Source organism: Acipenser ruthenus, chromosome 28, assembly GCF_902713425.1.
Source record: "Acipenser ruthenus chromosome 28, fAciRut3.2 maternal haplotype, whole genome shotgun sequence".
NCBI classification, from domain to species: domain Eukaryota; kingdom Metazoa; phylum Chordata; class Actinopteri; order Acipenseriformes; family Acipenseridae; genus Acipenser; species Acipenser ruthenus.
The window spans coordinates 18409161-18520645 of record NC_081216.1 but is presented as its reverse complement, the minus strand read 5'-3'; the positions used below and the strand labels follow the sequence as shown (position 1 = coordinate 18520645).

The 111485-nt window shown below is 36.9% G+C and overlaps 8 protein-coding genes and 1 pseudogene across 18 annotated transcripts; 4 read left to right on the top strand and 5 right to left on the bottom strand.

The window, feature by feature from the left end:
• Window positions 1-14531: 14531 nt before the first annotated feature.
• On the top strand, window positions 14532-28582 carry LOC117434428 (D(4) dopamine receptor-like). 2 transcript variants are annotated; one of them, XM_059003317.1, is made up of 5 exons: window positions 14532-15447; window positions 19543-19655; window positions 21007-21575; window positions 24947-25055; window positions 25825-28582. In XM_059003317.1, exons 1-5 carry the CDS (start codon window positions 15202-15204, stop codon window positions 25853-25855), a joined length of 1068 nt encoding a protein of 355 aa, XP_058859300.1. In that variant the 5' UTR covers window positions 14532-15201; the 3' UTR covers window positions 25856-28582. The 2 variants fall into 2 exon arrangements, with proteins under 2 accessions (XP_058859300.1, XP_033912846.2); XM_034056955.3 differs by lacking the exon at window positions 25825-28582 and having other exon boundaries at window positions 14535-15447; window positions 24947-25787.
• Window positions 28583-29575: 993 nt separating this feature from the next.
• On the bottom strand, window positions 29576-54493 carry LOC117435151 (deformed epidermal autoregulatory factor 1 homolog). 4 transcript variants are annotated; one of them, XR_009309221.1, is made up of 14 exons: window positions 54025-54490; window positions 52835-52932; window positions 51417-51546; window positions 50892-51038; window positions 50456-50595; window positions 50142-50207; window positions 48797-48847; window positions 48103-48235; window positions 45947-46075; window positions 40664-40908; window positions 36640-36708; window positions 33785-33874; window positions 33476-33613; window positions 31082-31167 (listed from the first exon to the last, which is right to left on the bottom strand). XR_009309221.1 is itself a non-coding variant. In XM_059003234.1 (13 exons), exons 1-13 carry the CDS (start codon window positions 54224-54226, stop codon window positions 31069-31071), a joined length of 1404 nt encoding a protein of 467 aa, XP_058859217.1. In that variant the 5' UTR covers window positions 54227-54487; the 3' UTR covers window positions 29578-31068. The 4 variants fall into 4 exon arrangements, 3 of the variants coding, with proteins under 3 accessions (XP_058859216.1, XP_058859217.1, XP_058859215.1); XM_059003234.1 differs by lacking the exon at window positions 33476-33613 and having other exon boundaries at window positions 29578-31167; window positions 40859-40908; window positions 54025-54487; XM_059003232.1 differs by lacking the exon at window positions 33476-33613 and having other exon boundaries at window positions 29580-31167; window positions 54025-54488.
• Window positions 54494-60082: 5589 nt separating this feature from the next.
• Window positions 60083-66163, top strand: LOC117434514 (outer dense fiber protein 3-like). The gene is made up of 7 exons (XM_034906741.2): window positions 60083-60682; window positions 61184-61313; window positions 63655-63858; window positions 64162-64263; window positions 64767-64876; window positions 65605-65745; window positions 65927-66163. Exons 2-7 carry the CDS (start codon window positions 61205-61207, stop codon window positions 66011-66013), a joined length of 753 nt encoding a protein of 250 aa, XP_034762632.2. The 5' UTR covers window positions 60083-60682; window positions 61184-61204; the 3' UTR covers window positions 66014-66163.
• A 4135-nt stretch (window positions 66164-70298) lies between these two features.
• LOC117434513 (BET1-like protein) lies at window positions 70299-71207 on the bottom strand. The gene is made up of 3 exons (XM_034057080.2): window positions 71128-71207; window positions 70665-70721; window positions 70299-70446 (listed from the first exon to the last, which is right to left on the bottom strand). The coding sequence occupies exons 1-3, from the start codon at window positions 71196-71198 to the stop codon at window positions 70299-70301; spliced, it is 276 nt and encodes a 91-aa protein (XP_033912971.1). The 5' UTR covers window positions 71199-71207.
• A 1713-nt stretch (window positions 71208-72920) lies between these two features.
• On the top strand, window positions 72921-87622 carry LOC117434480 (synembryn-A-like). 3 transcript variants are annotated; one of them, XM_059003191.1, is made up of 12 exons: window positions 72921-73224; window positions 75143-75190; window positions 75566-75583; window positions 78593-78625; window positions 79149-79769; window positions 79906-80000; window positions 80583-80733; window positions 81724-81819; window positions 82392-82536; window positions 82985-83129; window positions 84777-84896; window positions 86725-87622. In XM_059003191.1, the coding sequence occupies exons 1-12, from the start codon at window positions 73135-73137 to the stop codon at window positions 86843-86845; spliced, it is 1683 nt and encodes a 560-aa protein (XP_058859174.1). In that variant the 5' UTR covers window positions 72921-73134; the 3' UTR covers window positions 86846-87622. The 3 variants fall into 3 exon arrangements, with proteins under 3 accessions (XP_058859174.1, XP_058859175.1, XP_033912936.3); XM_059003192.1 differs by lacking the exon at window positions 75566-75583; XM_034057045.3 differs by lacking the exons at window positions 75566-75583; window positions 78593-78625 and having other exon boundaries at window positions 72922-73224; window positions 86725-87621.
• Window positions 87623-87796: 174 nt separating this feature from the next.
• On the bottom strand, window positions 87797-93552 carry LOC117434777 (NAD-dependent protein deacetylase sirtuin-3, mitochondrial-like). 5 transcript variants are annotated; one of them, XM_034057426.2, is made up of 8 exons: window positions 92886-93175; window positions 92332-92419; window positions 92057-92230; window positions 91720-91952; window positions 90878-90978; window positions 90229-90390; window positions 89645-89857; window positions 87797-89467 (listed from the first exon to the last, which is right to left on the bottom strand). In XM_034057426.2, the coding sequence occupies exons 1-8, from the start codon at window positions 93001-93003 to the stop codon at window positions 89450-89452; spliced, it is 1107 nt and encodes a 368-aa protein (XP_033913317.2). In that variant the 5' UTR covers window positions 93004-93175; the 3' UTR covers window positions 87797-89449. The 5 variants fall into 5 exon arrangements, with proteins under 5 accessions (XP_033913317.2, XP_033913318.2, XP_033913316.2 ...); XM_034057427.2 differs by having other exon boundaries at window positions 87803-89416; window positions 92332-92398; XM_034057425.2 differs by having other exon boundaries at window positions 87804-89416.
• A 29-nt stretch (window positions 93553-93581) lies between these two features.
• Window positions 93582-102758, top strand: LOC117434653 (26S proteasome non-ATPase regulatory subunit 13-like). Its single transcript, XM_034057249.3, has 13 exons — window positions 93582-93790; window positions 94579-94657; window positions 95385-95419; window positions 95550-95605; window positions 96064-96107; window positions 96519-96605; window positions 97108-97279; window positions 98180-98259; window positions 99341-99466; window positions 99646-99708; window positions 99899-99979; window positions 100859-100975; window positions 101500-102758. Exons 1-13 carry the CDS (start codon window positions 93690-93692, stop codon window positions 101593-101595), a joined length of 1137 nt encoding a protein of 378 aa, XP_033913140.1. The 5' UTR covers window positions 93582-93689; the 3' UTR covers window positions 101596-102758.
• Window positions 102759-103639: 881 nt separating this feature from the next.
• On the bottom strand, window positions 103640-105478 carry LOC117434654 (cytochrome c oxidase subunit 8B, mitochondrial-like; annotated as a pseudogene).
• Window positions 105479-105589: 111 nt separating this feature from the next.
• On the bottom strand, window positions 105590-108848 carry LOC117434595 (spexin-like). Its single transcript, XM_034057179.3, has 5 exons — window positions 108736-108848; window positions 108563-108640; window positions 108411-108468; window positions 107983-108066; window positions 105590-106600 (listed from the first exon to the last, which is right to left on the bottom strand). The coding sequence occupies exons 1-5, from the start codon at window positions 108736-108738 to the stop codon at window positions 106515-106517; spliced, it is 309 nt and encodes a 102-aa protein (XP_033913070.1). The 5' UTR covers window positions 108739-108848; the 3' UTR covers window positions 105590-106514.
• Window positions 108849-111485: the final 2637 nt, after the last annotated feature.

Here is a 111485-nt window from a genome sequence, read left to right as displayed (position 1 = left end):
AATAAATTGTAGAGGACAGTAAGCCAGATAAGCTCTAAACATATCGTTTGCATGGATGCACAGTTTGTTTAAGTCAAAACACCAACAAGAGGCACCAAAGGGTGATCAAACTGATTTAAGTACTACCACCTCAAGTCATAGGGGGGAGCTCTAGTATTAGTATAAAGGGAGATTCAATCAATACAATGACATTCAGTCAAACTTTCTGTGGAGTGTGCTTCTAGGACAGGAGGTTTGATTGAATCGTGCTGGAAAGCAGTGTAATGACACAGGCTATAAAGATGCAGGGTATTTGTTTTATAGACTGACCTCTTTGGATTGCATTAACTGCCAGGACAACAAAGCATTGCTTGTTGGGTAATGCTACTGTGGAGCTGTTATGCTGTGACCCGTCCCAGGGGATTTGGCCTCTTATAGGTTCAAAGTTCTTCCATGTGACCAATATTATAGTGACTAGACTAAAAATAATAGGACAAAACTGCAGAAATCCCTCTATTACAATAAGTGCTTCTGAATGTCTTCCATTCAAATCGGTTTTTGAATGGGGTTGGTTTTAAGATCTGGATATACAGTACCAGTACATCATCCTAAAGCATTTGCATTCACGCTCACATACATTGCATTGATGCATTGGTAACATGACCTTGCATCCTTTAATAATGTAATGGCATTACTAGTTTCAAAGGTTGTACATTCATTTTAAACATGAACCTACTGTTGTCATTTCCTGTGGAAAAATATAGAAACAACCCACCCCCACTAACCTTTGTAAGCTTTACAAAAATGACATCCTAATGATTTACGACCTGATTTTTACAGTGGCTTGTTGACAGATGTTACTAAAATGATCAGGTGCCAGCAATTAGGCCCACCACCACTCCAATTAAAGACAGCTGGCCATTTCAAAGCATTTATCACGGTGTGAATTGAATATCAAACTATTAATGTTGCAGAACAAGCGAAAAAAAGGTGCACCTCAGAGCTCTTAAAATAACCTCCTTTGTTATTCTTTTTAGTTATTTACTTTGTGTGATGCTATTAAAAAAGAAAAACAGGTGTTTACTTAGCACAGGGGTAAATGTTTTGGGAATATGTCCCATGTGGGGTCATGTTTGCATAAGTTTTCTGTGGGGATATATACACAGTTTGATCCCATATCCCTGTGCTGACAATGCACCTTACCTTCGATTTATTTTCTTTAAAACATAAATTAATATTAAATATATTAAGCTCATAACAGATGATTAGGCACCCACTTGCTAAACTCGGTTACATTTAAAAAGTAACCCATGCCTGTTACTAGTATATTTTATGGTATTTGAAAGTGACCTGAAAGACGTCTGCATCGAATGAACTCTTTAAACAGGAATGAAGTGTATCAATCACATCCAGTCAGTAGCCAGCCACTATCGAGAACAAAACCACTGCATCTCTTACACTGTCGGGACGTTCCACTCAAATGAAAAAGTATCCAGTGAATGACATCTTTCTCAGAAAGCTACTCACCCAGTTTGCAAAGTGCAATTCAGAGATGAACATCTACATCCTCTATGGCAAAGTATGCTCCCATTAAAAATTTTGCCATATCATGTCACAGTTTTCCCCTGCTTTTCCCATAGTTATACAATGCAATTACAATAGTTGAACGTAGCCTGGCTTCACCATGCATTCTGCTTTATAACATTTGATTATGCTTTTGCTGTGGTACACTTTGATAGGGTACTAACAGGATATTAAAGAGCAACTGGTATCGATATAATATCACAGTTATCTGAACTCATGTATTCTCCGTGTTTAGAATCACATTGTATATACTTTACTGTGTCAGTCATCACATTCTTGGTACTTTGACCTCTCAGCTCTAAAACATGTCTAATCTCTAAGTACAGCTGTTATACCAAAATTGAATCATTAACCTGCACCCCTGCAAATGTTGGTTCAATTTTTGAAGATTAGACATGTTTGGAGCTGCATTGAGGTCACATGGGTGCTTTAAACTTCTGAGTTATAAAAGGTCACAAAGATATGATGACTGAAACCGAAAACAGTATAAATGAATTTTCTATTTAAATAAATAAATAAATAAATAAATAAATAAATAATAATAATAATAATAATAATAATAATAATAATAATAATAATAATAATAATGTTCTTATATACAGTTGTCTGTATGCTGTCTCTGTCACGGGAACCAAACATATTTTAACTGCTGCCTTAATTTAGCAAATTCTGTCATCTATTGGTATCTGAAACAAAAAATAGCATCTGTTTTATGTACTTGCAGCATCAAGTTGTTGAAAAAATGTGTTTATGTATAATTTTACTGCTAATATTTTATCTTGGTTTAACACAATTTAGGTGCTAACGTATGACAAAAGTGGTTTGCTACTGAAGTGAATATATTTTCTTGTTAAGTGTATTTTACATTTAACATTTAGGCTTTAAAGTGCAACTGTTTATCCGAAACTGTCAGAAAATAAATTACAGGGGAAAAAAGAAGTATTGAAAACAAAACAAAGCTCCCAATCACATGCATCTTTAATGCCACTGGAATGCAGCTTGCTGAGTCTGTAAACAGCAAGCTATTTGTTAATTTTAGTTTGCAGGATTTTGAGTCAAATGAGGTGATTTCTGACAGAGATTTGCAACTGAATGAAATCTTTTTAGTAAGAATTATCCTAATGCTATGATGATTTTAAGCGGGAAAAGAAACATTTAAAAAAAGTGTTGAAGTCATGAGAAAATGATTTTGTGGTCTTGATATAACCATTCGGAAATGTTGAGATTCTAATATAATAATTTTGTAATCTAGATAAAAAAAATAAAAATAAAAAAAAACTGTTTATTCTATTTTTTCTCACCACAGTACTTTACAGTGGTACTAAACTAAACTTTTAATAACATGGCTTGAAACATTATATTACTACATATGTTTGTTCATGCCATACCTGTAAATATATGCATAATAGAAGAAAAGTAGACTGCATACATTAGCTGTTATGCTGTCCTCGCCTCAACATGTTGTCTATTGAGATGGTGTAGTTATTATTCAGCTTTCTTAGTTGTTACCCCCCTCTGCCTCTGAAGAACATGTTCTTTTGTATTGTTAGTTCTGTTTGCTGAACTGGATCACTGAACACATCTTTGAGTTCAGCTGTGTTTTCCCCAATGTTGAGCAGCCAGATCAGTTTGGATGTTTGCAATCATCACTAATTCTTGTCAATACTATCAGCCCAGTTGTTTTACTACCCCATCACTCACCTGACTCCCCTAGTTCACTTTCCATTGCTGCATCAACCACTATTTGACTCTTTTAGAGGCTGTGTATGGGGCAGCTAATCTAACACGGGAGGGATACTGGAGATTTTTATTAATGCTTTATTTAAACTGGATTTTATTATTATTATTATTATTATTATTATTATTATTATTATTATTATTATTATTATTATTATTTATTTATTTATTTATTTATTTATTAGCAGACACCCTTATCCAGGGCGACTTACAATTGTTACAAGATATTATTTTTACATACAATTACATTATTTTTTACACATTATTTTTACATACAATGTAGCTAGCATTCATAATAACTTCATAAAGGTGACACAACATAACTATGTGCATAACCCTTCATAACCACTTTAAAACATTATATAACATGCATTTAAGTATTCATAACATGTTGTCATAACATTTGTTACCAACCAAATGTGCTGTAATTGAAAATTCAGAAGTGCATGTCTGTGACTCGCAGCCATTAACTCTATGTTAAGACAACAAATTTAACAAAAATGCTATGAATACTTAAGAATACTGCACATCAATTTTAAAAGTGATTGTGAAGTGTTATGCACACAGTAAAATGTTAAGTAGGATATATTAAAATAAAGTGTTACTACACCACGACTAAATAGTTTTGCTTGTAGTCTGTCTGCAGACCCACTGCAATTATATTCATTCAATAACTGAATTGAAAGGATTTTTATTTATTTATTGATCTGTTTTATTGGTGCATTCACTCTGTTTAATGCAATCATTTATATTTCCCTACAAGTCTTTTGGGCTGCACTGTGTTTGCTACAGTACCTATGGGATTTCCTTACTCACCATACATACTTACTGTAGCAGGTGAAAAAAAGGAATCATTTTTGATGAGATTTTAGCCATTGGGTGTTACAGGCTGGAGCAGCTCCTGTTGCCTCTCACTGTTTGGGCAGGATTGATGGTCCATGCAACACAAACAGATGGGCAGAACTGGGGGCATTCATGAGGGCTGAGAGACAGGCTGAAAGACTCTCCTTACTTAACCTCCCCTTTAGAAATAAACACACAGCAGAGCTAATCCTAATGCAGTGTAATTTCCTGTCTGATACCGAGACAGATGTATATAGCGATAGAGATAGATATATATATCTAAATGAATATATATATATAACTTTTGAAATCTGCATTTAATAATAAAAGCGATCTGCTGCGATCTAAAGCTTCTTATCACATTTGTATACAATGTGTGTATGTGTGTGTGTGTGTGTGTATATAGCAGGGCAGAATCCTTGCATGTAAATTGTGTGTATGTTGTAAATAAGGTTAAAATTCTTTGAATTTAAGTTTGGCAGGGATGGGGTTAATTCCATTCCTGCCAGATCCATGTGTGGAATGTGACTGGGTCTTGATTGACTAATTGATGGTCAATCAAGCCCCAGCTACATGGTATATAAGGGGAACCAAATCCTTTGTTTAATGGAGAAGGTGACTGAATATTAAGGAGTGTTTGTTTAAATTATTTCTTTTCTTTAAACCTTTATTTTGTTCCTGTGTTTGGTTGGCTCCTGGTTTTGTAAATAAACATGTGCAACCGTGCTTAAAACTGCAGTGTTCCTGGTTCTGAGTTTCCTTCCTGAAGGTAACCAGCCTTGGACTTGACGCTGCCCTTTCACAGTGTGTTTAAACAGAACGAGCATCCCAGCTGGCCCACCAGATTACATGATGTTTGATCACTGCAGTGCACACATTGTGTAGTAACATGTCTTCCAAACGTTTTCATTGAAGGACAGTTCAATTTCTTTAAACAGTGGCGGATCCTAACATCACTGCTATACAAATCAATAAAATAATCCACAGAAGGAAATGCACTAAATAAGATCACTTGCACTGTTACAGTTGTTAGTTGTCATTCAAGATTATATCCGTGGTGGCGGTACAAAGATCAGACTCTATTTAGATCACTTTATACACCTCCAACACCTAATAGATTGCTATTACCACCCATAATGTGCATTTGGTATTCTGATGATTAATTTTAATTTTAGAATGTATTTGAAAGCATTAAAATTCAATAAAATGCCAGACCGACACAGTCCTATATTTATCTTTTATGTGCATAGTGCATAGTTTGGAAAGCGTGATCATTCCACTGTTTGGCTATGCGTATAATTTTTTATTTTTTACAGTGAATTACACTTTGCAGTTTTCTTATGTGCTGTGTTCTGTTCTGTGCAACTAGGACACACACTGTGACCACAAGCACAAACATGTATGGATGCTTTCACCATTTCGAAATCATATCCATCCAATGCAGATACTGATTTAAGATTTAAATATGACAATGAGCAAAAGCAAAGAGAGTCAATCTCCGAACCATCTGAATTAAATGCCCTTTACTGTCAAATAAAGAGTGTCCCTTTTCAGCATTATGAAAACTGATTGCAATAAAGTCTAACTAGAAGAACCACAAGGCACATGGCTGGGAATCCTGTTAGCAGTGTGTGAAATATAACTGCAATTAAAGTGAGTGTGTCAACAATAATTACAAAGGAATCATTAAGGGCATGTTATATGTTGATCTGTTTTAGCACTTGAATTGTGTAATCATTTTAAATGAAGGTGATTTGCATATTTCGCACCCTGACAAAGATTCTGGTTCCTTAGTGTTCTATGATTAAACTCCCTTATACACTGGCTTCAATAGTAACCTGCCTTTAACATAAGACTTACAATATAATCATCAGTAACACATAGTAATGGACATATAGCTTTAAATTACATTTGAAATTGTTCTCCACACATTCTTTAACAGGCATGTAAGTATCCATACCGTGTTGTCGTAACAACTGTTATAAACCAAAGTAGTGTGATTGAAAATTCAGAGTTTCAAATGCAGTTATGTGACTCTTAGCCATTACCATCTTTATCATAACATAAAAACATTTTGTAACACGTTATGATAACAGTTATATGAATACTTATCTGCATGTTATGTTGGTTTTCAAAGTGATTATGAACGATTATGCATTATTATATAGTTAAATATTCTTTAGGTAGGGACCCAATTCAAATTAATTGTTACTCACAAAAAATACAATTAAATCTACAATTGCATCTAACGAGAATCACGTTTTGTGTCTCAGGGAAATTTCAACCACATAATTGATGCAATTTAGTTATTGTACTAGAACGTGAGATGATTAGAGCATTGAAAGACTAGGTACTGCACTGTATGAGAAATGGCGTTTTTATTAACATTGATATAATTAAGCACAGCTGAATTGGTACCCATGATTGCAGTTCTTTAGGCAGCATTTATATAATCCATTTATATTCTTACAGAGGGCAGTCATTTCAACAGCTGAATCTGAACGCTGTATAATCATGATCTATCTTACTTCAAAAGGTCTGATCACATCAAGTATTGATCAGTCACAAAATGTAGTTTTTTTTCTATGTATGAAACCATCCATATAGGCCAGGTTATTGAAACTTATAACTGTATAGCACAAAGGAGTCAATCTTCTCTCTTTGAGTCTCTTTTTTTGTTGCGGTTGTTTTAACCTCATGGCCACTGCTATAATATGCAGACAGAAGAAAGTTAAAAGGGTTTCTTGCCAGCTTGTGAAACCGTTTCAGTCTTGCTGCAGTTTGCATTAAGAGGGGTGCTTGGGGTTTCGGTTTTAATTAGGGACCTGTCAAAGCAAATGACAGGCTTTTAAAAGTCTCACTTTTCATGTTCTCGCTAGCTAACAAAAAAGTATTTTAAGGACTCTGTAACAGGGGTGTTTGTTACATGTGTGAGTATCCACTGATAGATGTGAGAGACACAGAGGTTGAATTTGAAATACCGCTCAGTCAACCAGATTTTATTATAATATTTACAAGTTGTTGCAGTAGTAGTTGGCTGCCACTAGGGTGCAAGCAATGGTAGTCCTAGTACGGGAGGACATACACAAACACAGTGTCATTCAAAATAATAAACAGAAAAATGCAAAGAAAAACCACAGAGGGACACATTATTTACACTTGCAGAGCCCCAGTCCTGCCATAGACTCTTATTACATTTTACAGGTAAAACACTGGTCACTGCTTTGACATAATGGGCCTGATGCTGGAGTAATAGTCGCAAACACTAATAGGTACTCTATTTTGCATTCCAGGTGTGGTCACAAATGGGTTCATACAACCTTTAAGTCAGTGGTGTAGTGCTATATTTGTTTATTGCGATTGAGTTTTATCTTTTAAATAAATGTTTAGCTTATTTTATCTACATTATTTCTTATATATGGGTCTAAAATAAGAACTGTTGTGGTCATATTGCTCAGAGGTTTCTCAAATCACAAAGAATATCTTTTATTTCATTTTCGTTTCAGCTTCAGTCTGTGGGTGTTTTTGATTGCAAGGAATGTTCTAAGCAGAATGGGAAGTATAACAAAGTAGATTACAGAAGACACTCGCTCACAATAAAATATAACATTGTAACACAGCCAAGGCAGTCTTACACTCACATTGTAGTCTGACAGGATGTGTCACCATTGAGTGTGTAGATAAAAGTGTCAAGCACAAACCTGATGCTCTAATCACATCTACAAGTGTTAGGATGTAACACAAATTGGGTTGGGGGGATGGGAGGGGGACAGGACGGACGACAATTTGGTATCAGGTACAATAGTTTGAAAGGATCCTGTGGTGCTTAGTATCATAATTTCTGATGCAGGAGGGTAGGGGTCTAGGCAGACTACATATTAATTGAAGCACTGTAATATTATACCATAGTAACTACATTTGGAACGTAATTCTGGTGCTGATCTGCAGTGGCAATTCAGTTATAGTATTGAAGCTACGTTGTGCAGTCCTATTGTGCTGCTGTTATTTTTTTGCTCCAGTTTAAGGTGCATTTACTGTAGTTGGGCTGCAGTTGTTTTTCACATGGCTCCACATTGACTCTTGTTTTGATTTGACCACATTTTACATTTGAAATGAAATGGGATTTATAGGGACCAGCATGTAGATGCATTGTAACTGTAATGTTTTGTTTGAATCGGACACTATGAGGCATCCAACACACCTTCATCGAGGCTAAATAAAACTGTAACTAATGCATAATCGTCAGAAACACTTTGAAAATCCACCAAACGTGCATGTAAGGATCGAGCATTTCAAGTGCATGTCTGTGATTATAATAGAAGGTCTTCTGTCACTGAAATCTATTACATATCATTGTGAAGTAAAATGCCATGGCAATACATTTGGCAAAATTGTAATAAATTCTTATGTGGATGTTATGTCAGCTTCCATATCAATATAATGTAGGATTATGCATGTAGTTATACAGTTTTATGTGTCTAATTCAAATGCAAGCAGGCTAATTAGGTATGTTTAGTATGTGCTTACCAACAGTACTTGAAATTAGAGTGCACTGTTGAGGTGCGACTGCTAAAATAAATCCATCAGTGAGATTGCTACAGGCATCATTAAAATTCACTTCAAAGTGCTTTCATTTCGTCAGTGATTGTGATTGCTGAAGGTACGCTTTACCAGCACTTCATAATTAAATGTTTACCACTTGGAATTTGCAGCAATTTTTAAACAACTTCAGTCTTCAGTATGTTGTTTGCATTATGAGAAGTGAGACATAATAAAAGATTTAAAGATGGTGCTCACATTAAAAAAATAACAATGCAAATTTAATAAAAATGACCTGAAAAATAGTAAAAATGTACAAGTGAGCCTACAAAGGATTGAACGCACATTGAAAAACAAAGAATGTGTTAATTTCTGCAGATAAAACCAACAGCAGTTCCATTAAAGATGAAACAACTTATACTGTAAATATTTCATTTGTGTTCACCGCTTGTAGGCAAGATTACCGTCTTACAACCATTTGTCGTTTCCCCAGAGGGGAGGGGAGTGAATTATTAAATCAGGGATGTCCTTATTATAAACCACTGTTGGCAACTTTTATTCTCTCTATCTTATAATTGTAAAAAATGTTCAAACAAAACAATAAATTACTTGTAAGCTGGGCATTAGCCTTCACTACAAATACAACCCCTCCTCCCCTCCCCCTCCCCTCTGAATATCCTAAACCCTTGTTAACATTCTCCTCCGTTTCTTTTTTTTTTTTTTTTAAATTTCAGTTAAGCCTGTTTTCTCTTTCTTTAATGATATGGAACTTGGTTTGGACTGGGTATTTAATACATAATAATATCCCACAATCCTAGACAACCAAAAATCCATTGAAGCATTTCAGTCAAGGGTCTCAATTTGGGTCATTTGAAACATGCTTTTAACCCACAAACTTCATAAATGCACTGTACTTGTCTAGTTTTATACATTCCAAATATAAAGTCTTGTACCAGTTTTAGAATGACCGTGGGGATTATGGTAGTTTCCATGTAATCATAATTACTTTTGAACTTGTGGTAATGGTTTTTTTTTTTATGCTAGGATACTTCCCATCGTGAATCAGCCATGATTTATTACTCAGAATTGCTAAACACTGAGGGATTCAACCTTGTAGTTGTCTGTGACAGGAATCCAAAAATAGACACCCAGGTAAGGCTGCAGCAGTGGCCATGACCAGGCATGTATAACAATTTCCAGTGCGCGTCTATACTAATGCATGGAGTGACGTTCTATTAAGACAAAACAGAGTGAAATAGAAATGAAATGTGTAGTTTTCCCCATACAGTTTAATTAGGAAGGCTATTACTGTACCTCTATGCGACAATGTTGAAAACAGTAGCCTTATAGATGTAACTTGAACAATTTTGTCTGTACCAAAAAAAAATGTTTCCTGAGAGAAAACAGGGCTTGAATAGGTCATTTATACCTGCCGAAAATAGAAGAAGGAGGTAAGAGAGTACCAATTTCACTGACAGATTGAGAAGTAGCTTTACAGCTAATGCAACCAAGGGGGGGGGGGGGGGGTATACAAAGTGTCTTGTTAACATTATGATAAAGTAGGGTAGGGCTCAGAAAGCCTAACTTTATGAAAGATGTGGTGAACAGGCATCTATGAATCACATTTTAGAGTAAATACGATTTTTCTTTCACTGTGAAAGTTACAATTGGTCCCATATTTTCACTGTGCTGAAATAATAAGGTATGGTTTAATTATTTTACAACAGTAAAATAAAAACTCTTTAAAAAATGTCTGTAATCAGACTAATTACATCTATTTCACATATTCATATTACATGCCCCTTTAAGTAGACTTTTTAACAGAAGTGAGGTGAATTTTCAACATGGCTCAATAAGATAGTGTGGTAACACAAGGACAGCTACAATGGTACAAGCCATTGGTAGAATACTTTCATTTTGATAGTATCAAAATGTTATTACCAAAGCACGCTGGGAAGCCATTGCAGCCTCTGTATAATATCATCAGTACCAGTGCTGCAGTACTATACAAAAAGTGTGGCACATCTATTGTGTTGTCTTTACTGGTAATTATGTGTTCTGTTACTGGTTCTGATTGAATTTCTTGAGGGAAAATCACTGCCATTATAATGGAACGCAGGAATACATTACTCTGAGAGTAAGTACAGATAAATGCGACTTAACTGCTGGGCTGATTAAAACTCTTCCACAATCAAGCTGTGTTGATTTTTTAAAACCACTATATATCCTTTTATGCTCTAGTTCTCCATTAAAAAAAACACAACTTACAGTATAGTAAACAGCAACAACTGATTAGCCCTGAGGTATGTGTGTTGAGAATATTGTGTTTTTCTTTATAAACATCAGAAGCTGGGATTCTGCTTGATTGGTTCAAGCAGCAATCTAGACTCAACAGCCCCAGCTGTGTCAGCAAGAATTTTTTTATTTTTTTTTATGACAGAAAAGCTTTACAATTATCACGAGCACAGTGTGACATGCTGCTATTTGGGGTCAGAATCCATAGGTTGTGTAATGCCATATGGATCCATTTATAAAACATCTATGAGGTTATTATTAACAAGAAATAACAATTAAATATCACATTGTTTTGACAAATTACTTGTGTAGACCTTCATGTCATGGAATAAGGTAATTATAAGGTCTTTTTTTAAGTAACGCTGTATTGCTATATATGAATAACCATATCATATTGTTTGTAAACCATTATTAACACATTTATAAATGCAATATTATTATTAAAGTAACTCAATCATTAGGACAAATTAATATGTATGTACATATAGGGCAGCAATGTTGAGTAGTGGTTAGGGCTCTGGACTCTTGACCGGAGGGTCGTTGGTTCAATCCCAGGTGTGGGACACTGCTGCTGTACCCATGAGCAAGGTACTTTACCTAGATTGCTCCCGTCAAAACTCAACTGTATAAATGGGTAATTGTATGTATAAATAATGTGATATCTTTTAACAATTGTAAGTCGTCCTGGATAAGGGCATCTGCTAAGAAATAAATAATAATATTAATATGTATTCTGGAATAAAATTTTCACACAAATACAAAGGAATAAATATAACCCAACTTTGCTTGTCTGTTTGTGTCTCTGTTTCCACTGAGAGAACACTGTGTTCTTTTTTGGTTGTTCTAATGGTTCATGAAAAGCTGCCTATTTAACTCAGACCTGTCATGGAAATATTGATGTACAGCCTTACCCAAACAAGGACCAATGCCAGAATGAATAGGGCAATTATACCAACATGATAAATCTGTCTTTGGAGCTACAATGTCTGTCACTCACATGCTGTTCTAGCACAGACAGGTGGTTGCAGCTCTGCTGGTTCCTAAAAAAAACCTGAGGTGAAATGCATACATGTAAATCAACACAGATGTTGAGAACATTTGCTACCAATGACACGCTTGAAATGATTCTTTGATAAAGCTGAAAATGTAATGTTACTGCTAGTAAATGTAAGACTATCTTGATTTAAAAATAAAAAAATAAAAGACACACTGAAAATAAATATATAATAAATATAGCAAATGTGTTTAAGAACTTTTTATTATTATTATTATTTTATTGGATATACTTTCAAATACAGGTAGATTAGCCACAAGTACAATGTAATGGAAATTCTAATTGGGGAACTTCCAATGCTTTTAAAATCAAGCATTTAGAAGGTGCCATTCTAGATAATGAACCCTGTCAAAATTTGGAAAAGGTGGATAAAAATGAAAAATGTAATTGTCAATATTTGTTTTGTGAAGAAAGCCCAGACAAAATAAACAACCACAGCTCGGAGAGTCTAGCCTTTCTTTTTTGAGTTATTGCTGTTGTACATCTAGATGAAAGAAAGCCGTGCCGAGTGGCAATACTATCTTCCGCCAATCTGAGCTCTGCTGTGCTCGGGAGATAAGATTTATAAGGAACCTTATTGAGTAAACCTGCTCACCGTGCTGTCTGTGTACAGGCATTGTTATCAACAGATTTTGGTTTGATTGGAATGGATGGTGCTCATAAACAACGTATATTAAGCCGTACATTCTGAGGGTGGATAAGCGCGCTTTGGGTTGCACTGCATGAAGCCTAACATTGTATTTGATCGTTGCTCAAACCCAAATTTCCCTTTGTTTAAAAGGTGCAGCTACCAGGATATATACTTTTAGTTCCACTATTCACTCTATTACGTTTTCTGACTTTTTGAATGTTGATCACCCCTCTCCTCCATGATGGTTAAAGAAAAGGGCTTGTAACCAAAAGGTCCCCGGTTCAAATCCCACCTCAGCCACTGACTCATTGTGTGACCCTGAGCAAGTCACTTAACCTCCTTGTGCTCCGTCTTTCGGGTGAGACGTAACTGTAAGTGACTCTGCAGCTGATGCATAGTTCACACACCCTAGTCTTTGTAAGTCGCCTTGGATAAAGGCGTCTGCTAAATAAACAAATAATAAATAATAATAATAACCACTATGCAAAAGAGCCGGGCTCGGCTGCATTCCTGGTTTGAGAGTGTTTAACCTCGTGTTATCTCACCGACTGGGGACAGGACAGAAACCATAAGAAAACAGTGTATCACATAACATTGCACGTTACACGCTTCCCCGTCCTCTTTAAGGAACATTTAAAGGCTTTCTGCTGGTCTAAGCAAGGTGGAACTTGTGCTGCTTTATGTGTGATAGTCTACCCTGATAGTTGCTTTTAAAATGGGATTTAGCTACATAATCTGTCCTCCTCTTTCTCCCTTCCTACTTTACAACTGTATCATTTCTGAGGGGTCGATGGCTCCCGCCATCTGCCCCAGTTCACTTCAGAAGTCTCATCCCATAAGAACACGTCCTCTCAAGCTGCATGGCGAGATTTTGGGTTAAATGTATTATATCAATTAGATTTTAAAAAATCCTTCTAATAATGCAGCTTGAATATGCATACTGCATTAATAGACCATTGCCAGATGGAAAGGCTGTCAGGCACATGTTAAAATGTCTCTATTTCATTAGGACTAAAGGCACCAACAGAATTTAAATAGGATGTGCTTCTTGAGCTAAATTGATTTTCTTTTGATTAGTAACATTTATACTGATCTGCAAATATGTCTTCAATGAAACTGAAGGCACGATAAAAGATATATAGGCAGACTGAAACTGCGAAATATATAACTGAGATATTTTTAAAGCAGAAATTAAATTATTGATACATATGTATGACCCCTTACCACAAGTTAACATAAATATAAATGCTATTTTAACCCTGTAATGCGTAATTTCTGTATAACATAGATACAATGCTAAACCACCCCTCTATATTATTATTATTTTTTTAATCCAGCCTCACATTCAAGACTGTTTCATATGCAATACATTGTGTTGCCGGACAGGCAAAAATAATAAAAAAAAAAAATAAAAAAAAGTGTTTTGTACAAGAAAAGGAATATAGTCGCATAAAGTAGCTTTTTAAATTTCAAAAATCGTTTGGCGTAAAGCCGGATTAACATCGAATTCCCTGCAATTCATCACAATGATAACGTCCTTGAATTAATTTTTTTCTTTTTTTGAAAAAGAGAAATTCCATGCTACAAAATAAGAAACAAATAACGCGAAAGTGATTTAAATTTTTATATATTAGGGGTGTTTTTTTTTCTTTCTTTCAAAATTGGAGTTAATTTGTTTACAGCAAATGAGCGTAAATTAAGGTATACACATTGACATCAGGGCTCCCATTTGGAAACATTAACACATTACAGCAACACGTTATACAGAAGTGATTAGTGTCAAGTGACGGAAAGGAATGTCACCTACATCTTAGAAGGTCCTGATCTCGCTCACATTACGTAAATGCAACGTTCAAGCGTGTAGAAGCTCACGTATTTGCCCATTGGTAAACACACTAAGGAGCCTTATTGACGAGAAACGCATGCTGGTCGGCAAAAATAATTCTCATTACTTTATCTTTCAGCTTCAACCGCGAGGCGAGACAAACCCTAAAGAACCTTGTCAGCCTGTACACCTGAACCTTTTTCTGAGCTGGTCATACTTGTGCAATATGACTCTTCAGACCTATCAAACAAATAGTCTGCTTGCTGCATTACCAAACACGCTGTATAAGTTAGTGGCTGATACTGTTACCCTGTGAAGACGTATGAGAAAAGAAAAAAAAGAACACGAACGAGAAAGATTTGTTGAAGTGGGCTATGAGTGGGCGTTTGGAACTTGTTCGTTTATTTATGCTTCTGAAGGAGTGCAGTAAAGATTAATGAAACTCGGTGAGCTGGTGCTCTGTCCACTGCATGTGGTGCTGAAGATCACGTCCCTGGAAAATCTGGAAAAAAAAAGAAGTCGTATTGCCTGTCAAAGGAAGTGCAGAAAGGTTAAATACCTAGAAGACTTAAACAAACCTGAAACTTTCAGTGAAGCGGCTCGATACAATATCTAGATGAGAGTCTATTTAAAAGAAGTCGACCATCTCCCGAGCAGCGGTTGCAGCGTGAGGCTGTGGATCTTTGTTCAACCCAGAGACTGCTGTCAGCAGACATGCACAGCAACCTTACCGTTACCTCTAACTACACCGAACTGCTACCGGACAGTCATTACATCTTCCCCGCTCTGGTCTTCGGTATATTGCTAATAGTTGTTATAATCTGTGGTAACTTGCTGGTGTGCCTTAGTGTGTGGACAGAAAAAGCTTTAAAAACTACAACCAACTACTTCATAGTCAGTCTGGCAGTGGCAGACCTGCTCCTCGCTGTGCTGGTTTTACCACTTTTCGTTTACTCGGAGGTGAGTAAGTGCATAGCTCCACTCCTAGGTTTTGTGGTAAAGACAGAATATCAAATAATGTTGGCCGATCTGTAAATTAGAAGTTCGTTTGTTAAAATAATGCCTCCTTTATCACGTTGGTTCTATTAAACACGTTTTAAAAGCTAACTCACCAAAAGTGGTACACTGCGAGTTATCTACTGCGATGTATAGATTGTTTTCATAAATTGACCTACGTTTTGGTTCCTTTCCTAAATTGCTTTTTTTTGTTGTGTTTGCTTCAATATAATATTTTTTTTTGTTTTTATTTTTGTTTAACTTTTTAAGAACCTTTTCAAGCATGTACATATACAGTACATGGTACTGTCGCGCAATGGCAATTTTTAAAAGCAATGCTTTGGTTTATGACTGGGTTTATGACAGTGGTTAAATAAGCATGTGGATTATAAAGCTGTTCAGCTCACAATTTACATTTCGTCTTTAAAACCTGTTTAAAAAATAAAATTACCACAGTAATGTTTGGCAAAAAATTATATCATGAGATTAACGCTTTCTTTAAAAAATGCAACACAAATCTCCTTCTGGCACTAGGCAGTTTGCCATTTTGGGATCTTGCTGACATTTTGTTATAAATATTACAATCTCCCACAAAGGGGAGATCAGTGTTTGAATCTATCTCATGTAAAATGAGTTTGCTGGTCTTAACTTAGCCCCCAGTGGACATTGATCCAGCACACACCATTCATCTGACCGTGCCTGACAGAGGCTCAGGACTGAGGGGGTATTCAGGTCAAGATTCAAGTGTGCTCTAACAGTCCATGTCGACCTAGTGGCCCTTGAAAGTTCATCTTGTAAATTTGCGATGTAGTTTTGCAGTTTACTATGCTTATTCTATGCAATTATTGTTAATCATGTTTGCTCTTTTACCATACTTGGCTTAATAATATTTCCATTATGGGGTTACTATGCTTTACCAGTCTTTGCTATGCTTTTGCCATGTATACCCCAGTAACCTGAGGGTTTACCCAGCTTAATTGTCCTTCATGTTATTTTTTTAAAAAGACACAAGGTGCAATTTATTGAGAAAGCATCTCTTTGACCAGAGCATCCTAGTATATATTATGAGAATGACAGGGCAATTAGAGCAAAGCTTTGATGGTGTGAATCATTTAGAACAATCCTCTTTAGGCCTCTTTAGGCCGGTCTTGTCAGGGAATAATATTATCCTATTAGCTAATCCACTGTCAGACATGCTACTAAAGGTTATTTTAGGTGTACTTACCTGGCAGAAAGTAGAAAAAATCATAGGCAAAACTCCTAGACGAAGCATGCTATGGAATGATGTTAGAAATGTGTGTGTGTTTATGTGTGCAGTGTCTGGGGGGGGGGGGGGCTATCTTCTAAGGTCTTCTAAGGTCTTCAAAGATCTTACATTAATGAGAGTGGTGTAATTGTGAAAAATGTGTCAGGGTGTTGTACCAGAACAAGAGCCTGTGTGTGAACGGAAGTCTGCACAATATAGGGAGTCTGAACGAAAACACATTCAATTTACTAAGAGCACCAAGAAACACAATAAAGAAGAGACTGTCTGCAACACAAAACTACCAATACCTTTCTTTGCTGAGCTGTTATCATTTGCTGATACAGAGATTTAGACAATCATGGACAAACACCAGTATTAATGTGTCCATGAAAAACCCATCACAATTCCCCCATGCCTCCTGATTTAAAATTACATTACATTTTGCAGCAAGTTCCTAGATCTCAATCTCACCAGATAGGGGTCATATGCTTCACAAAGATGGGAGCATTGGTTACCCTCTGTGAAAAAATGGATTCATCATAGATCCTACAGCTGTGTAGTAAGCCACTAAGATAGAGGGCTCTGTGACTTTTTTATGTCATATCTCACAGCCAGGGGAAATATACTGACGAGAATCAGTGCATTACAGCTCATAAAGGCAAGTATTGCCTCTTCATTCTCTGATTGGGTGATTATCCATCATGAGGGGCTATACATTCTTCGGGAGAGGTTGCATGCCGGTCACTTACAAGAACAGCAATCAGGAGCTTGTTAGATGATAAATCAAAATGTGCATTATCAAAGCTGTTTTCATTTGCATAGATGGATGCTTTCTGAAGGGACTCTTACCGTTTCTCTTAAAAAGAAATCCGAAGGCTTTGCAAATCCACATACAGTACAGTATAAAGCCACTCCATAGCCTTAAATAAGATAACATATAATTATATGATCAAATGTATTATTTAGTTCAGTGTTTGTTTTTTTACGGGTCTTCAACCCCGTGCAGTTGTTGTTCTAATAAACAAATGCCCTGCCTGGTTCAGCTGAAAATGAAAAGCCCATTTGAGAAACAATACAATTTTCCCTGAAACCAGAAGATATTTTCTTTGTGTGTGTGTGTTTTAGCTTTTTGGGGTTTTATGGTTGGATCTCCCAGCCTTGTCTTGGTTCCCATCAGTGACACCTTCATGCACTCACAGTTGACTCAAGAAGGCTCAGTAGTTCTATTTTGCCCCAAGGAACAAACATGTTGTTGCTTTAAAGTTCAACAGCAGCACATGTTGCTGAAACAGTCTGATGTTTTTTTCCCTTAATCGCTGCAGAAACAATAGAGAAGAAATTGACCTTTTCACAACAGGAACAGAAGAACTTCATCAGAAAGGATAATAATGCCATAGGTCACAATAATATTATATGATCTTGACCTCATCCCTACCTTTGTTCAAGGTTGGTGTTAAGGCAGGGTTTAGAATAATATAGTAATAGGGGTTCAAAATAATATCTGATACCAATATATTGAAACATCTAACTTGAATATCCAATAACCACTATGTTAAAGCACTAAGAATAGCAATCACACCATTTTTTAAAAACATTAAGTGGAGAACATACCAGATCTTATAGTTCTTATAAATGGGCCATTTCAATACTGCTATGACACTATTGCTAAGTTAATGATTATAAGAACATGCATTACTCTGTATTTTTTAAGCATTAACACCTGATGCATTATTTGCTAGATAATTGATCACAGTGACAGGTGTCCTTAGGCAAAGGCATTGGCATATAACAAAAGACAAAGTCAGTTATCTAAAGGTAATGACCACTACCAAGGATATTGATGCTATTGCAGTATAAAGCAAACAAATTCTTCTGTGTATGAAGACACTTTTTTATTGGACTGCATAGCATTGGCTGCTGTTCAAAGCGAGTTTCCAAATTCAGAAGTCATGTTAACTTTTATAAAGCATTTATGAACTTTGTATGGGACTCCTTTGTTCTGGTGTAACTGGATTTTGACAGTCTACACACCCCTATGGGAACAATCTGTTCAAACCCCAGCCCTTAACCTGAAGCCACGACAAACAGGTTTTGGAGGATCCGCTAGTCTGGGTTCAACAGATTTAGCAAACATATTCATATTCATTTTCCCCACAGGAATCAGAAAGCGAAATGTGGTATCTACAGCTTCACAATTCTGTTTGAGACAATACTGCTGCCATTTGGACCCTTTTAATATCTTTAGTGTTGAAAGTCAAACCTCTAACTGGATATGTGAGTCTCTTTAGTGTATTGCTTGGTAAAAATATGTAAAATACCAGGTAGGATCATATTGTAATGCTTTAAATGACAACAGTTTTTATATTTGCCTGTATTTAAGATCAATTTAATAAATAATCAATATGTCAGAGGAAAAATGGTTCTCTTGACCTCACAAAACAATCAATGTGCTTTTGGGTTTCAAACCATCTAATGGAGCAGATTTTTTCATTTGATTTGAAAAGGGTTGTCCATTATGGCATGCATAATATAAAAATCCAATGGCTTTCGGCCAATGTTAATAAACCCTTAGATTGCAAAGCAGCCAATGGTGACTCTAGCAGTCAATAGTCAAATAACTATTGCACTCTGATGCCACTCAGCTGTAAATAGTCAACAAACTATTGCACGCTGATGTTGCAGGTTTAAATAAACAGGTACTAATGCCTACTTCAAAGCGGATAGGATTTGTTTTTTCCTGCAGTGACTGGATGATCTTATTATCACTTTGTACTTGCCTGAGAAACATTAAAACCTGTTCTTTCTTTTCACAGTTCCAGGGAGGAGTGTGGACCTTAAACACAGTGCTTTGCGATGCGCTGATGACAATGGATGTGATGCTGTGCACTGCCTCAATTTTCAACCTCTGCGCAATAAGTGTCGACCGGTTTGTACTCTTGTTATTTCTCCTGCCTGTATGTGTTTGCCTAACACTGTATATGTACATGTCAGTCATATATGTCAGTCATGTCACAGTGTAGCTGTGTGTAGCGGAGCGGTCTCTTGTTATCATGTGTGGATGATTTTTAATGCATGCTATCAGGCTCCCTGTGCTGACAGATACCTTATTTTAGGTCCTTATTGAGCAGCTATAGTTTGGAAACCTGTTTTTGCAAAACTGTCTTTTGTTACGCCAGCCATATGTTGATGCCTTCTTTCGCCACAGCTGCATTTTGATAATTTACACACAGGGCAGGAAGCCAAATTCACAAACCATTTGCTTCAGTGTAAAGTTTATGTTAATGTTGCAAAATGCTAAGTAGCAATACACATAATGCAAGTACAAACTATGTACTGGTGTTTTTAAAAAAAAAAAAAGTAACTAAATTCAACTGTTTTCGTTTTATCACAAGGGACCTAGTATTTATGAGCTCTTCTGTATTGTGTGATGATGTCATGTGCAGAAATGACAGTGGGCAAGCTTCTGTTTTGATGTTTCAATGAAGCAAACTTTTGATCAAACTATCTAAGACAGTGCTTCAGGGTGTCCCATAGGATGTGAAGTGCTCCATCACTGTTCACCTTTGAGAAAACTTTATAGGAAGTGCCTGAATGCCAGGCTTGGTGTTTGATTCTTTAGGGGGAAGTTGGCCATGTCAGCTGAAGTCTTTAACTGTCAGGGCAAGGCCAGCAGACTGCTCAGTCTGAAATGTTTAGTAGATCTCCATGCTTTACATGTAAAGGTGACCTCCTTTTTCCATTTTAAAAGAATTCCTGAAATGGAAAATAAACAAACCAGTCAGGTGCTGCTTACCTGTCAAACTTTATTACTGGGTAAGGTCCTCATCTCATCATGTAGCCACAAAGAGAAATGTGCATTGATACACCTGTGGAGGTCTGAATCCAATGCTTGGTGCAGTGCTTCATCAAATCCACTAAGTCTAATGGGTTGCATTTCAGGGTTAAGCCCTGAAATGAAGTGTTAAACCCAACATATTTATCAAGTAGCTGTTATATTGTAGACCAATAATACTTTCTTAATCAATCTGCTTAACCCTGTTTGCTAATATATATTCATTTTTTTAAATCTGAAAATTATAACAAACAAAAACAAAAATGTGAGCATTATATTACATTACAAGCTTCTACAAGTCAGTTAAATATTTGACAAAACATTGTACAGTGTCCAACGACATCACACCCTACAGAAGTACTAGTAGTGAGCAGCTTTAAGGAATAAATCCACACCTACATTTTCTCCTTGCTTGACTTGCTAAAACATCTCATCTCTTTTGCAGGTTCATTGCTGTGTCCATTCCTCTCAACTATAACAGAAAGCACATCGACCAGAGACAAATAATTCTGCTCTCCGTCACCTGGATTTTTGCATTAGCTGTGGCTTCCCCTGTGATCTTTGGGATAAACCATGTTCCTGACAGGGACCCGACCTTGTGTAAGCTGGAGGACAATAATTACATCATTTATTCCTCGGTTTGTTCCTTCTTCATTCCCTGCCCCATCATGCTGCTCCTGTACTGCCTGATGTTCCGGGGTTTAAAGAAGTGGGAGGAGGCACGCAAAACCAAGCTGAAAAACAGCATGCACGCCTCCATGAAGTTTCAAAGCGGACACTCCCTGCCTCAGTGCCCCCCTCCCGCTATCGAGGGGGATCCGGCTGATGTCAAACTGAAGGAACTCAATTGCTATTCGCATCCAGACTGCACTTTTCCTAAGGAGTATAAGGATGGCCACACACAGACAATAGCATTACCTAAGCTGAACTGTGTCCAGGCACCCTCTAAGAAGAAGCGAGCCAAAATCAACGGGCGGGAGAGGAAGGCAATGAAGGTGCTCCCAGTTGTTGTTGGTGAGTGTCCTGAGCTTTAGCAGACACCTTTATCCAAGGCGATTTACAGAGACTAGGGTGTGTGAACTATGCATCAGCTGCAGAGTCACTTACAACTATGTCTCACCCGAAAGACGGAGCACAAGGAGGTTAAGTGATTTGCTCAGGGTCACACAATGAGTCAGTGGCTGAGGTGGGATTTGAACCAGGGACCTCCTGGTTACAAGCCCTTTTCTTTAACCACTGGACCACACAGCCTCCTATAATGGGGAGAGGGCTGTTTTAATTATCTTACTGTTTGTTTGGTTGTCGGATGTCTTGGTAAAGCGGCATGTTCCTGTGTTTTGAAAAGGGAATTCAGGCAGGAAGTGATGTCAGAGTTACTCGTTATCATACCATACCATAGCATCCTTCATGTGCAAGCATCTCAGGGCATTTTAACGAAATAAACAAGACAAAAGAGCTACAAACTGCTTGCTCGTGACAGGCCAAATCAAATATGTTTTGAGCTTAGATTTAAAAATAGTGACAGACTCAGCATTCAGGATACAATCTGGAAGTGTTCCAGTGAATGAGCTTGAACACTATCATAGGGTTATTGGACCGGCACTAGTAGAAGTCAATGGGCAGAAGATGGATCTAACCCAGACACAGTTAATATATCAGTCATAAAGTCCAGCTATAATTTTTCTTATCAAAATAATCCTTTGTTAACTCCATTGGGATAGTTATTGAAATGATGAGAATAGTGGCTGTGATGTGGCACATTGTGATGTCACCGTTTAGAATTGACTTTGCAGTTAAAGGGAATTCCGAGGTGCCTCAGGTCTGATTTATTAAAAGCAGATGGCATCAGCCATATCGATTTTGAGAATGGCAGAACGATCATCAGCAGTTGATGAAACAGTTTTGGGTGGAAATATTAACCATTCATTTTAAAAATAATTATATTTACAGACTGCAGTACCTCATGTGACCAAATAAATATTTTAACAGTGTTAACTTAGCACACCCTGAATGGGACAAGGTAAAATCACATCTAAATTTGAGCACCTTTAAAGCACAAGATAACCCAGCTATCTTATCCTTAGTTTAATTCTCATTCTGGTAAAAATTCAGGGGATCTTCTTTTGAAGAGTCAAGGTATGAAATAACCTAACAAGGAATTGGAGACTTATTAAAATTAAAATATTTATGCTTAAGATTTATATAAATGATGTGCAAGGCGTGCAACCATATCCTCCCATGATCACTGTATCATCTCCTCCATTAAAAATGCATTTGTATATATATACATTTTTAGTTGCTTGATCCAGGTTTGAGTCTGAGATTAATTGCTCTGAGCAGCGCCAGAGAAATGACATTGCAGCAGCACATTTCATTTTAAAAGCCCATCTCAAGAAGCCTGGAAGCCTGACAGAATTAGTTTTACTTTAGTTTACAGTAGTTTGCACATTCCTGTGCTTTATTATACCTTGTTATGCTTTTACAGTCCCTTTGCAGACAGTTCATATTTAACATTACAAATATAACAGCACACTTTACATTTAATTGCTTACAGAAATGTTTGGACAGTGAAGAGTTAGACTGCACATAACAATGTATACGCTATGTTACAATTATAGCTGTGGAATACCAGATAAAGTGCTTTTAGAGTTCCATTACATTAGCTAGCCCATTTGGAGATGGATGTCTGTTGCCATGATTCATTTGCAGTATATTATGTAAACTTAAGGCCAATTAGTAAAGCCAATTATTGCATAACAAACATGGGCTACCCATAACGCCCCTGTGTGTTGCTCACACTTTGCTTTGTTGTAGCTACCCCTTGGTTAAATTTATTTAACTACACTAAACTTCCAGAAGGATAATATTAGCTACACTATGAAGTGTAGTCACTTTACTTTTCATATTATGTGGTGCACTTTTCTTATTAAACAAAAAAAAATCACTTTCAAAACTGTCAGAATGTTTAGAATTTAGGGCAGCCTTCACCTCTGTTTTTCAATCACTGTAGAATAATGTCCCTTTTAGTCTTCTGAGATCAAATCCTTTAAGCACAGAAATCGTCAAGGAATGCATGAGCATTGGCTGGTTATACTGAGGTCTTTTAGTTAAGCCGGTTATGTCAATTGCAATTGGCCAGGATTGGGAAGTAGCTAATTATCAAGCAAACCGTGCATTTTTGCAATCCCAGCAGAAAGAGGTTCATAAGTGGAGGAATATTTTTCGGCTGCAATGCAGTGCCAATTATTGAGAAGAAGAAACTCTAACATACAGTTTATCTGCAAAAAAGATACACCAGAAAGGCAGTTACCTCCAGTCAGACCCCAGGAGTTAACCATCACAAGATCTCAATGTATTGTAAGTCATATTTGCCATGAATGAACTGTTAAAGGAGTTTCTAATAATTGGACTGATTTTAATACATGACATTTTACACCACAACTCAGATGCAAAGCAAGAATCTAAATCAGTAAAATATATGTAAACATGCTCTGCCACACTTCAGCAATTTTCAACCAAAAAAAAGAATATTAGTGTTAAAAGTCACAAAGAACAAAACTATTGAAGAGACCTCCAAAGTCTGTGTAGCTAATCCATCGCTCTTCTTTCTGAGATAATCTATAAATAGAAATAGGTATTTTACTATAAATGGTAAAACTCTTTGCTGGTCAGGTAAACCTAGTTCAGACAGTTGCTTTATGTGATTGGCAAATAATAGAGCCATTTAACAGGACTTGCAGCAGTCTTGTGTTTTATAACTTATAGCTTGTTTTAACTGAACCAATACTCATTTTTTTTAGAGAGATTGCAAATGACAGAAATGATCCAGTCTAGCAAAGAGTTGAATCCAGAGAGCCGCTCATTAAGATCAGCAGTTCAGCATCTCAATCCTGCAGCCGAGATTGCATGGCCATGGTCAGTTTGAAAGATCAGATTAAAAGAAAGAAGATTGTTGATAACCTCCTAGGCCCGTTTGGCAGTGAAAAGTGGTTTTACTGTAAGACCTAAGCGTTGTCCTTACTGCAGGGGCTCCTGGCGGTTCGAGCCATCAACCCTGTCCGCTGTTCTGTACCGCTCAGTTATAACAGCCCCAGGCACTCCCCCACCGCACACTCAGTACCGTATCTGGATATCCAGACTGCTTGCACTGTTGGGCAATACTTTGAGCATCTAATTAACAATTATTGCTGCATGAAAACAAATTCTTAAAGACACACAAAAAAGGACAAAACCCACTGCAAAGGTATTAACTTTATGGCTATCCAGAAGTGGAGATGGATCATACATGTTACAATAAGATTTTTAAAATGTTGATTCATTAGAAATATGTTGGAAATATGAAATACATGGATTCAGAGTTTCCCGTTTTCTGTTGTGTATTTCAGGTGTCTTTCTTTTCTGCTGGACTCCTTTTTTTGTGGTGCACATCACAAGAGCACTGTGCGAGTCATGTGACATCTCCCCAGAGCTCATGAGCATCGTAACCTGGCTGGGGTACGTGAACAGTGCGTTGAACCCCATCATCTACACCGTCTTCAACACTGAATTTAGGAACTTTTTCCACAAATTTTTGCGCAGTTGCTGTTAACAAGCAATCTGATATGTACTGTAAGAAAGAGCCCAATGAAACTGCTTTGTATAGTATATTAAAATATATTTCTTGTCATAAGAACTTTGTTTTGTAGTCTTATTTTGTTGAGTTGTTTACGGTGCTGTAATATTTAATACAGCTCGCATGGAAAAAGCAGGAGTCGGTTTGCTTATTTCTTTTTTTTTGAGTGTGATGTGAATTTAAAAATAACTGACTCCATATGGGAAAATGCCCTAAGAGTCATCGCTGCTGTGGAAAAAAAACAAAGAAACATGCCAGGAAGAACCATATCATGTACAACAAAACCAATGTCATCAGCATGGACACTCTGAGCTGTATTAATGATTGGGATATAGAGTAATTGAGACCAAGAATTCCACAGCCACCATACCACTTACTGATATTAGAGATCAAAAGTCCTTAGGAATCTAGAGTTGTGCTGTAGCAACACATGGAGATGTATAACGCTATATATTTTTCGGAAGCCCGCTACTTACTCGTTAATGCCCACTGTATGTATTATTACTGGTGTAAGTTCTGTATAGTGGTACCAACTTCATTTCAAACAGCAACAAACCGAAATTAGAAAGCTTTTTTTATTTTTGTTATGTTTTACTAGTTGCCAATTATTTTATTATTTTCTCCCATTTTGGCATATCCAATTATTTTTAGGCTTGGCTCACCACTACCACCCCAGCGCTGACCATGCAGTCACCTCAGAGCTACAGCGTCGGAGGACAACGCAGCTCTGGACAGCTTACAGGCAAGACCGCAGGCACCCGGCCAGACTACAGGGGTACAGACTACCTAAGCCCTCCCCACCCGGGCGGCACTCGGCCAATTGTGCGCCACCCCCTGGAAGCTCCCGTCCACAGTCGGCAGTGGAATAGCCTGGCCTCGAACCGGCGACGTCCAGGCTATAGGGTGCATCCTGCACTACACGCGGAGTGCTTTTACCGGATAGAAAGCTTTTTAATCTTCAATGTTTTTTAGTAGGGGTCCCCTGTGGCTCACCTAACAAAAGCACAGTAGAGTGTGGATGAGTCATACATTCTTAAACTTGCTGGTTCAAACCCTATTCACATCTGATTGCAGATCTTGACTTGAGACCCACAAGTAGCTCTGCTTTGCAGAGACATTAGTAATAGAGGTTGGATGTTCTTAAGTCCTCCTGAATTGGTGTAAGGGTTGCTAGGGTGGCATTCAAATTGGGTGCTTGAAATTATATGGGTGAAATAGGCTTACCTGATTGGACACTTTAATTTGATTTTCATTACATGAGAGGTGTTAAAACTTCACGCTGATATTGGACTCAGCTCTCACCACGATAAGCACAAACAAAGACATAGCTTATTTTACAATAAACTAATGTGATCCATCTGTGTTCCCTTTCATCTGATGATGTAGATATCCTTCTGCCTGGTGTTGATGGCTGAAGTGTAATGCTGGCTCCAGGGATCAGCCTATTTTGTCTCCCTGGCACATCAGCACACACAATGGCTACAATGCTGGCTCCAGGGATCAACCACAGTGTGTCCTCCTTAGCGCATCATCATGACAACCATCTGGACTGAGCTGAGTAGGGTACTTCTCTGAGGTCTCCAAGTGGGCACCTTCCATCCTTGGTGTTTCGTCAGCTAGCCCACGACACCTTAAGAGAGCTCGACAGTGATTCTGGCGTCCCGGCATCACCCCCCTCCGTCCCCCACTCAGCTAAGCCCAGTTTACTTCCTTTCCTTTCCATCGACATTGCTTTCTTTCTACTATGCTTGAGGTCCCCACCCAGAATCTTTTTGTCTCAACCAGAGCCAGTTGCTGCTGCTCTCTGCTGCTTCAGATAAGTTCTTCACTATGCGTTGCAACTCTTGACCACTGAATCCGGTGTCTCTGAGAAACCAGGTTGTGGAGTGTGCCACAAATCCTCGACAACCCACCTCCACTGGGTTTTGCATTTTATAGGAAACACGTATATACCGATAATTGTAAAGGTAGCAGCTTTGTATAAACAATTTTGAACTATATGGGATACTAAACCTGGGCAAGGTCACATGGCAGTCACACATTAATAATAGGAGCTCCTGTTCTCTTACACTGATCCATTAAATTAGGTGTACTTATTGTGTGCTGCTTAATTTAATTTATATATTCTTTATACAGCACAGCTCTGCTTTATTTCTCAGTTATTATTATATATGATACACTGTAGGTTGGTTATCTGAATATGACTTTTGCTTAGAACCAAAGCTGGGTTAATATCCTTGGGTTAACTAAATCCACAAAGTAGTAGAAAAAGCACCTTGACATACCCGCAGAACAACAAAGAAACTACTGACAGAAAAAATGTATCATTTCAAATTAAAACATTATTTAAAAATAAATAAATAAATAAAATAGTTTTTTTTTTTTCTTAATCTGAATGAAACCAACCACAACAACAACTAGAGCCATTCATTTTTTTTTCTTTCAATAGACAAAAAAATGACATCAGACTCCAACCCCTTCTGTGATCTTATTAGACTGGTTGATTAGAGTTTCTGACTCAGCAGCACAACAGCTGCTTTATATCAAGCCTGGTTTGAGGACATGCTTATGACAGATCATAGGGATTAGCATCAAGGTTAAACATTTGTTGAGTAGTGTGCTCAGTTTATCTGTGGGATGGGGGTTATAGAAAAAGTCATGCAAATTCATCAGGGAAGGAAATTAATACAGCCAGTGACAGATCTGTAGCAAGAAACAGGGACCCGCACGTGCTGACCCAGTTCTAAGAAAAAGAAAAAATACAGGAAGGTGTAACAGTGAAATTGTACCCATATGAACATCCCTTATGCAGTAATACTCTGTAACAGGGCGAGCAGCCCTGTACATTGTTTTGTTTATTTTAGTTTTAGAACGGAGTCCCCTCTGCCCATGTGCAGTGTATTTTGTATTTGTTTATTATAATTTTGTATTGTATTTTATATGACGGCGAGCGCCGCAGGATTTATTATTTATGTATTTAGGACGGCGTAGCTGAATGTTTGTTTATTATTTAGTAGCGTGGATGGGAAGCCCCATCCACACAGTATTTAAAAACTTGTGCAGAAGGTGGCCATCTCCCGAATTAATTAGGTGATTTAATTTGTTGCTAATCGGGAGATGGTCACCTGTTATAAAAAGCCTGCAGCTCTCCAGCTTGTGGTGGGAGTCCAGAGGAGCGAGAGTGAGAGTGAGAGTGAGAGTGAGAGTGAGAGTGAGAGTGATTTATTTAAAAAAACGAAACTAACCAAGGATAGCGTCAGTGAAGGCGATTGCCCAGCCTGACGGGTTGTAGTGTTCGTGATTTGTTTTTGTTTGAAACCTTTTATTTTTGCTCTTTGAGCAAAGTGTTTTCTGTTCAAATATTTTATTTATTTTTGTTTGCTTAATAAAAACGGCAAACGCCACTTGAATTGCACTACTTGCCCTGGTGTCAGTTTTTGTTCCTGCTTCTGCCTGACGTCAGACCACTCGTCATGGCTGTCACATCCTCCTTTTAACATTTTTACATTTTCTACTGAAGATATATAGTTTTAAAGCACACATAAAAAAAAAAAATACATAACAGGAAGCCAAGGAAACACTTATAATGGTAATTTAGCAGTTTTCCCATGATTATACTATGCATTGATCATAGTTTACCTCTCTGGGCTTTACAATGCTTACCCTATGCTTTACTTCCTATGCTTTAGCATGATTTCACTTTGCTTTATTACACAGATTATGAGTACATTTACTCACAATATAAAGTTCAAATTATTTTACTTATGGTAAGAGGTGGTGGACATTACGCAGGGTTACATGTACAAGCTATTTGGGTTGAGCTCTTAAAAGGTTAACTAGAATCCATACAAGGAGGTTGTTTGCCTGTGGAACTAATTTGCATATTGTTAATAAAAAGTGTTGGAAAAGATGGAACACCCTTCTGGAAATCCTAACATTGAAGCATACATTTTCTATTATGGAATGGACCAACATATGTCATGAATGTATCGAGTTTTAACAATTTGTGCCCTGCACTTTCTTTTTTCAGACCACAAGAGTCTCAAGAGACATCGCTCCAGGCATGGCATTATATAGATGGAATTATTAATTTTGTAGACATACACTTAGCAATGCTTTTTCATCCAAAAATCTAAATCATTTATTATTAGGAGAGGAGTCATTTGATTTATAGCTCTATGAATGATTTAGATACACACGTGAATCCTTTATCTGATTTAATTTAGTAAACCCTGAATATTAATGCAAAGGACTGGCTGGATGTCTGAAGGCATCTCAGACAAGCAAGGGGGAGCCATGCCGTCTTTCCGTTCTGTGCTCATCCTGCTCACAATTTTAATTTGCCTGTGTTCACCACTGAAAAACTGTACATAGACTTCTTAAAGGAATTCTTAATGACATTGATTCAATCCCCCTTTTGTGTACTTTATTAGGACCCCCATCATGAGTGTTGCAATATTCAAATGTTATTACTGTTTACCTTTTTACAACAATTGCAATAATTATGAGTGGTTCAGGGTTATGTTGCTCCAGCACTTTACTTTGAGCTTTCCAGGAGTGTGTTTGATCAGTCTTTCTCAATTTTCCAGATTTAAAGCACACAATTTTCGCGTATCCTATCTTGCCGGGGGGAGGAGGGGGTTAGCTTTCTGTTACATTTAAAGAGTGATTTCCAGAAGGTGGACATGAACATTTGATAATGTATTTGAAACCTTTGAGGATAGAAACCTGCCATTGACAAAATTATGAATTAACCATTGATCTTAATAACCTTTCTTCACTTTTTCTTAAAACCTAGAGTTAATTCCCATGTTCCAAAACACATTTTAACCTCTAAACAGGAATGAAGATTAGTGTCCTGGCTGTGGGAAGTTACAGATCTTCGATGGGGATTCCACATCTGGTGCTGCTGCGGGTTAAGGTAATCAAATCATTACAAACTGTTTCTCATGGCTGCGCTGTAGCGAACTCAAATGGCCAGGTGTCTGGTGAGCTCAAAGAGTAAGAAATTCAATCCAAAGTTCAATCTACTGGGGAAAAAAAAAACACAACTCACACCACCACAGACCCAATACAAATACCACAGCCTTCTAATAATGCCCAAAGGATATTAATAATCCTATTACTCAGAAAACCTTTGGTTAAATAAGGTCAAGTACACAACACACAGGATTTGCATCGCTGCTTATTCTGCTTGTTTCACAGATCATGTTGTGTAGAACTTGGTTGGCCAAATGACAAAAAAAAAAAAAGAAAGATATTCTTACAAATTTGTAGCCATTTAAAGTTACTACAAAATATCCCCCTAGTTCTCTTCTCCTCCTCTCATTGATGCAATGTATAAAACTAAAAATTCAGCGGCATATCCCTGTTAGATAATAGCTTGTTACGTTCAGTGCTCACATTGCCTGGTTTATTAATACAGTAAGTGCTCGGTAAAGCACCACACTTGTGCACACAGGGTAGTGTTCATGTTAAGATAAGCCAGTAGGACTGCCGCTACTGAACTCAGTAAGTAATATTGGAGTGGGAAATGTGAAGAGTCCATCTACCGTAAAATCTCACATGAGCAGAAAATGAAGTTTTGGCTTCATATTTATGCGTCTGTCAGACTATGATTGAAGATGAGTGCAGACTGAATGAACAACAGTTGTAAACTTATCTTAAAAAACTTTATGCTTTTTTAAAGATTTCAACAGATTAAATTATTTTTAAATGTTGTCAAAATTAGACAAATACATATAATGCTCCAAATAGAAAATAATAATAAAAAAAGCCTCTGATGCATGCTGAGTGGTGGAGCAGGGAGCACCTCCCAAAGAATCATGTCTCCTGCAAGTTTTTCTGAAGGAGTTTTCCCCATTTCTTTTGTTCAAGGGCTCAGCAAGTCGCCTGTTAGACTTTGACTATGTGAACCTCTTCTCCCTGGACAGCCACTGTTGTTGTTGCTGTTGTTGTTTGTTGGCAGCAAATATGCTGGTGATCCTTCCAGTCCTATTGGGAACGAAAAGGAGACATGCTAAGAGTCTGCTAAGAAATAAATAATAATAATAATAATAACAATAATAGTAACGAAAAGGAGACATCATTTCAGAAAGGAGACGTCTACATGTAATTGAACGCACTATTTATTAGATGCTGCCATACTGTCACGCAGGATGGATACATTACTGCATTTTGACCCTCGGCCTCCACTGAAGTGCAGTTGCTGCCTCTCTTATAAATTATGCTGTCATTACAAGCCAATCACAGCATTTCTATGCAACAGAAAAACTATATAGAGGTGCTGCATCACGATATTGTAGACTCTGAATAAATGTCACTGCAGCAGAGTAAAAGTACTGTGAAACAACATCTGAATTATACTAGACTAGTCAGAAGGCTATTGTGTGTGAAAACTGTATTACATCCGGCAGTACACAGAACAGAGACAGCACTGTAAAACCCACTAGAATTACAGACACGGACAAATAAAGGAATGAGTAAAGGTTGAAAATGTAAAAAGTGTTTTGGATTTTGAGGGTCTATTTATATAAAAACCTAGATTAGTAGAATCTCATTAAAGAACAACCTTGTTTATTTATTTTTTTTAAAAAAAGGTTTAAAGGTTATGTGTCCTGAAACTGCTTGGTGTTGCCAATGACACAAGAGTCAGATAAGGAGACTGTTGTGCTGGAATTTCACTGTGAGACCAGCAGACTGGACTCTTGTTTCATGATAGTTCAGAGCCAAGTTCATATGTAAGACACACAGATACTAAATCGAACTCACTGAAGCAATGTTGAATATATGGAGTATTCAAAGCAATTAATTTTGGGTGTGCATGTACAGAACGTTATTGCACAGAATGGGCTGTAGCTAATATTGCTTTATAAATGTGGTATTTAGGTGTTCACATAATTATTAGAATAATAATTGAATTTATTACAATATATAGACCTTTTCTCAACATTGCTCTCTGAAAACAACCAGATTTATATATTATATAATACATTTCTTTAGCTACTTGTTTTGAGGTCACAGATCATGTTTGTTATACAGAGTGAATGATTTACTAGAATTTTATTTAACATGCGACCACACAATACTTCCAGGAATAATATGAAACAAACACACAGCCAACATTACATTAGAATAATATTACGAAAAAACAAAGGCATTTGGTAAATATTTATCTAATTTATTCTTTAATGCAGATGATGTGAAAATATTCCTAATTTGCAGTTTTCTTTCTCGTATTATTTATGCAAAAGTCTTTGCTTGTTCTGTTAATTAGTTGTTTTGAGTTTCAAAAGACATCTCTGTTTCTTTTCCTTTGATCAGATGTGAAGTACCAGTTTGCTGTTCTTCAGCGTCTGTTCTAGTGGAGGTGTTGGCGTGAGATAGTGATCAACAGGCTATGCATCTCTCTCTCAGCATGAGGGCTCTTATCACATCTTAAGTTGTACATAGTACATTCTCTATTAGGTAAAAGGCATTTAGAGGCGTACAAATATATTTTTTGCTAAATAAAGCTGTATGATGTACAAGGCTGTCTTTAAGAATCAACAGCCAATATCCACATGTGGCAGGGTCGGGGGATTTGCACGCGTTTATTTTTGTAAATGATTTGAGAGCCAGGAGTTCTTCCAGGCGAATTCTGTGTCTCTCCGTCTGTCAGTGCATTACCTCTATCACACCACTGGAGAAAGGTAGTTAATTAATGGCATCATCCACACAGTCTGTATGCAATGATTGCATACTGAAACCTCACAAAGACTCCAATTTATACACCCATTAGGTGGACTAACACAGGCCAAAATCATCCATAATTGTTTCCCCAGCTACATATCCTGGCTTGTCCCTGTAGTTAACGAATACACATCAGCGAACCTGCATTCGGAATGTAAAACATGCCACTTTTAGAAAAAACTAATTTAAATTCATATGGTCACCTTAAAGGTATTTGTTTTATTATATATTCCACCCACCACCTGAGCTTCTATTTTTAGAACTTTAAGAATGTACACAGTTAGTATTGTGAATGTGTACATTTTTACAAATACATGAAATAAGGTAACAGGTAATTTCAGTCTAAAGCAAAATGCTCACGATAAGTACCACTTATCCGTATCAAACAAAAAATATATAATAAAAGTAAAACATAATTTTGGAATAAAGTAAAACATCATTTTGGAAAGAAAATCTGTTCCCTAGTTTCAGACAGCACAGGGTACAAAATACCTTTAAATAGGCTCCTTTTCTCTGTTGAAATTGAGTTTATCATAACACAAATCCTACTGCATGGTACTGAGAAACCTACCAAACAGAGTTCAGCCTTGTTCATCCAAACAGTGCTACTGTGCAGGGCCAACCTGGGCACAACGTTCCATTTCAGTACAGCAACAGAACCAAGCTGCACTATGATGTGTCACTCTACACACAGTACAAGAGTGTAATCCTGAATAGAAATACTTTATTAATTATTACACATGTCACACTTGAAATCAGAGTTCAACTGAATTATTTTAAATAAACTATAATTTGTGGATATTCTGTTGCCTTGTGCATGGCGATCGCTAGCCCAAAAAAACGAGGCGAGTTAACAGGCAGAAGTAGAATCTGTAATTACCTTGCGCTGGCAAAAAGTTGAGCAGTAATTGACCTTGTGGCAGCCGGTACACTCGTTCATTGCTTCTCGACCACAGTTAACACACATTTGCTGCAGGAACAATTAGCAGAACACCATTTGTTAAACACAACGGGGGGAGACCACAGGTTAGAGCTATACTTCCCCTAGTCTTGGAGGACCTGGAGTTTAACTGCAATTACAGTTACACTTCATTATTTCATGATTCAATAATTCATTTAATCCTGTTAATTTAAGGTTTGGCTGTGTTGACAGTAAATTGTACCTGGACTATCTTTTACTGTGTAAGGACCCTTCATTAATTCACTGCCCTTAATATTTCACTTTTTTTTAGGTGCAAGGAAATATAGTACTATTCTAGACAGCAGCTTCCTTGCTAAAGGTTTATTAACCCACCTACTGTCGGAAAATCGTGCAAATAGGCAGATGGGTTTGTACGTGGGTATACATTGTTATCTGTGGAATGTATACAGCCATGCTCTTGTCTCAGTACAGTAAGTTGTGCAAGTGAAATTGATAAAATACCATATAAAAGCCAGGTGGGTGTATTTTTAATATAGTCTAATTTTTTTTTCTTTCTCTTCAACACTTCTCAGAAACAGTTCCAAATACAAGAGGCTGCAGATATCATTCCATTAAGAAATCGAAATCAAATCAACATGTACACATTGTACTTGTTCCTTTGATTTACTATTATGTGCCAACCCCGCCCCCCCCCCCCACGTGTCTTGCTCGAGAGAATCTGTTCTCACACACAGTCCCTGGAACAAACAACCTGCTAAGAAACTAGCCAGACACTGTGCACATGACCCTCACGTGCAGCACATTAGGAGCAATTCTCCTGTCAATTAGGAAAAAATGAATGATGGCAGTGTGGGAGTTCACTGTTTTGAAGCCAGACAGTGTTTGTTAAAGATGTGCCCCTCACTGTATTGTATTCAATAGCGCTTCGGTTTGAGCCACTTGTGCTGCAACCTTGAACAGTAGCCATGACAAGACATTGATAAAGACTTAACGCTGAAACACTTGTTAAAGATTTTTTTTCTAAATCAGTAGTCCTAGCTACAAACCTGGATAGTCAGTTAAATGTGATATATTTGGATTATTTCTAATGACCTGAAAGTGTTGTACTTAGCGTTCATACCACCTAAAATGTTGGCAAGGTTAAACCCCCTTTAAACGCTGTGTTGATGACCCCAGAATTCTATAGTACAAGCAACACTTTTTTTTTATACAATTGTTTATGTCTATGAACAGTATTTGACTTGTGTGCAATTGCCATTGACATACATCCCCCCTCACAAAATAAGAGATATCAGTAAGATGAACAAATAAAATAGACCGCCACCACCTTCATCCACTGTATGTAGTTGCAACAATGCAAGTTTTACATACAGGCACCTCCATATACCTCCAAATGCTGATACACTCAATCATGTGCTATAGAATGTCCTTACCAAGTTTCATCCCAATTGCACAAGCAGTTAAATGTACGTATGGCTGCCTGCTCTATACCCTATCTCAGGAATATGCATCTCTGGCAGGGGATCATGTGTTTTTATGCACTTACATACTCACTGCAATGCAGAAAATGCTGAGGAGGTGACAGTGCTTCTAATTACATCAGCCCTGTATCTTCATTTCCTGTACTCTACCTCCACGGCTCCTTGAGCAAACACTGCTATGATAGATGGGAAAATTAATGTATTCTTGCTGCAGTCCTAACAGCTACTATTTCCTGTATCACTGGACAATACAGTAAAAGCAATCCCACAGCTAACTCTTCTCTTAACACAGTATCTATTACGGACAACATTTATCCACCATTAATGCCTCATGAGCAAATCACAGTTAGATTGACTCCATATGGATAATTACTACAACCAAGAAGGTATACTTCCATAACTTCAAGAACACTCAAGTATAGGAATGATTTGATCAATTTTTCCCCCTTCTGTTCTGTAATGATAAGGCATGACTTACTTTATTTAAGCAAGTTTAAAAAAATAAATGAAACTATAAATAACACTTTCTGCAATTACACCTGAAATACATTTTCCTTTTACCGCTTCATTTATTTCCATAGTGCATGAATTAAAACAAACAGGCATTTTCAACACAACTTAATAAGGGAATGTGGAAAATCCAATCTGTTATTACCATAAAATCGGTTGGGGCAGCAGTGTGGAGTAGTGGTAGGGCTCTGGACTCTTGACCAGAGGGTTGTGGGTTCAATCCCAGGTGGGGGACACTGCTGCTGTACCCTTAAACAAGGTACTTTACCTAGATTGCTCCAGTAAAAACCCAACTGTATAAATGGGTAATTGTATGTAAAAATAATGTGTGCAAAAAAATGTAATTGTATGTAAAAATAATGTGATATCTTGTAACAATTGTAAGTCGCCCTGGGTAATGGTGTCTGCTAAGAAATAAATAATAAAATTGTGTAAGGTTTTGCAAGTGGTCAGATGTTTTGCTATGTGACCTTCCCACATTTAATTCTAGTACTGCTGTACTACACTGCATTCTTTGTGCACCCAATATCATATACAGCTATTGCCAATATTTCATGTTAGATTTTGAAATGTCATTTTTCAAAAGTTGTCGGTTTTTCGTTAAGTATATGGAAAAATACAAAGCGGTACATAATCCAACATGTTAACGTAACATTATTCAGCAGGTTTCATTCGACTTCATGAAGCAAAATGAGTTAATTCTACAGGGTGATGGAAAACCTTTGGCCATAGCTGTAGATTGAACACAGAGATAGACTTTTGTCTTCTCATTTTTTTTTTTTTTTTACTCATTTTTTATATAAGAGCTTGCTGCCTACTTGCCTTAATAATGATTTCCGTTTTCGCATCTGCATCTTCTGTGTGTTGAAATGAGATTTGATTGTGGTAGGGCTGCAATGAGAAGAGCCAGGTAAAGGAAGGGGTTAATTGACAAATCCACATCTTAAGCGCCTATGCAATGGCTATTTTTAAAAAGTAGTAAAGTGGGTTTATCTGCTATTTGAACCAATTTTAAAATAAAATCCAATTTAAAGCTTAGAGCTCACTCAGATCCAGGCTTAAACATCTGCTGTCAAGCCCTGCTTTTCCTGTAAACCTGCATCATTAAAAGGAGCACTGAATCATGCAGTGTAATCCTTCTGAATGGGATAAGCTAAACTCTCAATAAAAGCAGCTTTTTTCCATTTCCCTTTTAGTTATCTGGTAAAGAGCCATCTTGATTTTAGTAATCAATATCAACACCTAAAACTTCAGTTTGTATTGGGCCTTGTATACCATGGAACTCCATAGCAGAACTTTACAAAACAATTCAAAACGCAATAATCATGAAAATAACATTAAAAAGTTAAAAAGTTAAGCTAATCATTAAAAAGTTATTAAAAAGTAAGCGAATCATAGTCGACATTTAGACTTTGGACAATTAAAAAAAGGCGATCATCAGGTTTCTAACAGACTGGTCCCATCAATTGAGGTTAGACAAACATCAGCATCACATTCCATCTGTAGCACACATTTCTCTTGAAATGGAATCCCTTTACATGCAATATAAAAGCTGCATCTCCCTGTTGCCATAGTGGCCCTACACTATTGACAGTTATATGGTGGGTGTTTCTATGATAAAGGCACCATCCAAATAGTCGGTCTACAAGTAAGTTTTACCATAGAATGTTATTGACTGTTTATGGAGTCCTGTATTGCTGTATGTATGTAAGAATAGCCTGACCAGAGGTCAAGAGCTGAACTCTTGAAATACCTCCTTCTATCCTCACAAAGGGAATGGTAAAGCCAAGCTCAGCTACAGCAAACTGAATGGCCCTTCTCACTAAATCCTCGTCTTGCAATTTGTAGAGGAGATTAAAGCCAGAATTGCAAAATGAAAGTAACAAAAAAAAAAGTGTCTAAAAAAGTATTAAGTTCCAGTAACTGTCCTTAAAAAGAAAAATCCTGCCACTTAAATCACCTTCACAAACAGCCACCTTAAAATAAAACATAATTAATAGACATTTAAAAGGACTTGACCACATTGTTTGCTGTTCCATTAACAAAAAAATAAATACAAAATAGAGGGTTGTACAATACACCATTGGGGTGCATAACTGTCAGTTCAGTTCTTATTGATGGCCTCTGATACTAGAGTAGAATGCTCTATTATAATCTGCCCTCACTTTCCAAAACCAGCACGGGACAGCTTGCCAGAATAACATGCCTACAGGTGGGTTCCTATTAAGTGCAGCAAAAGGCCTCCCCTGTGTAATGGGGGCATTTAGCGCCAAATAGCACAGATGCTTGATAAGCCCAATTGCCACCTTTGGAACCAGTATTTAAAGGGAAAAAAATCACTAGGAAACAGCTTTTTAAAATGTGTTTGATTAGTTGAATATTGCACTGAGATCACATTAATCACTGAGAAATCTCCCCTTCATCACTGCACATCTCCAGATGTCCTTAATCAAAGAAGCCATCTCAATACAGGTCCCAGCTGAAAATATATGATTACCCCTCCTCCTTTTTACCAGCTATATTAAACAGAAAATCACTACATTGTTCTAGTTCCCTCTCCTAATTGTGAGGTAGTTGTGTGGCTTTTAGAAAATGTGATTAATGTGAATTTAAAAAGCATCACTTTATATTTTATACTGTATACAGTAATTTTCCAAAGGACTAAAACAAGGTAATGATTTAAACCAGATACAGTAGACTAACATTGTGCAGTGCAAAGTAAATGCGGAAGACTGCATAATGCATGTTTTTTTTGTCATTGAGAACGCTAAGAGATCAGGCAATACAATGGAATGAAAATGAAGAATTCTAAATATTAAGGAAAGAGATCCATTATTGTATCATCCATTGCTGTGGTTTGGCATTAAAATCAAGTTAAAATGCATTTTAATGAACAGTATTGTAAATCTGTAGACCAATCAAAGTCACATCTGAATCTTTCCACTCCGCTAATGCAGAGGTACGGAATACCTGATGAGGGCATCAGCCTAAACATTCATCTTCATGACTTATTACTGTTTTATAGCGCAATACCAAATGCACCCCAAGAGCACTTCATAAACTGGTCTTCATAAGTACAATGAAGCAGGACCATTTTTTTAAATCTTCTGTTTAAACTTCTTTGCAACAGCATCAGGTTAGTAGTAAACCTGACTTTCAGAAGTATTAACATTATAATACTTATTTTACCTGGCCATCACCGCAGTGGTTTTGATATGACTCTCTGATACGACTCAGTTCGCACTGTCATTCTAAACCTGTAGTTCCGCACTAACAGAGTTCTACTGAAGACATCAAGCCAACTTCAACCATAGTGGTACCCAGACTAAAAAGGGTTAAACGCTCTCTAATATCCCATATCCCAAGTTACACTGCAGCCAGTGACTGCACTCTTGCACCAACACAGCGGAACAGAATCATTAGTAGGAATATGCAGGTGGCTTGCAGTGCTAAATTCAACATGCTTCATCTAATAGCTAATTTCCGTTTATTATTATTATTTTTTTAAGCAGTATGATATTTGTAATGTGTAATCTTTGACGTTAAGTTATAATGCTACTGTTCAAAAGCCCATACATTAATGCTAACATTGTATATTGTATTTTTTTTCTTTCATAACTTCAAAATTGTATAATCTTGTATTGTGGTAAAATACTTTTAGTTTATTGGCTAATTATGTTTAGTTCCATTAACTATATTAAATATTCTTGCAACAACCATGCTTTTAAAAAAAATTCCTTTTTAAATTTCAGCTACTGAATCACAGATTTTCCTTGAAGTGAAAGAGGTAAGAACACATGATCATACTTCATTGTATTATAATCTAGTGTACTTTTAACACAGCCTTTATTGTATATATATATATATATATTAAAAAAAAAACAGACAACAGCTGCTTCAGTGGAGCACTGTTATTAAGTACTGCAGACATTTCAGGTACCTACAGCCTTCATATAGACTGACACTGAGTGAGCAAGCACAGCTCCCTTGTACTTCTATTGAGATCAGCACTGAAGCATGCTGCTTTGTGGGGATGCCCTGCCATATGCCTTATTGGGCAGGGCCTGCTGTACTGTGGGTAGGAAATCTGTTTCCTCCTTAGGGTTTCCCATCTTTCCATCTTTGTACTTGATGGAATCAGACATGCAAAATGAACAGAGTTATAAAGCCAGTGAGCGTCAGCACAGAGCAGAGCACAGCAAACACCAGGTCACAGTTCAGGAAGTACGGTACAGAGTTCCCATTTTATATTGCTGCACTTAAATGTTAGGTAATGGAAGATTCTTTTTTATTGCTTTCTCAGTTAAAATGATTATCCCTGTTAGTAAAACTGCTTCTTAAGTGTCTGGCAACCAAGGGCTGACTGCAGTGCTGTCAGTTTTCACAAGCACAGCATTTATCACCAACAACAAATTAATGGACTAAAAACGCCACATACATTATTTATACCATCAATAATGGACAGCTATCCCAAACTGATCCACCATCAATTGTGGCCCAAGTATTCAAACCATGGATTCTAAAAGATTAATTCTCCAAAATATTGTAAAAGGGTGTATATCAATTACATGGGCAACTGTTTTTTAAAACCTTGAACCACTAACTGTGTAATACTCAAGAGGGACATTCAAATGTTGTTGGTTACCATTTTTAAAATATGCATCAAGTAAAAAAAAAAATATATAATATCAATTTTGGACATAAATTTGTATAATGCTTAATCTCGGAGGATACATTAGTTATGCTGTCCTCTGGTCTGCCTCGTTTTAATGAATGGGAGGTATAAGGACTGCATTCTCCTGGAAGCAAGATTGTATTTGCATTCCTCCCTTATTCATTTTCTTACGTCTTTCCTTTCTGAATCACACTTGGCCTGCATGAGAGCAGCCTCCCGGGACGCCAGGCTAGATTGCTTGGCTTGTTCAATGAGAGACTTGAGCTGCTGGGCCATGTTGATCAGGGTGTTGGCCATCTCTTCCAGATACAGCCAGTTTCTCTGCTCAGTAACTTCGAGCCCATTCACTAAGCTGGGTGACACTACCTTCGCCAGAACAGAAGGATTCACTGCCAGAGCCGGAAGAGATGTCAGCACTGAAATAAAACAAAATAACACAGTAAGATCTCATTAAAGAAACAATTTTATAATATAAAAACTAAAAATAAACATGCTGTCCCCCTTTATCAGTGTCCTTCATTGTTAAAAGCAAGCACCTTAAAAAGTTTGATCAGAGACCCCCTTTCTCCTTGGTCTTCAAGGTCACCTGCCACCCAACTCTTTTGGAGCATGTCTCAGAAATATGCTGACCTCTGGGACAATTCGGCCCACTTTCTCCACTCTCAGACAGCTGTGCCTTGTCACAGCACTTCTTGTCCCATTAAATATGTAAACAAATACCAGCACTTCAATCCGATGGGAAGGACTGAAGCAGCTCAAATGCGATACACCTGGAGCATGACTGGAAAGCAATTAGAGGCAAGGAATTGCGAAAAATCAACACCTGGTAACTCAGCTGCAGTGATAATACTGGCTTCCATACTTCATTTTCACAACCTGCTTTTATTTTATAATGTTTCACCAGGAAAGCCATGCTGAGATGGTACTTCATGGTTTTAAGAAGGTCCAGGCAGAGGAATAGGAGATACTGTAGAGGCACACAGTCAATCATATCATAAAATGTTACCTTCAACTGTTAAGGAATAAATTATCCCAATCCCAATATGTGGTCTGTTTGCACGTCTAAAATCACAGTAAAATGAAAGATTTGTAGCCTGGGTTTGGAAGCGAGATATAAATGTGCAGTGTGGCATAAAGAGACAGCCACCACAATGCAATGCACAGTACCAGTTCTTGCATGTTTGTCTTCTCTATACAGTTAAATTCCCATCCATTACATTGCACATATGCATGTATCTAATTTAAAAAAAGCTTTATATAGCAAAGCACTTCATCTCATAGAAGAGCTTTCATCACTGAATTATTAAGTTATAATTAAGAAAAGTTTCAGTCTCACATTAATTAAAAAAATGAATAAATTAAAATAACACTCAAACACTAACTTGAGCTTCACCCAATGTATTACCTTAAGGGGATATTTTGAATTAAAAATTATTATTTTTCGAGGATTTTGGTGCCTTTGATAACAAACATAATCCATTGATGTCAAAAGGATACATACAGACCCAGAGTGCATAACATACAGCAGTGCTATTAAGAATGACTTCTGGGACCAGGGTAACCAAAAGGCTACAAAACACAAAGAACCACAGTTTCTTGGTGTCTTTAAAAATGGTATATGCAGCTTCAGCAATGCAAACCAATATCTATCTCAGCTCCTATCGACAACTATAGAACTGAATATGTTATATTAAGCCAAGAGCAATGCTTCAGTATTGTTGCTACAAATATACGCAAAACTAATCTGCCTTCTTTTGTCTCCGTGCTGAAGTACCAGGGATTCATGATTCACGTGGCTTGCTGTTCCTTCAGAGGTATTTTACACAAATAACCTACGTGGTATATGTCACTAATCCTGGAATCAGGCAGGATCAGGTAATGCAGTATAGTGTGCTTATGTCAGTTCTCTTCAATCGACATTGATAAAACAGCAATGGGCAGATTAACATTTAAACAGTGCAGCAGTAAAGAGAGGCTCATAATGCAAGCTAGTCTGCCTCCTTACTTTTGTTTATTCACGTTAAAATGGACTGTGGGAGATGACAATCTGTCGCTGGGGATATTAATCTCCAGGGGTGGACAAAAAGGGAACAGCAAAATGTTAAAAGGTTTCGCCCAGCACAAAGGCCACTGCAGCAATGAAAACCACTCTGTAACCTCTGCTAATGTTCTCTGTGAATAGGTATCATTGCAAATTATACATCAATAAACATACTGAACATGCTCATTGTGTGGCGTAATGTTGTCTCTAACAACCATTTTTAAACAATACGTTTTCTGGCCATTGACTTTCGCTAATTATAGTAAAATGTTGATCTGTTTATTTCCCATATCTACATACTGCATTAATGGCAATTTTTGAAGAGGGGTAATAAACTATTCAGAAAACTAAAACTGAGGCAAAATGGGCAACAAATGCCCCATCCCACAACAATTTACTTTCTAGTTTGTATTTGAACTTTCAAGATTGCTACTTTCCAGAGCAGACTTCAAAGCCCTAAAACATTTCTACATCATGGTATTTAAAAATAAAACCCTGCAATATAATACCATATACATTGAAAGAGTACCATTCATAGCAAGCAACACAGAGTAAATAGCACTATTAAACACTATCAGTGCTCTTCTTCGAATCTCAATAATTCTAACATTATCGGCTACTATTTTGTCCTTCTCATACCCTCTAAAAAGTTATATGCCAACTTTCATATAGATAGACAAATCTATCTATCTAAAGTGTTAGAACTTAATTACAAACGAAATTCACAGATAGAAATTGCTGAGAAAACCATGTGGATTGAGCCCTGCTCACTCTGTGACAATTAAAAAGGTGTTCATTTCTAATTTAAAATGTGAAAAATGAAGTGGCAAAATTAAGCAATGAGACAGAAGGTATTTTGTGATAAGATTACATCTTAAGATCCAGAGCTATCGGAGGACTGCTGCTGTAATATGAGAAGTTTGTGAAAGCCTTCCCTTTAGAACAGAAGCAATCAGTTTGTGGAGCAATAGCTTAAAAAATAATAATAATGTTTTAAACTGTTTTAAAAAGCAAAAGAGGAATGCACTGGGAAAGAAAAATCAATAATGTATTGCATTTAAAATGGGATGACAATCTTCTTGACAGCCTACATTATTAAAAGTGTGTGAGTGTGTTATGGAATATTACACTGATCTATTGCACTTGCACAAAACAGAAAGTATGCATCTAGTCCTAAAAATAATCCCATGATGGCTAATTCATTTTTGGCATTCTCTTTTAATTAATACTCAGAATTCTTTACCAGTATCTGAATTCCCAACATCCCCCAAAATTCTGTTCTACCAAGCTACAGATAGCTATTTTGTGCCAGACAGAATCAGGGGTAATGAGGTACACTGACAGGCTATTACTGGCCGACCACTTCGTTGCTGTCCTTGTTATGGCAATCTTGAAATGGATTGGTGTGCCAGTGCCTGTCAATGCCAAGTTCAGGGTTTGACTTTGCTTAATTTATCAGTCACAGGTATTGGAAGTGAAAAAAGCATGACAGGAAATCAACAGCATCTTAATTGACACTTCTTTCTCTGGCTTACGCATATGGATTCTGGAGAGGGTTACATCAGTCGAAGTTTTCACAAAGTTTATAAAACAGTTGTAAGGACTGCAGGTCTATGTTCATAACGTTCCTGAATGTGTTGCTTTTTCAGGAATTATTTAGCAGAAGGGGACGGGGGGGCAGTCAAAACTAATTTTATTTAAAATCACTATGCGTGCTGGGTACTGAAACCAAACATCTACTGTAACATCTCCATAAACACACATATTGATAGGCATTATAAACCTAAAACTAACTCACTGTTATTGATTGAAGAACTACAGCAACAGTACTGAATGTCTATTCATAAACCCGTAACGCTGCTACAAGAAAATGGGCTTTACGCCTAGTTAATATTTTTAACACCATGAAAATGTGTGCAATTTCTATACTGTTCACACATTTTAATTATTGTTGGAACCCAACATACCCACTTTTTTTTTTTTTAATTATTATTTTCTCCCAATTTGGAATGGCCAATTATTATTTAACATACCCACTTTTTCACTTCTAATTTGCCTTTAAAACATTTTTGAAGCAGAAAGTGCAAAGGTAAAGGCACATTTTCCAAGAGGAATCATGCAAAGTGATATAAACCCAGCAAGACAACTTGATTGCAGGAAATTATTTTACTTTTATACCATGTTATTGCACTCTGAAAATATGCTTTTGCCTTTGCACTGAAAATAGAACCCAATAAGATAAAAGTCAATGCTAGAGTTATTACCGATGAATGTCAAGGCATATTAATCATAAACAGCTGCATTTATTTCTGCCTAGGCCCAACTAAGGAAAAAAAGGAGAAACAATATTATGTTCAGTTCTCTTCGTTTTTGGCTTATTTCAAAATCCACGTTTACCCAACCTGTATATGAATATATTATTCTGTTTGCGATAGCCTCTGTTCCCATAATCCCTTTCATGCCTTCTGTTTATTTCTGCACAAACCACACAATAAGTAAATTAAAACGCAAGGCCAGCAAGTGCCCAGGATGATGTGCAATACTGAGCATGAAGTGAGTTTTTTACTCAAGGAAACTAGCAATTCCCTGATATCCAGAAAGGCAGACCCCACATACAATTACAATATACTCAATAACTTGAGTTACAGAACGTCCTTGGCAAGTTTCATCAGGACTGGGTTTTTTTAGATACGTGTAAATAACGCCAGACAGGTAGCCCCTAAAAGGAAGTGCATGACAGGTAAGATGTATATAAATCCCATTCATTCCTCAAGGGAACACCTGACAACTGGTTAAGCACTTGACCAGTAAAAGCATTCTTGTTTGCTTTACTATATTTCACAGGGATTTGGCTACAGATTTTCAAGAACAGATTTACAGGGACCTCTAGTGGCTGATTCTCAAAAGTTACTGAGCACAAACTATACCAGTAACATTGCTATCAGTCATCTGGGATTCTACAGTAGCAGGTTCAATTAGAATTGTTTTTGCATTTGCTTTATAAAATAATATTAGTTACTGAGGTTTTGGGGGGTTTTTTTGTGAAGAGGGCCCAGAATTATTTGTATTCAGGGTTGAGGTAAATTCCTGTTTTTCAATTCCAATTCCCTTTTAATCAATTCCAACACATCATTGATCAAAATTGCAATTAGCAGTATTCTGTTAAAATGAGCTTCTTACAGTGGCAACAAATTACTTAAATTGAAGTCACAGTTAGTCAATTAAATTGGCTTCAAATGAAAGCAGTTGAACAAATCACAATTAATGTCTCTAAAATATAAATTCCATCGTAAATTGATTGTAAAAAGGAATTGGAATTCCTATCCCAGCCAGCAATATCCCTGAATAAATCAAATCAACAAAATAATCAAATACTCATTTTAAAAAACAAAATGAAATCTCTCTCGGCTTACCAGTTGTTCCAGTGAAAACACCCGTCTGTGCTGGACTCTCAGAAAGGATGGTAGTGGTTTCACCCGTCGACAAACGATTGAAGGTCAAGGTGCCAGAGGTAGTGATTTGCCCAGATGGTGATACCGTAACTAAGAAAAAAAAAAAAAAACAGAAATCATTACCTGCACTGTAATTGTGCTCTGCAAAATGTTATTATAGCTTATACATCCATCACACTGTTGCCAGGGTTTGTCCCCAGAATATCAATCTACAGTAAATAGAGACTCTTATCCAGCCCAAGGTAATTTGCACTGTAATTGTATATAAAGTATGTGAGTGTCTTACTAAATGTATTTTTTATAATGAATGTATAATAACCACCAGGTCACCCTTAAAGCCAAAGTCTCCACACTTGATTACAATTCCACCATGTAATGCTAGGCTAGTGTGGTCAGCTAATAACAAAACTAAATTATATCGAACAAGGGAAAGAAAATCTAAATAACCTGCTACTATGCCACCAGGAGGTGGTCAATAACTTCCAGACTAAATTGGAGGTTGCCCTATTTATAGTGGTGCAGCTATATAGCTCTCTGGGTACAGTAGTTCCTGTTGGTCTAACAGGGCTTGTCTCTGAATAACTAATATGGAGATAGGCGAGCATTGCCAACTGGACTCCGAACCAGGCACTGCGCAGCTTTGTTTTGTCAACACAGATTTGCCAACTCAAGGACCTTTCCAGAAGGCCATTGATTAAGGAAATGAAAGCGCAGAATGTCACAGAAACATTTAATCTGTAATCGAAATACAACTGAAAAAATCAAATTGTTAAGCGAGTTGTGGATGAACAGGAAAACCAGGACCGTAGCTCTCAAGGTTACACAGGCTGTGTTTTCGTTTGTCTCGGAAGGCCTTAGACTTTGATCCAAAACAGACACTGTAATCAGAGGCATAATTCATCATAACGGAAAGCCAGCAGACCTTTTCCCTTAACTGTTCACTTCCTCCATATCGTAATGGGAAGAACACGATGCGTTTTATCCTCTGACAGTTGCTTATAAACTGCCCTTCAAAAGGGCACAAAAATCATTCAATTACACCAAGCACTCGGTTCAGCAATTCCACAAGATGCCAGCTTTCTTTTTTTTTGTTTATTACAAATAATACTATTACAATCTAAAAGGGTATTTCGAAAAAGAAAAACATTGCACAGAGCGGTTCTAATAACTATTACATGGTGTACGCAGTGGAATTGTAAATATAAAAAACAGCTAGTCTTGGTTCTAGTATGCAGTATAGCCACAATTAAAAGATACTGCCACAAAACCCCAAAGTTATCAATACGTTATAATTATCTATCCTTATAAACCCTTCTTGGTCATTTGATTTGACCAAATCTCTTGGTTTCCATCCAGCAGTAATTAATAGGCACCTAGCAGCATGGTCTGCAATGGCATCACAATGTACTGAGATAACACTGGTATGTTAAAATATATGTATGAAAACATTATACTGTCTGGCCTTCAAGCACTAACTTCAAATGGTTGTCACGTCATGCTGTCTTCGTATCTATGGGATAAAGCGGGGTCTATTCATAAGAACATAAGAAAGTTTACAAACGAGAGGAGGCCATTCAGCCCATCTTGCTCATTTGGTTGTTAGTAGCTTATTGATCCCAGAATCTCATCAAGCAGCTTCTTGAAGGATCCCAGGGTGTCAGCTTCAACAACATTACCTGGGAGTTGGTTCCAGACCCTCACAATTCTCTGTGTAAAAAAGTGCCTCCTATTTTCTGTTTTGAATGCCCCTTTATCTAATCTCCATTTGTGACCCCATTCAATTGTATCTAAACAATGGCTGATCTAAATACCACCGTCCACTAAATCTTTAAATCGTAATCAAAGAATATTTTTACATATCATATTAAATATTTCCAAAGAGGAAGCCGGTCTTTAAAATTAGAAACACAATTTCAATCTGAGCGGTACTTCATACAATAAATCTGTGAAAAACACCAGGCACAATGCATTATTGTCAATTACTACCTGTATAATGCTTGATCAGGAAATTGGTTGCTTATGGCCACCATATGAAAATGTGATCAATGAGTAGAAATGATCCCACAAGGCTGAAACGAAACGTCATACCAGACCAGAGATCATGTCAACGCACTTACAGGTTGGCCCGCCAGTGGCAGGTAACAATGTGATGTTTTTGGGTGACTGAGAGCCCTTCTTCTCTGGCATAGTGGGATGTTCGTTATCCTTCTTGCGTCTTTTATAGGGCACGAAAAGCCTTACCGGGCCAGTCTAATGAAAAGAATATTTGGACTGGGTAAGTATGCCATTATACTCTCTCCCCCAGAGCAATCCATTGGAGCACATCAGCAGCTTCATCATGTATCAATTCATGTGGCACTAAACAGTTATCTTAGTTAAATATCTGTATAGCTCTTGAAGTAGGCCTTGTAGAAGGGTCTAGACCAACCCCAATATAGATATACATTTATCATAACCTGTGATGGATTGGTAGGTCTATTTGAGTCCAAATCAGCCTCTACAATGTAGAACGGAATATCTGCCATTATGAACTTTAAAGACAACTGGCCTCAGCAGAGATTATCCAGAACTATCGTAGCTACTGTGGCTTCCCTATCATTCATATTTCAGTTTCCCAGAACAAAAAAAAAAAAAACTAAAGATGTTAGCAAAAGATTGCACTGTGTATAGCTTTGTGGGAATTTACATGCAACCTGTTGTAAGAGTCTTATCTTCAAGTGTGGGAAGCTTATGTCGTTTTGCCCCTATAAATGTTATTTTTTTCTTTAAATGTTTGTCTTTTTCTTTGAAATGCACATATAATCCAATTACCAGATGTATGTTCTCCCCTCTGACAGATGCCCCGTCCCCATTTTTGTGGCACTGAAAAAATATTAAACAAGGCAAATAAGGGGAAAAAGTGACTTGCAAATTTAAATCCACACATTATTTTTGAAAATATGAAAATCTAAAACTCACTTACTTGTATAAAGATGTCAGAAACCAAAAAGGATCCCTAAAACAAGCAAGCCTATTGTATACCTACCTAAGCTGTTTGGCTACTAAATGTTTTCTACAAACCATGCTGGAACTCGCTTCTATACAGCAGTACGATGTCATATCCGGCAAGTACAACGTTGGGAGCACAATATACGATGAAGTAGCGTTTCTATATAACGTTGCTCACACAACCTGGTCGTATTACCTGTCTATTCCACCAGCACCAATTTACCAGCTGTATAGATACGACAGGAGGACCACAGTCATTTTCCGCATTGAACTTTGAGAAACATACCTGCTCTAATTTTTGCTGTGTATTTAAGACATAGGCTGAGACAATTACAGCGACTGAGGGCATCGGAAAATGTGTGCACAGCATCTTTGACATGGTTTCTGATCAAGAAATTATAGTGAACCAGGGTGGGGGTGATTCTGGTAGGGTCAAGCTGCTATAACCTGTCCACTTTTTATTTTCCTTGATCCCATGTTATGGCCCACTAGCAGCATTTACACTATAATGTTTTCTTTTTGTTGCTGTTTCGGTAGATGCCATTACTGATTTTCCTGTCCGGTTTGTCTTCGAACATAACCCACAACTTCCTTTAATAATTAGGCTCATTAGATTTTGTTTTTTAAATGTATCGCATGTGTTCTAACATATTTAGTTTAATATTAGACTTATTGAATAACTTTTTATTAGTATGTAACACAATGCTGTGTTTATGGTGCTGTTCCAAGCTTGTACGTTACATGGGAATATATAAAATTACATATACAGCACAAATTAGATAGAAAATGGGGTGTTAGGTCACTTAAACCTATATTTTCTGTCTTGTATAGGACTAATGATTTTGCAAATGTGTTTCCCAAGACTTTAAAAATTAATTTATTGTGTTGCATGGTTTATGTATTTTCAGACATGTGGGGGTACAATTTGCTAGCCCAGCTGTCGTATTGAAAGACGACACCAGCTACGATTCGACTGGAATATAGAAACAGGTGATAATTGATTGAAATAGCATCCCAATCATGGAACAGCTGCATTGCAATTTAAAGACAGACATCCCTTATAAAAGTTTCCCCCGGTAAGATTTGCACAGTATTTTTGCAATTTTCCCATGCCTATACTATTCATATAGTTTGTCATAATTTGAGGCATGCCTACAGTTCTACTTACCAATGACAGGTCATCACAGCAGGCTGCGCATGTACAGGAGGCAGCATGGGGGTTTAGGATGCCTTCCTGCAAAAGTAATAGAATCATCAGTTGTCTGAACAGTAAAACACACATTTTCTATTATCATCCATGCTAAAAACCAAGTCTTTTAGCTTTGCTTTGCTGCACATCAGAGGGACAGACAGGTCAGTGGTGGAAAAGAGCCCCGCCCAGTCACGCAAAATCCCTTTTGTAAAATGTTCTCCTTAAATATATACATTCAGAAAAACTGTTGCTATGCAAGCCCAGACTTCCCACTCGGCTCTCTCCCATACCTGGATCAGACACTGTACTGGTCTCCCAGCATATCGGATGCTCCTTTTCCAGTCCTTGCTACTGGCTCGCCCTGACATGCCTTCAAACTCGGTGGGGGTGTACCAGTTACTGCCATGCTTAATACAGCGTCCTTTCCCACCTGCATTCAATAAAACGAAAAACATTTTTACAATACATAGGCAAAGCACCTGTGTTTATTCATCCCACTAGATGGCAGTATAATGTAAAAATAATGACCTTTCGAAAGCCAATGCCCCCTTGTGTGCTCAGGTATAAAGAAACTCCACTATATAACTACAAATAAAATAAGCATGCTGCATGCTTTTTACAAGTTATATACAAAACAGAGACACATTCTCAAATGCAAAGGGAGTTTGCTTGGAGTAACCATCCCTGTTACTAGTCAACGATCTTTAAAAAAAAAAAAAAAATTACCAGAGCCAAGTCTGTTTTTATACAGCATCCCACTGGTGTTTCTGCAGCGGATAGGCAGTTCATTGTCATACACAGAAGAGTCCCAGTTGTACTTGGTTCCATCTTTGTCTGGACCTGGAGTTAATGGAGTTGACGACCTCTGTGGACCTGTAAAAATACAATTTACAGGGCTATGATATGGCAAATGATCAGCAGTTACTTACCGCACACATAACAAAATACCAGTAGCCACAGCAGTTGAAAGAGATCCTTGCATGATCTGTGTGAGTAGAGCACTGGATCACTTATTTCTGCAGTACCAAAGCGCCCCCTATAGTACTTACTGAAAAGTTTCTATGCTGCTGTAATATTGATAATGAAATTTGGAGCTTTGCAACACTTACCTTTCCCCTGTGGCTATCACCTCAAAATAAATAAGGTTTCTAAAGCACCAAACCCTCAATCAATCACATGCAAACGCGCATCTGATTCCATCAATGACAGTAGATCATTAGTTTTTGCATGCCAAGAAACAGACTTGTATACCTGGGGTAATTGGTGTGGCAGGCCCCTTTAGCCCTGTAGTGTCCACAATGCTGCCATCTGTGTGCACCACAATCAGAGTCGCCTTCTGGGTGTTCAAGCTGTCTCCGATCTGAAGGGTGGTTCTTCCAGTCTGAAAAAGGCAAAGGACCCTATATTGAACCGGTAGGCTTGTTAAGGCAGTGGGTTACATCAGAAAGCCTTATCCGTTTTAGGTAGGTCATAAGAATCTCAAGAATCTCAATATTGCTGCCTTAAACATCGGATACTGTCTGCTGCTCCCCCACTGTACAAAGCCTCGGTGTACTTCTGGATAGTAACCGCTCCTTTGATGCCCACAGAGTATCTCTGTCCATGCAGAGATACTCTGTCATGCATTCATCTCCTCTCGACTCGACTACTGCAACTCTCTCTATGGTGGTCTTCCGTCATGCCAAAAACTGATCGCAGCTGGTTCAAAATGCCACTGCTAGGATCCTTACCAGATGTAAAAAACATGATCACATTACCCCGTCTTGCCCAGCTGCACTGACTACCTGTAAAGTTCAAGATTACTTTCAAAATTCTCCTGCTTGCCCACAAGGCCCTTCATCACACAGGTCCAGAGTATCTCTCCAACCTGCTGACCCGCTATGTCCCTGCACGCAACCTGAGGTCCTCTGACTCTGGCTTGCTTGTCATACCCAAAAGTGCATCACACTCAGGGAGCGCTCTTTTAGCTTCATGGCCCTGACTCTCTGGAACTCTCTCCCAGCTTTAGTGCATGTAGCTCCCACAGTCGCTCGCTTCAAATCAACTCTCAAGACCCACTTGTTCTCTCTTGCTTTCAATGTGCTTTAGCCTGTTATTAGCTGCTGTCTAAATTGCTATCTCAGGGTTTTCACTCCATCTTCTTCATATGATTCTGTATGACACACGCACACACAATGTTTAAAATTCACATCCTAGCCTTGTACTTAATGTATTATGCCTGTATTTAATACATTTGCACTGATTTTTACTGCTTGTATTTAATGTACTATGCCCTGTATTTCACTGTATTTTATGTATCATACATTGTTCCTCACTATCTTGTAAAACGCTTTGTGGTGGTCCACTATGAAAGGCACTATATAAAATTAATATTGATTGATTGATCGATAAGGAATAAATACCACTGAAGAGTTGTTTGGCACAATAGTCACTGGGCACCTATGCAGCCAAGGATGGATGAGGCTTTCAGACTGAAGTCCTAAAGTGGAGGGAAGGGGTGGTCCTTCCCAGACAAGACTGAGGCAAGCTCATCGCAGGGGGACGCTCGGATTGCCCTGTTCTCTCCCTTCATGATGCCAATTAGAGATGACTGCAGTCTTCAGGGCTGGTAATCCAGCACCTTTTACACTATCACAAAAACGTTTATGAAATAAATAAATATTACTCACAAGGACATGTTCTGAAATGGATGCAGCATTGGCGACAGACGTTGTGAATACACTGTCTTCAGTTCCTGGTACATTTGCGACAGTCACTGTAGTCACTTCTGCACAACAAACAAGGACAACATAAAAGTGATCATTATTATAAATAACTTAGCAATTAATACAATCTTCTCAATCTATGAGCATAAATGTCCCCATCTCAGTTTTAAATTGCTGACTCAGGAGTGCACGTTTGGAGCTCCAGCTACATTAAATTCTGGCTTTCATTTTTTTTTTTTTACAAAATATAAAGCAGGTAAGCCTGATTACAAATATGGGTGTGTTTAGATAAGGAGTACATTTTGTTAGTATTTACTGTAACACAAAACACTAAAAACTCATTGAAGAGTGTGGGGAGTAGGCTTGATTAGGGCAGGGTTCCATCATTTAGCACCAGTAGGCTCTCTGGTGCTAACCTTTCAAAACAGTTTAGCACCAATTTTCAAAAAGGTGCAAAACATCTCAAGTAGATTGTTATAAAATAAAATAACGTGATGCCAGTAAGCGTGAACATACAGTATTTAAAAAAAAAAAAAAAGCTAATTATTTGGTGTTGTGTTCAGAGGTTTGAATCAAATATTCATTGACCCTATTGCAGACTCAATTGAGACTCACTCATTTTGTATATTTTGTTTGTTTGTTTGTTTGTTTTTGCAGTCTTTCTCCAAAAAAGAAAATTATAACCGAAAGCATTTTAATAGAGTTTTCTCAGATGTGATTCATAATTTGGATTTTCTGAGTCTGACCTTGGCAACTTGTCCTGTAAAGTTAATGGTAAAGTAGCCTTAGAACTCGCCGCACACACACACGCATAATGGCTACTCGTTGTTATATATGGTTTATTGAAAACCTTTTTTCCCCGGTTGTGTACGGGAGATACAAGTGAAAAAAAACACCATACAGCACCGTTTTGGCGCACAAATACATTTCAAAAATTGTTTATTTTCTTATTTTCATGCACAAAATTAAAATCCAAACGTATTTTTCTTTCAGTGGTCTAAATGCAAGTCAAAATGCTATATTATTATTATTATTATTATTATTATTATTATTAAAAACTATTGTAACGAAAATGAAACAATGGGGAGTGTTTTAATTGAAAAGTGCAAATACACTTATTTTTAACGTATTTCCCATATAGTTCAAGTACTTGCCTGCGAATGCAGTTTCGTCTGGGTTCGGCATGGACTCGGTTGCAATGTCGATGTGCTCCGGTTCCCCCATTACCGTCACCGTTGTAACTTCGGCCTCCGATTCGGTATCCGAGTCCTCCCGCTCCCCCTCCCCCGGCACAACAACAGCTGAATCGGACGCCTCCTCCAAGCCGAGTCCCTTCGTTGCCGATTCACACTCCATTTTTTCGTCCGTGATAGGCCGAACGTGTCCGAGCGAATCCGATAGATGTAGTCTGATCGTCCTAACACCACCAGGATGGTCGGAACCTTATCTTGCTTCAGAAAAGGTGCAGCTATTACCAAATGTTCATGGTAAAAAAAAAATTAAAAAAAAATCCGATCGGAAAATGTCTCTCTTTCACAACCAAAACACAGGGAGGAGACCAAACGGAAACTAACGAAAAAAAACGAGTGTATACGATAGGGCTCTTCCAAAGGAGAACCGACTGCAAAGTACCTAAAATACTGTTGTGTTGCAAAAAAACTAATTACAAAAGGAAGTCAGATAACTACTATTTACTGCTAAATGTATTTTATACGACACTGATTTTGCTGATAACCAGAACATATTTCATATACTTTTATAGCAATAATATTTAATACACATTTTGCAGAAATTGTCATCATTTTTTTAAGTACAATTACCAAAACAATTACGGTATTTTTAAATTAATAATGATGTATTTGACAAAATGTTTCTTAATAAGAACAATTCATGGCAGTTGCAAGGATAAGGGTTCTTTATATCATCTACATTTTTCTAATACTATTTTAATTTCTTATGTGTTCAACACCCCACAATTCTCTATTGTTGTTTGTGCATAGAACATTCTGTGCAATGCTTTATTGTTATTGGTTCATTTTATTATTTATTTAACATTATGTAAGTGTGTTGTCCGATACTTTTAATATCATGTTACCCTGTGCCAATGTTACATGTGAACCATTTGACCTAAAGATAAATTCAATAAAACAATTATAAAGGGGTTTCCAGTCATCTTTGATAGGCTTCTTTAAAGAACCAGTATGATATGCTGCACAGAACAGAAGTCAGAATAGAAGTATTGTAATTCACTTCCCACTCACCAGCCAGTATCAGTATATCTGTTATACAGTAACAGTTTGAATAGTGGCAAGTCTTAAAATGTAGGCCTGCTGGTAAATGTCAACGCTTTGTCAAGAAGCGTTGGTACATGTCCGAAAAGCAATATATTTCTTCATAATTCTGGACATTTACCAATAAGCTTCGGTAAATCATACCTGGTAAATGTTGACAGTTACCGGTAAAACTTAAGATTTACCAGATTCAAACTTTTACCATACTATATACCAGTACCTACACCCTATCTACCACCCCTGTCCCACAGGAATTAAAAAATAAAAGGCATTGCTGGATGTTGTCCAGTGCCTATTTTCTTTGCAGTTGACCAATTAGATTTGTTGTATGTACTATTAAAAACGTTCTTTAAAGCAATACCAAAAGCCCTAATTAAGCAATACTACCCAAACGAGCAGCCTTTATCATCATGTACAAATTAGGTACTTTAGGCAAGTAAGGCAAAGTGCTTGTAACACAGTGGAAGAACCAAAGAAAGCAATGTTCCTAAATTAATACAAGAGATCTACAGTCCCCAAAATATCAATTTGAACAGTAAGCAGTAGGATAAAAAAACATGTTTTTATTTAACAGAGTTGTAATCTGATAAACTATCAGACTCTTATTTTTATGGTATTATACTGTAAAATGTATAGTAAACAGATTAACGTAATTTGATGTATGTCAGACCATAGACTTGTTTTAATAATTCAAAATACAGTCACACTAGTCATGTTTATGCTATGACCGTATATTACTTTACAGTCATTTACTGTAATTAAGTGCATACAGTGTGACCGTATGTATTGCTTTATGTGTACTTGCTGTAAATCAGTTTATACGGTCACACCAGTTATTTTGAAGGTATTTGACTGGCAACTCTACTGTCAGTCATTTGACCGCTAAATTTACGTTTTTTTTTTTGTTTTTTTTTTTACAATGTACTTATTCATGTGAGGGCTGTAGTGCTCTCGCGTCACTTAAAAAACAGTTCACACAAAATAGAAGGGAAATCAACTATGTTGCCATAGATTCATGGAAAGAGGGCACACATCAAATACATACGACTTTTAAAAACTCCAGTTCATTTAAATATGATTTAGCTTTAAAAAGCATAGGAGCATGCAGTTCCTCTTTAATGACACAAATAAATAGGTAACACTTACACAATGGAAAAGTCCAAGAGGCTGAAGGAAAGATACATGTCTGGGGTAAGAATTCATCTATATGACTTTTCTAATGTGTCAATAAATTTGCAGAAACTTACTTTGTACAGGTTTATAGCCATATAAAAAGAGGGATGGTATTGAACTACTATATAATGAAAGTGGAGATGTGAATGACATCATTGCATTGTGATGACATTTTGTTCCACTCTTTGCAACAGGTGACAAACATTTTAGTCCATGGTATGAGACAGAGATGCGATACCTTTCATTGGACTAACAAAACAATTAAATCACAACCTTTCAAGACCTCAGAGGTCTGTTCTTCAGGTGAAAGTAGGAAAGAGAGATTGATGTTTACATTCAAAAGGTGGCATCAGCACCCATTTTGAATCACAACAATTCTAATGCAAGGGAAAAATGCTGTGTATAAGAATAACATGTACAAATTGCAACAGTAAATACCAATAGGGAAATAAATAGTGAAAAAAAAGAATACAATAAAAGTAAATATATATTTCTTCAGTACGTAAAAGTAACAAAACAAACAATCACTGGCAGTCTCGTGGTTCAGGTACAGAAAAGGGCCGTCTTTACAGGGTTCGGGTTCTCATTCAGTCCAATAATCCAGTCCACTAATCAGGGTCCAATTCCGTTCCAAAATCGTTGCCAAGTAATCCTTTTTGTTTGTTTTCTTTATCTTTTCTCCCTCCTTCCCTCGCTCTACGCCCGCCGTCCTCCACGTCTTATCTCCTCCACTACACACAGACGCAGATTGCTAGTCAGAGCGTGTTTTATACCGGTGCGCTGATTCGGGGCACCTGTCCCTTGTTGAGCTCGTTAAAACGGGATACAAATGGCAAGAAAGGTGAAGCAACATAACGTCCATCAATTATATATTACGGTTACTATATATATAGTAACCGAGCTGCAACTCACTCTGGTTCCTTGCCCCTTTCAAACAGACCCAGAACACACAGACTGGAGGTTTAAAACTGGAAAAAAAACCCTAGCTCTACTCGAGCAATATCTAAACATAAACAGGAACCTAAACTATAAAACAAGGCAGCTAAGCTGTTTATCTGTTAAACAAAACAAACAACCAAAAACACAGTGTTTTTCACAAAACAAAAGGTTTTACACTACCTTTCTTTTCACCAGGGGCACACGCACACGCAGGCTTATCCACACAACAGCCCTGAAAAGACGAGCTGCTTTCTCTAAATACCCTGCACCTGGCTCTAATTTACAATGAATGTCAGGTGTAGGGGATAATTAATAATACAACAATTAACAAATATAATTAAACAATACTAACAATAATACAAATAACTAAACAAATACATGTTTTTGGCAGGGAGGATTTTAACCCCCTCCCTGCCTTATCACAACATATATATATATATATATATATATATATATATATATATATATATATATATATATATATATATATATATTAGGGGTGTAAATCATTTAGAGTTTAAATGTTTAAATGTTAATAAAGTGTCAAACGTTTTGAATTTTGCTTAATCGTTTAAACTTTGTCAAAAATGGATAGTCACCACCCAATGTACAGCATGCTTTTTGTCACGTGACTAGTTTGTTTCTACAGCAGCAGTGTGGAGTAGTGGTTAGGGCTCTGGACTCTTGACCGGAGGGTCGTGGGTTCAATCCCCGGTTGGGGACACTGCTGCTGTACCTTTGAGCAAGATACTTTACCTAGATTGCTCCAGTAAAAACCCAACTGCATAAGTAGGTAATTGTATGTACAAAAAAAAATAATGTGATACCTTGTAACAATTGTAAGTCGCCCTGGATAAGGGCGTCTGCTAAGAAATAAATAATAATAATACAGTGAAAAATACATAATACATGAAATAGTAGTAACAACACAGCAGCTAAGCAGATATCAGGCTTACAGAGCATGGAAAGCAAGAGAGAACAGGTATACAGTGGCTCTCAAAAGTATTCACCCCCTTGGACTTTTCTACATTTTATTGTGTTACAACATGGAATCAAAATGGATTTAATTAGGAGTTTTTGCCACTGATCAACACAAAAAAAGTCCATAATGTCAAAAAGAAAAATAAAATCTACAAATTGTTCTAAATTAATTACAAATATAAAACAGAAAATAATTGATTGCATAAGTATTCACCCCCTTTGCTATGACACACCTAAATAAGCTGTGGTGCAACCAATTGTGTGCAATTAACGCGTTTCACATGATTTCAGGTAAAATACACCTGTCCCACAGTTGGTTAGTACATTTCCCACAGTTGGTTAGTACATTTCCTAACAAAAACTACATCATGAAGATGAAGGAAAATTCAAAGCAAATCCGGAATAAGGTTCTTCTAAAGCACCAATCAGGGGTAGGATATAAGAACATTTCCAAGGCATTGAATATCCCCTGGAGCACAGTAAAGTCCATTATTAAGAAATGGAGAGAATATGGCACAACTGTGAATCTGTATAGAACAGGCCGTCCTCAAAAACTGAGTATCTGGGCGAAAAGGGCACTAGTCAGGGAAGCCACCAAGAGGCCTATGGCAACTCTGAAGGAGTTACAGTCTTCCACGGCTGAGCTGGGAGATACTGTGCATACGGCAACAACAGCCCGGGTGCTTCACAAAACTGGCTTTTATGGGAGAGTGGCATAAAGAAAGCCATTGTTGAAAAAACCTCGCATCAAATCTCGTCTAGAGTTTGCCAGAAGGCATGTGGAAGACTCTGAGACCAAGTGGAAGAAGATTCTATGGTGTGATGAGACCAAAATAGAGCTTTTTAGCCTCAACGCTAAGCGCTATGTTTGGCGCAAGCCTAACACCGCACATCATCCTGAGAACACCATCCCTACCGTGAAGCATGGTGGTGGCAGCATCATGCTATGGGGATGCTTCTCTGCGTCAGGCCCTGGAAAGCTCGTGAAGATAGAGGGCAAAATGGATGCAGCAAAGTACAGATAAATCCTGGAGGAAAACCTGCTGAAGTCTGCAAGAGACCTAGAGAAGATTCATCTTCCAGCAGGACAATGACCCCAAACATACAGCCAAAGCCACACTGGAGTGGCTTAAAAACAAAAAGGTCAATGTCCTGGAGTGGCCCAGTCAAAGCCCGGACTTCAATCCAATTGAGAATATGTGGAAAGAGTTGAAAATTGCTGTTCACCAAAGGTCCCCATCCAACTTGACGGAGCTTGAGCAATTTTGCAAAGAAGAATAGGCAAAAATTGCAGTGTCCAGATGTGCAAAGCTGGTAGAGACTTATCTAAATAGCTGTAATTGCTGCCAAAGGGGGTGAATACTTATGTAATCAATTATTTTCTGTTTTGGATTTGTAATTAATTTAGAACAATTTGTAGATTTTATCTTTCACTTTGACTTTATGGACTTTTTTGTGTTGATCAGTGGCAAAAACTCCTAATTAAATCAATTTTGATTCCATGTTGTAACTCAATAAAATGTGGAAAAGTCCAAGGGGGGTGAATACTTTTGAGAGCCACTGTGTATATATATATATATATATATATATATATATATATATATATATATACACTTATTATTTTCTCATTGTATTTATCTATCACTATTATTTATTTCCCTATATTAGTATTTACCGTTACAATTTTTATAATGTAATTAATTAATTTATTTTGTCTTTGTTATTGTCATTGTTTATTATGCAGCCCCCCCCCCACACACACAGCTTTTTTTCCTTACATTAGAATTGTAGCGATTCAAAATGGGTTCTTTTTTTTTAGAGTTCTGATGCCACATTTGAATGTAAACATCAATCTCTCTTTCCTAACTTGAAAGCTTGTGATTAATTATTATTTAGTTAGTCCAATAAACAGTATCACATCTCCTTCTCTTTGTCTATCATCCCTGGACTGATACGACTACCATTTCTAACAGTCCATGGTATTAGAAGGGTGTGACATCACTAGTTTAATCATAATTGGAAGAACATGTTCCAGCTTAGTTACATACTGATCACCATTTTATCATTCAGGCAACATTTTAGTGGCAGGTTGGTTAACAAACTGAAAAACTAAATTGAAATTTAAAATTTCAACTGTTAAAAGTTATAATGTATATGCAATACATAGCCGTTTTGTGTTACCACTTTGTGTCATTGTTCAATGTATTTGGATAATTTTGAGAAGGAAAACATACTGGTATTTCAGTTTTGTCAGAATACTAGAACGCTCTGAATAATAGTGTTTTGTTCCCATGGTGACGGAAATTCCAATCCCTCCTGCTCAAGAGACCTAGCATGCCCCTAAATAGACAACAGGAGGCACCCCTAGTTTGAACCTCACATATCAAGAGATTGCACTGCAGGAGGAACATCAGGAGAACACATATTGGTATCAGTATGCTATTTATTTTCTTATTGTTACAATAATGTAATATATTGCTGTTCAATTTTTCCAAACTCAAATAATATTTCGTTCTTAAGCTTTTACACTGTAAATGTTCTGTGCATAAGCCAACATATATTTGTGTTTTATTTATTTAGTGTAAAACCTGAATTACCAGTCATCATAGGGACTCCTTAAGATAGGTGGCTGTTTATCCTGGTCATTCCCAAAAATGAAATTAGCTCTGGGGTTTACTGGCTAGTAACAGCAGGTTGACGGTTAGTTTAGGAGACTTGACATGTATAACTATATGGTACCGTGGATGTACATTTTAGTGCAATGCTTATAGTGAACTTAAATACACCTAATAATTAAAACTTTATTATGATTCCCCAAAGAACACCATCACAAATCAATAGATGTTCCTATTTTGGAGTGAACTGGGTTTTGATTGTATTTGATCTCTGGCACACAGCAACTGACTGCATACATTCTGTTCCTATGAAGGTTTTGTATCCAGAGCTGATCATGACTACTGATCCATGGGTGGGAACCTGGAGGCCGCAAAAGCCTCTAAGACCCATTGGAGCACAGTACACCAGTCCAGGACCAAAGTATGGACTGCCTTCTGCAACAGGTCAGTCTGCAATGTTGGTATTTATGAGACTATGTCATATTGTAATAAACCAATGGTCCCCACTGGTTACAGTGCAGGGGCAAGTACAACAGTCTAAACTGTATGTGAACCTGGTAGCGTGTGAGATGCCACCACCTTTGATAACCAGGAAGCTCTGGTAATAAGTCCCTAAACAGAGCTACACAGGAACAACCAAAGTGGGGTGGAAGAAAATAGACTCTAGAGCAGTTCGAAAATAGAGATTACTTTTATCTGGATCATTTTGATCCGTTTTTTCAGAAAATGTCACTGCTGGATTACATTTATCCAGACAACAAATAACAATGATTATGAAATCCAGTTTTTTGAAGTAGGCTAGGGCTGTTTTTTTTTGTTTGTTTGTTTGTTTTTTGTTTTGTTTTTTAAAGGCCTTGTTTGATAACCTAATTTAACAAAATTAATAAGATTGTTGTAATAATGATTAATACACAACTTTTTAAAAAATATATAATTTTTAACAACATTTTAATCACATTTAATGTTATTAAACATATAACGCATGCAAATAACACTTATTTTATTTAAGCCTGCGTAACAGAAATTAAATAATTAAATCGAAATTGAATACAAATAAAACTTTTCAAAAAAGGATATGTGTTTTTAGACATCATCGTCTTCCTTGTCGGTTGGGAGTCCAGCATCTCTCAGACGAGCTTTTAGGTGTATGCTTTTTTTAATCAAAGCTATACCGCTAAATATGTGCTTTCCTTTTTGCTTGCATGGATACCAAATTTAAACATGTAAATATTATATTCTAACAATATTTGGACATATATTGTGTGTTTTTGCTATGACAATTCAAACTAAATATCGATGTTCTATGATCATTTAAAAGCTAAATCCACCTCCACAGTAGGGTCACAATAATCCTGGTATTTTGGATCAAAGTAGTCCTGATCGCCTCTTTAAATTTTGAAATACCCAATTGCAACATTTAATCGTGATTAAAAGCGCGATCGGATTACCAAAACGAAATTCACATCACAGTAATCCCGATCACATTTCGATGTTTTGAAAAACCCAATTGCACAATATAATCCAGATCAAACGCGGAAATCCGATTACCAAACTTTTGAAAATCCGGCCCCAGGTATATATTAATATAGAATATATATATATATTAGTAGTGTGTGCCACATTAACATTGAATCCTGCATTGTATGACCTTATACATTTACACTAACTGGTTTGTTCATAAATATATGCTCCCACCCTGCCTTTTCATTGCATTTTTAAATGCTGTATAATTTTGAAGAAATTAACTAAGTAGTAATAACAGAATAAGGGATATCAACCAAGATTTAAAACAAAAACACTCAGTTATTTTTATTAAACAGTGACATTAGTTAGCTAAATATGTAAGATATAGTTTGATGGTGCAATATCTATGTATCTGCATGGGGCATCTACAAATCGGGAAGCTCTTAGCAATGGTTTCCTGCTTTATGAAAGCTAATGTACCTGTTTAAAAAAAAAAAAAAAACTAATACAGATGTAGTGTTAGAAAGTGGTACATGTACCAAAATATGACCCGTGTAATGTCAGCAAGTGGTACTTTTTCAGATTTTGGTACATGGGTAATCCATTGCGATCTTATGGGTGTTTCGCTAATGTGAAAAGGAGGTACGTTTTTCACTTTCTAATGAGTGTTTTGCAGCTGTGCATACGTGGTACATGCTTATTTAACCCTTTCCGGACCAGGCATTTTTGGGCTGTATTTGACTCTCTTCCAATAAATTTTCTTCAGAACACTCTGGGGTACATTATAAAGTACTTCAGAAACCACAGAAACTTAGCTTTTTTTAAAACACATTATTTCAGTTATGTATTTTTATTGTGTATTCTGCTTAGAGATACATGGATAAAACGTTTTGTTTTATGACACGGAGGACGTTACAATACTTTCTGAATTATCATTATTATTATTTTTTTAAAGATTGATGTTTGGGTTAGGGTTAGGGTTTTATTATAAGACATTGTTTAACCTGAGTGATTGCAATGACATAATACACGTTTATTCACAGGGTCTTTATAAGCAATAAATGGACACTATTCTCGATTATTTTCTCAAAATAAATATTTATAAATAATTATTCATTCCATTATCAGTAGTAACAATAATGTACCTGATAACTTTAGTTAATTAAATGTTTTCCTTTATGATTCACAAAAACTGCTGAAAAAAGGTGATACATTTAATTCTCTGTGGGAGTTTAAATATTGTTACATTTTCTTTGCACACGTCCTCCATACGAGCCATAAGGTTTGTAGTAAAAACACAAAACCATTCTTTTCTTTTTAGGAACCATCAAGCATGACCCAACAAAAAACAAAGCCCCTGCTTATTCTTTCGGTATTCAGCATGTCAGGTATAACACCGACAGTTCTCCAGGTCCAAAGTACTTTGTGTCAAGCAAAATGACAAGAATGGGCAAGGATGCCTTCCCCGCCTATACCATGTGTTTCCGGAGCAAGGAACCCAAGAAAGCAAAAACACCTGGTCCAGGTAACTGTTATATAATATATCAATTTAATAAGTGCTGGGCCAACAATAAAGTAAAAGTGATTTACATTGACAAACTTGTTCTGGGAATGTTTTAAAAAGATTTGGTATGACATTATTACTATTATATAACTTTGACTAAACCTCCACTAAAATTTTGATTTGCCTATTCCCATTTTCCTTTGGAAAATAACTAATTATGGTGAAAGCTTTGTAAAGGTTGGTAGATTTATACTATATTCTGGGGTTGCCAGTGGTACATCCACATATTTTTGCCTAGTTATTTCTACATTCTTTTTTCTACAGCAACCTATTTTCCAGAAAAAGCTATAAAGTGTTCCTATAATACGCCACCAGCTTACACCATGGGCAGCAAGACAGAACACTTTGAAATGGACAGTGTGCCAGGTAAGTTATTGAGGTTTTCATGTTGGGATTTTGTATTCCTCTGTGCAGTAATGTTTTGTATTCTGAGATTGAATATAATCTGCTTCCAAAGCCAAAAATACCTAAATTTACTTGGCTATTTTCTACCCTAACAACTTTTGAGTCTGAGTTAATTTACAGGAATTAGATGTGCTATTCACTTGATTCAGTTCATTTGCTTTATACCCGCCAGGTCAGGAACAGGTATAACTAATACAAAGAGCACATTATTTATAGTCTATTCAAGATTCACCAGCCCTTGAAGATGCACAGTTAGTTGAGCTAGGGGAGCTAGAAAAGTCTCATGAATATCAGACTTGTGACCCAATACAGTTATTACAAAAGTTACATATATTTGTCTTAAACCAACATTAAGGATAATTGCTGATTTCATACTGGATCATTTGTATCAATATTAAAAGCATGTCATGTTGCATTAGGTAAAACATACCAGAAATACTGTGTTCTTGTTTTTTGAATGACAGGGCCAGCTGATTACAAAATACCTACAACGCTGGGAAGAAATTTACCAGTCAAGTCCTCGGCACCCTGTTATTCATTCGGAATTAAAAGCAATTTAAACATTGCGAACAAGGTAGCATCTCTATGAGTAAAGTACTGGTTCAAAAACCCTGCACAGGACATTAAGGGTTGTTACAAGTTCACAAGATAGAATATCTGGTCTCATCCTCTGTAAAAATGTAAAATGCAATCATTTTAATTCATTACTTTACATACTGAATCATTTTAATCTATTTAAATGTTTTAAATGAACCAATTCAGTTACATTAGCTTCAACCTTTTGTAGATAACCTGTTATAGAGGACTAGATTCAATTCCAAACTTTAGAGTGATAGTCTAGAACCTTTTTGACAACTGTATTTGCTTTCCAATTTTATACAAGATGTCAGCATAGCTCAAGAGACAGTGAATCTAAAAATGTCGAGATGCTTTTCTCTCTGCAGAGATTATAAGTGATTAACGATTTCTACCTGCTCTACAAAGATTTTTTATTTTAGAGACAAATGCATAATTTTGTGGAAGTTACATCTTTACAACAAATGCATGCTGGCATCAGTAAATATTTACCTAACTCATCTGCATCCATTACTGTATTCAGGTTTATTTTATTTTGATAAAGTGCAGGAGGTTTAACTTTTAGAAAGAGAACATTCATCCAATTGTGAGCATGCATATGATGTCCTACCATCAGATTCCAATTATATATTTGGACGAAACAATTATGTCCTTAACAAGTATGTTCTTAAAACTGCAGGACATTATCCAAACAATATAAAAGCTTTTTTTTTCATTTCTTCCCAGGGTCCATCACCTAACACTTATAAGACTACAAACCTTAATGTCTATAAGTGCACCGCCCCTCAGTACAGCATGTCAAGCAAAGCTGGGATGCCTAGTGGTTCAGGAAATACACCTGGACCCGCTGACTACAAAACAGAAAAGGCAAGCTGCTTTTGAGGAGTACAGTGAATAATACTGCTCAAAGTACTACTGCTACTAATAATATTAACAATAATAATAATAATAATAATAATAATAATAATAATGTATATGTGTATCTGTAATGCAAATGTTTTACACTGATTAGTTTCTGATCTTTGCCTTGTTTTGTTTCCTTTCCTAGGTGACCTGCAATAAGTATACTCATCCTGCATTTACATTTGGTGTTAAACACTCCGAATATATGGCACCATTAGTTATTGCTAACTGAACCTGTAAATGTGTTTACACTGTACAAGATATTTTGTTACAAGAGATTATTGTTATAAATGTGTTAAACTGTGTTCGAAATGAATTTTCATTGTGAAGTGTTTAAACTGTAATCGTAACTCAGAGTTACACATTAAATATGTTATGCTTTGTCCGGTAGAACTTTATTGTGTTAAAATATACACAGACTTTCTGTGAATAGTGTGTTTAATATAATATAATAAAGGTGATCAATACTAGTATCTCACGTATGATGATTACCACACACATTTTAAATAAGCAGAAATACATTCACAAATGTCGCAGATGTACTATCATTAAATAAATAAGTATATTTCATCTGCCTGCATTATTACAGCATTGTGTTTATTGTACACAATTAAAAGCAAAGGCAGATAAACAAATTAAAAAAAAAAAACAGACAACATTATTTATTTTTATTAAATCTGTTTATTTGTTGGTGCAAAAGCCAATGAAAATGAATACCCAAAAGCTGGCTACTGTATTAAATCATAAACACAATATTCAGTTTCACCACTTTTACACATTCTATGCTATGGGCATAGTATTTTGGTCAGATGCAAAAACAATATTTAAAGACAATATTTACATATTGCAAAAAAAAAAAAAAAAAAAAAAACCTTCAGAAAAATCTTTGTAATGCAAAAATGTTTACACTTATATTCATTATAGAATTACTAATATGTGTTTAGTTTCATATTTCCACATCATAACTAATAACAGTGTACACACAGTACAGCATTATGCTTATGAAGCATCATGGAAATATGCTATCAATTAGAAAGAGGTACAATCCCCAGAACTCAAAGTAACTGGAATGAAATATTGGCATCTAAGGATCTACTTCATTGATGAACTGGTTCTTTCAATCTTAAAAAAAAACCTTTTCTCCATTTTGTGATGTTAATAGGTGGATAAGTAAAAACAATGTGATGAATATGTAGTTAAAGAATGGCGTTATTTTTATTCTTCATTGTTTACAAAATTAAAACTTACTACCGTGTCGCACCAACACAGCTGTAAAATTGCACTTTTTTCTGAACTGAAACGCATTGTCGCAAGTGACGCTGAATCAGCTAGGCTGGTCAGTAAAATATTGACTCCTTTTGCATGGAGGATCTCAGTAGCTACAGCTGTTGGTTCATCAATTGAATCAGATGCAGTTGTATTGTGTCTGCCAACTGATGATGTGAGGCAGAACAGTAATTGGATACCAGAAAATATGAATAACAGTGAGTTTTGGCCTCCTTCAGTGTTCTGGATGGAAGGCGTACCTCGCAAAGTGACTCTGTGCGAACAAAAGAAAATATAAAGAAATAATATTTACAGCTAAACGTGTCCAAGTATCTTATAGGAATGAAGTCAGGCCATGGAAATCCACACCTGTGATGGAGAAACATTGGATCAAGGGACTTCTTGTGGAAACAACTAAGAGCGAAACCTGGTACAGAAGCTGAATCCTGCTGAGAAAATATGGATATGCTGAATATGTACTAGGCGATTTTAAATATGGAATGTATTATAAAATGAAGTGTCAATGATATTAGGAAGGATAAAGAAAGAGTATCCTTGTACCACCAGTGGATGGCTATCTTGCTCCATGAAATAGGTCAGTCCACTCTTGTTATGGATTTGACATTTAATTAAATACTTAGTAACGATTTACCACTTGTATATCTTATCTTCAGAAAGTATGACGCTTGATAAAAAAAACACCATTCCGGCTAAAAGTGAACATTAATCTACACATTTATGCCCTAAAAACACAAGATAAGAAGAGACTCTATGACCAAAAGATTAACTAACAAGCCAGAGGTCTTGAGAAAAAAAATCCTGTCTCAGCTGGATTTTGTATGAACAAAGAGAAGGGTCAAGCCTAGTTGAATGCAGCTATACTGGCCTATATTTGGATTTAAATCTTGAGGGATTCACCAAAGTAATATTATAGCAACTGATAAACAAAGGTAAATTAATTGAAAGATTATCTTACAATGAAACAGGTTCAGTGCTAATTGACACTGTTTATAGTTCATAACAGTTATTTCATAAGATTAATAATATGTTGTAAGTATTTGCTATAATGAGAAAACATATTATTTACAACTGACAAGTATTATTGCTTGTTCACGACTTTGCTTTAGTGATTAGAAGATTAAAACCTGGAGCAGTATTCGATTTACTTAAATGGGAAAATGGTACAAGTTTATTCTTCTTTCTATTGAACAATAAGACTTCTAGACATTATGATATCCATTGAATTATAGAATATAAAAGGTGTTGTGTTATGTTTTTGTGTTAAGTTTGTAATAATATACTATAATGTACCTTGTTATTAATCCACTATACTGTTGTCTAATGATGGTAGATGAAGTCATTGTGTGGTTATGTGAAACTGCTGCATTGCAAGGGGGTTTCCTTACATTCTCCTCCAACAATGCTGTAAGTCTTGCAGATTTGGAATTTAAGGTTCATGGATTTAGGGATCTAGTACTGATAAGTAAATGTCTTGAAATAATATGCACAAATCATGGCTTAATGGACCGGTCATATATCTAATAAAGTGCTTTGCACAGACTCTGACCTTGGAAAAAACAAGAGACTGTGGAAACTGCTAGCAGTAACATATTCCCAGAGTCAGGTACAGGTCAGAGCCTGGTCAGTGCATCTCTTAAGGGATAAATAATTGTAAAGAAAACTATTACCACTTAAACTTAGTGAAACTAAATGACTTGAATATTGTATGAGACAAACTTTTGTCAAATACTCTGTTAGACAATATGGAATCAAAACTGACTCAACAAAATGATAAAACAATATGAAGTTAAAAGAAACACATACCTTTAATTTAGCATAATATAATCACTTAGAAGATGATGTCACATATTAAGAACATCTCTGATATATAACGCACATAAAAATAGTGTTTTGCATGCAGTAGTGTTTTTATATTATATTATAAACCAAGATCCTGGGAACCTTGGTTCACTTAACTTTTCAGATAAAGGAGGGGCTCTGCGGAAAGCAAAGAAATGAGATCATAAGAGTTTAAACAAATGTGAAGTTTTGAATTTATTTGACACCTATTAATTCTGAAAAGTTAGTCCGGATCTTTTGAAAACTATTATTTGTAAAAGGGATAAAGAGCTGTCTCACCTGATTAATGATTGGATTTAATTGAGGCGTCCCATGTATTCCAATGAGACGAAAAACCTATAAAACTCTTGAGTAAATTTCAATGGGTACCACACTCATCCCAGACAGGGCAAGGTGGTCCATCTTTTGCAAACCGACACAATTGAGCTGATTTAATTCAGTTTCATTTGCTTGAAGACAGCCATATCCTTTTACGATTTATATTAAAAGGTAAGCATTAAGCAATTATTATTATTTTATCTCATATGTATTGCATGTATTTCTATAAGGGACTCACGCTGTGTTTTAGAAATAAGAGAGAGTTTTTTTGAATGTGCTGAAATAGACCATTGGGTACTTTAGGTGACGTGTTCTTGGCCTGCTTGTCGGCCTTGATTAACACATATATACATGTATTAAAGTGTTAACGTTGATATCTGTTAAGACACTGGACTGCCCAGTGTGTCTGTCAGCTGGGGATACGACGTAGCCTGTAGCTACTCTATCCAATATTTAACTGTTAATAAACCGAACGAGTACTAATCATACTCCGATTTCGTAAAAAACTTTAAATACATGAGTCTGTCAATTTCTTGAGTTCTATATTAGTCATCTGGATATACTGCGGGACCAGAGCAAGAACTATATCCCACTAGGAGTAATAACATCTCTGTCCTCCTAACGTCTCCCCTGAGATAAGAGTGTATGCTGAGCAATTCAAAAGAGTACGTAAAGGAATCTGAACACGTGGATTTCGTGACAGCATAGTTAGTGCACATCACCTAAAAGTAATTTACCAAAGTTATCTTTGTTTGAATGTGTCAGTTGTTTAATACATTAAGAATGCGTTTCCCAAAATGGCTATAAACTTTGTTTGCTTCACACGGATGACTGTTTAATATGTCTCATTTAATCAAGAAATTTAAAGAGAGCTATTTTCCTTTAAATACATCTTTTAAAAAGAAGAAAAATAATAATCCTAACTCTGCACCCTGGTGACAAGGTGTGACGGAGTGTCCCGCCCCTATTTATTATTATTTGTATTTGTTTGCGACGCTGATAAAAGCGCTGCGTCTTTTGTTCTTGATTTTTTATATTTATAATTTAAAAACCCTGTGAGGATGCGCCACGCATCAAGGTAATAAAGCCGAAAGAAAATTAAGACCAGTCCAATTGAAACAGCACAGCAGCTTCCGGTTGTCCCTGCCAGACCGCACCATGGTGGAAAACCTTTTCACACTCCCCATCAATAGACCTGTGGCACTCATAAAGTTAGAGTCCCAAGGAACACAATGAGAAAAAAGTATGTATATTTCTTTGTCCGCATAACAAATATTTTCATATAGTCCTCTAGTTTCCCAGTCTACAAATACATCTAAGAATGAATGGGTTGCCCGGACTGCATATTTCTACACGTAATAAACTTGAGAATGAGGTTGCCCCAAACATTCTCTTTTCTGTCCTCAAAACTGTTTTTATTATCTTGGTTTACACTTACCATGCTGTCAAGATATACATTTTGGTCCTCTGCATCTCGGTCTATGTCCAGTGCCAACCGTTAAAGCACAACAATGGCACAAGTATGTTACGGGATTTCTAAATGTGTATATTTTTAACAACCAAAAACTTTTACCAATTAATATAAGGTGAGATGGGAACGAACATTAGCATTGCAAAAGCTTCAGTGTACAAAGCAATGCTTTCCCCTCACAATCAGCCTATATTCAGAATCAGTGTTTGCTACAATAGATAATCATGGTAATTGTTAATCAAAGCTTAAACAATAGACTCATACAGAACTAAACATTTAACAGGTAAGAAATTAAACATTAGATAAAAATAGATTATATAAATTCCCAAACAATAAATTAACCTGCCATTATTAACAGCTGTAAAAGCTAATTAAATGTTGCTTTAACAATCTCTGAGGGTTTTTGGCACAAAAAATGCTAACTGCCAACCGATTTTAATCTGGAGACTTTACTGGACAGATTTTCGGCCAAACGTTTGTTTTCCGCATCCCAACATGTCATCCACTACACCATGTCCTGCAACAATAAAGATGCCATACAATGTTGAGCGATATGATTAAAAAAAATAAAATACAAAGATATCAAAGGTACACAAGTAAAGGGCAGACCTACCAAAAAAGGAAGACACATGTACAGCAGTCTGTAAATTCAAATGCTGCGGTGAGGATCTATCGGTTTTTTTTTTTTTGGACTACGGTATTCCTGAGACCATTTGTTGTACTAACTTGAATCTTGAAAGGTGCAATCACTCTTGTGAAATTTGTAGGCGGATCGTGCCCTATCCAATAAAATAGTTGCCTGGTGGTAACCATCTTGGTGCTTTTATCATAATAGATTTGCTTGAAATAAGTGCATACTCATATAAAGCTTTTTTTTCTTTTTTTCAGCTTCTACCGGTATATATTTACACTGATCCAAGACATGACACAATGTTTCACAATTTTAACTTAATGCCAATATAATGTGTTCATCTAATAAAAATAAAATAGCTCACGTCACATACACCTGCAGCAAGTATTAAGACGTGTCAAATTTACTTAAGCGCCATAGCAAAACAATTACCTGTACAATTAGTGTTACGTCAACAAGATGGCAATTTTGTGTTCGTTTGTGTAAAGCACACACTCCCCTCACAAGTCATAATGTCATGATAACAAATACATTAAAAAAATAACTTGCTGTACAATATGCAAGTTTACAAGTACTTATAGCGTTTAAACATAGTGTTGTCACAAATGGAATTCAATTGTATTTATTTATCAGAAAACAAACAAAACAGTTTATACATTCTTTACAGTGGGCGCTGTTTAAAGACAAAGAAGAAACTTTACATTGCCAAAATAATGGCAGTTATTTAAACTTATCAGATGTGGCTACGTGTTCATGTACCTCTATTCCAGCCAGCCTTCTTTCTTCTTCTGTGTTCACTTCCTGTTAGTCGCTGACGTCTGCTTCTATCAGCTGCAGATCTGGACGCTTTCATGCAACAGCGGTGCATGATGATTTTTTGAAGGTGTTACCCATGCATGCCATCGACAGAGATATTTAATTTGTCAAATTCCTCGTGATAAATGTGTATTACATTTAACTAAATAAAACCCCACGACGTTGGGACTGTGAGGCTGAACCATGATATCGTTATGTAATAATGCATTTATTGGAGAAGACAGTAAAGCCTACATTGTATTAAACTACAGTATATATAACAAAAACTGTATAAATAGAAGACAAAAATGCAAACAACCGAATTTAGTCTGTAAACCAGTCCATGTCATTCAGACAAACTCCAGGCAGACCAATGCAAACAGCCAAACTGAGTACAGTACACTTGTTGCTTTATTTTGAAAGGGTGACACCTGTTTTTGATTGAAACATTTGACCTTAAAAATATGCCTTAGCCTATGTAATTCAATATGACTGAACAAAATAAAATTATAGATAGATAGATAGGTGTGTGTGTGTGTGTGTGTGTGTGTGTGTGTGTGTGTGTGTGTGTGTGTAACCACACAGTTTTAAAATTAAGTCAGACATTAATATTTACAGTTTTCTTTGTTTTGATTTCAAGAACAATAGATTAATGGTTATTTAATAGAATATTCTATACATGAAATTTTTACATGTGGAAATGTAAATGGATCAATTCTCTTTAAGGGGGCGTGGCTATATACTACAATGCGAATTCAGGGTTTTTTTTTGTTTTTGGTTTTGGTTTTTTTCCGCTTCTTCCACCAAGCACCAAAGCAGTTATTTTAACAAAATAAAACTACAACTCCCACAAGCAACCGGCAGGCGAGCCTCCGTTAATCTTACCATCCCGTGTTTTTTGAGCCCCAGTGATCAGAGCTGAAAGTGGGATAGAAGCCGTGAGTCAGTAAATACAATCCAGCGCGGACTGTGTGTGTGGTTGTCAGGTTCACAAGCACTGCATTTAACAGCAATGAAAATGGATCTGAACGCAGTCATTGAAACTGTCGAAGCGGGGTACCAGGATGCTGCTATGATGGCACTGCAAGCGTTCAATAAAGAGGTGAGTAAATGTTCGATTTTATTTGTATTTACCTTGTTGATGTTTTGTTTATTTTGTATGTATCTCCTAATATAAATGTATGTCTATGTGTGATAACACGTTGTTTCTCAGATACTGTAGATTGTGTGGACATGGAGGATACATTTGGTCCGTGTCTGTTTATATTACGATGAGCTTCGTATTACTGTTTTCTGTACAACAAATAGGGTGTTCTTGACCTGATGATGTGAACACCCAAAGCTAAATGGTCTTTAATGGCATCAGGAATAAGGTGGGGGATGGGCGTGCATATCTATTCTGCCATTAGCATTTTAATGCTTATGCAACTCTGTCCATCAAAACTAGAAAGATCTGAATATGTAAATGTATTTGTATATATGTGTTAGTATTAATAATAATATTTAATACTATAATAATGCTTCTTTGCACTTTTACTATTAATTTATATACTTTGCTGCACTATTCTGACCATTCCAAGTTTGCACTTTGTTATAATAATAATAATAATAATAAAAATAATAATAATAATAATAATAATAATAATAATAATAATAAACACTTTGCTATTACTGTAGTATTGCTTGTTATGGATTCATAATTATTGTAATAATAATAATAATAATAATAATAATAATAATAATAATAATAATAATAAATTGCAAACATGCTGATTGTCAGGCATCTTTTATTTTGAATGGAAATCGTAATATAGATATTGGAAATAATATCAATTAATATAACATCTAATGCTTAGCAAAAGTCATTTTTATTAGTCAACAATTAGATATTAAACACATACATTCCAGTTTTTTTTGTAAATAAACAAGTCTGGTTTCCATTTAACTGTTCTGTTGTTTAAGAATCAAACACCCTATGCGTGCAGCAACATAAACAAGTTAAAAATAATAATAATAATAATAATAATAATAATAATAATAATAATAATAATAATAATAATAATAATACTGTGCATATGGCTTTCTAAAGCTTCACATGCCTATAGATTTCACTTTAAACAATTTATATAGTACTTCCAATATAAACTCTCTGGGGTGATGCGGCTGCATTATTATTGTGTCCTGAATTCAAACATTATAAGCCACCATGAAATTCCCAATCTGCACCTGGTGGACCCTCTTGCTGTATTTCCTGTTTGGTCATGCAACTGACCTCGAAGAACACATTGTGAAAAAGGTACCATTAGGAAGACATTAAAGAAAAAATAGCTGTCCTCGTTTTGATTCTGGACATCTGTGTTGCTGTGTATTTTTTAACTTTATTTATTTATTTATTTATTTATATTTAACTTTTCAGTAGAGTAGTGCTGTAAACCAGTCCATGTCAGTAAAGTAACAGTAAGAAATGAACAATAAAGATATTTTCTCTAACAGCAAGATTTAACCAAGCAGACGACAAACTAGATTAAAAGAGCCAATCTTTTTATCCAGGAAGCTGTCTGACTTGTGCAGTATCCTGCAGTATCTTCACAATTGGATTAAGTAATTCAGGTCTTTGAATAGACGTCAACAAAGCCAAGACATTCCATTGCATCTCTGTAAATTACATGGTGTATCCCAAAGGTCACATTGGCTAAATACTATCAATCTCTGTATTCCCATTTGACATTTGACTTCTGGGTGGGGAACTTAACAACACTGTTGCTGGCACCCATCGTCTCTTCAGTAGAGTAGAAGCTGCTGTTTTTCACAGTAACTTGAAAGATTTTATGGGCATTAAGCACTGAAATATTCACATAGCCTATGCAGCAGCTTTTCTATGCCTTTTGTGCCAGGCTCCAGTAGAGCTTTCAGGCACCAATCTGCATGTGTCCCATACTGTAGTGGATGTGTCTGTGTGGCTCTTCCGATCTCTAATGCATTACCTAATTTAACATGTGTATGTCCTTTTTTTTATTAAGAAATGCCAGTGTTTCACTTTCGATGGTGATGGAAGAGTAGAAAGGCAGGTAAGTGACTACATTCTTCATTTTATTTAAAAGTCTTCGCACACATTTTTGTTAATGGAATACAATAAACAAATCTGAGTGCCTTTACCTTTGGGTATGTACTAACCCAGAAAAAAAAACAACAGGCCATTGCTCCTACTCCCATTTGGCAGGTTACCATGGAAACCAGGGTTGCTGTCCTATTAGAAACTACTGTATATAGGTTTACCAAAATCCAGGCCTGGATACCATAGAGTATTTGAATTCAACAAAAGGTTTACTTTTTCAAAAGTGACAAGAAAACACCACCATGTAACTGTCTCTATGCTGAAATATATCTTCCAGAAGGTATAGGTACTAACTCTTTTGTTTCTTTTGTGTATGCTTTTGTATTAGGAAGATACATTAAAACAGGTATTGTAGTTTTCATGAACTAAGTGTTTATGAAAACAATATTTATTTGTTTTAGGCTTCATGGCAACATTAGATGAGAGCTGTCAAGGTTGCAGTGTGTGTGTGGTATGGATGGTCAAGGTTGCAGTGTGTGTGTGGTATGGATGGTCAAGGTTGCAGTGTGTGTGTGGTATGGATGGTCAAGGTTGCAGTGTGTGTGGTATGGAAGGTCAAGGTTGCAGTGTGTGTGGTATGGATGGTCAAGGTTGCAGTGTGTGTATGGTATGGAAGGTCAAGGTTGCAGTGTGTGTGTGGTATGGATGGTCAAGGTTGCAGTGTGTGTATGGTATGGAAGGTCAAGGTTGCAGTGTGTGTGTGGTATGGATGGTCAAGGTTGCAGTGTGTGTATGGTATGGAAGGTCAAGGTTGCAGTGTGTGTATGGTATGGAAGGTCAAGGTTGCAGTGTGTGTATGGTATGGAAGGTCAAGTTTGCAGTGTGTGTGGTATGGAAGGTCAAGGTTGCAGTGTGTGTATGGTATGGAAGGTCAAGGTTGCAGTGTGTGTATGGTATGGCAGTGTGTTCATTAATAGTGTTAGTCTTTATTGACTCTTTTAGACTAATAATAAAATGAGATTGATCAGTTTCCATCCGTACCGTTCAGTTGGTAGCAGCATGTGTAAATGATACTTGCCAGAGGTCCATCGGTTAATAGAGGGCATCCTATCTTACAGGATCAGATATGATAGGTTCTACTGTAGTCTCTTTTTGTCTCTCTTTTTTTAATGCTGAATTGTCATTCAAATATAAGTCGAATAAATGTGTGTTCTTCACTTGATTGCTCAAACTGGCTGTGTTGTGCTCATTTGCATTTAGAATTAGCAATACTAATATGGGGTAACTGTATACCCCAAGAGACAAACAGCATGAGCTTTACCATCAGGTATGCTAAATAAACGAATAATAAAATGGTGAAGATTAACATACAGAACTGTATATTAGAGGTATTTTTAAAATGTGAACTGCGTTTTTAGGTTTACTAATTTCTGCACTTGGCTGCGTTTTATTAAAAGGTTTGGAAGGAATTGAAAGATAATTGGGAGATGGGCCACACAGAGTCTCTGGCTTGTATAAATCATTATGCTAATTGATGTATAACTCCCTGCTAAGACTCACTTAGCTGGCAGGCACTGAAAGGTATTAGAAGGTTTTCCAAAATAGAATAGAAAGAAGTGGAAGGAAGGAATGACTTTTTTTTTTGTTAAAGTGTTTTTTTATTTATTTTTTTTACATTTTTTATGTTGTGTTAAGATGCTTTGACTATGAGTTCTGGAGCTCCTCTTAACTTAATAAGGAGGAGGCTGTGTGGTCCAGTGGTTAAAGAAAAGGGCTTATAACCAGGAGGTCACCGGTTCAAATCCCACTTCAGCCACTGATTCATTGTGTGACCCTGAGCAAGTCACTTAACCTCCTTGTGCTCCATCTTTCGGGTGAGACGTAGTTGTAAGTGGCTGCAGCTCATGCATAGTTCACACACCCTAGTCTCTGTAAGTCGCCTTGGAAAAAGGTGTCTGCTAAATAAACTAATAATAATAATAAGCATAATAGTACCTACAAACATGCAAGTGTTTCATTTATTTTCTCGACGTTAAATATTTAGGGTTTTAATCATTACTGTTATACAATATACCGTTATTGATATAAAACACCGTGGCTAAGCTGCACATGGAAATAAACTAGCAGAGCTTCATATTGCAACAATAAAACTACCGCCTCACAGTAAGTTTTATATAGCATAGTACAACAGCGACTCATTTTAAAAAGTCATGCCCAAGTGAGGGTGCTCCCTCACAGGCTGATCAAGCCTTTGTTACATATATCTAAGACATGCAGCTAGTATTTAAACTGATTACAAACATGAAAAAGTAAGGAGACAACAAGAAAAAATATGTCTCTATTTTAATGGAGCAGCTTTATAACATACAAAACACAAAGTACAGACATTTCCAAGTACTGAATTCTGCCTCGCCTGTTTGTGTTTGTTTAAATTTGAATCCGTGTTTAGGAGCTCACGATGTAACAGTTTAAATCAATTTCAATTATAAAATGTCCTGTATTTCCAGAGGCTTGTATTATTCATCTTCCCTGGAGTGCTTTGTCATCTGGTGCTGAGTGGAGGGAGAGCAGTAACGCGATTGGGCGCTTACAAATACAATTTTTATGTAAAAGACTGCATTGGCTGATTGTTTTGAAGGGCAGGGTATATTACAAAACCTTCAGTGTTACTGTATGTAGCCAATTTGACATATTAGATTAAACACAATGGAAAAATGATAGTATGGCTAGTTATATTTAAAACAATTGTGGGGGATATTATATTAAACACTACAGGAAGAGAGATTATAGTCTTGTCCCCACCAGTTTTCATAAAGTTATCTAATTGTGCTTATGTAGTATTACTGTATGTTAAACGTATCGAAACATTATTAAATATTGAACTTTGAGGCTGATGCACGGTCAGTTGTTGTGAGATATTATATTTAATGTTCAGACAAACAGACATGTTCATAAAGAATTTGCATTCCATGAAATGTCTAGGATGGTTAAGCATTTCCTGGGACTCTTCGTAGGCTTTATGAATGTATACCGCATTTGGAGAGGTATTAATAAAATTAAAAAATGAAGTCAACTTACATTATTTGTTTCTTAAAACTGCAAAGCTTTAGTAAGGTAGAAAATGCATTATCTCATGTAGGTCTGGTGGAAAATCTGCAGCTTCTGTGCGCCCACACTATATCATATTCAACCAGCTGCAGTACTCCCAAAAGGTACTGCTCCTTCTACTACAGTTATAAAGATTTGCAGTTCATTCCCAAACCTCTTTTCCCACCTTTGATTGATGAAGAAGCAGTCAAGATTACTTTTGATTTTAGTTCCAATCTGGATTTTAGACTCCCATTAGACTGTGAGTAAAGACGGTAATCGACAGTGTCTACCAAGTGTTTACAGCATCCCTTTCTTCTGTGAGCAGCCTGCGCCCTTCCTAGAGGGAATTCCAGAACAGGTATTTGCATTCCTTACCCATTCGGATACACTGACTGGACAAAGAATTATACAATTGCCTTAATGGTGGGTAGGATAGTGTAGCGCCTGGAAACAGACTGCGTGTCTCATCCAGCATTGATTTTCTGTAATTCAGGCAAAGCAAAGCACTGAGGGAGAAGCAGGTGGGCAACCTTTGTAATGCCCCTTGAGATCCTTCTGCTTCCCAGTGATTGTTGCATACAGCTCTCAAACAGCTTACATAAGTATAGTGTAGGATGTGAAAACATACATTTGCAAACTAGGTTTTTTTCTGATTTTACAATTATAAGTCAGGTAGACAAACCTGAAGCCTTCTTTAGTATACAGCACACCATTTATAGAAGGAACCAGCTGAAACATTTGTCTTCTTGACTTTTTTATAGTTGTACCTAGAATTCTGATTGAGTGTTTTGCAGTTGTGGATGGCTTTACAGTGTTTTGGTTCCTGATTGAGCATTTGGAAATTGTGGATGGCATTACAGTGTTTGGTTTCTGATCCCTAGCGGTTGGGGAAGCTGGTGATCCGGTTCCTAGAGAGGGACCTGCAGCCGTCCTGCCAGCTAGCCTGCCTGGAAACCATCCGGATTCTGTCCCGGGACAAGAACTGCCTGGAGCCGTTCGCCACCCCGCAGGCCATTCAGACCCTGGGCCGGCACGCGGGCATCAAGCATAGCGAGGGCGTCACCTCTGAGATCCCGGACCTGGAGGTGATCGTGGAGGCCCTCAAGTGCCTGTGCAACATCGTCTTTAACAGCCCGAGCGCGCAGGAGGTGGGGGCCGAGCTGCGGCTCATCGTGGGCCTCACCGAGCGGCTCAAGCTCTATAACGACCGGCACTGGAGCCACGAGGTGCGCTTCTTCGACCTGCGGCTGACCTTCCTGTTCACGGCGCTGAGGGTGGACGTGCGCGGGCAGCTGGCTCACGAGCTGCGGGGGATCAGTCTGCTGTCCGACGCCCTGGAGAGCACCCTGGGCCTGCGCTGGCTCGACACCTTCGAGGTGGCACGAGCGGACAAAGGAGACGACGTCCTGCCCCTGCCACGCCAGGAGACCGAGCGCACCATGGAGATCCTCAAGATCCTCTTCAACATCACGTTCGACACCAGCCGCCGCGACGTGGACGAGGTGAGGGAAGTGAAGGGTAGGGTAGGGTATGCCTAAGTTAAAGCATATTACTTGAGTGATCAACTGGAAATTTGCCATGGAAAACTCCTTGTTGGTTGAATAAAAAACTAACTGGAACTTCCCTTTTTATTTGCAGGAAGAAGCCGCTCTTTACAGGCATCTCTGTGCCATCCTGCGCTTCTGCCTAATGAGTAAAGCAGATGGAGAAGAGAGGACAGAGGAGTTCCACAGGTAAAAGACATTTGAACTGAAATGAAACTGCAGTGTATAATTCCCTTCAATGTTAAGTCTCTGATACATTCAAGCAACTGTCAAAATCATTTGTAATTTAAAATTGCATCGCACTGTCTGTATAAAGTATTAAAGTACATGTCCTAAGAGACATTTGTGTTTTTGCTTGCTGCACAACGTTGAATGTGCAAAGCTATCTAAATGGGAGAGTGGATGACCAAATAATCACTGAATGCATTCATCATTTCTGAACTTGTATAACCTGTCTACAGGTCAAGGGAAGATAACTCTCAAACCTGCTCACTGCTATTGCAGTACAGGAAAGGCAACTCCACTTAAAACCACAAACCAGCACACTGATCTTTTGTGTGCCCATAGAAAAAAAAAGATAGAATATTCCACTATAGGCTTTTCAGACACATTTCAAAGTCAATTTAGGAAATTATGAGAAAACATTTGAGAAAGCCTCTGAGAACTTAATAAACGTGGGGAACGTTGTCTACACTTGTGCTAAGCCAGTCTCCTCTTGCCCCTGTTGTATGTTGGAAATGTGAAGCCAGACGTGTGCCTTTGCTGTTTCAGTCACACGGTGAACTTGCTGGGGAACCTGCCCCTGATGTGTCTGGACGTGCTGCTCACTCCGAAGGTCCAGCAGGGCTCTATCGAGTACATGGGGGTGAATATGGACGCGGTCAGCATGCTGCTAGACTTCATGGACCGGAGACTCAACCGGGTGAGTGCCATCTCTGAGCAAATCAAAATGTAAATTAGATATAATGGTATACCATTGATTATTGTATAATATAGTATGGTATACACCTAGTAACAATGAATGGTTGAATATTGTATTTCATTCTATACCATTTGAATACTATGTCTTTATACCACTGAAATTCATTACTGTAACCTGCCATTACTGACCATTCATGGCACACAGAAATGTAATAAAACAAATAGTATTGTGTGCTTTCTTGTGAGGTCTGTTTGGCCAAAATAATGGGGCATTTATAAAAGCCAGTGCTGCAGCTGAATTTGCTTAGTTTCTTCAGGCTGCTGGGGAGTCAACCCTTTAAACATTAGCATGTTAACTGTTCTATAGTCTGCATGTACAAGAACATAAGGTTATTGCTAGAAAATGACATGTGTATACATTATACATGTGAGTGTATAGTTACCGAGCATCGGCCCCATACATCAGACTGATGCTAGGGAAAATGTCCATGTTTTTTAACGCTGTCTACAAGGATTTGCGTTGTTTATCCATTGTATCTGCTGCAGTTGTTTGTACTGTATGAGGCCGCTTTGGGCTATGGGTTTTATTTCAAAAAACAAATAGCAGCTGGCTTTTTTTAATATAGACGATGCAAATCACTGCTGGGTAAATGGGATAATTGAGGAGCCAGTGCTATGTTTATTGCCCAATTACTGGCAGTCTAATTGTCACTGAAGCTAATGTAGCAGTAAATGTACCATGCATGGTTTATTTTAATTAGACCTTTGTCAACTCTTGATTTTTTTTAATGTGGGCTAGGCTGGCTCTGTATCACACTCTTGTGTTTTATCAAGTATGGATAGGCTCAAGTGTCCAGCCAAAGCCTTTACTTCCCTTAATAAATGAGCTTGAAATAGGTTCTTGCAGCAGGTAAGAAACCACTGCTTAGCGTTGTTTAGAACAATTCTGAAGGAAATGATAAACTACATGCATTCCTTTTGTGAATCCCAGGAGCACAAGCTGAAAGAGACCCTGACTCCCTCCCTGAACCTGCTGACTGAGAGCGCCCGGGTCCACAGGGAGACCAGGAAGTTCCTGCGGATGAAGGTGACTCCTCTTTCATGGGACTGACAGATACATGTGTGTAATTACAGCCGCGTAGGGAGGTGAATCTAACAAACATACTTATTCAGCCCTAGGGGCAATTACAATTGTAACTGTGCAATTCGGAATTAATTGCAATGACAGTGACATTGTAATAGTGGTTGAACCTTGGCACGCCTGCGTAATTGGAATTGGAATTATACCATATAATTGATCCATTACAGTTCCATTATGCATTTATTTGTCATTCCATCATTCTTCTATTTTCAACCACTTTTGGTGACCCCATTTGTTTGAAAAAAATAGAAGTTACTGATTATTGCTTGCTTATTTAGAGTAAATAAACATGTTAATGTGTGTAGTTGTTTATGCTACTTTTTAGTGTAAGTGTAATTATAATTGTAATTAGAGCAGCATAATTGTGACTAACTGTAATTGAACAAAATAGCATTGTAATTGTAGGTGCAATTTCAGCAAACAATTCTGAAACAACTGAAACTCGTGTCAAAGATGCAGGGTCCCTGTCTATGACCTGGGGCCCTGGTGCAGTTCACATTTGCTTTGTGTTCTTTCAGATTCTTCCGCCTCTGCGGGACGTGAAGAATCGCCCTGAAGTGGGGAACTCCCTGCGGAACAAGTTAGTGCGCCTCATGACTCACATCGACACAGACGTCAAGCACTGCGCTGCCGAGCTGCTCTTTGTCCTCTGCAAGGAGAGCGGTGAGTGGAGCCCCGTGCGAAGATGGACATTTTTTTATTATTGAAATACTAGCTCGACAATACATCCATTATGAGAAAACAGTGTGCCTTTCTAAGTTTACATTATCCAACAATCAACAACTCGCGGTGCAAGTTTAGTCGTATTCCCAAAGACAGTAATAAGTATGCCACTGTGCAGAGCCTAAATTGTGAGGCCACCTACTGTATTCCCAGCTGTTGCCAGAGGAAAATAACCACAGGAGTCACAACAGCTACCAATTATTAATGTGGTTGCTTTTCTATAAGTGCCATGCAGTGTTATCCGAAATGAAGCCATTGATTCAAGAACTTGTCAGATTAAGTTCAGCAGATTGAAGGAGCTGTTGTGCTGGGTGGCTGGTGAGCAGTGTGTGAAGCGCTCTGTCTGTCTGTCTGTCTGTCTGTCTGTCTGTCTGTCCGTCACGCCCAGTTTCCAGGTTTGTGAAGTATACCGGCTACGGAAATGCAGCAGGCCTGCTGGCGGCGAGGGGCCTCATGTGCGGCGGGAGAGGGAAGGGCAGGTACTCGGAGGACGAGGACACAGACACAGAGGAGTACAGAGAAGCCAAACCAAAGTAAGCGGCCACCGATCCCTTTCACTGGACATCTAAAAAACTAGGCCTGGGTGTGCAGGATTGCATTAGCATGACCAACGTTTGCTCCGATGTTTCCCCAGAAAAAATAATACTTTTTACGTATTTATAAAGCATTCACATATCTAAATTCAACATATCTTAGCAATAATACCCTACGCTTACAGGACTGATTTATGGACCAATGTTCCTCTGTAATTTGTGATAATTCTCATTGTATCTGTATTTTAACATGTATCATAATTAATATTGTTGTATAATGCCTTTTATATAAAGCAATGTAATGTATTTTACTAAATATGTTATACAACTCTTAATATATTATTTATAAATAATTGTGTGTAGTGGGAGGTGCCTGATTTGTTTTGGTTATTCCCAATAAGGATGGCCAACAATCTAAAACTTTGCTTTTACATTTCTGGTATCGGGGAACATTGAGCAACCTTAAACAGCAAGGTTGTGATATGTCAAGAGAACATGTTTTTGCATATAGCCTAAGTTAGCTCTTCTGTATCAAACTGGGTGGCGGTGGCCTGGGCTAGGATTCTCGGTTGAAGATGGCTGTTATATTGTACACATTCTTTTAATAATAAGAGGAGCCAAATACAGTCTTATCTGAAGAAGGCTATGCAGTCTAAACTGTTACTCGGCGTGGAATAAACCTATTTGTGTTTCTTTCGCAGTTTGCACACTGATGCAGCAGCACACCTAGTAAAATGTAATGTTTGAATGTTGTGCATGATGTCAAAACATTTGTCTACTGGAAGAAGAAGTTTCTTTTCAGCTGTATGTGTGTCTCTGCATGGACTGATACACGTACTGTACAGAAAGTACGTACAGATATAGCTACAGATATGTACAGATAGTTAGAGATATACTGGACAGCTGGTTGAGCTGTTGTCGTTAGTGCTGCATGGTGTTTTTGCAAGTTTATTTCCCCGAACAGATTTACAATTGTTTGTTTATGTCTGTGGATTGAAAACAATCTGATTAAAGCAGATTGTTAATCCTGGGTAATCTGCATGAGACCAGAGCACCAAGATCTGGAAGAAATGTCCCTGTGCAAAGCAAGAAGTCCCCCACAGCCAAAGAGTACAACAAATAAAAAAGCAAAAATAGATCATGCATCCGGTAACTCCCTTTGCGTCTATATTTCAGCATATATCATATTGGAGATTGCCTTTACCTTCTTTTTTTCAGTCATTCATATTTGTGTTGACAGAACAATAACAATTTCTGAAGTATTTGAAATGGAGCTAGTAAGATGACAAACCTCCAGACTGATTTAAGAAAGACATCTTGAACTAAGCAGAGAATATACATGCTCATGTTGTTCACAGCAGCGACCAAGACCAACTGAAGCAATAAGTGTCATATAAAAAATTATGTTGTTGTCCATTGTTGGACTGTATTTAAGGTGTTTTTTCTTAATGTATTAAAATAAATGGGTCCTAATATGCTTTATTCATATTATAGGGTTCAACCGTATTTTGATGATAAAACATTTTTCTATTAATGGCTGAACAGTGTAAGGAGAGGCTGCAGTAGTTATTGCACAACTGCACAGGGGCCAGAGGCCCAATAAAGCACACACACGAGAGAGAGTGTCTTTTCCTGTTGCCTTTGTAGCATTAACCCTATAACGGGGCGTGTGGAGGAGAAGCTGCCTAATCCAATGGAGGGGATGACAGAAGAACAGAAGGAGAACGAAGCAATGAAGTTAGTGAATATGTTCGACAAAATGTCCAGGTAGGTGGCAGCACTTTTATTATTTTGTTGTTGTAGTGCTAAAATAACAGCAGGTGGGTAAATGGGGCCCAACTTAATGATCTGAAATGAGGTTCCGCAAAATGTATAAATGTTAAGATCCTCCCCACTTTATATGATTAAAAAAGACTCAAAATCAGCTTCTAGATATATGGTTTTCATGGTTGCAGTCTTGTTTCTGATTTCTGCTGTTCAAATATTGAGATTTTTCTCTGTACTGTTGCTCTCTAACAAGCAGTCTGTTGTTGACTCCGGTCCTAGCTAAAAAATAAAGACCATGCAAAGAATTATTTGAAAAGATTTGTGATGTGTCTGAGGTGAAGATGCTGTGAAGCTCAGTGTGTGGTCAGCAGTCCCCAGGCTTGCTCTGAGGGCTGTGTGTATCTCTTGTCACCTTAGAAACACATGCCATTGGTAGCCCATAATGTAGGCCCCAGCTAAGCAGGCCCACACTTTACAACCTGTCTCAGACTGACTGGAATTTAGCTTTTTATACTATTATGCTAACAGTTGTGCTGTAGTTACTCATGAAGTACAGTATAACACACTTTAGTAGTATATTTGTGGTGCCTCAAGCCTGCCCAATAGGGACTACTGTTTCTGTTAAGAAACATGTAAGACTGTTGAGCAAAGGTGCCAGCAAAGACGCCTAGTGCCAAGACTGAATTGTGTTTGTGTGGCTATGGACTGCTCAGGGCTACTGTCACCAAGCACCCTCTCTTGAGATTTAATCATTTTAATATTAATGTTTCCCAGCATGGGTAGAGTTGAACTGAGACATAGCCATCAGCCTGGAACTGACAGCATGTGTGAAAGATAGGGAGCGCTGGTTGCTTAGTGCTCATGAAGCTCTCATCTGGTTATAATCCCCCTGCCGTCCCAGCCTAATACATCATTAATGTTAAAGCTGCAGTGAGAAGCTGCAGGGTGGAAATTAGCTTGGGGGGGTGGGTTGAGAAATAGGGGGTCTGAATCTGACAGCTAAGTAAACAGCACAAAGTCTCTTCAAACACACACCGGCTCTAATGATATCCATTTAAATAACCAAATGTTATAACAGTTATTGTGATTAGACAGACAGGCAGACGGATTTACACGAGCAGCGCAAATGGGTCCCCATTGTTTGAATGAGCACCCTAAGAACTTTTTTCCACTCTGAGCTTCAGTACAGTGCACATGTATAAAATATCAAAATAATTGGCATTAAAAAGATACTGCAGAGATGCATACAGCACTATGGTAAGGGCAAGGGGTTCTTCAGGGTGCTTTCCCTTTATATGCTTCTTTGAAACTAACAGAAGGCTTCATGGCATAACCAATTTGCTGACACATTGCAATGGAAGACCACAGTTTGTTAATTCTTGGGCTAAATTTCTTTCTGATCTCCAGAAGGGTCACCTCTAAGGAGTACCCAACCCCTCTGTGAAATGGTTGTGAATAGGGACGCTTCCTGAATCACAATAGGGATTCGCAATATGGCAGCTCCCTGAAACTCTTCAAACAGGTGGCGTGTTTTTACATGGATACGCATTCACTAAACTGGAACAGAGCTGTGGGAATCACCTGCAGTAACTGGTTAGCACTGGACTGATGATTGCAGCCCACTTTACACAAAAGTGTGTATCTCCGTTTATTTGTCATCCGATCATATCAAACCTAGATGTATCCTCAATGGAAAACTATAGCTCTGCAGGTTTTCACTTCTATCATACAGAAACAGAATTGTACCATTCTCTCCTATTGGTTGATTATTTTTTGCTTGATGAGTCTACCTGTTCCATCAGTAACCCGTTTCCATTTCTCATTATAGGGATCAGGTGATTCAGCCCATGGCAGTCGGCCCTGATGGGAAACTAGCGAATTTGGAATCAGCCGTGCAAAGACTTTCAGAACAGAGGTCGTCTTCTGGCTCTGACTCGGATGACGACTAAAGAACTGCAAGAGTGTTTAGTTTGTTTCTGTTTAGTAAGAGTGCTGTGTACAGTTGATAGAGGTTGCACGAAGACTCTTTTGTCCATTAGTTTACTTGCTGTTTTGTCTGGTTCAATCTCTGTACAACTGTACAGTGTGGAAACCACTCCTGCAAGAGAAAAAAAAAACAATGAAATCATCTTGATTAGTGGTAAAATTCAGTGTTCCCATCAACCTCTACTCCATAGGGCACATACTTGTTTTCCAGAGTCTGCTGGGTGAATCAATTGCTAGAGAGGTGGTGCGTTGCATTTTTTTAAGGCAACATTTCTTCCTCTACACCTCAAGGCTTTAATAACGGTAAATCCAACTCTTTTTGGTAGTTAATCACCCTGACCATCTTGTAAAATAAGTCAGTTCCCAACTCATCCTCCCAGCAAGGGCTTCAGCTGTAAGGGAGTTGCTAGCTGCGACAGTGTCCACAGTTTTGACTGGTTGAGCTGTGTGAATTTTTTTTATTTATTTTTTTTCAGTGGAATTTTGTCTGTGTTGCACATTTGTAGTGGTTTATCTGAATGTTGCCAAGTACAGAACTGTAGTACAGTGCGCTCAATGAACCTTGCAAGACTGGTGGAGAGACTGACCAACCTAAAGTGTGAACTCCCAGGTTGCTAGAATCAGGCAGTAGTCTCATTTCTGCAGTGTTGGCAACCAACTTCCATGCATTGTTTTTGTCATAAGGGCTGTGGCATTATTCATATGGAAAAACTATATATATATATATATATATATATATATATATATATATATATATATTGCCATTTCATTTATTATTAATATTAATTTTAATTCAATTATACTAAACATTTAATGTGATGCTATTATTGTTTATTATTATTATTATTATTATTATTATTATTATTATTATTATTATTATTAATAATAAAAATAAATAAATAAATAATCATTTAGAACTTGTTTTCCTGCTGTTTCATGTTACTGTACAGACTGCATTTTTTTTTTAAATGCTCTTTAGTTTCACATAATCAGTTTTATATTATGGGCCCACTTTCATGCAGCGTTAAATTGGAGATGCATGAGATAAGGGTCACTAGGTTAATAGAACTAAATTAAAAAGACTCTGCAAGTGTATTCATATGGTAATAAAACATTTGCACAAGGCACTGGATTTACAGCCTTCAGTTTTCCAGGAAAAATTAAAGACACACTAGTACATTATCTATATATAGGGCCTCTGTTTTTTGGTTTTTATTATAATTTTTCTGTTCTTATTTTTAGCTATTTTCAAGATACCCTGAATTTCTTTTTTTTTTTCCTGGGGCATTTGCTTTTTGTATACTGTATGAAATTATTGTATTTGGTTACTTTCCAAAATGCTTGGGCATTTTTTTTTTCTGCCACAATATGTATAGTAACTCAGCAGTGCATGCACACTTAAGTTGTACCTTTTTCCTTTGCTGTCTTCTTCAACTAAATCCTTATGGCCACTGGAACATTCTTTTGGCATTTCATTTACATTTTGTCACAATTTGCAATTTCGTTTTAAATCCTCCCTATATAACTGTAATGTAGCTTTAAATCCCGCGAACAAGTCTCCACTCCTAATCGTAATTTCATTTTAAATCTTGCAAGTGAAGTCTCCAATAGAAATGTAGTAGTTGGGGTGGGTTTAAAGTATTCAGAACGAATCAATGATAGATACAAGTCAGGAAAGAGGGACATTGCCCAACTGCACTGGGAAAGACAATAATGATATCATCGGTTGAATCTTATTTAAATAACAAGCCTCCTCTATTTTAAGGAGTAAGAGCAAGAAGATATAATAGCCTGGTCTACTTTTAAAAGATTCATGCAACTCCATGAAGTAACATTTATTTACAAAAGGCTTGGAAACCATCGTAATTCTTGGATTCTGAAACACCCTGGATTTTCAACTTAAAAATGATGCCCTATTGTTTTTAGTTCCCATAGTGTGACAGTTTGACAGTTCATTGATTTCTGCATTTTAAAATTGTGCATAACTTTCAAACATTCATCACAATGTGTATAGGCAGGTTGTAGGGCAACACATTTGAGCCCAAACTTTTCATCTAACTAAACTTACAAAAACATCATGCTTAAAATCAGGCTTTACAGACAACTCTGATCAGTTAGCCTAAACACATCTAAACACATTTCAATAACAATACCACAGGTAAGACTAGGCTACTGAAATTGGAAAGGGCCATTGTTAATCATGAAACTATCTTGCTTTAATAATAATAATTCAATCAAAGTATTTATTTATTTATGTATTTATTTAGTTTATAGGTTTATTCAATTAATGTATTTTTAATTCTTAAATAAAAAATATAATCTTACAGCTTATGAAACTGTGGCTCCAAACAGTTGCCACACAGGTTTTTGATACATGTATTTAGTTGGTACCTCCTGGTTTACTTTAGTATTAATCCAGGTGAGTTTTGGGGTATTTTCTTATGACATAAAAATCCAACACATTTCCCATATACCAAATATTCGCTATGCAGAAAAGGTGTTAGTCTTCATTCTTCCTTCTTAATACTCTTCAGCTGTAAAAGAAAAAGCAGCTTCTAAGTGATGATTCAAAGCCACTGAACAGCCTGTGGAAAAAACATTCACGTCACCAAAATGCCTGAATATTTCTGTGTTCATGTTGGTACTTAAGTATGAATGACATAGTCTGGTGATATTACTGGCTCCCACAATGTACTGCCTAATATTACGTTTGTTTGATAAGGAAAGAGCAACACAATCTGAAAGCTGTAACATAACCATACCTTTCCAGTTTCCACTGCAATGAGTTTGTTCAGTTCCTCTTTCCAGCCCAGTTTATCAGCAAACCTCTCCACTCCGCTCACCACGTCCCCTAGCTCCAACACATCATTGTGTCTGGGGGCTCGATAGACAAAGGGTCCCACCAGGTCTCGATTGATGAGAACCCGGGGCACGGAGTTCCGCACAGCGCCTGCCAAGCTGGCAAAGGGTTCAACCTGAAAAAAAAGGAACCTGGACATTTTATAACTCTTGTGCTCAACACCAATCTACAGTTTAAACATGAACTACCCCGACTGAAGTCTGATGCTGTACACCTTCATCTTTAGGTCAATAACTTACAATATAGCAGTGATATAACATTAACTACAGTTGTTATTGTATTGTATTGTATACTTCCTCTGAAAGGCAGCACATAACTTATCTCAAATACTTGTGGACCAGTATGGCGGAGAGATCTATTTTAACCTGGCTATGAAAAAGGAAAGCTGATTAAAGGGTAGGTGAATTCATTTTAAAACCTTGGTTACTAAAACTTCTTGCCCTGCCAGTATATCTAGTAAATCATGCTCTTCCCTAGCCCCCTTACCTCCAGGGACGTTCCCATGACGACAAGCAGGTCAGCCAGAGGGAAGTCTGTTAGATACAGGAAGAAGCACTGTGGGAGCTCCTCTCCAAAGAACACAACATCTGGTTTGATGACACCTTTACAGGTGGGGCACTTGGGGACTTTACTCTCAAGTATATCAGCCTGCAGAAGAAAAAAAATACAGTATGAAGTCAAGAACAGGTGCATCGGGCTATGTTCTCAAAACCTAATATAAAAGAAATGCAGTTTTGTTTTATTTTTCTTTACTATAATACATAGTAGCTGGCACATTTTGGTTCTTTTGAGAGATTTTACTTGCTAACAGATTGGCCACTGGTTCCGACAGAGGTTTGTGAATTTCTCTGGTTTAGCTGACTCTACTGAGGTTAATTTAGTTCTTTTTTTTAAATGTGAAATCTGACAACCCTTTCTGTTTTATTTTTTTTTTATTTTTGACAATCTTTATTCTGGTGAAACACTGAGTTTACAGCTTTTACTATAATCTGTCTTAGATAGCAAACAATAATAAAACTGTTACAGACTGTTGCATTGATATTCAAATAAGAGTTTACCTTATGTTATTATAATAATAATACTAATAACAACTACTTTATTGCAGTAAGCAATTGCATTTTGACAAATCACCTACTCTTAAGTCTTCTCCAGGGTATGATGTTTGGCACACGGTGCAGGTCGCTGTAGCAAACATTCCATGGGCCTCCACAAGTTTAGTGGAAGGAATACCTGCCACTACAAAAAAATTAGCATTTTACAAGGCATTCAAATATGAGGCTTGGTGCTCCAGTGGTTAAAGAAGGGGCTTGTTACCTGGAGGTTCCATGTTCAATCCGAGCCACTGTCTCACTGTGTGACAGAGCAAGTCACTTAACCTCCTTGTGCTCCGTCCTTTTGAGGAGGTATAAAACCGAGGTCCTATTGTAAGTGACTCAGCAGCAGTTGTGATGCATCGTTCACCCCCTAGTCTCTGTAAGTCGCTTTGGATAAAAGCATCTGCTAAATGACTAATTAATAATAATAATAATAATAATAATAATAATAATAATATAGGCAATAAAAAGACTTACATTCTCTTTCTGACCTTAGTATACATTGATCTGTTCATGTATAAATATTGGTGGTATTTTGTAATCCATAAAATCTTTTCACACGAGAAGTGAAAACTGAAGGCAAGTACATATTCAGCTGACCCTATTAACAGATCACCAAAATAAACTTTGATATACTCTACTTCTCGAATGTGGACTGACATGTCTTACCCTAGTCTTAAAATTCCTTTGAAATACTATTGGATACACTGTTTGAAATCCCCTGGGGTTATAAATTGGATTCGTGGTGGAAAAGGGTCTATGACAAGAATGATAATTTACTCTGGGTCAAATTTGGTGGAGGGTATTTGACATTTACAGTATCCAAGTCTATATTAACCAAAGACCAATTAACACTCTTCCACAAGTGAATGCGAATGCTTACATCTCTCCAGTCCGTCAATGTTCTGGGTGTAGATGCGGTGCAGCAGCCCCTTGTCGTGCAGGAGTCGAATGAAGTAGTGGGCATAATTGGGTTTGTAATTGCCAGGGTAAAGCTCTTTAGCCAGGGCGAAAAATGGCTTTGGGTTATGGTGGAAATAGTTGATCTCAAATATGGCTTCAGGATAGGGGATATCATACTGCTGGAGGTTATCATATAAACCACTTCCAGGTGACCTATGTAAACAAAAACAATACGTTTAAAGCAGTCTTGACATATAAATAACGAGCTGACAGCTTGCAATGCTGAAATCCACGCAGGGCGGGCTGTGCAGTTTTACCTGAAATCAGGGATTCCACTGGGTGTGCTTATTCCAGCCCCAGCCATCACTACAATCCTCCTGTATTCATTGTGTTTTATCAGCCTGGCGACATCCTCCAACGTCTGCTGCTTCTGGTCACCATCTTTCCCTCCAAACACGCCCCATAATGAGTGGCTGGTGGAAAAGCATCTTCTGAGAGACGACGAATCATAAGAATGAATTAGTTCAAACAAAAATAATCTTTCACTGTCAAGGCTGTCACATCACAAAGTGTCAGGAAGAAACCTACTTACCTATTGTGCCATAACTTTAGTCTCAGGCCTACATATTCCTCTTTACCTTGCTGGAGGAAGCCTGGGCCTTTTGGTGTGACATAGGTAACTTCAGAATACAACGGAGCATTACAAACCGAAGAAAATAAAACTTTTCACACAATTTTACATTTCTGTTTATACCATTCAACGTAATGCATTTTTTATACAGTTGTCCTCTTTGTGGGAATCATATTAAAAGTTGACTTCCGACTGAATAATAGGGTCTAATAATTGCCATACAAAGTATGTACAGTAATTAGATAATATTATTTCCAATGCACATGACATGATTTAAATATCCAGTAGCTGAGTTTACATTATTTCAACTGCATGTTAACGAACGATGTATTTCTTGCATACGTTGTTCTATGGTCCTGGTTCTATCAGATAATTTGCATACATGACGACACACTATTTGACTTCTACGTAACTGGATCAGCACACTGTATGTTAGAAATATCAACAACAAGAACAACAACAACGAATGCATTTTTCATGGCACGAAAAAAATTAAGCATAAAAAAAAACACTACCTTTTAATTTTCTTACACTTAATAATTTTGTAGTTGATTTAAATGTACGATGCAATAACATTCGAAACTGGTCAGATATTACAGAGGTCATCATCTTCACGCATAATAATACATACATACATACAACATTATAAGTGACGCTCTCTACAACTTGTCTTCTTTGCCAAGTCGAAAACAACGAAATAATCTATGTATGTTTTATATACAGCATCACCGACAAATTAGTTGTCCAGCTAGCAATTTTTTTTTTCATCGAGTAGATGTCAACGTCAACGTACAGAATTAAAACAAATCTGTTTTACCGTAAACCCCACAGTATGTGCGTATTTAAATTGTGGTAGTATTTAGAGTGACCGTGTCAATCCTTTCTAATGAAACATTTTATAAACCGTATATAAATTTCCCAAGGTGGAGGAAATTAAATTGAAAAAAATGCTATAATCGACCTAGATAGATAGATAGATAGATAGATAGATAGATAGATAGATATGCATAAGCATTTCTGTATCAAGTTGGATTACAGTTAGTTTACATGTATCATATACTGCGTTTATTATGTGTAAGCCTTTTGAATCTGCTCCTCTACAATAACATTCTAGATAAAGGTTTTTATGTGTATGTTTTATTACTGTATTACTTACTGTATGGACATTGCAAGTGTGTATTAGAGAAATACGGTAGCAATGGCTGTCAGGTCAGTTCCCAGAAAGCTTTGCTTCAGCAGTGTGTTTTTGAGGCTGTGATACAATTTTCTTGTACATTTCATACAGTTAGTAACATTGTCACGAATCCTGTGGTCTCACAATGAAGGATGTTACAGGATTTCTCAAACAGCAGCAGAGTAAAAGCAGCAGTCCCGAACTGGCTACAGAATGGCACACGTTGGAGGAACTCTACAACAAGAAGTAAGGAAGAGAAAACATGCAGAAAATGTATTCTAGAAGTAGACATGCGCTGAGTCATGTAGCCGGTAGAAAGAGAAGGAGTCGAATAGGCCCCGTGTTTTAGAGCCCAGCGTAGAACGAGATGCTCTTGTCTTGTTAATAATAAAATATTGGTGTATTTGTGGGACATTATAAACGCTGTTTTATAATAAAGAAGTCACTCGTTCAGTTTCAGTTTACAAAAATTACATTTTGGGTTTTGAATGGAGTGTGCATTGTATTCTCTAGGAGCTCCGCTGGGTCCTAAAAACACAGAGTAGTAGGCATATATATATATATATATATATATAGATAGATAGATATATATATATATAGATAGATAGATATCTATATCGATTGTATGTACATTTTATATACATCGATTGTATGTGTGTGTGATATATATGAATCACACACACACACATACATATATAAAACACTTTTTTTTTTTTTTTAAAAAAAACATGTTATAATTTCTGTTTTCTTCCTGTGCTATTTATGTGCTGGAAGATGCCATTGATAGATAAGCACGACTGCTCTATCTCTCATGTTTTAAGGCACAATGAATCTTGTGTCCCTGCAACTAAAACCAATGTAAACATACTGAACTGTCAACAAAGTATCCAGTAGGGCACAGAAGAAAGCTGATCTGTATGTAGCACATAGACACCAAATAATGATATTGTTGATTTTAAAACTGAAACCAAGTAATCAGATGGTAAAAGAAAAAAGTCTGACCCACTTGTATTTCTCTGCTCTCACATTGCTAGGCTGTGGCACCAGCTGACCCTCAAACTCACAGATTTTGTCCAGAACCCCTGTTTTGCTGCAGGAGAGGGCCTAATCAAGGTGAGACTTTACTAACATAACTGCTTATGGATATCATTTCACAATTATACAAATGTGCTGCTACTCAGATGAGACCTTCAGCAAAGAAGTTTGTCTCTACACTTGCAGAGGCATTTGCGTGATTTTCTCTTCTCGTGCATGAAAAAACACATGGGATGGCCACCCAAAGTAATCTAATTTAGGGAGCACCCAAAGGAATTAGGGCACTACTCTCTGCAGAAGACCTACCCAGGTAGTTTACTGTTCATGTAGAACAGGATGACATCGCTCACCCTGAAACAGAATCTAAATATTAGAGCTTGAAACTCGCACTGGTTATGTACCCAGCCCTCGGTTTCAGAACTTCCCTTGTTGATATGTGACTAAAATGACCAGGTGCCAGGCATTTAAACAATTATCTCCATGCTTAATCTGTTCTAAACTAATCACAGCATGAAAAAGTCAAACCCGAGTCTAGGTTAATAAATAGGCTTTGATCAAGCATGTGTAAATAATATACTTAATTGAGATCGTTTTTAAACCTAGTATTGGGTGCAGGGCTAGTGCAAGTAAAAAGTGCTGAAAAAAGTTACAGCTTTTAGAATTGGATTGACTTGTATAGTTTTAATTTCATTGTGAAATACATTGTCTGCATGATTGCTTGTTCTGCTCTGTAATTTTAATGTCCAGGTTCTGTTACAGATAATTGATTGTGACAGGTTAATTTTTATTTTATTTTTTCTTTCAGCTTTATGAAAACTTTCTTTGTGACTTTGAGCACAGGTAAGGAATATTGTTTCAAGTTCTTTATCATGCACCAGACATCTGCTTTGATAGCTTTCTGGATGAGTGTGCCTGTGCTGGAGGCTGCTGCTTCTTCACTGGTATATAATGATTTGCTTTGTTCTTCTAGAATCAATCCACTATCCCTTATGGAAATTATTCTCCATGTAGCAAGACAAATGACAGGTGAGAACATCTTCAAATAATTCTTTACAGATTGTAGACAGTGTTCAGAAGTCAAATATATTATATTATAAGATCAAATAATAGGCTGGGTGCTCCATTATTATTATTATTATTATTATTATTATTATTATTTATTTCTTAGCAGACGCCCTTATCCAGGGCGACTTACAATTGTTACAAGATATCACATTATTTTTACATACAATTACCCATTTATACAGTTGGGTTTTTACTGGAGCAATCTAGGTAAAGTACCTTGCGCAAGGGTACAGCAGCAGTGTCCCTCACTGGGGATTGAACCCACAACCCTCCGGTCAAGAGTCCAGAGCCCTAACCACTACTCCACATTGCTGCTCATGCACCTATGCCATTATCAGGAATACTGTGGGCTTGCTGCATTAAAGTTCTTACTACTTAAGTTTATTTAACCAAGTATTTTTTTTTTTTTTTTAATAAAGATCCAAATGTTGCCATATCATTTCTTGAAAAGACCAGGGAAAAGGTAAATAGATTGAAATATACATTCCATGCATTCTATCCATTTCTTGTAATGGGGGGTGGGGGGGGGGGGGGGTATTGGCAATATATGAAACCTTCTTGATCACTAGATATTTGCTTTGCGTCACTGCCATTGCCTCAAGCTTTGTGGCCAGTATATCTGTAAACCCCTGTGTGATCAGTGCTGTACGCAGTGTTATCAGACGTTCCCAAGTTTGTGTCAGGGTGCTAATAATGTGCAATACGGGGCGTTTTATTTATTTTTAAAACCCAGACAACTTGCTTAGTGTCCGTAAAACGCAGATTATTGCATTTATTAATTTTAAAATATGATAGTAAATAAAAAAATGTTAAATAATTATACATTCAGCTGTTGTATTTTCTTAGCATTTCAAATATGTGACTTTTGTTTCAGGTTAAGAGCAGTGATGAAGCAGTGATTCTCTGCAAGACGACCATTGGCAGTCTGAAGTTAGAAATAAACGACTTGCCGGCAACAAAGGTGAAAGCACATCTACATTTTGATTAAAGATGCCGTTTTAGAATGAGTTTATACATTTCATTACTATAATATTGTTGAGTAGGAGGTTTCCTTCTCAGTTTTCCTAAACTATGCCAACCAAAAACTTATAATTAGCATTATTAATCTCCCACTGCATTAAAAAGCTGCCACTTTTACAATTTGTTCCTAGTTCCATAGTTCCAAGTGCAGTAAACTTGACTGTATGTGTATATGTGTGTGTTGTGTATATATATATATACATTCCAATAAAATGTCATGTAGGAACCATCACAGCCCATGTCCTAATCACATTCAAGAAAGCCATTAAAAAATGATATGCTGCATGAAAACAGTGCTCCATATTTAGTATTAGTAAGCGTTTACGTTTCATTAAATAAAAAGCAAGAAATACAGTATCTCTCTTTAAAATTGTTCTCTACTGCCATTAAAGATGTACAGCTGTGGGCTGTTGTAGTGAGTGCTCTTGTTTGTTTGAATATAGAAATTGATTGAAGAGGTTGAGGAGATGCTTAATAACCTTCCTGGGGTGACATCAGTCCACGGCCGATTCTATGATCTCTCCAGCAAATATTACCGCATCATAGGAAACCACGCCTCCTACTACAAAGATGCTTTGCGCTACCTGGGCTGTGTGGATGCGAAAGACATACCAGGTAACACATGCCTATCACTGTCCTTATTGACTTGTTTGACAAGAGCAGCGTAGCAGTTTGACTTCCTCAGCATCAAATAGAGATTGGTACAATTAATACTGTTTCTTATCGTCTTTAATTTAGAAATTGCTTCACATTTTTCTCTTCTGACTCTCTTGGTATTCTATATAATGTGACATTGTTTTTGCGCCTGAAATATAATTTCTCTGTTTCATTGGTGTCTGGTTCTGTCTTTCTTTCACCACTTTTTTCTGTGTAATTATTGCAAAACCAAACAGAGTTTGCTTAAATATGTGGACTTTACTTACTTTGAAATTCACTGTGTGCTAAGACAAGTTTGTAGTTTTAAAATTCTAATATAAATACATTATTTTGTAATTATTATTCATACACATAAGTAACTTTTACTTGCTCTTTAAATCCTAAATGCCTAAAATCATAAAAAAAATGAACAGTTATACACTTACTTTGAATTTTAGGTTCCTATTAATGCACATTTAGGCCCAGGATATGCAGGATTTAGACCCCTTCAAAACCATGAAATTCGATTTCGGTGGGGGGCGTTGCCACTTGCGCCCGTGCTAGGGGAGGACCCCCATAACCCCCCTGCACCCACGCTGGGGGAGGACCCCCATACCCCCCTGCCTTCTACTTGGGATTTCATGCCTCCTACTTTTAAATGAAAAGCCTGGTATAATTGATATTTTGAATAACTGACCAATCTGTTTTTGTTTTATTTTCTAATCGCAAAGAACCTAAGGTTCATATTTAAAGAATTGACACTTGCGTGAACTCCCACTCAGATTCTTGCTAACAGTATTGTTAGGAGAATGAAGTCCTGCTGTTTGTTAATAACACTACAAGCTGCTGACCTTGACAATCCAATATCCTCTCTTCCAGAGGCAGAGCAGCAGGAAAGAGCCTTCACTCTGGGACTGGCTGGCCTGTTAGGGGAGGGCGTTTACAATTTTGGAGAGCTTGTAAGTTATTTTCATATCTGAATTATTATTTTTTTTTGTATGCATTGATTTGAGGAGTTACTCACTGAGACTGGGTCACAGACTAGAATAAGTTTACTTAATGTTATCTTCGGTAAGGTATCCTGAGATTAGTACCAATTATTGCAGTGGTGGGCAACCCGCAGCCCGCTTGGGGTACTATAATGGCCCTTGCCACCTTGCCAAGCTTACTGTATAAAGAAACTGAGCATTGAAATTCTAATATAGAGCCGTGTAACTCTGAGGTGGAACAGATCTGTGCACTAAAACAAGCTGTTTTTCTGTGTTTCTGACCTAGTCCCAGGATAATTTATGCAGCAGAGGAAGGGTCTCTCTTTATCTATGTGATGTCAGGCAGTCTAACTTTACTATACCAAACCAGTGTTTAAAAAAAAAAAAAAAAAAAAAAAGTATTCAAGATTGTCAACACACAGAGCGTATTATGAACAGCTGTAACTAGAAATTATAAAAACAGAACTGCAATATACTTTTTAAATAATCACACACATTAACACACAAAATATCCTAGACTGATGATACTTTTTTGGTGGAAATTAAATTACGATATTCTGCTTTCTTATCAATCAGTGGAAGTGCCAGTCAGTTTATTAATTTATTAAGGGTGTCAGAGTCAAACACACCAGCTGCTTCAAAAAGTGATGAGGACAGTGGAATAAATAACCGAAAAATTAGCAAAAGACTGGCTGATGGAAATCTCTGTGCTAAGCTACCCAGTCTTCAAAAAGCTGGTGGAAACTTTGTTATTCAATTGAAATGGTAACATTGCTTATATTTTAGTCTGGAATGTATGTATTTTTTTATTTCATTTGCTATCAAATATATTGGTTGTTCCTTTATATCTGAATCTGGGTGCAGTGGACCCCACAGGATCCTCAGAGGGTTAAAACAACCACACATGTTAACATGTTCATGAACCAAAGTCAAGCCCCTCGTAGCACCTCGGAATTTGTATTGATGTAATATTGCACTTTGCTGAAATGTGTTTTGTATTTCCATTCTGCTGTCGTCTGACCTGCTGCTGTTGTATTTGTTCCTTGTGCAGTTAATGCATCCCGTGTTGGAATCCCTGAGGAGCACAGATAAACAATGGTTAATAGACACGCTTTATGCTTTCAATAGTGGAAACGTGGAAACGTTTCAGTCTTTTAAGACTGCATGGGGACAACAGGTAAGACATTTTTAAACCATATTCACTTAAATTAAGGAAGCAATAGCAGAGACACTGATTTGTCTGCACCTATAGTGTACTAAATTAGACATACACCCACCCTCAATTGCTTACCCAAATATATAAGATTTTTGGGGATAATGTCTGGGTGTTTTTTATTTTATTTTTCCCTTTAACAGCCTGACCTTGCAGCCAAAGAATCAAGCCTGATGCAAAAGATCCAACTTCTCTGTCTCATGGAGGTAAGGGCTATAGTTTCCAAACAATCATACTATGAGGCCAGATTTATAACAGGATAACTTTTCTAACAAAGTGTGGCTTTGTTTTCACCAGGTGTAGTACTGGAATTTGTTATAATGCAATGTTGCATGCATAAGAGAAACTGTTTATTTCTTTATTTTATTTCTTTATTTTTTTCATTAATATTACCAGATGACTTTTACTCGTCCAGCCAACCACAGGCAGCTAACCTTTCAAGAAATTGCCTTGAGTGCTAAGGTTCCAGTAAATGAGGTGAGTTTATTTGGTATGTCCCTGTTACATGCTATACAAGTGAGAGTTCAGATTCCTGGGACCCATTTCACAAAAGCGATTTGCCACGATTCGCAATCCCAAGCACCTTGCAAATAAAAAAAAAAAAATGGGTTTAAGAAAACTTTCGCAGGGCTTCATCATCGCCGATTTTCACTAGAAACCTGCAGCAGCCAGACGGCAGCCGCAAGTAGCATTTTTTATCGCAGATCCTGTTTTAGGATATACCATGGCGCTCCTACTACTAGCTCGCTGTGGAACTGTACACTTTATTGAACTTGTCTGTATCTTATACCAAAATACCAGTTTATTTAGTATGATAATAGCCGTATTGGGCAGATTACATTGCTTTAAATTGGTGCAACAATGCCATGCAACAATTATTACATTAATAATAATAATAATAATAATAATAATAATAATAATAATAATAATAATAATAGCTTTCCTTTGCAATCCTGCCATTGTGTATTTACCTAATCAGTCACTATGCCTTAAAATCGATTACCGAGTTTTCACTCATCGCAGATCGCAAAAGAGTGAACGCAAGCAACTGTACTTGCGAAGTGCTTTATGAAACGCATGCAGCGCAGACCTCTGCATCCTCGCAACCTCATCGCAAGCACATCGCAATCGCAGGGCTTTTGTGAAACGGGCCCCTGAACACCAGTACGTTGGTTGATACTACATGCTTAATCTTTCTTGTTTTGTCAGTGGAGACACCGATGATGATCTCTTTCAAGTGGCATGACCATAACCTTGCTCCTCTCCTGAATTATTTCATTGCTTTAGAATTGTTTGAAATGCTGTTCATGCAGTAAACTCATCGAAACTCAGTCCATGTGCCCTGTGTGTTTGCAGGTGGAGTTGTTGGTGATGAAGGCCCTGTCTGTTGGTCTGATAAAGGGCAACATTGATGAGGTAGACCAGAGAGTTCACATGACCTGGGTACAGCCAAGGGTACTGGATCTACAACAGGTAAGTCTACTTCTTGTCTTGCTGTGTCATTTATTGGATTATTCCACCTTATTTCTTTGTTCTGTTAAACCAGTTTTATTTAGTTGGCTTAGTGATGATTATCAGTCTTTTATACTTTAGTCACTCAGTCAAGTGCAATGCATGCTTTACAAAGCACCTTTGCATTAAATAAAGACTGCTGATACAACAGCTGTTTGCACATACCAGATCCTGTTAAAAAAATCTAAATTCAAGATTAGTGAAATATGGATTGGTATACATGAAACCTTCTTTTTCTGTAGTTTTATTTTTTATTTTGTGTTTGCGTTGTTAAACAATTCATAAACATGCATGCAGACTAACAAGTATGCATATTCAATGCTAATGCAAAACCTGCAGGCACATGACACAGAAAATATAATAATAATAATAATAATAATAATAATAATAATAACATATAAACTATAGTCCTATCTAATACATGTTTTTAAATGAGTGCATTCGTCATCTGAAGCAGTGTACCCATGCCTTCTGATGTGTTTCAGATTAAGGGAATGAATGATCGCTTGGACCTCTGGTGTGGAGATGTTAAAAATACAGCCATGCTGGTGGAACATCAAGCACACGACATCCTGACATAAGCCTGCTGTCAGCTCTGTAAAGTTCTATGATGTTATTGTTAACACAGAGTGTTGCATAGTGGAACTTGGGGGATGTTTTTAAACTATCTGAAATTGTAATACTGGTGAGACTCCCATATATATGTTTCAGAACAGTGACTGTGAAACACACAACAGTAGCAGTCGACATGATGAAATAATGGAAATTCTTCCTTTTTTATATATACTATTTGGGGTGCCATATGTTTTTATGGCTGTTTTTAAGATATGTTTTAAATTTCAGCATTTCTTTTATTTCTTTTTTTTGTATAAAGCATATTTCCAGTAATACTGTACTTTGCTCATCATAGTCAAGCACAGTGCCAGGAACTAAAGTAAGAGTTGGAATGTTCTAATACACAGATAGCCCAAAGTAAGGGATGTTCAGAAATGGTCTTGATGTTTCTGCACCATGTAGACTAAAGATAGCTAGCTAGAATTTTTTCAATAAAATAAGTCATTTTTATATATATATATATATATATATATATATATATATATATATATATATATATATATATAATTACTAAAAACAGTAGGGTACCACATTTATTTTATCAGGCTAGTTTTTGTTCAACCCTGAAATGAGACTAGCTTTATTACAAGCTATATGATTTTTATAAACAAAATTATATGTTCGTATGACAGCCCATTTGTTTTCAGCCCCATTGAAAGCATTGATTCCAGTGTCGTCGTCTCTGAGCTGTCTCATACAGGTCTACAGTGTAGAGATCTCTTCCTACAGAAGCAGTTTGTTTGGAAAAAATGTCTTGGGGGACGCACACATTGTTCAGAAATGGCAGGAGAAAATAAATATATTTTTACTGTTTTTTTTTTTTTTCAAATTTAGAAATCAGCCGTTGGCGATATAACAAGCCTTTCTTCCATGCTGTAGTAGAATACATTTAAATCTTTTTTATGGTTTTAAACATAAACAACAAACAGAATGAAACAGTCAGATAGTGGTCTTCTGACGTTTGCTGATTTTTTTTCTCCTGACGATATCTTGACAAGTGCTGTCAGTGGTTTGATGGAAACAGGTGTGTGACTCTTATGTGTGTGTTACCTTTCTGTCTTTGGCCAACAAACTGTCACCCTCAAGAAATGCTTTCAAAATGCAAATAAAAGACACAAGTGTGTTGGTAGTCTCTGTGTATTGTACTTCTGTTTTTTGCTTAGTTTCCAGGAGCAGCTATACAGCACTAGCCATGCTGTCTGTATTTAAATCCACTCAATGCAGCTATTAATAAGTAGATCATTTGAAATTGGGATTGGGGGAAATATGAACTATTACTGTAATGCATCTATAACTCAACACTCAAATAAAAGATTGTTAAACTTATGTACTATGCCGAAACATTTGTCTACTTAAGTTATACCTTACTGTATTGTAGAGTATTCCCCATTTACAAAGCTGTCATCAGGAGCCATGTGCTCTTTGGCTTCCTCTTTATAAATAGAATAGTGGTATTGTAATGGCATTAATGTGCAAATGGAAGCCACAGCCATTACAAAACTACCCCAAAGTTAATTTACCCTTAAAGGAACTTACTTTGATTTTTCAACATTAAAGTATTTTGAAATACAATAATACAAGCTTTGTACAGGCTTCAGCATAATGAACACACTAGAAGATCTTAACTGTTGGCTGTTCTTATTTTACAAAAATGTTAACTATGTTTTCTTCTGCCAAACAACAACAGCTGTATACAAAGGGTTATGATAAATAGGTTACTCTCCCCAGAAACCAAAACCGTATTAATGCACCTGTTGTCAATTTGTAATGGAAGGACATTTTAAACTGGAGCAAAACCAAGACTTTGAAAACGAAATGAAATTACAATTTTGGAACTGGTTTGATAAAAGGTGTTGCGATTTGTTCCACCACTTAATTTCATAATATTGAATGGTTTGCACTCAATCACTCAATTAATAATAATAATAATAATAATAATAATATTTATAACAATACAAGTTCCTTGCAGAATATTATCAAATAAAACGAGAAACAAGCATCTAAGTTTGGTTACATTTTAATGATAAAAGGGTATTGAGAGCATAAAGCAGATACATTCACGTCTCGGTGGACTTGCTGTCGGTTTGGGAAATGCTGAGACACGGTCGCTCTGGGTTGCTGACGGCCTCGATCTTCAGCTTGGTTTCTTGATCAGGGTCTGCGTTTGAAATCCTCCAGGTTAGACAGGACCCAGCCCGCGGGAAGAAAGATGGTCACGAACATCGAACCCATGGCGAATACGTGTTGCTGGAATGTACAGTTATTGTATTCACATACCGCTGAAACAAGACATTCTAACTGCATATTGACTAGAATTTGGTTTAGGAGGTTAGGTGTTTAGCTTTATTGACACTCAACTACATGACGTTTTGCGTCATTACCTTTGTTAAATGTTAAAATGGGATCATGTAATACAGACATTATTTTTAGTAACAAGGTGACACTAATGTATGAGATGGTTTCACTGTAATTTTATAGAATATATGGTTGGCTTCACAGGCTTTATACATACATTATCTATCTATCTATCTATCTATCTATCTATCTATCTATCTATCTATCTATCTATCTATATATATATATATATATATATATATATATATATATATATATATATATATATATATATGTATTGTCCCTTGGGGTATACATATTCAAAGATAAGGTGTAACGAATACACTTCTACTGCTTTTTTTTAGCTGCTTTCCCTCATTTACAAAGTGCATGGTATTCTATATTAAGTAAATAAACTATTTATTTTAAACAGTAGCTGATGTTTCTTTGTGTTAATTGGTACGGTATTATGCAAAGAAGACAACAAATGTCGTTTTAGGGCAATAAGAAATAAACAGTTTTCATACTTTTTACTAGGCTGTATAACATTAAATTATAGAATAATGTTACAGTACTTCTATATACAACAAACCACAATTTGGTCAATACCCATTTTATTAACTAAAATATTACTGTTATATTGATTTGTTGTGTGTGCTGCATTAACTTTGCAACACGCAATAAGAACGCGGGTTCTTGGCTACATGCTACCAACAATTTATATCAAAGCAGTAATGACGCGAAACTGAATCTATTACACATTTGAAGTGACCTTTTTCCTTGAGCAGTCGGCTACGTGAACTAACTTTAATGAACAATGGCGTAAAAGGCATGGGTTATAAAGTTGGATTTATTACAATTTACAAGGCACGTGCAAACGAAAAGGTTTAACCACAAAAACTATAGAAATAAAATCGCCAGATTATATTGAACTATTTAACCCTTATAGTTGTATACAAAAACAGCTTCCACTTACAAACAGCCACCAGATGCGGTAAAAGAGTATTTTCTTTAATACCAATAAATCATGTAAATAATTCTTAACAAATAAATACTTACAGCCGGGGTGATAACGTATTTTGCAGGTTTGGTGGTAATGCATACTTTTGGAATAATCTGCTGTCTCAAGGAGGCATTCACTTCAGCAGCCGAAAGGTGCGAGGGAACACCGACATATCGTAATCGTTGCTTGCTTTGGTCTTGAAAAGTGAAAATTCGTATTTAAAAACTTTTTTTTTTTTTTAAGGTCAGTCTCCCAGCAGTAGAGGCTGGTCGGAAAGTTTTTGAATGCCCTTCAACAGCAAACAGTTTGCAAGTTTTTGTTATTTTGCCAAGTGTAATATAAGGTGGATATAAAGCGTGTATGCATATTCAATTCCCATCGACTAATATGGGCTTACTGCATTCTAATTGGTTGGCAGTTTCTGGCCTAGACCAGAGATAAAAACTTTAACCGAGGTCGTGAATCCACTCTTCTGCGGTTCCTGCTGTTTATTCGGTTCGATATATAATGATAGCAATGTAGACCTGTTTTAATCAATCTTTATTTTCCATTTTTCATTTTATATATATATATATATATATATATATATATATATATATATATGGGGGGGGTGTGGTGTGAATGACAGACATGTACCGCCACAACGTATTTTTTTTCATTACTGTCAGCTGTTTTAGAACTTTGAAAGCAATTCGACAATACAGATTAAATGTTTTTATTATATTAGCCTAGCCCTATATGCGACCACAGGCTACATTAGTGGTGGGTTCAAGTTGAGGTCTCTCACCACTGAAGCAGCTTCATGACTATGTGGTTGGATATTGTCTGATTGTCCATATAAAGTGCCTGTGTCATTATGATTATGTTTGTGGGTAATTTGCACACAAGATAAGGTGAGTGTTAGTTTGAGGTTGTGTAGTAAAAACTCAACCCCACAGGCACCTTGCTGGGTTGGTAGCAGTTGAGTTGCAGGGTTCATGACCCAACTGTATACAAATACAAGTAACATGTCAGTTCAACCGGGGACAACTTATATATACGAGACCCCTCTGCGTGGCACAGATGTATTATGGAAACCTCCATTAGAAAAAAGGCATGTAAGCCCACAAAATGCTCTATATTGCTAATTTAATGTGAGTATAGCTTAATACACAGTCCACATATGTTTTCTCCCTTATTTAGCTAGTTACAGTTGATGTGTTTGTCTAGAACACACATATCATACAACATCTATTACCAAACACAGTTACTGTAATTCAATAATACAAATAAGAATGCCCAAATAAAAACTAACCCTAAATAATCTTTTACTCAAACATTTTAAAAGGCATTATACAACCTTTGAAGCAAAAAAGAAAATGCATTATGCCGCTAATACAGGGAAATGCCCATAGGTTTATACAGTACGAATACAAAACAGTAATTTGTTTCAAGATGAAAACGTGGTTGGTAACATGTACAAAGACCACGTTATTGTTGCTGCACAAACAATAAGTGTGCTTCTTCACTTATGAACAAGAAAACTGAAGACCAGTAATGATTGTTTTGTTATTCCAGATATCGTATCTCTATATTTTCAGCTGTTAACATTCTTCTGATGTTTCTGAATCCTATTGCTCTTGATTTTCGGTATCCTGAATAGAAAAATATGATGATCCATCATTTAATCATTGTTAGGCTGCTGGAACATAAGGGGCTTACACCCAGGCTAGATCTCACCCTGTCAATTGCAGGGTTTTTTTCCCCCCCTCTGGACACTTATCACTCTTCCTTAAATGCACTTTACTTGCTCTTATCTGCCCCCTATTTTACTGCATTTAATCCTGTACTTTAGAGTACTGTAATCTGTCACAAGTGTTATTTAATCTGTAGTATTTTGTATTTAATTATATCTTGATGTAACTATCACTGACAGTGTTATCTGCTCCATTATTGAATGGTATTTTGTTATACTTGTACTTGCTAGAACCAAAGTCATTGTATTTTTATCTTGCTCCTAATTGTATCATTACTTGTACTGTGATTCTTGAAATGTATTTTTGTTTACGATTGTAAGTCGCCCTGGATAAGGGCGTCTGCTAAGAAATAAATAATAATAATAATAATCAATGAAGACTATCTTCAGCTCAGTGTTGGTTCTATATACCACATTGAGTCCCTGTAGAAATGCTTTCCAATCAAGATATGTTCTGTACTTTTCTACAGTCTTTCTTATGCAAAAATGTTTATTAGAAAAGGAACACTTTCAATATATATGATGCACACAAGCAACATGGACGTGACAATAGGGTTCATTACACAAGGTAGTGGTGCAGGGTGTGATCTCAATTCAATTTTCAATTTATGGAAACTGAAAAGTTAACATTGATCATGGAGCAGAGTTACTGAAAGTATACTTTACCATCTGAGTTGTATTTAGATGTATTTGCCCTGTTTAATATCCTATTGTGTGTGTTCTCTGACATATTCTATTGTTGCTGTTGCGTAGGTCATTGTTTACCAGGATTACACAGTCATGTCATTTTCAACCAGTTGGTCTGCTTCTGAAAAGACTGCATCCCTGGATGCCTGATTTGAGGTACAATTTCTGACTAGGAGTGTGCTGCTTAAATTTCAGTAACCTCTGGGTTTTGAAATCCCCAGCACTAGTTGGAACACACACTTTGGGGTTTCCTTAGTGGACATCATAAACTACTGGTTGTACAAGTGTATTGTAATGTTTTCTTAAACCAAACAAAACCAGTTCTTGAATCAGGAAAAGGAGGTGGAAAGAGAATCACAGAGACCTGTTGTAAAGTACAATCAGTGCATTGATGTGGTTAAATGATTGAAACAATGTTAGGCTTCTGTGCAAACTGAATATCAATCCAAGAGAAACACAGATATATTGTAGTACCTTAACCTTAATAATACATGTACATAGATACATACATACATGCATACATACATGCATGCATACATACCAGTACACTTTACTACTTGAACTGATGATTAAAATATTGTAATCAAAAAATACCTTTGAGAAGCATATTCAAGTTATTCGCGTCAAATTTGTAAAACTGATCCTCTTCATCATAATCTGACGCATATCTCCTGCCGTCTGTAAGAAATAAAACTACTGTTTCAGTGCAAAAAACAAAAACAAAACAAAAACCAGCAAAACACTGCCTATGAATAGGTTAGTTTCAGTTGGGAAAGTTTTACCATTCTCCCTTAAACTTTCATGTCGTATTTACCCATAATGCATCCTCTTTTCCTACTAATTCATATAGTAAGTATTGTTTACAGTAAGTTGTCCGTGTCCCTATATCATTGCTTATAAAACAGTGTATCACATATTGTTTCGAATTAGGTAATGTATGCATATCTTTTAATACAATAGTTTAGTTATTCAGAAATCTATTAATGTTCCAAGAATTTATGTTGTTAGTTTTTTAAACTCACATCGTCCTTTAAGGTACATCATTGCTTGTGGACCCCAGTTTTTTGCATTGACTCTGCTCTACGGGATACAAAAAGTTAAAGTTAACTAGACCGTTACCGGAAAAATAAAAAACCTTTAAATAAGTACAATGTATAAAAAATAGTAAACTTACCTTTGAAGCACATCGTGTTTCTGCCACCAGAAACAGTAATACAACTGTACATGTGCACATAAAAGTGGTTCTGTTGTTCTGCAAATAAATAAAAAAAATAATAATAAAAACAAAGTGTGTGGGGTTTTTTTTTTTCAATCTTAAAATACAATACAATAGTTTATTACTCTTACCATTTCTGCAAAAATTGGTGGCGTTCCTTAGTAGCTGTTAGAGACCCACCGTGCCCACTAGTGAACTAGTGGTAGCGAACTCAAACTACTCGGATACAATGGGAGCTCTGATTCAATACCACCTTTCCGCCAGTCGCATCTCCAAGCAATTTATATGAACCTGAACAGGAGTGATTACGTCAAGCTTGTTCCAACACTAACAGCTGTAATTAATATAAATAGCTCGTCGATGTGGAACAAACACTAGCACGTTATATTTAGTTTTCTTATTTTTAATTATTTTCCGAATTAAGTTTTTCACATCCCATAGATTAACCTTCTGGGCATTGTATTTTGTTATAAAACAGAACGTGTTGACAATCCATGTTGTTTACATTCTCCAAAGGTAGCTTTAATTGTAGGGAAACAAGCTCTGCCCCTGTCTGCCACATATTCCATCTCATAAGAGTGCCAATGTTACGCTTGCAATCTTTTTACATTGACATAGAAAAATATTGTTTTGCACATTTGACAGGAAACAAGAGGTAATATTTTCAATAAGCTTGTAAAGTAAATGCTGTCTTTAAATCAGTTTCAATATTATGGGGCTCTACACCTTTCAATATACACCTTGTCCATGGTTGAGGGTTATAGTGCAACTGTAGCACGTCTATGGCTTGTTACAGTAGATTGCACATGCAGACTCCATCCATCATGACCTGCTTGCGACCAGAGTTTTCGGTGGTGATTTTCTGCAAACACTGCCATCCATAGGAACATTGTCTTGAGGGAAAGGCTGATCAATGCAACCACTCATGGACATCATGCCCTTTGTGAAGCCAAGAAGATCCTTCTGCTTTCCCATCATTGTTGCTGAACAGTTACACACAAATCTCACACAGCCTATAAAAAATCTAGTGTATCACACGCCCATCCATGTTTGCATACTTTGCAGAGTTTTTTTTTTTTTTTTTTTTAAATAATCTTACATACATTATATGATAGTTTGGCCATCAGTACAGTTGTAAAAAATATTACAAATGCTCTTGATGGCCATTGATTCTTGGTTTGTGTATGAAGTTACCATAAGAAAATATTTGAAATGAACCATAGCGGCATACTATTAATTTTGTTGACTGGCAATGAAGCAGGAATTCAGATCTCTACTTTTACATACATAGGCATGTAACAATGCTTCACATCTGCTTGCACGAAAAAATAACTCTCTAGAATCTCAATGCTAAACCATTGGATTGTACTGCATCAGCAGAAAGATCCAGTGTAATTGACATGAGCCAGGTACAGTATCGAGAGTGAACAGTTCATTTTCCTTGACCATCTTTGGCTGTGCATTGTGGCAGTGGGATTCTTCCCCGCGGTGGTCTTGTGATGTGATGTGCACTCCGTAACTTAGTGAAAATCTTAACAAAGGTTTCGACTGCAAATCTTTATCCATGTCTACCATTGAAGAAAATGTTTACGAGTCATGTTAAATTACGCTCCTAGGACTTTCTGTGCCATTTACAAAAAGTTGTTAGCAGGTAGTTCCATCATTCTTTGGTGTTGTTCTGCTCTTCACTGTAGCCATGGTGATGATGTGAATTACTTAAGGTAATTTCCTTCCTCTGTCGTTGTAATTTAACACAATCATTAGTTATTAATATGGTCCTCGTTATGATGAAATTGACATAATACTACTACCCACTGTATTCCCAATGGTGATTTAACAATGAGAAATGAAAGAGGTCCTGCTAAATACATTAATTATATTAATTTAGATTATACGGAGGTAGCAAGCCATTACTAAGATAATTATCTCAACAAAAACAGAAAAGGAGCCTAATGCTAATATGTACGTATGTGCATAGAGTAGGTTTATCACTTAATCTTTTTTTGTCTAATTTAGAACTGGAGGATGCTAATTTGTCAAAATGCCTGCAAAAGTACAAATATTAATGGGTTTTATGAATACTCTTTTCGTTCTAACCTTTGCAATTAATCGGTAAATACAGTACTCCTTAACTACAAGCTTTGATAAAAATAAAAATCCAGCAAGGTGCTTTAAGTTTGTGGCTGTATCCAGCCAACCTTACTAGCTATAAGGTTGTGAATCAGTAAACTGTTCTAGCTCAGTGTATATAGAAAACTGTGAACTTAAAGGGTGAATCTATGAAATGGAATTGACTTCTTATAATTTTATATAGTGCAGGGGTCTTCAACCCTGGTCCTGGAGAGCCCCAATCCTGCAGGTTTTATAGGTGTCTTTTTACATCATCAGTGGCTAAAGATCTGGAACACGTGTTAATCTTGACTAATTAAGCCAATAATTAGTTCAAAAGTAACGGAGAGCTCAGTTGAAACAGAAACCAGAAGCCCCTGTAGCTCTCCAGGACCCGGGTTCGAGACCCCTGATATAGTGCCTAGAGCAGCAGATCAAAATACAGCTCTCACTTAGGTAATTAAAATAGGGCTTTGTACACCAGGGTTATATAAAGGATTAAAAGCATCACCTCTAATGGCATTATCAGCAATTATGAAAGTTAAAAGTTAAAAAATTCTGATTGAGCATTTTGAAGTTATGGATCAATACATGTTGATTGTGCAAGGAATAGGGTTATTAGTGTATTTATATCTTTGAATATCTGTAAAAACACTACAGAACCTGAAGAGAATACATCTTTTGGAGGATTGTGTCAGCCATTTTGTGCATGTACACCCAACCAAATTAATTTAATATTCTGAACCGTAGGTGTCCCAGTTCAAAATCAAAT

Excerpts from the sequence above, each read along its gene's own strand:
- LOC117434777 (XM_034057425.2), bottom strand. The coding sequence starts at position 93,003 with ATGTATGTATTATTATGCGTGAAGATGATGACCTCTGTAATATCTGAC. Across the intron at positions 92,231-92,331 it reads CTAAAGTTATGGCACAATAG|AAGATGCTTTTCCACCAGCC; the intron begins GTAAGTAGGTTT and ends GTCGTCTCTCAG. Across the intron at positions 91,953-92,056 it reads AGTGGAATCCCTGATTTCAG|GTCACCTGGAAGTGGTTTAT; the intron begins GTAAAACTGCAC and ends TTGTTTACATAG.
- LOC117434428 (XM_034056955.3), top strand. The coding sequence starts at position 15,202 with ATGCACAGCAACCTTACCGTTACCTCTAACTACACCGAACTGCTACCG. Across the intron at positions 15,448-19,542 it reads CACTTTTCGTTTACTCGGAG|TTCCAGGGAGGAGTGTGGAC; the intron begins GTGAGTAAGTGC and ends TTCTTTTCACAG. Across the intron at positions 19,656-21,006 it reads TGCGCAATAAGTGTCGACCG|GTTCATTGCTGTGTCCATTC; the intron begins GTTTGTACTCTT and ends TCTCTTTTGCAG.
- LOC117434513 (XM_034057080.2), bottom strand. The coding sequence starts at position 71,198 with ATGACATGTTGGGATGCGGAAAACAAACGTTTGGCCGAAAATCTGTCC. Across the intron at positions 70,722-71,127 it reads AAAGTCTCCAGATTAAAATC|GTTGGCACTGGACATAGACC; the intron begins GGTTGGCAGTTA and ends TGTGCTTTAACG. Across the intron at positions 70,447-70,664 it reads AATGTATATCTTGACAGCAT|GGACTCTAACTTTATGAGTG; the intron begins GGTAAGTGTAAA and ends TTGTGTTCCTTG.
- LOC117434595 (XM_034057179.3), bottom strand. Across the intron at positions 108,469-108,562 it reads AAACACGATGTGCTTCAAAG|AGCAGAGTCAATGCAAAAAA; the intron begins GTAAGTTTACTA and ends TGTATCCCGTAG. Across the intron at positions 106,601-107,982 it reads CTTGAATATGCTTCTCAAAG|GATACCGAAAATCAAGAGCA; the intron begins GTATTTTTTGAT and ends TTTTCTATTCAG.
- LOC117434480 (XM_059003191.1), top strand. The coding sequence starts at position 73,135 with ATGAAAATGGATCTGAACGCAGTCATTGAAACTGTCGAAGCGGGGTAC. Across the intron at positions 80,001-80,582 it reads AGGACAGAGGAGTTCCACAG|TCACACGGTGAACTTGCTGG; the intron begins GTAAAAGACATT and ends TTGCTGTTTCAG. Across the intron at positions 82,537-82,984 it reads TGTCCTCTGCAAGGAGAGCG|TTTCCAGGTTTGTGAAGTAT; the intron begins GTGAGTGGAGCC and ends CGTCACGCCCAG.
- LOC117435151 (XM_059003232.1), bottom strand. The coding sequence starts at position 54,226 with ATGGAGTGTGAATCGGCAACGAAGGGACTCGGCTTGGAGGAGGCGTCC. Across the intron at positions 51,547-52,834 it reads CCATTTCAGAACATGTCCTT|ACTGGAAGAACCACCCTTCA; the intron begins GTGAGTAATATT and ends TGCCTTTTTCAG. Across the intron at positions 51,039-51,416 it reads TGCCACACCAATTACCCCAG|GTCCACAGAGGTCGTCAACT; the intron begins GTATACAAGTCT and ends GTATTTTTACAG.
- LOC117434653 (XM_034057249.3), top strand. The coding sequence starts at position 93,690 with ATGAAGGATGTTACAGGATTTCTCAAACAGCAGCAGAGTAAAAGCAGC. Across the intron at positions 93,791-94,578 it reads GAGGAACTCTACAACAAGAA|GCTGTGGCACCAGCTGACCC; the intron begins GTAAGGAAGAGA and ends TCACATTGCTAG. Across the intron at positions 95,420-95,549 it reads CTTTGTGACTTTGAGCACAG|AATCAATCCACTATCCCTTA; the intron begins GTAAGGAATATT and ends TTGTTCTTCTAG.
- LOC117434514 (XM_034906741.2), top strand. The coding sequence starts at position 61,205 with ATGACTACTGATCCATGGGTGGGAACCTGGAGGCCGCAAAAGCCTCTA. Across the intron at positions 64,877-65,604 it reads ATTTAAACATTGCGAACAAG|GGTCCATCACCTAACACTTA; the intron begins GTAGCATCTCTA and ends ATTTCTTCCCAG. Across the intron at positions 65,746-65,926 it reads CTGACTACAAAACAGAAAAG|GTGACCTGCAATAAGTATAC; the intron begins GCAAGCTGCTTT and ends TTCCTTTCCTAG.